The sequence below is a fragment of the Triticum aestivum genome, chromosome 5B (assembly GCF_018294505.1).
Source record: "Triticum aestivum cultivar Chinese Spring chromosome 5B, IWGSC CS RefSeq v2.1, whole genome shotgun sequence".
NCBI lineage: Eukaryota > Viridiplantae > Streptophyta > Magnoliopsida > Poales > Poaceae > Triticum > Triticum aestivum.
The window spans coordinates 667,915,819-668,059,997 of NC_057807.1; positions in this window are offsets into that span (position 1 = coordinate 667,915,819).

Below are 144,179 nucleotides of genomic sequence, written 5' to 3' on the forward strand. Positions count from 1 at the left end.
CATGGGACCTAAGCATGCAACCAAGGACACAAATTTGAATTTTTAACCAACTTATATGCATTAGAGCATGTGCATGTAGTTCAAATTTGAATTATGCACATAAATGCATTGAAAATCTCAATTAATGCATAAAAATTTCCAAATGAACCCCAAAAAATCCCAAAAATTGACACAACACTCCGGTTGTTCTATGTTGACACAAGAAATATTTTGAAAGCAATAAGAGGCAATGGATATCGTTTCGTCCCCAAAGGTGGGACGTTCCCTACCAAAACAATCATGCTTGTTGTGAGAAGCTCTCATTTGTGAGAAACATATCCCCAAATCTGCCTCAAATGGGATAAAAAATTTACCACGACATTTTGATGCCGCTCCATGATATAGCATGCCAAGTTTCATGAATTTCAGATGAGTTTTGCATTTACTAAAATTTAAAAATGAGGTATCTCAATGTTTGCGGCCGAGTGACGGTCGCAGGCTGTTTGACATTCATTCCCATTTCTTGCATGGGACCTAAGCATGCAACCGAGGACACATATTTGAATTTTCAACCAATTTATATGCATTAGAGCATGTGCAGGTAGTTCATATTTGAATTATGCACATAAATGCATTGAAAAACTCAATTAATGCAAAAAATGTCCAAACGAACCCCGAAAAATCCCAAAAATTGACACAACACTCCTGTTGTTCTATGTTGACACAGGAAATTTTTTGAAAGCAATAAGTGGCAATGGATATTGTTTTGTCCCCAAAGGTGGGACGTTCCCTACCGAAACCATCAAGCTTGTTGTGAGAAGCTTTGGTTTGTGAGAAGCATATCCTCGAACCTACCCCAAATGGGACAAAAAATTTACCACTACATGTTGATGCCGCTCCATGATAGCATGCCAAGTTTCATGAATTTCAGACGAGTTTTGCGTTTACTAGAATTTAAAAACCAGGTATCTCAATGTTTGCGGCCGAGTGACGGTGGCAGGGTGTTTGACATTCATTCCCATTTCTTCCATGGGACCTAAGCATGCAACCAGGGACACATATTTGAATTTTCAACCAATTTATATGCATTAGAGCATGTGCATGTAGTTAAAATTTGAATTATGCACATAAAATGCATTGAAAAACTCAATTAATGCATAAAAATGTCCAAACGAACCCCGAAAAATCCCCAAAATTGACAGAACAATCATGTTGTTCTATGTTGACACGAGAAATTTTTTGAAAGCAATAAGAGGCAATGGACATCGTTTCGTCCCGAAAGGTGCGACGCTCCCTACCGAAACCATCAGGCTTGTTGTGAGAAGCTCTGGATTTTGAGAAGCATGTCCCCAAACCTGCCCCAAATCGGACAAAAAGTTTACCATGACATGTTGATGCTGCTCCATGATAGCATGCCAAGTTTCATGAATTTCAGACGAGTTTTGCATTTACTAGAATTTAAAAACCATGTATCTCAATGTTTGCGGCCGAGTTACGGTGGCAGGGTGTTTGACATCCATTACCATTTCTTGCATGGACCTAAGCATGCAACCAAGGACACATATTTGAATTTTCAACCAATTTATAAGCATTAGAGCATGTGCCTGTAGTTCACATTCGAATTATGCACATGAATGCTTAGAAAACTCAGTTAATGTATAAAAAATGGCCAAGCGAACCCCCAAAAATCCCAAAAATTGACACAACACCCCTGTTGTTCTATGTTGACACTAGTAAAAAAATTGAAATTGAGAAGAGGCAATGCACATCATTTAGTCCAGAAAGGTGAAACGTTCCCTACCGAAACCATTGGGCTTGTTGTGAGAAGCTCTGGTTTGTGAGAAGCATATCCCCAAACCTGCCCCAAATGGGATAAAAAATTTACCACAACATGTTGATGCCGCTCCATGATATATAGCATGCCATGTTTCATGAATTGCAGACGACTTTTGGATTTACTAGAATTACAGAAGCAAGTACGTCGACGTTTGCCGGAGAGCCACGGTGCCGTGGTGTTCAAAATTCATCCCCATTTCTTGCATGGGACATAAACATAAACCCATGGACATATATATGATTTTACAACCCATGTTGGTGCATCGGAGCATGTGCATGTAGTTTAATTTTGAATTGTGCCCCTAAAATGGCTAGAAAATCAATTTAATGTATAAAATGTCCAAACAAACCCTGAATAATTCCAATTCTTTTATGACACACATATAGTTTTATGTTGACTGTAGATAAAACGTCTAGCAATTCAAACACTGTCCATGGCCACTGTAACCCCATTATGTAATTCAAATCAAAATAAAAAATCAAGTAGATCCCACACAGTTTATTATCACCAACAATGTGAGATGCAGCACAAAATATCCTGGAGCATCGTCGGTGTATAATACACCTATGGATTACGCGAGAAGGTGCGTCGACTACAGTCCATAGCCGTCGTGTCAAGCACACTAGCTTGCTCCCCAAATACTCCCGCCTCTGCATCCCTCAAAATCTAAAAAATATCTGCTCACCCTTGATCCAAATTGTCAGTAGCCCCCGCCTTGTTACTCTGGCCTAGTTAAATTTTCAGTTGTCGCGGTATTTCCTCAAACACACTCCATCGCCGCCGACACACACCACAGACTCCACAAAACCTGCGCTCACTGACACACACCACCCTCGTAACCATTGGTAGGTCGCCGCCATCGCCGCCGCCTCCATCCTCAACCTCTGCCTGTGTGCTAGGGAGCTGAGGAGCCACTGGCCCAAGAGAGGTTTATCGCGACCTCTTCTCCCGACACCGGCGAGGTGGCCGCCGAGGTATCCCCGTCGTCCTCCGTGGGCTCTTTATTGATCCGTCGGCGCTGATCCCTCGATCCGCCCGCTGTCGCACCCCAGTGCCGGTTCGGGGACTTCATCGTCCTCCCTCAGACCCAATAGCCGACGAGGTCCTACCTCGGGGTCCGGCAGCAGCAGTGGGGGACATGGGTTACCGAGATTACAGATCGGGAGACCCACACCCGCTAGTGGCTCGGTAGCTTCCACATGGCCGAGCTCGCGACCATGGAGTACGACCGCTGGCAGGTCCTCTACCACGGCGCGGAGGCTAGGCTCAATTTCCCCTTCTGCACACATCCGGTCCACCTCATTCCACCGGAGCCATGGGTGGTGAGCTCGTCTATGGCGCTAGAGGACCATGAGGCCTGGGAATGCCTCGAGGCCTACATGCAAGAGCTCCACCGACAGCACCCGGAGCTCGTGGAGGCGGACCGGGCGATCTTTTCCGGCACGGAGAGCGGCGAGGTTATCACGCTCTTCTCCAATTAATAGGTCGAAGGCGGCGAGGATGGCAGTGCGGAGGGCGGCGAGATTATCACGCTCTCCACTGATGACGAGGTCGAAGGCGGAGAGCACAATTACATGGAGGGTGGCGAGGTTATCGGGCTCTCCTCTGATGATGAGGTCGAAGGCGGCGACGACGGTGGCGCGGAGGCAGCAAGGTGGCCGGTGATGACAACGAGATCGATGTCGACGAGTGGAGGAGTGCCTTCCCCAATGACCCCGATGACGGCACCGCCCGGATCCGGCTCGTGACACACCGTACCTAATGAGGAAGGATTGGCTTGACCTCTACTTCGACCGAAAGTAGTTTAGCTTAGTTTAAATTTACGTTTTATGTTCGGTGATGCAAAACTATCTATGTTTATGTCTAAATGCATGCTACTTTTGGTTGAACCTTCTTTGAACTTGATCAAATTGAAGTTTACAACATTAAGTTTAGGGGATCGACTAGAAACGGCCAAAATTGCTGGAGTATATATATATATATATATATATATATATATATATTTATATTTATATATATACTCCAGCAATTTTGGACTTATGCCTTGTTTATTTCAGTTCTTCACAATGTGATGTTCTATATGTGCAACTATTTGCCGTGCAATTCAATTTCATCAATAACAGTTTCAATAATACCACTATGAATTACGATATTGGGTTGTTGTTAAGGATATTGCAGTTAACATGCCTTTTCGTTTTTTAACAATAACTAGTGTACTTTATACCTGCACAATACTAGTTTGAATGAATATTTGCTTATTTATAAATGTTATGCCTGGCGCAGTTAACACACCTTTCCACTTCTTGTTTTGCTTAACTAGCATGCTTAAGCCTGCACACTGAAGCTATCATTTGTAGATTATGTTGTCTACCATGGATATATTTGGCTGATGTTTAGCCTGTTGTGCTTAACATGCCTTTATATATACTCATACAAGACAATATTGAGAACAATGTTGTTATTTCCATCGATGTTAGTTTCATCGCATTGCTTATATGTACTCATTGTTTAGGATCTCGGTAGCTGGTACCATATAGCCTGGGGGATGATAAGGGATTAATCATTGAATTGGAAATTTCACTGAATATAATTGTAACCCATTTATCAGTAGGTTAACTAGGGTCATATTTAATATATCTGAGGCTACATAGCAACATGCATTGTACTGAATGACTAAATATGCAATCCAAGGCCACATAGCAACAAGGAAGAGTGTTACCTTAATGTTCGTGTTACCTTAACATTTTGATGATGTCTAGATATACGTCTATAAAATCTTATACAATGGGATGGAGTGTGTGTTGTACTACATCATTTTGCAATTGTTGTTTCGCTTCTAATATTCCCTTGGTGCTTTTAGGTACACATGTCATTGCCAAAGATCGACACTTCGACCCTTTCTGCTTATGGGAAAATGAGATATTCATGAACCGGCATCAAGTGAGGAAACTGATAAAGATTGTTATTAAAATGGGTTAATCAAACTATATGTTTACAATTTATGCAAGACAACAGTGAACTACAAGATGGTAAGTAAGAACCCTGTAGCCTTCTTTTTACTGCCCGTAATGAGTTTTGTTAGATGACAATGTCTTAATCTTTTTTCGTTCGAAGTGGATCCTGAAGCAGTTTACTCAAGATTACCTCTCAAACTACATGATTGGCGACCGGCCATCACAAGGGGTTGGACTAGAGTCATGCATGCCTTCTGTCCATGAGAGCACAATAGGGCCATTCCGCTTCACCTTGTTCAGCAACAAGAATGTATGTCACCTCTTTCTCTACCATCTGTAATAGTACAAGTATAGAACCCTGGTTCATCATTCTTTATTTGGTGCTTATGTAATTCTTAAACATATGTACCTGTGAATTGAATAATGCATTGGTTGTTTGAACCTAATGGATATGAATAAAGTTGTAGCCTACTTTCAAGTTTAAATTAGGTACAATTTTAAACAACATCAATTAAATTAGGGCGAAATTACGCTGTGCATGTCATTAAGGCGCACACGGTTAATAAAGCACATCGTGTGCTATATACATCATAATCTGACATGGTTCACGGAGTGGAAACGTGTGTAACAATGCACACAATTGTTATTTACAAAGCGTGTGTGATGTCAGACACTATCACATACGATGCGGGAAAACTAAATTTGTGTGAATGTCTACCTATCATACACGATCTGTAATCATGAACTGTTTGTGATATGCCAGGCATTGTAAACGAGATCTAGTTTGGTACGTGCCTGGAATCTGCCTAGAGAACTCCCGTGCCTGGATTCTGCCTGGTTCTAGGTAAAACCACAAAACTCCGACTGCGATGGCCATGCAAGCACAAACGAGTAGCAAGGATGAAGCGTTTTGAATATGCGAGACATCAGAAATGGTTATATAGGGGAAACTATATGCATCCAGGCTCCCTATCCCCGAGAGTTTCTGGGTCGTGTGGAAAGGACCCCCCTATCGCCCACACTCACTTGGAGATGGTTCCAAGTGCCGTCATGGAAAGGGGTTAAAAACCATTTGTATAGCAACGATGCATTCCAGTGTTCTGGCCTAGCGCGGTTACGGACATATTTCTTTAGGACTCCCATGAACCTCTCAAAGGGGAACACATTGTGTAGAAATACAGGGCCCAGAATGACAATCTCGTCGACTAGATGAACTAGGATGTGCGTCATGATATTGAAGAAGGATGGTGGGAACACCAACTCGAAACTAACAAGACATTGTGCCCTCCTTAACCTTGGTAGGATTTCTGGATCGATCACCTTCTGAGAGATTGCATTGCGGAATGAACATAGCGTCACAATGGCTAATCAAACATTTTCTGGTAGAAGCCCCCTTCATGAAACTGGAAGTAGTTGCATCATAATCACGTGGCAGTCATGAGACTTTAGGTTTTGGAACTTTTTCTCTGGCATATTTATTATTCCCTTTATATTCAACGCGAAGCCAGACGGGACCTTCATATTTAGAAAGCATTCAAAGAAGATTTCCTTCTCTTCTTTGGTAAGAGCATAGCTGACGGGATCTTCATACTGCTTTGGAGGCATGCCGTCTTTTTCGTGCACACGTTCACTGGTACGCGTTGGTGCTATACAAACGGTTTTAACCCCTTTCCGCGACGGCATTTGGAACCGTCGCCAAGTGAGTGTGGGCGATGGGGGGGGGTTCCTTTCCACATGACCTAGAAACCGTCGGGGATATGCCCTCCTGGCACACACGCTCGGCAAAATGAGGTCGTGTGCGACCGGCGAGCGAGCAAATACGGTTATACGTACAGTAGTGCTAAAAATACAATTATACAAGAGAAATCGTTTTCGGTCATAAGTACATCCCACACAGTCAGTCCTCGCTAAACATTTCCGTTTGTATATACATCCACACAGTCGCTCCAAGGAAAACATTTCCGTTCGCAGGTACATCACACACAAGTTTCCCCGCTAAATCATTTGTGATAGCGTTGACATCGCACACAATATTAACAATTTTATCGTTTGCGTTATTGAATGCATCACACACGGTGCGTTGAAAAAACTGTGTGGCAAAGGCTATCCATCACACACATGTTTTATGCGGTAAACGTTTGTGGAAGGTGGCCTAACGCAAACAGTTTCGAAGAGAATGTCGTGCGTGATTGTTCATTGATCCAACACGGTTTATTCCTAGAAACTGTGTGCGTTTCCTCATGTCATCGCCCATGATATTTTCTCAATAACCTTTTGCAATAGCAAAAACCAGTTAGTAGGCTAATTCACCATTAGTAGGCTATTTGCCCTCTTATTAACAATCCATTTATTAATCTAATTGATATTCATATTAAACACAAAATATATTTCATTCCCATATTATTGAAGCAGGATTTCATAATGGAAATACATCAGAGTACTACATGATATAACTTCAGCACTCAGCTAGCCCATTACACAACTGCACCAGTAGCAAGTTTCACATGCAACATCTAGAACCTTTCGAAATTAGCATCATAGACGGTACATAGATAGCTGCATCTCATCAGGAAAACTGCTGAAGCAGAAGGCGAATATTGAGCCTTCATTGATGTTGAAGTTATTTGCAACTTTAGGACAGTGCCTGTGGATGATTGACCGTCCATCCTTCATCCTCTTCAGGAACAATTCAATATTGAACCATGGGTGTTGTATGAATACCTTCCTTGCCTCCTGACCATACAGGTGGTTTGAGAGGTAATCATCAGTGAACTGTTTTGGAAAGGCCTGAAAATAAGGATGTGCATATATCTTCTCTATATTGGAAATGCAGCAAAGGAATAAAAAAGAAAAGGTATAATAGTTAGTACCATCCTGTAGTGAATTGATGTCTTCTTCATTGTGTAGACAAAGATCTTGTTGTTTTTTGTCGCTAATTTCTTTATCCTAACAATCATTCTGAGTTTCTTGACTTGACTGATATTCATGGACAACTCATTTCCCCATATGCAAAAAGGGTCAAACAGTTGGTCAAAACTTCTGACAACAGGACCTACATGTGCAAGACCCAATTGTTTAATACCTAAGTATTAGAATGGTTCCTACAATTGCACAATAATGTGCAATTAGAAAAAGGGCCATGGATGTGCAAACCTTGATTTTAAAGCTTAGTGCTTCCCATTGCTTCCCTGCAAGACATATAAAGTAGTTGGTGATTAGGTTAAGTGAGGGTTCGCATGCTATTAGTAAAATATGTTGATGAAAAATAAGAACATTGCAGATTCATCAGATGAATTAAAGCCACATGGAAAAACCATTTATCCAAACGAAGCATCATTAAGAACTAGGAAATATGGCAATTATATATGTTTCTCATGTATTAAGTGCAGCCAAATTCGATTATTCGTCACATGCACAACAATACAAAATTTTACCCACGACAATTCGACATTGCATTGCAGAATGAACCAAGCAGTTAACTAAACACCACAACAAATGAACCAAACATTAACTGAGCACCACATTTCACAATATAACATACTCCTAATAGAAGATCAGACAGTTAACCAAACCAAGCATGCTTAACAACTTGGAAATATAGGAATAGTATTTGTTTCTCATGTATTTAGTATAGCTAAATTCGATTTATTTCTCACATGGTATACAATAACATAATGCACCCACTACAATTGAACATTGCATTGCAGAATGGAACCCAACAGTTAATTAAACACCACAACAATTGAACCAAACATTAATTGAGCACCACATTGCACAATGTATAACATACTAGAAGATCAAACAGTTAACCAAACCAAGCATGCTTGACAACTTGGAAATATAGCAATTGGATTTGTTTCTCATGTATTTTGTAAAGAAAAAAATCTATTTATTTCTCACATGGAAGACAATACAAATTGCACCCTGAAGAATTGAACATCACATTTGCAGAATTGAACCAAATAGTTAACTGAACATGACAACTAATTAACTAGACAGTTAACAAGTGAGCACCACACTGCATGACATATAGAATGTATACACAGGAGCAAACGATTGCATGGTAAAAGTAGATAGCACAATTTAGTAGAATTTGTTAAGGAAAGGGAGGAGCGGCACACTCAACGAGTAAAGCAAGCATGCTTAACCGGCGTAGCTAGCAAATGGAAAGGTGCTCCTCCAAGATCTGGGGGTCGGAACAAATGGTAGCCATCCCGACGCGACCTCATCCGCGTGTGCGGCCACGATTTGCTTCTCCGCTGCCAAATGATCCTTGAGCTCCTGGCTATACTGCGTGCACCATGGCTTAGGGAAGCGCTTATTTGGTGGAGGGGTTAGTGATTTGTGTGGAAGGTATCGCGTCAGTGGTCGGGGCATGTGGGATCTGGAAGGAGAAGGAGAGGATGGGGGTCTGATGTGGATTACCTGCCTGGATAGACGAGGCTCAGAAGGAGAAGGAGGGTCGCCGATGAGGGGGTGGTGCTGCAAGCAAGGAATGAAGGTTTCAACTTGGAAAGGAAGTCAGAAACAGGGGAAATGTGCCTTTTGGTAAGGGGGAGGGACGACGAGGTTGATATTTCTGCGGAAGCCAAAACTTTGGAATCGCTTTAGCGAAAAAACTAGCGCGCGAAATGTCATCAGACACGGTTCCTTATTCACAACTGTGTACGATATGTGAACATCACAAACGATTCAGATAGCTTAACTCGTGTGTGATGAGTTTGAACGTCAGAAATTTTCTTTCCAATTTCCCTGGTTATAGTGCTCATCCACGTCATTGCATAATTTGGGTACACAAAGGAGACTAGAGCACACCCACACTTCTTAATCGAGCAAGTTCAACAATTAAACTGAGCTAGCTGGACTAAACATTACTCTACCAAATTAAAGACCGACGCTCTTAATTAAACAAAACAAAGAGTACTACTACGGCTGGTGCTCGTCGATCTCCGCCGCCTCCTCTATGTCCAGCTCGCGCCTGACGGTCTCCTGGGGAAGGGGCTCCATGGCAACCATCGCACCATACTCGGCAAGCATCTCGCCATCCGAGTCCGCCATCTCTTTGGAAGAAGGCCTCCACGAGCTGGGCATGGGCGGCCGCCATATGGGGTTTGGCGGGCTCCGCCGTAGCAAGGTATGCCGCGCAGGAATGGAAGACTGCTCGAACGCTCTCGGTGATTCCCAACTCTTCGGCCAGGGGTTGTAGATCGTTGTTGAAGAAGCTTTTCTCGATTTGTGCGGTGACCGCCACGAGCTGGGCATGGGCGGCTTCGACATGCTCCTGGGCGGTCTCCATCATGGTTAATGCCTCCGCTGCATAACGGACAACTGCCATGCTGCTCTCGCCAGTTGCTATGCCCGAGGCAGATATTGCTGCTGCCGCCTGAGAAGCAACAGCGGCCGTTTGGGCTGCCTTGTCCGCCAGGTTGCAGATTGCGGTCGCCCCCACAAAGCTTGTTAGCACGCGCCTGGCAGCTGCGACCGCGCTCTTGCTGGGGTGGGCCGCCGAAGTTGCCCTCGGGATGCGGGTCCACGTCCCCATCTTTCACCGGTGACGATTGAACAGTGAATTGATATCTGGGGAGCGAGCTAGTGTTCTTGACTCGCTGGCTATGGACTCTAGCCGACGCACCTTCTCGCGTAAGCCATAGGCGTACTCTACACCGATGGTGCTCTAGGATATTTTGTACTGCATCTCACATGGTTGGTGATAATAAATTGTGTGGGATCTACTTGATTTTTTTATCTTGACTTGAATTACATAATGGGGTCACAACTGCAAAGGATGGTATTTCAATTGCTAGAACTTCTATCTATAGTGAACATGCAACTATAGGTGTGTCGTCAAAAAATTTGGAATAATTCAGGGTTCATTTGGACATTTTTATACAGTAACTAGGTTTTCTAGGCATTTTGGGTGCACAATTCAAAATTAAACCATATGCACATGCTCCAGTGCACCAAAATGGGTTGTAAAATGATATATGTGTCCATGGGTTGATGCTTACAGCCCATTCAAGAAATGGGATTGAATTTCAAACACCACGTCACTATGGCTCTCCGGCAAACGTTGAGGTTCTTGCTTTTGTAATTCTAGTAAATACAAAACTCGCCTGAAACTCATGAACCTTGGCATGCTATCATGGAACAGCATCAAGATGCTGGGGTAAAAAAATATTCTCCCATTTGGGCCAGGTAATGGTATAAGCTTCTCGCAAACCAGACCTTCTCTCACAACAAGCATGATGGTTTGGGTAGGGAATGTGCCACCTTGGGGGACAAAACGATATATGTTGCCTCTTCTTACTTTCAAAAATTTCTCGTGTCAACATAGAACAACAGGAGTGTTGTGCAATTTTTTTGGGATTTTTCTGGGTTTGCGTGGACATTTTTATACATTAACTAAGTTTTCTATGCATTCATGTGCATAATTCAAATTTGAACTACATGCACATGCTCCAGTGCATATAAATGGGTTGAAAAATCAAATGTGTGTCCTTGGTTGCAACCTTAGGTCCCATGCAAGAAATGGGAATGAATGTCAAACACCTTTGTCACTGTCGCTCGGCCACTAACATTGAGATACATGGTTTGAAAATTCTAGTAAATCAAAAACTCGTCTGCAATTCATGAAACTTCAGATGCTATCATGGAACGGCAGCAACATGTGGTGGTAAGAATATTGTCCCATTTGGGTCAGGTTGGGGTATAAGGTTCTCACAAATCTTAGCTTCTGACAACAAGCCTCATGGTTACGATACAGAACGTTTCACCTTTCTGGACGAAATGATGTCCGTTGCCTCTTCTTGATTGAAATATTTTGCTCCAGTGTCAACATAGAACAACATGCGTGTTGTGTTAAATTTTGGAATTTATCGGGGTTCATTTGGAAATTTTTATGCATTAATTGACCTTTCAATGCATTTATGTGCATAATTCAAATCTGAACTACATGCGCATCTCTAATGCATATAAATTGGTTGAAAATTGAAATTTGTCTCCTTGGTTGCATGCTTAGGTCCCATGCAAGAAATGGGAATGAATTCAAACACCCTGCCACCGTCACTTAGCCACAAACATTGAGATACCTGATTTTTAAATTCCAGTGAATACAAAACTCATGTGTATTTCATGAAACACGACATGCTATCATGGAGCGGCATCAACATGCCGTCGTAAAATTTTTGTCCCATTTGGGGCAGGTTTGGATATAACCTTCTCACAAACCAGAGCTTCTCACAACAAGGCTGCTGGTTTTGGTAGGAAACATTTCACCTCTCTAGACGCAACGATAGCCGTTGCCTCTTGTCGATTACAATTTTTTCTCTAGTGTCAACATAGAACAACATGAGTGGTGTGTTAAATTTTGGAATTTATCGGGGTTCGTTTGGATATTTTTATGCATTCATTGACTTTTAAATGCATTTATGTGCATAATTCAAATTTGAACTACATGCACATGCTCTAATGCATATAAATTGGTTGAAAATTCAAATATGTCTCCTTGGTTTCATGCTTAGGTCCCATGCAAGATATAGGAATGAATGTAAAACACCCTGCCACCGTGACTCGGCCACAAATATTGAGATACCTGATTTTAAATTCTAGTAAATCCAAAACTCGTCTGTAATTCATGAAACATGGCATGCTATCATGGAGCGGCATCAACATACCGTCGTAATTTTTTTGTCCCATTTGGGGCAGGTTTGGGTATAAGCTTCTCAAAAACCAGAACTTCTCACAACAAGCCTGATGGTTATGGTAGGGAACGTTTCACCTTTCTGGACAAAATGACAGTTGTTGCCTCTTCTTGATTTCAATTTTTTCTGTAGTGTCAACATAGAACAACATGAGTGCTTTGTTAAATTTTGGAACTTTTTGGGCTTCCTTAGCACATTTCTTAGGTATTAATTGAGTTCTGAATGCATTTATGTGCATAATTCAATTTTGAACTACATGCACATGCTCTAATGCATATAAATTGGTTGAAAAATTCAAACCTGTGTCCTTGGCTGCATGCTTAGGTCCCATGCAAGAGATGGGAATCGATGTCAAACACCCTGCCATCGTCACTCAGCCGCAAACATTGAGATACCTGCTTTTTAATTCTAGTAAATCCAAAACTATTTTGAAATTCATGAAACCTCGCATGCTATCATGGAATGGTACCCGACATGCCGTGGTAATTTTTTTTTGTCCCATTTGGGGCTAGTTTGGGTATAATCTTTTCACACACCAGAGCTTCTCACAACAAGCTTGATGGTTTTGGTAAGGAATGTGCCACCTTTGAGGACGAGACGATACCCATTGCCCGTTATTGCTTTCAAAAATTATCTAGTGTCAACATAGAACAACAGGAGTGTTGCGTTAAATTTTGGAATTTTTTAGGGTTCGTTTGGACATTTTTATTTATTAACTGGGTTTTCTTCGCATTTTACGTGCATAATTCAAATTTGAAATACATGCACATGCTCGAGTGCATATAAATTGGTTGAAAAATCAAATCTGTATCGTTGGGTGCATGCTTAGGTCCCATGCAAGAAATGGGAATGAATTTCAAACACCAGGGCACTATTGACTGCCGGCAAAACATTGAGATACTTTGTTTTTAAATTATAGTAAATCCAACACTCGTCTGAAATACATGAAACTTGGCATGCTATCATGGAATGGCACCCGACATGCTGTGGTAATTTTTGTGTCCATTTTGAGAGAAGGCGCACTCGAATAAAAGTCAACAAAGGCATTTTGAAACAATTAGTTGCCACTCTAACATCGCAAATGTTTTACACAGAACACCCGTATGTACACTGACAACTTCTCCAGTAAGCCCAGGGAAAAAGTGTCGAGAAGGATTTGTGCAGCTCTTCATCGCAAACGGTTTAGTTAGAACACCTGTATGCAAAGTGAGAGCTATGTTTTTCCGCAGGGAAAATTCGCTGCGCAGGATTTGTGCATCTCTTCAACGCAAACGGTTCATATTGAATAAGGTATGCAAAGGGAGACTTTGGCGCTAAGCCAAGAGAAAATTGGGCAAGCAGGATTTCTACCTCCGTTCAATGCAAACGGTTTTTTCGGATGACCCGTGTGCAACCACGTACATACAATTTGGTAAGATTTGCATCTGTCATATTGGGTATATTGCCATTTGTCAAACTGGAAAGATTGACATTTGTTGATCTAGTAACATTTCCATTTGTCAATCCTTGTAACACTGCGATTTGTCAAAATATGCAGCTAAATATCACAAGCACTATCTAATTTTTGCAATAAAATTCAGTAATTAGGCATAGATTTCATTCATAGATTAAGAAATCATGCTTAATTTATACAAACAATTCAACTTTACAGCTGAAACGGCCAAACTTTTACCCAATTGTTGCCAACCACGTACTGGAATAGCTAGTTCAACTATATATACTAGCTAATTTTAAGTACGTTGTATAGTTCCACCATGTCTATAGTCAGATGAATTGAACAAAATAGCCCCTAAATACTACTACTACTACAAAGGGGCTTCGTACTACTTCTGGCAGCCTCTCCTCCGTCGAGCGTGCTCAGTAAGAGGAAGAGGAGGAGGAGCCTACTGACAAGCTGGACAACTGCAATACGGTCCCTGCCGCTGCTGCACCTTCAGTGACGCTCACCTCGAACGCTCTCTTCCACTCCAGACGACCCATATCGAAGCGGCCGGACTGCTCGTAGGTCTCCTGATTTCTCGCCTCTGCGTCGGCATGTGCCGCGACCATAGAGGCAGTAAGTCTCTTTACGAGCTCGACGAGGCGCTCCTTCTCCTCCCGTAGGAACTCGATGTAGCATGCAAGGTCGCTGCCGCACATGCGGACCTCCATGAGGGAGTCCTAGACTAGGGGGTCCTCGGGCGTCCAGTCTATTGACATGGGCCGGATTGATGGATCGTCAAGATACAAGATAGAATATTAACTCTTGTGTCCGGTGAGGACTCCCGTATGCGTGGATGGCAAGTATAGGTGTCGGGATATGTTATTCCTTTCTGTAAAACCAACTTTGTACGACCCTAGGCCCCTCTAGTGTCTATATAAACCAGAGGGTACATTGCAGGCAGGATCATCATCACAACATTGCTAGGCTAGCTACTCTAGGGTTAGTCGAATCAATCTCGAGGTAGATTAGCTCTTGTAATCTCTATACCCTCGAATATAATCAAGAAGGATTAAGGTTTTACCTCCATCAAGAGGGCCCAGACCTGGGTAAATATTGTGTCCCTTCTCCATAGTTACCACTGATCCTTAGACATACAGCTTGGCCCCCCCTACCTAAGATCTGTCGGTTTTGACACTGACATTGGTGCTTTCATTGAGAGCTCCACTGTATCATCAATGACGGGATCGATGGCTCCTCTCTCCGTCAACAAGGATACTGCGTCCAAAGAATTTTTACTTCCTGGGCAAATTTTTTTGTTCGAGGGCTTCGAGCTTCGTGCCAACTCCATCGGCCGCCTGGAGCAGGTCGATAGGTATGCCCCTGGCCACCAGACCAGGTTTGGATACTTGAACTACGTTGCTGATTTCCAAGGAGACCTGGTCTTCGACAGGTTTGCATCCTCGACCGCCACTCTGTGTCCACACCGAGTAAACTCTTCGGATCCCCTGACAAATCCCGTCCAGGGGTCAACATCTACACCGCATTGTCCTTAAATCCGGAGCAAGTTTTATCATCTGAGGACGGGCGCATGAGCCCTACCAGACTCCTTCCCCTTGCGGAGCTTCCAACTGAAGACCCAAAGGCAATCTTAGACTTGGCTCTGGGTAACCATCACGAACCAAGGACTGCACCTAGCGGGCCCGATCAGGTGCCCTATGCCGAGCTCACTCCAGCGGACCCGCACTTTCCACATATGCTTCTGCTCATCGATGAGGCATTGGCTTTGATGCGTTCTCTCGCCATCACGGAGTCTCCACCTCCGAACTATGCCCAACTTAGACTAGAGGCTGAGAGCGGGGAATTTTACGCCCCACCCACCACCCACTTAATATCCACTGTTGAGGACTTAACCGACATGTTGGACTATGCGTCTGAAGACATCGACGTTATGGACGATGATGCCTACGCCAAACCAAGACAAGTCTCACCTATTACAGGACGTTGGATGGCCACTTCAACCTATGATGTGTACATGGTCGACACCCCTGACCAAAAGGACGAGGACAGACCTCGAGGAGGACAAACTTGTCGATAAACCACCAAAGCACCAACGCCAGCGGTGCCGCTCATGATCGAATCGGGTAAATGACAGTAACACCGGCACCGGAGATAATGATATTTGGGACGAGGCCGAAGACCCCGAATACCCTATCGAGCCCATGTCCAGACAGGACGAGAGGGAAGAGGGTGAACACAACCCCGAACACACCGATCACGAAGACGCGGAGGATAGAAACTATATGCCAGAATCCAAAGAGGAGGTTAGCCTCAGGGATGAATATTTCATTATCCCAGAAGACCAAGAACACTTCAGGCAATAGGTCATTGCTATAGCTCGGAGCCTGAAGAAGAAGCAGCAGCAGCTCAAAGCTGAACACGATATGCTTAATGAAAGGTGGACTAAGGTCCTGGCCGCTGAGGAGTACGGCCAAGAGCGACCTGTCAAAAGTTACCCAAAATGCAACACTACAAAAAAATACACTTCCATGATGATACGCCTTTGTCACAGTAGGTCGTGTTTTTTGTCATGCATGTATATCCATGACGATTTTATGAGAGAATCAAGATAGTCATACCTATCCTATCATAGAATTATTCCATGACATTACCAAAATTATCATCACAGAAGTGTCCACTTCCATGACGATAAATCTCGCGTCACAGAGGTGCTTTCGTCAAGGGTGACCGACACGTGGCATCCACCGTAACGGAATGCCATTAAGCTATCGGGTCTAGTTTTGGATCCGATAACCCGTTAACAGCCCCGACCAATGGGGATTTCCCACGTGTAAAATCATCATTGGCTAGAGGAAACACGTGTCGGCTCACCATTGGGACAGATGTCATCCACTCATTGGACCGAAGGCACCTATGATACGGCTACACGTGGCATGTCCCAACAGAGGCCCATTCTTGTGAAAAGGCTGGCCCGTTTGACTTGGTCAAAAGGTAGCGTCCCGGCCCATGGAAAGCCTATGAATGGCCTGTTCGCATATAGCCCATTTACAGCCCGCTAACCCATGGCCCGTTACGACCTCTTTGAATTAGGCCCAGTAGCGTCATCTGGGCTGTCCAATATGATTCCAGCCCGTTTTAACTTCCGGCCCATGTGTGGCCCATGAATTCTTTCGGCCCATATGAGGCCCTTCATAACTCTTGGCCCATTAACGGCCCGTGGTGAAACTGGCCCGTAATGAACGGTGTATCACTTTCTACCCATTAACGGCCCGTTATTCCATTGGGCCATTTCCAGCCCAGGTTTTCTTTCGGCCTTCTGAGGGCCCATTTATTCTTGGGCTCATTTGCAGCATTTGGTTACTTACGACCTGTTACTGTCATTTTCTGCTTGTGGGCCAAATTTAGCCCGTCGTTACAGTCGGGCCGTTTGTGGACCGTTAATCTGTTGGGCCATTTTCATAGCATCACCAAATACAGCCTATTAATGGCCCATTATGGCCATCCCACAAAACGTATGATTTCCACTCTAGCCCGTCTACGGCCCACTAAAGGCCCGTACAAGGCCCATAGATGAGTCGGCCCGTACAAGGCCCATGGATCCTACGAGACATAGAAGGCCCATGGATCCGACGGCCCATTGAAGGCCCATGGATCCGACAGCACGTACAAGGCCCATGGATCGTACGGCCGTGGAAGGCCATGGTCACTACAACATTTGGGCGAGTTGGCCCTTGTTTGAACGATATAGCATATTCAAAGAATTATCCTACTCTATACTATCACCTCTAAAAAACATACACTATACAACAAATAGACCAAGGCATAGAAACGTAGAATAATCCTATAGTATACAATAAAGAAATTACAGCCGATTATACCCACTAGGCATTATGGTTCAGCACAGGTGATAATAAAGCATACATGAACAACAAATTACATACACTGGGCAAATACAGCTCATACATCATGGACGCGCATCAACTTAACTCCATTTGAACAATAATCTCTTCAAAAAATAGGATTGGCCAAATTCAGATAGCACAAATTTCAGTCTGCAAAATCTCCAATTCCTTCGTGGTTACTTCAGTGTCTTGTTTCATTTTTTTGACTCCTGCATCTAATACATGCATGTCCAGTCTCAGCTTGTTGATTGTACGTTGACAATCGTGTACACGTTATCTTGCCACCTCTAGTTGATGCTCGAGAACATCAGCACATTCCAATTCCAATCCATAATCATTCGGTAACGGCCATGCCGCACTGCTCGCTAATCTTTGTGTTGATTTCACTTCATCCTGAAATATTTCTGTAAGTACAACATGACTAGGCCAAAAATATAGTTACAATAGTGAAGCGAGCAAGACACTATTTTGTACTACATGGCAAAACAGGACTAACAATAATGTTACATGTCATGAAGCATAAGCATGTGATATTTTAAAAACTATAAAAAAGATAGTCTATGCAGCCTGCATACAGAAATCTCTCTTAGCTCACCAGAGGAGCATGATGTTGGGGCCCAATCCAAAACACAGACAAGTTACAAATTTAGACAGCACATTGCATATAAGTAAGCAAGCAGTTGGCCATTCTGTAGCTCAATTAAAGTCATAGGGAGCGTAATGAACAACAGAGGGTTTCATACAAACAAACTACAGCAAGCAAAACTATGCAATTAATCATTTGCCTAGTATAAACTAGATTGTGAGCTTCATGCAATAATAGTTGGTTAATAGACACCAAAGCTTCAGGCACACTTCGGCTGAGTAATTAAATGGTAAGGCCTTTAATTATGTCAACTAATAGTTATTCAAGTACCCAACATCAGTCATGATTGTTTGGGCATCTCATTAACTGAGGATAAATAAAGCAGTTGAAAAGAGCAAATTAACTATGCCTGATAAAAACAAGGAATTGAACTGTTGAGTTGCATACAGTGACTTACCTTAACAGGTTGAAGAGGCTCAGTGCAGCTCCTACTTATCTTTCAAGCCTCCTTCCTAACATCGTGTACTTGGAAATCCTCAATCTTATCTTCATTGCACCCCCTCTGCAAGGTGACACAAACTAGTTACTCGTCTCCTTGGAAGATAAATATGCATACTTTCCAGTCTGTGAACACAAAAGGATGAGATTAGAACAAAACAACACCACATAATGAAACATGCCGCATCTCTTGCACTTGCACGCAATGAAATGAGCATTTACTATGTCTGCACTATGTAAAAACTAGGCATACCTTTGACCTGGATCTCCAGGTACTCTTGGAGAACTTACTTTCACTAGTGTAGAACCGGCCTTTAGTGCCGGTTCATAACGGCCTTTAGTGTCGCTTCGCCAACCGGCACTAAAGAGTGGGGACTAAAGGCCCCCCCCCTTTAGTACCGGTTGGTCACGAACCGGCGCTAAAGTGCCACCACGTGTCACGAGCCAGGCCTGGGTGCGTGTAGGACATTAGCACGGGTTGGTAACACCAACCGGTACTAAATGTTTGGGAGTTTTTTAGTTTTTCCTTTAATTTTGTGTTTTCAATTTAATTTAGTGATTATTTTACATTATAATGAGTTGTTAAATCATTAGGTGAAAGTACCACGGATTAGTTTCGACTGGATGCATTGGATCTAGCTACTAGCTAAGTGATCAAGTATATGCCATATCCATATTATACTTGATCACCTAATTAAGTGATCAAGTATAATATATATGGATATGGCATATACTTCATCACTTAGGTAGGATCCATCCAGCTGAAACTAATCTGCAGTTTCTTTCATTAAATGATATAATAACTCATCATCATCATCATATTAATATAAAAACTCTTGCATCATATCATCAAACATGAGTATATATACTCTAGCTAGCTAGCTGAAAATCATCGTAGTCGTCATTATCACTATTTAATCATCATAGTCATTACCGCTATCTAATCACCACCAACACTAGATTAAAGAAGAAACATTCACTTGTACCAGAAGCAAAAATATCATCGAGTTGAACATGATTGTCATGATATTAATTATAAGCGTTCATAACACCACAAAAGCAAATCACTCTTTGAGATTAAGTTCAGAATGAAGAACACGGACATGAAAGGACAAGTACTAAGAGCATGAACTAGCTAAATCACTCCTGCTGCTCTCTCTCAGGTAAAATAGCATAGAACATGTATAGCTGTCCTGATTCATCATACTGGAGCATGCAGAAGCACCTGTCTCCTAATCGTGGGATGTGCTTCTCATTGCTGCCCCCTAGTACTTCTCTACGATCGTTAACAATTTTCCTCCAACCTTTCACTATTAAGCATTCATCGCTTCTAGAAATCATGAATGCACTCATGTGCAATGTAGGATATCTTGATCGTAAGCTAACAATTGACATGCGACCTTTAGTCTCGATCCCCTGAGGCACAACTATCATCAGGAGTCCCTGTTCAAGAACATCGTATAGTACTTAATTAATATACTTAGCAATGAAAGTTTAGCAAAAAAATTATGTATGCAAAAGATGCATTAAGGACAAATAGTAAAAATATTACCATCATTCCTAAATAGATGTGACGGTAGTTCAATACGATCACTATTGGTCGCACATTTTGAGTACTAACATTCCTAAGTGCAGGAAGAAAATTTGTCTTGACAGTATGAATATCCTCAAGCCATGAAACATAATGACTTACCTCCTCGTAGTTTAGTTCAGCTCCGGGACAGTAGTAGGTCCTGTCTACCAAGCGTCGGACATGTTTGCTTGAATGGAAATCAGCTATCAATAGAAATTAGTTGTCAATTATTTTTGAATAAGCAATATCAAAGACAAAAATATAGTTGAGAATAACTCACATAATGGTAGAACTGCAGGCGTCTGCACATCGACCCATATGTCTCTATTACCTTCAATATTATCTTCCGGACGAATATCAAAGGTGATAACCATATCAGGCTCAAATGCATAAGCCTTGCATAGTGCTTGCCAAGTTTTGCATTCAAAATAGGTGTATGTGTTTGCATTGTATACTTTGATGTTGAAAGTATAACCATGCTAAGTTTTCAGGTAAACTCTCTTTACCTCCATAGTTTCCATAGCATTGAAAGCTATCTTATCCAAGACAAAAATTCTTGCATGGAAGGGGATGCGCTAGTAGAATAGTGAAAATTAAAAATTATAAGTCAGGCAAATGAAGCATATATAAGTCATGCTTAATTATGAAAACAGACTTGTCGTTGTGACTTACTGTATCGAATTCGAAGGTCTCATCCAGCTTAATGCTGAATCGCCTATCATCAACAAGGAAATTTCTGTCGCACAGGCCGCGCTGGTCTTCACAGTATTCGCACATAATGAAATCTTTTTCATCGTTAGACGAGATTTCCTGTGTTCATATAGGCGAAACATTAAACACTTACTAATTCAATTAATTCAACTAATTCAACTACTTCTATTGATTCAACTAGTTCTGTTAATTCAACTAATTATAGTAATTCAACTAGTTCAAATAATCTAGTTCAACTAGTTCAAATAATATAGTTCAACTAATTATATTAATTCAACTAGATCAACTAAGCATTTACTAAAAATAAACTAGTTATATTAATTCAACTGGTTCAAGTAATCTCGTATACCTAAATTTTCTTACTAAAAATAAACTAGTTATATTAATTCAACTAGCTCAACTAAGCATTTACTAAAAATAAACTAGTTATATTAATTCAACTAGTTCAAATAATGTCATATACTTAAATTTTCTTACTGAAAAATAAACTAGTTCTATTAATTCAACTAGTTCAAATAATCTCATATACCTAAATTTTCTTACTAAAAATAAACTAGTTCTAATTCACCTAACATTAACATTCTAACATTCTAAAAATAAACTAGTTATATTAATTAAGTCGTATGAACAATAGAAAACAGAAAATAAGTAAATAAATATGTGTGTGTGTGTGTGTATAGTATTGTGTGTGTATGTGTGTACATACATGTGTGTGTAGTCTATGTGTGTGTATGAGTGTGTGTGTGTGGGTACGATCGAGCGGGAGTACGGGCGGCGGGGGCGGCGACGATGGGCGGCGGGGGTGGCGACGACGACGGGGGGCGCGGCCGGGCGGCAGGGGCGGCGACGACGGGCGGCAGGGGCGGCGACGACCACTACTAGGAAAAACGCTACTAGCAGCGCGGGTAAAATGGCTACTAGCAGCGCGGATCGCGCTACAACTAATAGTTAGTAGTAGCGTGGGAGGAACCCGCGCTACTACTAACTTTGTTAGTAGTAGCGCGTGCCACCCGCGCTACTGCTATTACAGACACGCGCTACTACTAATGAAGTAGTAGTAGTGTGCCTACAATACCAGCGCTACTAGTATCCTAAATACTAGTAGGGCACTTTTTTCCCAACACTACTAGTAGCAAATTAGGAATTAAAAAAAAGTAAAAATAGATGCACTATTCATGAATGGACATCAGAGACACGTCCAGTGCAAAATAAATTCCACAGAACCATCTTAGCACTTGCAGTGTTCATGGATGCAACATTCAACATCTCAACTCGAAGAGATCACGAGGACACACACAACCATCATCAAAAGGTTGGTACCTTCCCTAGCGTTTCACCACCAACCTAACCAGACCACTTCTCTAGATGTATGTACAAAGCGTCGAGGTCCTCCACCTTGAGGAACTCCGGATGGTGGCGTCGTCCTCCACCTCGGTGACCTCCGGACGGTGGTGTCGAGGTCCTCCACCCCAGGGACCTCCTGCGTCGCAATCACCTGGGCGATAATCTGTATGACGTGGTCGCGGGGCTTCACGGTGAAGTCTGCCTCCGAGTAGTTGAAGAGCATGACTCCCATCGGGCCGCAGTAGTACTCGTCTATCTCCCTGCACCCAGTCGAGAAAGTGAAAACTTGTTAGTTAGCTCCTGCTTGCGCAGGGTTCGTGGAAGGGTCCGGCCAATTCCATAGATGATAATAGATACAATAACTATGTCCAGGCATGGAATGTTGAAAATAAATTAAAATAGAAATGTATTCAAGATAATAACACACAACCATTAGATTGAAAACAGAGAAAGCACCTGCGCCCGCTGCCCTTGCCCCCGGTCACTGGCTATATCCCAGTCTCACACGTCCTTAGCTAGGATTTCATGGTTGTTGAACCTTTTTGCTCTGCAGGGAAGCATTATAGACAAGATCAAAGACAGTTTAAAAGACAGACCATAATCCCAGTTCGCTACAGGATATCATTTCAGCATTAAATTACTGAAAATATCTTAATATAGGTGAACATGTGTTCACCTTTCTGATCTACAGCAGCTTCACCTGCATCATATTTGGTTACACCTTCTGCCTCAGCCACACCATTGACAACATCATGACGTTGTCATTTGTAGGTGCAAGAAACCCATCAGATGGATCGCAGTATGTACAGTATGAGCAGTGCAAAATAGAAACATCTCTTGTCATAATTTACCAGTTAGCATTGTGGTATAGGTGAGAGTTGACTGCAACAGTCACAGGGATCAAAAGGAACAACAGGATAAAACATCAAAGCATAAATCATATGGACACATAACTGAACGAGCAAGGATGTTCATTCAGGTTCAGAGGCAATCAAAAAAATTACTAGTGATTAAGGAATTTAATACAACCAAGGCATCATTTGAGCTAAAAATTGAAGCAATTCAGGACAAAGTAGCTAAAATTGGCAAAAAAATCACAAATCAGGATAATCAAATGCACCAATCCGTGCATCAAATTCAATGATAGGCTCACACCAAAAGGCACAGATCCGAGAACAGAATGCAACATTTTCATTTAAATTACTGATGACAACAAGATGGTGACATCAGATCAGGCACACTACATCCACCATGGCACAAACAAACACTAGTAGACACATTTCCACCGATTAACACAACTGGCTAAGAAACGACGCGCACAGAGCAGCCTAGGCCCTCTCGCCACGGATGCGGCGTGCGAGCTGCAGAACAAAGTCTTGGTTCTATGCATATTCGCTGAAGGTTAAACATTTTTTTACTGAAATCCTAGTTGTAGAACAAAGAAAGCACCTACTGCTGGTAGCAAAACCAATATAGAAATTGTCGGGGAAACTGATCCACGAACACCTATGGGGCCGGCGGACCAAGCCCCTTTCGGTTCGGCGGGGGGCGGAGATCACACGAAGAGTGGATCGAGGCGAAGCACACGAGCAGTCTACCCAGCTTCGGAGCTCTCCGGAGAGATAATACTCCTACTGCTGCTTGTCTGATTGTATTGTGTTCTTGCTCGAGAGAGCTAAGTGTTTTTCTGGCTTCCGAATGAGTCGAACCCCCTCTACGTTGCGCATGGGCCTCCTTTTATATGCTCAAGGGGTCACCGACAAGTGGCAACGCAGAGAAGGATAAAAGCGTAAAAAGTGTGCGGTTGGTACACCTACTTGCACAGTGTATCCTACCTAACCCTGACGGCAGGGGACAAAGGCATTAAATGCCCGTCTGTGTCGCCCAAACAGTGCAGAAAGGGACCGTCAGGGACGCCACTGTTCGCCATGATGGCGATCTTGTCAGCGCCGCATGCCACCGCGTACCGCTGGCTGCACAACCTCCTGCCATGCGCGCCTGGAAAAGCCCCAGGGCGACACGTTGGTGGATGCGCTGGAGCGTGGGTACAGGGTGGTTACTTGCCGCAGCAAGTGCCTTGCCGCGGTCGTCGTCTTATCGCGCCCGGAAGCTTGTCGCTCACCAGGCCTTGAGGTGTCTTGGTTGATCTTCCCGGCAAGCTCCTCTTGCCGGGGCCTTGTTGCCTTGCCGGGACGCGTGGCGCGTCGCGGCATGTTCCTTGGGATGCCTCGGTTGGCCTTCCCGGCAAGTTCCTCTTGCCGGGGCCTTGTCTCCTTGGCTTGAATACTTTGTTCTTGAATGGCTCCAAGGGAACCACGGAGGAGCTTGGCGGTCGCCTGGCAAGCCTTGCCGCGGGGTGTTGCAACTGCCCGTGCACAAGTTCGGGATACTAGGGTACCCCTATTCTAGTACACCGACAGGAGCCCCCGGGCCTGGGCCACACACGGTGCCGAGCGCTGTTGGGCCAGGCCCAAAACAGGGCACGGGCACACGCGGCCTGGGGTACGCCGAATCTTGCTCCGTATCCACCGCGCCCTCCCCGAACAGCACGCGTTGCATGCGGCATCGTGGGGGAGATCGTGGGTGGTTTCTTTATTCGGAAGGGCGAAACGTCCGCCCCCTCCCTCTTTATAAGCGGGGGAAACAGGGGCAGTTCGCCCACCTCGCCGGTTGTTGCTCCATTCTCACAAATTTCCGCCGCTCCCCCTTCTTCCCGAAGTCGAAGGAGAGCAGCGCTCCGCCCCCCCATTGCCACCAGCTCCACCGACGCCGCCGTTCTCCCCCGCCACCTCCGCCATGGCTCCAAAAGCCGACAAGGGGAAGGGCGTGAAGTCGGCCGAGGCGCAGCGGCTCGCGGCGCTGCGGAAGGAGCGGGCCCTCTTCTCCCCTCAGCTCAGTGCGAAGGAGCTGAGGGAGTACTACTACCTCTTCTGGTCGACGGAGACGCGAGCACATCCGCGCACGAGGGTACTCCCGGCCACCGCTTCGAGACTGGCTCCGAACAGGTACCCCTTTTTTGCGCTATTCTTCTACTGCGGGCTCTGCCCGCCTTTCCCTGAATTCTTTTGAGACATCATGAACACCTACGGGTTCCGCCTCCTTGACTTCACCCCCAACGCCGTTCTGACCATGGCAGTTTTCGCACATCTGTGCGAAAACTTTGTCGGAGTCCACCCAAATGTAGCCCTTTTCCGCCACTTCTTCATGCCTCGGGTTGAGAGAGGAGAGCCTCTTGCCGGCGGGATCACTTGGATCTCGAGAGTCGGCAAGAAGGAAGCATATCTGGAGGGTGAGCTCCGCAGCAAGTGGGAGGACTGGAGAGCAGAGTGGTGCTGGATCGTCAAGGAGAACCTGCAGCCGTTCACTGCCGTGCACCAAGCCCCAATAGTATGCGGCAATGATTGGAGGAACGTGGCCCCGGAAGATGACAGGCTGAAGATTGCCGTCACCCGCATCCTTCGCCTCAGGCTTGCCGGGCTCACTGTAGGCGCAGATTTCCTTCGCCGCCATATCGCCCCCTGCAGGAGAGGGGGAGACCCACCTGGGAGTTCAAGAACTCGGCGGATATCATGAGGTTGCGCCCGGGCCTCAATTTCAACTTCACTGTCTTGGAATTGGACGCGATGCTTCTGGAGCTGTTCAAGCGCGACCCCCAGCACCCATTTATGTTGCCACGGAATGTCGTTCCGCTGTGCAACAATTCTTCACTTGACCGCATCCGCGCGATGATGCCGTTGTGTGGCTCTCACGGAATCGCACCAACTTGGCAAGAACCTGCTGATGATGTCGTGCGGGCGTTCTTCGACGACTTGGTAGAAGTGCCGGTCCGCGCTAATGAGCAGAAGAGCCTCACCCGCAACACCACCGACGCGGAGATGCAGCGCATCGCCACCAGGCTGGAAGAGGCGGCTGTAGCTGCTGCCGCGGGCGTGTTAGGGTTCACTATGGAGGAGGCAGAGGCAGGAAAGGCGGCAAGCCTTGCCGAGCGCGAGGAGTTTGCCGGCGAGGAAGATCTTGCCGGCCCTGAAGCTGAGCCGAGCGAGCCCGGCGAGGAGGAGCCCGAACCTTTAGACAGCTTGCCGCAGGCGGAGCCCCCGACTCCGGCAAGGAGGCGTCTTCGCAAGGCCGCGGACGTAGCGGGGCGGCAGACGGGTCAGCAGCCGCCGGGCCGTGCGACACGCTCTACCGCGGCCAGCACTGTTGCTGTAGGAGTGCCTCACACCGCTGCGGCAACTGGAGCGGGGTCTTCCCGGTCCACCGCCACTGCTCCTGCCAAGCGGGCGAGGGAGCCTACTCCTCCGCCTCGCCGCATCGGAGGCGAGCCGGACTTCGATCTCTCCGCGCTCAGCTCCGATGACGAAGAAGAAAAGTAAGATCCCTTTGCTGTCCTCGTAGTTCTTCAATCTCGTTATCTTGTTGCTTTCGTCTTGTATCTGACTTGCATCGATCTGAATCCATTCCTTTTCAGGACGCTGGCCCAGAGAGCGGCGAAGAGAGCCAAGGCCCCGGTGATTGTCATCGAAGATGATCTCACCATGTCAGCAGGGGGTGTGTCTGAGACCACCTTGACGGACCCGGCAACTACTCCCCAAAGCAGCCCCCAGCGCAGCCCCCAGCGTAAGTCTATAGTTTACTTCCTGCCGTCAGGTGCGCATGGGTGCTCTTTTCTCTACTGATATCTTGTCTGTTGGATTTGTGTACGAGCAGAACAGCCTCATCAGGAATGCCCGGAAGCTGCTCCCGAAGTGCCATCTGCTTCGACTATGCCGCCAAAGGAGGAGTCCCCGGCAAGGGAGCGCTCTCCAGCAAGGGAGAACTCTCCAGCAAGGGGGAACTCTCTGGCAAGGGCAGTCCTCCGGCAAGCGACAGCGCCAGCGACCCTCCGGTGGTTGAGACCACGACTGCAGATCCAAGCACAGGTAACCCTTTTGACTGAAAAACTCCCCTTGGGTTCTTCTTCTTCTGATTTTCTTCTTGAACACTTACTTGACCTTTCTCCCCTCTTCGTTCGTCAGATCCACCCGCCACGGAGCCAATGGAGACAGAGGCCGCCGGTGAGGATGACGCGCGCGGCAACAATGACGACGCCGCTGCCACCGAAGAAGAGGCCGGTGCTGATGATCCCGCCGGCGAAGAGGCCGCCAAGGCTGCCGCTGCAGAAGTGGGCGAGGGATCCGGCGATCGCACTGACGGCCCCGAGGCCGTAGGAGTGCTAGGCGCTGCGCCGACCGCCGATCCCTCCGCCGGCGCTGCAGCGCCAGGCTCCGAAGAGCCCCAGCCCGGCGCCTACTTGAAGGCCGGCGACGGTACCTTCATCAAGCTCCCGTGGGCGTCAAGCTCCAGGGCGCCGGTCGAGGGAGAAATCCTGGACGGAGAGGTGCTCGCCTCTGCTGGGCTAACGGTGGTCGACACGCCAAGCAGCAGCAGCGACGAGCCTGAGGAGGAGTGGCTACTGCGGAAGCTGACGTCGCTTTACCGCGCCCGCCAAGCCAAACTGGCGTCCCGAGAGGCGCTTGTCACGAAGGTGGGGGTTGATATTGAGAAACGAGCGGAGGAGCTCTGAGGCCTCAGGCAGGAAGCTCTCCGGTCCTTGGCGGAGGAGCGGGAGCAACTTCTCGAGGAGCAGAAAGCCTTCCTCCTCGAAAAGGCTGAAGCTGAAGAGAAGCAACGGCTTGTCGCCGAAAACTTATTCGCGCAGGAAGGAGAGTTGGAGCAGCGCAAGGTGAACCTTGACAGCCACGAGGAGGAACTTGCCGCACGGGAGCAAGCAATTGGCGGCGCTCTCAAGGAGGCAAAGGATGCTGCCGCAGCTGCTGAGGCCGCCAAGAAGGAGCTAGAGGTGAAGGTGGCGCAGCTGGAAGCCGTTCTCAGGGCGAGCGGCGAGGAGCTCGCTGCGCTCAAGCGTGAGCGCGAGAAGGATGCTGTCGCTCATGGTGAGCTGCAGGGTCTTCTCGCTGAGAGGAATAAGGAGCTCAGCGCCACCAAGGACTCCAACACAGATCTCGAGCTGAAGCTGGCCACGTTGACTCAGATGCTGGACGGCGCCACGGAGCGGGAGGTGGCCTTGTCGGAGAAGGTCAAGGCCGACGAGGCGCTGCTGGCGAATGCTACTGCCGCCCACGACGCCTTCTGGGAGACAGTGGAGCATTGGACTGAAGGTCTTGTGCATGGTGCCGCTGCCATCAACGGGGAGTTGGCGCAGCTGGGGATGGAGGATTTTGGTTATCCCTCCGACGAGCATCTCTAACCCAGCGCCAAGCTCAGCCTATTCTTCAAAGGCGTGGCGACGGCCCTCCAGCGACTCCGGGAGAGGATCCCAAAGCAGCTGGCCGATGAGTCGCGCAGGATTTGCGCGGGGGCTCTGCAGAAGGTGCTGATGAAGGTGGCCTTCCACAATCCAGGCCTCAACTTCACCAACGTCCTCAAATCCTTGCCGCCGGATGCTGATCGGGATGCGCTCAAGGCCCTTGCCGCACCCATTGTGGAGAAGGTGAGCGAGATCAAGAGGGTTGAGGGCGATCGCGTAGACTAGGCCGCCCATTTCTTTTTCTCTTTGTCGCTGCTGGTCATGTCACGAGAACAATCTATTAGAGCTGCGACAAGCTATCTTGTAATATAACTCTATTTTGGGTAGATATTTGCTATGTTATTTCCTTTACTTGCTCCCTTCCTTTGTATGTTTTTACACTACGCTTTTAGGGAACTTGTCGGCGCAGGCACCTTTGCCGCGAGCGTTGAGTGCGGGACATCAGCAGCCTGCTGGCGATGCCGCTTCCGACAAGAAACCTTGTCGCAACTAGTCGCAGCTCACTTAAGTTGTTGAGCGGACTCGAAACAAAGTAAGGGCACAACTAGCTACGAGTTGGTTCCTCCCCGCACAGGTTTTCCATACAAAGCACAGTCGTTCAAGGAAGATAACTTTAAAATTTAAAAACAGATTGATCAAACTTTGGCAACTTAGCTTTTCTGTCGTTTGCTTTCCGGTAAGGCAAAAACTTGCTTGAACGACGCCTGATCCACACCATTATCTTCTCCTTCCCCTCCGGGAAACTTGTGGGCGAGGGAACCTTCCTTTCCTTTTTGAGAAAAAGAAAGAAGAGAAAATAAAGGCACGGAGCCTTATAGCTCGTTATTGCTTACCGGGGGTAGGTGTTGCACAAAGTGTCAGATAACGCATGCAAATATGAAGTAAAAAGCATGAAATTGACAAGATGTGCGCGGCACATGAGCTTTACTTATGCACGGGATCTGCGCCCGGCTTTGTACAAAGGATTACATGCAACATCGGCAAGACTTGTACAAAAGGTGGTTGCCGGAACGGGTTCCGGCAACCGCGCCCTATGGGTAAAACTTATGAAGATGCTCAATGTTCGAGGAGTTGCTCACTGGTACGCCATCTTCGGTCTCAAGGCGGACAGCGCCAGGCCTAGTGACTCGTTTCACCTGATAAGGGCCTTCCCACTTCGGCGTCAACTTGTTGGAATTCTTGGCGGACTGAACGCGCCGAAGAACAAGGTCGCCTTCCTCGAAGCTTCTGGCTTTAACTTTGCGGCTATGGTAGCGGCGCAAAGCTTGCTGGTATCGAGCAGCTCGTACAGCAGCCTGAAGACGATCCTCCTCAAGGAGCAGTGCGTCATCTTGTCGCAGCTGCTCTTGCTCAAGCTCATCATAAGCGAGCACTCGAGGTGACCCGTATACGAGTTCTGTGGGGAGAACTGCCTCTGCTCCATAGACTAGAGCGAAAGGTGTCTGGCTAGTGGCTCGATTTGGCGTCGTCCTGATCGACCAAAGAACCACCGGCAGCTCCTCGATCCAGTTTCTTCCGCACTTGCGCAGCCTGTCGAAAGTTCTGGTCTTGAGCCCGTGCAGCACTTCAGCATTTGCCCTCTCCACTTGACCGTTGCTTCTCGGATGAGCAACAGAAGCGAAGCAGACCTTGGCGCCAAGATCTTGGACATACTGCATGAACGTGCGGCTCGTAAATTGCGTGTCATTGTCGGTGATGATCCTGTTAGGGATCCCGAAACGGCAAACAATCGACCTGAAGAACTTGACTGCTGACTGTGCTGTGACCTTCCTCACTGGTTCCACTTCTGGCCACTGTGTGAACTTGTCGATTGCAACGTACAAGTACTCAAAGCCCCCGACAGCTCGGGGGAAGGGGCCGAGGATATCGAGCCCCCAGACCGAAAATGGCCAGGATAAAGGGATCGTCTGGAGAGCTTGAGCTGGCTGGTGTATCTGCTTTGAATGGAACTGGCACGCTTCACACTTGGTTACTTGTGCCGTTGCATCCTGGAGGGCTGTCAGCCAAAAGAAACCTTGCCGGAATGCCTTGCCAGCAAGTGCTCTTGCGCCAATGTGGTGACCACATATGCCTCCATGTATCTCTGCCAACAGCTTCTGTCATTCTTCCCGGTGAATACACTTCAATTTCACACCGTTGAGTCTTCTTCTCTACAGTGTGTCATCGACAAACTGGTACATACTCGACTGCTGGGCTACTTTTTCCGCTTCTTCTTGCTCTTCGGGAAGTTCTCCTGTCTGAAGGAAATGGACAATCTGCTGTGCCCATGTTGGAGCTTGCGGCTCGACAACAAGGACTAAAGGAACATCTGCTACTGCGGGAACATCCGCTTCTACGGCAAGAACCTGTGGCTCTGCCAGAGCTTGATGTTCCCCGACAAGCTTGTCGGAGCAAAACTTGTCGGGAGCGTCTGCTTCAATGAAACAAACCCTAAGGCTCGTCGGAGCAGACTGCTCCTCAGATTCCTTGGTGCTGATTTTGGGGACCTTCTTGGCGGCGGCTTCGGGTAGCTCTACCGGAAAGTAGTCACCAGAAATCACCTTCCTCTTCTTGCTCTGTCTAGTTGATGGTGTTACGGATGGTTGAGTCAGCTTGAGCACAAAGATCCCTGGTTCCACAGGTAACTTCAATGCGGCGCACTTTGACAGGCCATCGGCAATGTCGTTCTGAGCTCTTGGAACATGTTCCATCTGCAGGCCGTCAAAGTGCTCTTCTAGCTTCCTCACTTCATCAACATATGCTTCCATCAACGGACTCTGATAATTCTTGTTCACTTGGCGGACGACAAGCTATGAATCACCCCTCACAATAAGCTTCCTGATCCCAAGGTCTGCTGCGATCCTGAGGCCGGCAAGCAAACCTTCATACTCTGCAGTATTGTTCGTTGCTTGCTCCTTGGGAAAGTGCATCTGGACTACGTACTTGAGATGCTCTCCGGTGGGTGTGACAAGTAGCATGCCAGCACCGGCGCCTTGCAGCGAGAAGGCACCATCAAAGTACATCAGCCACTCTTTGCTTGCTTCCTTGACGGGGATGCTCATTTTTGGAATTTCTTCATCTGGTGTTGGCGTCCACTCTGCTATGAACTCTACCAATGCTCTGCTTTGGATAGTTGAAGTGCTCTCAAACTTGAGGCCAAAGCTTGACAATTCTAGTGCCCACTCGACAATCCTGCCTGTTACTTCTGGATTTTGCAGTATCCTCTTCAACGGAAAGCGAGTGACAACTGTGATCTCATGTGCTTGGAAGTAATGGCGCAGCTTTCTCGAGGCCATGAGGAGGCCAAAAAGCAATTTCTGCACACCAGAGTACCTTGACCTAGCCCCCTGCAGAAGAGAACTGACAAAGTAAACTGGGCGCTGCACCATTCTCTTCTGCATCTTCTCATGCTCCTGCGCAGATCCATCCTTGTCGGGACCAGAGCTTGCCGGTGAAGTCCCTTGCTTGTCGCTGGATGCACTTGCTGTGGTTGCCGGCTCATCGTCCGCCTCCCTCTCCGCCACTAACGGAGCACTAACCACTTGATTGGTTGCCGCTATATATAACAACAACTTCCCTTGTGGCTTAGGTGAGACAAGTGTTGGAGTGGAGGACAGGTATCTCTTCAAGTCCTCCAGCGCAGCCTCCGCTTCCGGAGTCCATTTCATTGGACCTTCCTTTTTCAAAATTTTGAAAAATGGCAGCGCGCGATCAGCAGACCTAGAGATAAACCTGCTGAGAGCAGCTACACAACCGGCAAGTCTTCGTAGATCCTTGACGTGCTTTGGTGCTTCAATCTGCTCGATGGCCTTGATCTAGTCGGGATTGGCCTCAATTCCGCGTTGAGACACAAAGAACCCGAGAAGCTTGCCGGAGGGGACTCCAAATACGCACTTCTCGGGGTTAAGCTTGAGGTTGATCTTGCGCAGATTTGCAAAGGTTTCGTCTAAATCTTGAATTAGGGTCGCTTTGTCCTTGCTCTTGACCACTATGTCATCCATGTAGGCTTCCACATTTCTGTGCATTTGCTGTTCAAAAGCTTCATGGACTACCCTTGCAAATGTTGAACCAGCATTCTTCAAACCGAAAGGCATCTGTATGAAACAGTATGTGCCACATGGGGTAATGAATGCGGTTTTCTCCTCATCCTCTTCTGCCATGAAGATCTGATGATATCCTGAGTATGCATCAAGAAATGAAAGCAAGTCACATCCGGCCGTGGAGTCAACAATCTGGTCGATGCGCGGCAAGGGAAATGGGTCTTTGGGGCAAGCTTTATTAACATCGGTAAAGTCAATACACAGCCTCCATTTCCCATTTGCCTTGCGCACGACTACAGGATTGGCCAACCACGTAGGATGGAGCACTCCTCTGACAAGGCTTGCTGCTTCCAATTTCTTGATCTCTTCTGCAATGAATTCTTGGCGCTCCAATGCCTGTTTCCTGACTTTCTGCTTGACGGGCCGCGCATGAGGACAGACAGCAAGATGGTGCTCAATTACCTTCTTGGGAACACCGGGGATGTCAGACGGTTGCCATGCAAACACGTCGACGTTCGCCCGCAGGAAAGCAACGAGCGCGCTTTCCTATTTAGGGTCGAAAGTGGCACTGATGGTGAAGGTACCACCAGTGCCGTCCTCCTTGGCGGAAACCTTCTTGGTCTCTGGTGGAGCTGCCATTGTCTTCTTACACTTGCCGGTGGAGCTCGATGGTGCGTCCTCGACGGTAGCGCAGCACTCCGAAGAGGTGCGCTTGCCGGAGTGGGCATCAGAGCTCTTGCCGGACTTGGTCTTCTTCTTCCCCCCGGGAGCTTCAGCGGCAAGTGAGTTGCGATCTGTTGCGGCTGCTGCTTCCCGGTAGATCTTGTCGGCGTAGATAAGAGCATCCTTCTTGTCGCCAGGGACAGAGATGACACTTATCGGGCCTGGCATCTTCAGTATGTTGTATGCATAATGAGAGGCTGCCATGAACTTGGCGAGTGCTGGACGGCCAAGTATCCCATTATAAGGCAATGGAAAGTCAGCAACGTCAAAAGTGACCCTCTCAGTCCTGAAGTTCAACTCGCTGCCAAATGTCACCGGCAACGTGATCTTTCCCTTCGGCTTGCTCCTTCCCGGATTGATTCCTTGGAACGTGCCGGTCTCTTCGAGCTCGCCATCAGGGATCTGAAGCTTCTGGAGTACCGCGGAGGAGATCAGGTTCAAGCCGGCCCCGCCGTCAACTAGCATCTTAGTGACCTTGAGGTTGCGGATAGTTGGTGAAACCAACATCGGCAAGCACCCGACCGCAAGTTATGCGATCAGGGTGGTCCTCAATATCAAAGATGATAGGCGTGCTGGACCATTTCAGAGGCTTGCGTGACTCGACGGGTGGTTCTGCCGCATTGACTTCCCGCACCCACTGCTTGAGCTGGCGGTGTGAAGTATGCAGAGAAGCACCACCGTCAACGCACAGGACCTCTGTGGCTTTCTGGAACTCCTGCTCATCGGTCTCATCTTCATCCATATCTTCATCGTTGTCGTCGTCTTCATCCTTGTCGCAGCCGCGGGGAGGTCTGTCTCCTTGCCGCTGCTTGGCCTTGCCGCGGCGTCCTCCTCGGCCGGGACGTTTCTTGCTGGCTCCTCCAGCACCTTCCTGGGCTTTCTCCTTGTCGCGCCACTCGTATTCAGCCTTTTGCTGCTCAACAAGCTGCTCGACCTTCTTGCAGCTCTGGAGGTCATGGCCTTGGTGCGGTGGATCTTGCAATACTGCTTGTTGGTGTTGTCCTACTTGTCGGCGACCGCCACAGCTGCGGCAACCTCCTTGCCGGAGCTACCAGCTTCGGCTTTCTTGCCGGACTGCTCAACAACTAGCACATCTTTGCCTTTCTTCTTCCTGTTGTTCCGCCGCCGGTTCTTCCTTGCCGGGGCAGTTCCTCACTATCAGATCCTCCTGCTCCTGTGTTCTCTCCGGGGAGTTTCCTCCCTTCCTCAGCACGTGCACACTTGTCGGCCAGGGCATATAGCTCACTGACATCTCTGATCTTGCACATCGCCATCTCCTCCCGCATCCTACGGTTCTGCACGTTCTGATGGAACGCGCTGATTACCGCGGCAGGGTGGACATCTGGGATGTTGTGCTGTACGCGGCTGAATCTTTGAATGTACTTGCGCAGGGGCTCTCCTTCCTTCTGGGCGAGCAGATGAAGATCGCTCTCTTGGCCATGAGGCTTGTGGCCGCCTATAAAGGCGCCGACAAACTGATGGCACAGATCAGCCCAGGAGGATATGGAGTTGTCCGGCAAGTGCATGAGCCAGGATCTGACATTGGGCTTGAGCACCAGCGGGAAGTAGTTGGCAAGGATCTTGTCGTCCCGCCCCCTAGCAGCTTGCACCGCGATGGTGTAGATGCTGAGGAACTCCGACGGATGCGTCTTGCCGTCGTACTTCTCTGGTACATCTGGTTTGAAATTCTTCGTGCTGGGCCACTGGACCTGCCGCAACTCACGTGTGAACGCAGGGCAACCTACCGCGTACGGCAAGTCGCCTGGTTCCCCTGGCGCATGCATGTCAACAGAGGGCCTAGCGCGCTTGTCGGATTGATGTCGCACTTCTCTTTGGCGCTCGATGCGGGTACTAGCGTCTTCTTGCTGTCGTTCGTGAAGAACTTGGTGCTGATCGCGACGAGCTCGTGGATCCGATGACGCAGTGGAGTCGCTGTCGAGGTGGATCCGACAAGTCATAGATCTTGGCCTTCGGTGTGGAGAGTGCATGGTGGTTGCACCCCCACCGGTTTCGTCGCCCCCGGCTTGTACCCGGCAATCCTGCCGCGGCTGCGATGCAGTTGGCTGCCGAGGAGTGTCGCCGTTGGCGAAGCTGATGAGACTCTGAATGGTGGCCCTCCATTGGTCGATCTTGTCTTCCGCTGGAGGGTAATCCAGGAGCAGTTGAGCTCGCGCCAAAGCTTCCGCTGGAGTGGTGGGCGGAAGTGGCGAACGGAGCGAGGAGCGGGATATGCTCGGACTTCTAACTATGTTAGAAGGAGTAGCATCCCGTCCAGGCGACCGTGTCTCGCTCGTGCCAACACGTTGGCGTGCATGCTGGTCTTGAGCACCCCGAGATCCACCAGCTCGATCTTGTCCCAACGAACGTATGGTACTGCGAATACCATGACGCTGTCTGTCCTGTGCCTCCTGAGATGGGCGCGGGACGTGTACGGACGCCGAGGTCTGTGCAGCCTTGTCCTTGGACCTGGCAGCATCGTAAGCTTCCTCATCGATGACCTGGTGGAAGTGACATGGACGGAGCAGCTGCCGCCGAAGTCTTCTTCTTCGGTGGCATGTCGATGAAGAAAATGAAGATCTAGCTCGTGTGAACGCCGGATCAGGTTCACGCAATCTCGAGCCCCCTACCTGGCGCGCGAAAGATTTCGGGGAAACTGATCCACGAACACCTATGGGGCCGGCGGACCAAGCCCCTTTCGGTTCGGCGGGGGGCGGAGATCACACGAAGAGCGAATCGAGGCGAAGCACATGAGCAGTTTAAAGATGTCGGGGAAACTGATCCACGAACACCTATGGGGCCGGCGGACCAAGCCCCTTTCGATTTGGCGGGGGGCGGAGATCACACGAAGAGAGGATCGAGGCGAAGCACACGAGCAGTTTACCCAGCTTCGGAGCTCTCCGGAGAGATAATACTCCTACTGCTGCTTGTCTGATTGTATTGTGTTCTAGTTCGAGAGAGCTAAGTGTTTTTCTGGCTTCCGAATGAGTCGAACCCCCTCTACGTTGCGCATGGGCCTCCTTTTATATGCTCAAGGGGTCACCGACAGGTGGCAACACAGAGAAGGATAAAAGCGTAAAAAGTGTGCGGTTGGTACACCTACTTGCACAGTGTATCCTACCTAACCCTGACGGCAGGGGACAAAGGCATTAAATGCCCGTCTGCGTTGCCCAAACAGTGCAGAAAGGGACCGTCAGGGACGCCACCGTTCGCCACGATGGCGATCTTGTCAGCGCCGCATGCCATCGCGTACCGCTGGCTGCACAGCCTCCTGCAGCGCGCGCCTGGAAAAGCCCCAGGGCGACACGTTGGTGGATGCGCTGGAGCGTGGGTACAGGGTGGTTACTTGCCGCGGCAAGTGCCTTGCTGCGGTCGTCGTCTTATCGCGCCCGGAAGCTTGTCGCTCACCAGGCCTTGAGGTGTCTTGGTTGATCTTCCCGGCAAGCTCCTCTTGCTGGGGCCTTGTCGCCTTGCTGGGACACGTGGCGCGTCGCGGAAAGTTCCTTGGGATGCCTCGGTTGGCCTTCCCGGCAAGTTCCTCTTGCCGGGGCCTTGTCTCCTTGGCTTGAATACTTTGTTCTTGAATGGCTCCAAGGGAACCATGGAGGAGCTTGGCGGTCGCCCGACAAGCCTTGCCGCGGGGTGTTGCAACTGCCTGTGCACAAGTTCGGGATACTAGGGTACCCCTACTCTAGTACACCGACAGAAATACTTAGAGCTAGCTGTGGAAGAAGAGCACGAGGCATGGTAGTGTCCAGTCACTGGCTACTCAGGCCGTGTGTGCTGTTCAGCCAAGAAGCATAGCCATGGCTTAGCCGCGAGTTCGCAAATCCAACAACTGCTAAAGAGAACAAAGGATGCAGGTGCTCAAACAAATTATGTACCACTACTACAAAAATTAAACACGAATGTGTTTGCTGCAAGAAAAAAAACATGAAGGTATAGACAGCAAACCCTCGCCGCGTTCTAACGCCATAATACATAAGGTATACACTGCTCCAATCAATAGAATTCAGAGAAGTGAGATACATAAGGTCATCACAGCACCTAAAATCCATCAATGGTAGCACTTGATATTCATTTGATCCTTGTTCTAACTAGACGACAATATAATTAACAGGATATGAATCATTGACATTGGAAACAGAATGAAGGAAGGGGTTACACAGATGGACCTGCATTGTCTTGCTGAGACCCATATCATCCCCAAGGATCCCTCCAGTTCCCCTGCAACGTAGAACCCAAAGCCACTTGAGGCCCTCGTGCTGGTCGGGGTAAAGCATCTTGAAAATGCTCCCTGGGAGCTTGTAGGGCTTGACCATTTTGCCGCACCCGGTGGGCTCCATCTTGAAATCCTCTGTTTTCTCCCAGCCAACATCCTTCTCCGTGTCATCAGCAGCACGGTTCTCCTTCTCCTCGCCGACACCATCTTTCCTGACTTGGCGCCGCCATAAGCAATTGTCGCGGTTTTCTTCCCCTTGTCATTAGCATCATCCAGAACATGGCGATCGGTGAAAGCAGAGGCGAATGATAAATCTGGGTCTGGTTTCTCCACCTTGACTTCCCCCTTGACCACCGCCGCGGCTTTGATGTTCCACTTGGCACTGGTCTCCTCCTCATCACCAAGATCAGAGAAGTCGGATGGTGAATCTGGGACTTGCAGTTTCTCTAGCTTGAATTCCTTCCTGACCGTCGTTATCGCTTTGTTGTTCCCCTTGTCGGCAGACTCCTCCTGAGCAGCAAGATCGGTGAAGGCAGAGGTGAATGGTGAATCTAGGAATTGTGGTTTCTCCGGCTTAATTTCCTTGCTGGCCATCACCGTGGCTTTCCTGTTCGCCTTGTCGACGGACTCCTCTTCCTGACCACCACCATAAGCAAAGGATGGTTCTCGGAGTTGCGGCGGTTTGTCCACCCTGACTTCCCTCCGTGCCACCAGCGGTGCCTCATCCTCAGACTCATCGGAGCTGGGCGTGAGAGTAGAGCCACGAGGGGAGGAGAAGATGGACCTTTGGGGTCTCACCTTGGGCAGCCGACGATGGCGGCGGCGGCGAGGGGAATTGGGGGATTAGCAGGAGAAGATAGGGAGGGGTCGGGAGGCCAACTACTACGAAAGAGTAGGTGGTGGAGGCGGCGGGGAGAGGAGCCGGGGTGGGGCGGACCGATGAACATGTGAGTTCGTGGTGGGGTGGACACACTTAGTACTAGCGTGTGGGTCTTACCTGCGCTACTACTACTTACTTACTAGTAGCGCCGGTTTTATATCCCTCGCTACTACTATGGCCTATCCCGGGGGCATTGTTGGAGACCACTTAGTAGCAGCGCGGGTTTATACCCCTCTCTACTACTATCAACTTAGTAGTAGCACGGTTTTTATACCCCTCACTACTAGTAATTAGCAGTAGCGCCCACTTTTAAACTGCGCTACTGATACACTTCTGTGTATAAGGTTTTCCCTAGTAGTGGATGGGGACGACGGCGATGGGCGGCGGGGGCGGCGAGGGCGGCGGGGACGGCGATGACATGCGGCGGGGGCGGCGATCGAGGGCGGCGGGGCGATGTCGCGCGAGAAGTTGGAGAAGAAGTGGTCGATGAAACTGAGGAGGGGCCTTTAGTACCGGTTGGAGCCACCAACCGGTACTAAATGCCAATTTTGGCCAGGCCAAGCGGCGGGAAATAAGGGCCTTTAGTGCTGGTTGGTGGCCAACCGGTACCAAAGGCCCATGCATTAGTACCTGTTGGAGCCACCAACAGATACTAATGGTTGTGCGCTGCCACCCGCGGTGCACTATGTTTAGTCCCACCTCGCCGAGCGAAGGGCAGCCGCACTAGTTTATAAACCCAGCCGTGGCTGCTCTTTCGAACTCCTCTACATAGCAGGCTTTTGGGCCTAACAAGGGTGCGCTGCCCTGTGAGCCTGCCGGCCCTTCTGGGCCTGAATTTGCAGACCCTAGGTCTGGCAGGCCCACCGGGCAGCGCCCCAACTCTTTTTATATAGTTTTTTTCTTCATTATTTATTTTTGAGTAATTTTTTATATAGTTTTTCTTTTGTGCTTTATTTTTTTCTTCTATTTATTTGTGAGTAGTTTTTTCTGTATTAAGTTTCTTTGTGAATATTTTTGCTTTATATAGTTTTTTTCTTTTCTACATTATTTATTTTTGACTAATTTTTTATATAGTTTTTTCTTTTTTGCTTTATGTTTTTTCTTCTATTTATTTCTGAGTAGTTTTTTGCTGTATTTAGTTTCTTTGTGAATATTTTTGCTTTATATAGTTTTTTTCTTTTCTGCATTATTTATTTTCTTCTATTTATTTTGGAGTAATATTTTTATATTGTTTTCTTCTTTTCTGCTTTATTTATGAGTAGGTTTTTTCCTGTGATTTTCAATTTCACGGTCATTTAGCTCTGATCTAAAAGAATCGGTTACTGAAATCGGCAAATGATGTTAGAACGTGTTAGAAATTGATGACACCGCGCGGGATTGATGGGGAGGCTGAGTGAGTGGAGAGAGTGAGGGCGTTAACATGTGACAGGAATCAATGATCAGTATAGCCTTTCAGCCAAAACGTGCTACTGCTACACAGAAGTACATAAAAAATGCATTGATCATCAATGATCTTTTTGTATAGAATTTAATTTGTCAATAGGAATCTATCACCGATTTAAGAACCGGCGAAGACTCCTATTGTAGCCACGGATCTTACACATAGAGTTCAATGAAGACCAAATGCTTGTGATAGTTTAGGAAGTAACATATTTAATAGAGTTTGAGCCTGGAGCCAAAACCCCAACCCCTCCATTTTAGGTTTTTCTCAGGAAAGAATTTCAGGAAGTCATACCGGCCAGATAAGCCTCTGACGGCTCCATATTGATTTTCCCCCTGTTTTCTTTCAGAAGAAGCGGGAGCCATTTTGCATTGAAACTCGGTATCAACAGAGTCATCTCCTGAGAAAGACTTCTTTCTAATTTATACAAGATTTCAGAGAACATAGTGAAGCCCTCAAAGCGCTAACAAAGTCGTAAGTAGAGAAGTTTTCCAAAAAGATGGTGGTCAAAATCTTGCTAGGGGAGCGAGGTGGGACTAAAAATAGCCCAGCCACAACCTCTTTACTACTGGTTCATGCCACGAATCGGTACTAAAGATGCTGGTTCCCGACCAGCACCTTTAGTACCGGTTCGTGGCACGAACCGGTATTAAAGATTCGCATTGAACCGGTACTAAAGATCTCCTCCCACCTAGTCATTTGAACCGGCACTAATGGACACATTAGTGCCGGCTCATATGCAAAATGATACTAATGTGTCTCAGATTTGACCCTTTTTCTACTAGTGTTTAGTGTACAGCCAAACCTTTATGTCACCTATGAGTTAGACAAGGCCCCACTACAGCAGCCCTTAGTGTTTATATCATTGACAAGCTCTGTTAGAGTGTTACCTCAAGAACAACAAGTAACCAAAGCAAACAGTCCTAGTATGGCTGGCTAAGGTAAACAAGCAATTGAACAGATGTGTGAGCAAATCTTACATATCAACAAAAGAAGCAAAGAAGGAGGCTTAAAGACCATCACTCGACTGGCCCTATTTAAGGGGCATTTAAACATCATGTGCAACATATGAACTAACGTAAACATTGCATATTCCAGATTCTACAATGGAATGCACGTGTATTAGGTTATGCCATGTATGATGATGCCTCAATGTACACTATAGCAGGCATGAGTGATTCATCATCGCACGCACAATTGAATTGCAGGTTAAGGGCCAGTTCGATTCCGCCTTTTCAGGGCTTATTGTCAAAATAAGCCATAAAATATGTAAAGAAGTCATTTTTGAGTTATGGGCTTGGACTTAACTAATTTCGCTTTGGAGGGGGTGTTTCGGGTAGAACCTCACTAAAAATTGAACGGAAGGGGAATAGTGAAATGACTCTGTTGTCTGCCTATATTACACTCAAAATGCAACTGCTGACGCCCGTGTCACACCTGACCCTCAAGTAAAAACAAACAGCAAGCGTTCATTGCCCTGCCCGCTTGCATCTCCCCCTTTCCCTCTACCTCGATCCCCTGCCTGCAGCACTAGGGTTCCTCTAGCAAGCTGTAGCCACTGGTCCCATCTGGCCTGGTCCTTGACGATGCTATGTCCAGCTAGGCTACATGGCCGACGGGTAGGGGCAAATCTCCCTGGATGCTATATGATGCTTTCAGGTGGTGCTGCTATATGATAATAACTAACCACTTGGACCATCGAATTTCAATAAATAATTGTTCTTCATTTAAATGTGAGGCATGTGTTCTTCATTTAAATTAGGCAATGGGATCTCTATGGAAAACATTGACCAAAGTACATTGTGCCAAGTAGATGGTATCTTTGTATTAGCATTTTGAGAAAATAGTGATGGTCTATTTTCCTGTCATATTAATTACTGCACTGGGTTCAATTTGTGATGTTTGCTAATCAAATTTATTTTCATATGGGCAGCAAAATGAAAAAGTATAATGCAATCTAGACTTTCCACTGATCATACCAAAGATAAGCTGAAAATGCAATGAAAAGAACTGGTTGGCTTATTACATGGAGCATATATTCACATGTGCTTATTTTCTTAGGATAACTCGTAATAACTGTCCCTAAGAAACTTGGCAAATAGAACTGATATAGAAATAACATGTCATGGTGATTGCAATGGAGGAGTGACGTACCATAGCACACTGTATAGGCTCACCGCTGCCTCTCCTTTTTTTGTGATGATCCATGAAATTTCCACATACATCTTGTACTTTTTCATTGTGTAACCCGATCTGCAAGTTGACACGGCTAATTTCAGACATCTCTACATGATACTACATTGCATATCCCTTGCGCATATTTAAACAACCAATTAACTATTGTGTGCGTAGCATAAACTAGCCATGACTCTGTGTGATGGACTAGCAGGCACTTTAAGGGAGCCTAATGTAGTGCACTGGAATTCCAACATGCCACCTACGATTTTGTGTAATGTACTGCCTCTGTTCCTAAATATATGTCTTTGTAGAGATTCCAGTATGGACCACATATAGATGTATATAGATGCATTTTCGAGTGTAGATTCACTCATTTCGTTCCGTATGTAGCCTATAGTGGAATCTCTAGAAAGACTTATATTTAGGTACGGAGTTACGAGGTAGTATCATGTATGACATCTATATATCTAATTTAGCAGCCAGTAGTAGAAATCATTGTCTGCACAAAGGGATTACTGGTCGAAAATCCTAGCAAAGCATGCTGGCAGGCACAGAACAATACGAGAGAGAGAGACGCAAGATCATAGCAATGCCTCACTCCAGGATTTTGGTTGGCCAAGCTGTTAGATCCAGAAGAAACATCGTCCTTGTAGTGTTTGCCGGCTGCCTAACAGGTAATAGCGACCAGTTAGTATATTTGAAGTACATCAGGCAGGTGATGCTGGACGGGTTTAAAGGTGACAAGTACCTAGGTCGTGGCGGGTGCTTGGCATCTCTCCAGACGGTGGGAATCAGGTTAGAAATGTCAAGGGTGATGACGCTGCGCTGGCTGTCGGGGTCCGGTAAGGAGATCTAGAACCATCGAGTAGGGTGTTTGTGGAGTGGCTCCGGTAGGGTGGACTATGGTGTGGGCGAAGTAGATCTGTGGCTGGGGACGAGAGCGTAGGTGAAGCTGATCCAGTGGTTGGGTTAAGGATGGTGTCGCCGATGCGGATCTGCGGCCGTGGACGGGGCATCAGAAGCTGCTCCGGTGGTTGGGTTAAGGATGGTGTCGACGATGCGGATATGTGGCCGTGGACGGGGCGTCAGAAGCTACTCCGGTGGTTGGGTTACGGATGGTGTCGAAGATGCGGATATGCAACCATGGACAGGGCGTCAGAAGATGCTCTGGTAGGTTGGATGAGGGTGCTAGGAAGTGGATCTGAGGCCGTGGACTTGTGAGTTGGCAAAGCAGCCCCGGCAGGGTTGAGAATGGTATAGGCGAAGCTACTCCGGTAGGGTTGACGATGGTGTCGGCGAAGCGGCTCCAGTAGGGTTGAGGAAGGAGTCGGCGAAGAGGATCAGAGGCCGTCGACGGGGGCGTCGGTGGGGCGGCTCTGGTGGGGAGTATGAATGAGTCGCTGCAGATGCGCTGCGGTTGACGAAAGTACCGGCGTAGCAGATCCGACACCGTGGACAAGGCCGACACTGAATGGGCTATGGTACAATGGTGGATGAGCAGTCTACTTGTTTCTAGGGGAGGTGCGAGGGGTAGATGCGGCCGCAGAAGCAGATCCGCCAAGGTGGACGCCGCTGGCAGTGAATGGGCTATGGTACGCCAGTGGATGAGCAGTCTAGGGTTTCGCGAGGGGAGGGGAGAAAGGGCGATGAAGTACGTACGGCGTGATGTAAGATGCTTTGGTGCAGTGGAGTTGGTCGTTTTTGCGGGAAGGGGAGAGGAAATTGGGGTGCTGTGTAGTGGGGGGAACCGGAAGTTACCAAAGCATCCTAGACCTATTATGTAGATGAGGGCGGTATTGTAACTGTTGGTCTCCGTGCACCAAGGACAAAAGGGGAATTTCACATGCTAAAGACTAAGGTGGTGGAAATTTTAGAAGGAGGCAGGAGATTTTGCCGCCTGCGGGATCGTTCGTATCCAGTTTTAACTAATTTTGGACCGTGCTAGCGAGAAGGTCATGCTAGACTGTGTACACGGGGCACGCATCAGTAGTTAATAATTGGTGTGAAGTCCACCCCAGAAAAAAAGACAATAACTCGAGATGATGCGCCGATAACTTGGACGTTCACACGAGCGCGGCCAATCGTACGGGTGTAGTGGCGCATTCACAAAAAAAGGGATCAAACGCTCAGCCTATGTATTTCTCATGTAAATAGATAATTTAGTGCCATTGGTTATTTACTTTAAACATAATGCATTGACGTGTTAGTGTAGAGGCGCACAAAAAGGAATGGATATTGTAGTCCGCTACTTAAAAGTGTTACCTCATATAATTACATAGCCTCCATTTCATAAATTGCATACCCGTTGAATTCATATATGAATATTACATATATTACTTCAAAATAGAAGCTTAAATCATCCAAGACTAATGAATTTGAATGCATGAGTAACAATGGTGCATGTACATGATAGCTACATTGGTTTCTTGAAGAAACATCACTGCAACTTTGGCATGCACAACGGAAAAGGTTTATTTAAATAGAAAAAATGTGATATGTGAGTGTCCAATCTTTATAGCGTTGAATCGATATTGTACCTTTGGCCACGATACGAAGTAGATACGTGAATGAATTGTGCAATCTCTCTCACGCGCACATATATCTCATTTCCCTGTGGGCATCGGAATCACACATGCGCACTTTGTGTATTTCTCTCCCTCCGTCAAGGTTAAATTCGTCTTTCTACCCCGTCCTATAAGTCTCTCACACAGAAACATACATGCTCTCTCTGTCTAACATGCCCACCCACAACCACTAATGTCTCAAAGTATAATAATGTCTCTCACACATATGCCTAAGGTTATATCGAGTTTCGGAACCATATGAATACATACAATGGGATTCCAACAAAGCACCTTTTGTTTGGAGATTTCTCTCTCTCTCTCCCTCTCTCTCTCTCACAAACACACACCCACACACACATGCGCGCGCGCACATAGTTTCTTGCTTCATTTTTTCCGGCACTTGCATGCACACCGTTTGTTTATCTTCGTGATGCTTTAAGTATGCCTCGCACAAATGCTATCTACCTATCCCTTAATATAGCTAGATATGTGTCACACAATCTCCTTCTCCCTACTAGCAAGATGCCCATGCATTGCACGTAACATTAAGATGCATTTGTATGAGAAGTTTATCTTGTGGGAGAAAAGGATGAACGAGGGAATGCCTTATTTGCAAATGCAGAGAGTGGTGTGGGTATCTTTTTGCAAAATTTCCATAGTGTCCTTCCTATCCGTCGGATATAAATCGGATGGCCTATATTGCAGGATGGAAGGAACACCATCATCACTAACTCTGTTTTTATAAGAAGTAGAGATATGTGAGTGTCACTGCCCCCCCCCCCACACACCCACACACCCACACTTCCCAACACCGAAGGAGTAGGGTGACACCTCGGTCTTGATACTAATCTATCGACTGGCTTCTCTCTCAAACATACACACACACACAGTACCCGACACCGAAGGAGTAGGGTGGCACCTCGATCTTGATAATAATCTATCTAGTCCTATTTCAAACACACACACTCGCTAGTTGTGCCTCTGTGCCTACCGCGGACACTCTCGATACCACTCTCTCTCCCTCCCCCCCCCAACAATGACAGCAGAAGGGTGACAACTCGATATGATCACAACCTGTCAATTGGTCTCTCTCTCAAACATTGTGTCTCGGTGCCTCGCTCGGTAGCCCCCTTGATATGTAGACTTCTCGCGCGCGCACAGCTGTAGTGACAATGACACTGAACCTAGTGTGCCTTGTTTTTACCGGCCTCATGTGATAGTTTTCACCCTGTTTTCTGTTAATTAACAAGGAAACCTATTTTGGTTACTACTAGTGAATCTGAAATCATTAGGGGCAGACATAAAATATATCACATCAACCCAATTATCGCAGCAACTATTTTAAAAGAAACTAGCTAGATGCCCGTGCGTTGCACGGAATATCAAGATGCATTTGTATAAGTAGTTTATCTTGTGAGAGAAAAGGCTGAACAAGGGAAGGCCTTATTTGTGAACATGGAGAGGTGTGTGGGTATATTTTTGCAAAGTTGCCATAGTTTCTTTCCTATCTGTTAGATATAAATCTGACGGCCTATATTGCAGGATGGCACACACACCATCATCACCAACTCTGTTTTCTACTCCCTCCGTTCCTAAATACTCCCTCCGTCCGAAAATACTTGTCATCAAAATGGATAAAAAGAGATGTATCTAACTAAAATATCTCTAGATACATTTTCTTTTATCCATTTTGATGAAAAGTAATTCCGGACGGCGGGAGTATTTGTCTTTTTAGAGATTACAACAAGTGACTATGACCGGACCTTACCAACATACTCAAAAAAGTAGTCCATAATTTTGATGTTACCCTCTTTTCTTGGCGGTGCAGTGCCATCTGGATACCTCATAAATAAATCAAGAAGAAATCTGACCCCTTCCTAAAGAGACACACGGAGCAAGATGAGTGAATATATACTCTAAAATATGTCTACAAACACATTCGTATGCGGTAGTCCATTTGAAATGTGAAAAAGACACATATTTAGGAACGAATGGGGTATAAGAGTAGACATGGAGATATATCTCCAGCATGGTCTACAACAAAAATGTGCTGGACTGGTTAGCGCCAGATGCTCGCAACGCGATGACATGAGTTCGAGTTCTGTCTTTTAACTTTAGATTTTGATATTATATATTACTTATTTAATATATACTTCTTTCGCTACTTTACTGACAGTGGAACCCACAGAGTACTTAGAATACAAGATTAAGGATGGAATTATTTCTTTTTAACTTTTTGTACGAAGCTGTAGCCACCCTGCAAGTCACGTGTACACTGTACATGCAATTAACTTTTTATAGAGGGACAATCATACAGGCAATTAACTCAAATGGATTGGATGTCACTATTATTTCCAGCATAAGAGCATCTCCACCGGTAGCCGGCAAATTTCCTCCCGCTTACTTTCGCGGAGGACGACATCAAACGCCAGCGGCATACATTTTCACAACTCTAACCAACAAGATGAAATTCGTGCAAACACGGACTGATTTCATATAAGCATAAAGGATTTCGTGTAAAAAAGCTGGATCTTCATATAAACATGATGGATTTTATTACATTTGCATGAACTAAGAGGTGCCAATCCGGCTCTCTTGGTATAATTAATACTCCCTCCGTCCGGAAATACTTGTCCTAGAAATGGATGTATCTAGACTTATTTTTAGTTATAGATACATACTATTTGTCCATTCTTAGAAAAATATTTCCCGCCAGCTGCAGAGGGAGTACATAATCTAAATGGTTGCCCGCGGATCCCTTTGTCTTCCTCATGTCCGTCAGACACTTGCAGGGTCGACGAAGGTCCTCGGAAGAGACGAAGCAACAAAGAAACCACCTGAATGCGCAGTCGTCGCCTCAGCGGTGGCCTCCCATGTTCTACTTCTCCTCGATGATGGCGGTGGACACGGAGAAGCTGGCCACTGACTCGCCGCTCTCCACGCACCCGGCTTCTGTCTCTGCCTACATGGCGCTGCCGTAGGCACGGGAGGCGCGCCCACAGACACGGGAGGCGCGGTGTCACGCCCAATATGCAACCCTATCCAAAAGGAACTCGAAGGTCCCACCAAGGATAGACCCGCATATTGAAACGCTTTTGCAAGGTGGATATCATTACATCAACATTACATAATAGATGGGGATACATACATAAGGCATACAATGCCACACGAATACAACATCACAATACATCAGAGCATCATCCGACTACGAATGAAACACAAACAGAAACTCAAACGGCATCCACCTTGCTAGCCCAGGCTGTCGACCTGGAACCTATCCCCTGATCGAAGAAGCAGAAGAAGAACTCAACGCAAGCAAGCATCGCTCTCGCGTCATGATCATCGCACAACCTGTACCTGCAACTGTTGTTGTAGTAATCTGTGAGCCACGAGGACTCAGCAATCCCATTACCATGGGTATCAAGACTAGCAAAGCTTAAAGGGAAGGAAGGGGTAAAGTGGTGAGGTTGCAGCAGCGACTAAGCAAGTATGGTGGCTAACATATGCAAATAAGAGCGAGAAGAGAGCAAGCGGAATGGTCGTGAAGCTAGCAATGATCAAGAAGTGATCCTGAACTCCTACTTACGTCAAACATAACCCAAAAACCGTGTTCACTTCCTGGACTCCATCGAGAAGAGACCATCACGGCTACACACGCGGTTGATGCGTTTTAATTTGGATCTGGTGTCAAGTTATCTACAACCAGACATTAACAAATTCCCATCTGCCTATAACCGCAGGCACGGCTTTCGAAAGATTATACCCTACAGGGGTGTCCCAACTTAGCCCATGATAAGCTATCGCGATCAACGAAGGAATAGACCTTCTCCCAGGAAGACCCGATCAGACTCGGAATCCCGGTTTACAAGACATTTCGACAATGGTAAAACAAGACCAGCAAAGCCGCCTGATGCGCCGACAAATCCCGATAGGAGCTGCACATATCTCGTTCTCAGGGCACACCGAATGGGTCAGCCTATGAGTAAAACCAGACCTCGAGTTGACCCGAGGTGGCCCCGGAGTCTGCCCGGTTCGGACCAACACTTAGACAAGCACTGGCCTGGGGGGGGGGGGCTAAAATAAAGATGACCCTTGTGTTGGCCGACCCAAGGGAAAAGGATAGGTGGTGGTGAGGCAAATGGTAAAACCAAGGTTGGGCCTTGCTGGAGGAGTTTTATTCAAAGCGAACTGTCAAGGGGGTCCCATAAATCACCCGACCGCATAAGGAACGCAAAATCCGGGAACATAACATCGGTATGACGGAAACTAGGGCGGCAAGAGTGGAACAAAACACTAGGCAAAAGGCCGAGTCTTCCACCCTTTACCAAGTATATAGATGCATTAATAATATAAGAGATATTATGATATCCCAACCAAAATCCTGTCCACCATGGAGCAATCTTCAACTTCACCTGCAGCTAACAACGCTATAAGAGGGGTTGAGCAAAAGCGGTAACATAGCCAAACAACAGTTTGCATAGGAAAGGTGTCAAAGGTTAGAGGTTCATGGCAATTTGGGATGGCTTGATAAACAGGTGATAGTTAGCGCAGCATAGCGATAGAACGAAGCAACTAGCATAGCAATGATAGTAGTGAGATCCAGGGTAGCGGTCATCTTGCCTGAAATCCCGCAAGGAAGAAGAACGAGTCCATGAAGAAGATGAACAGATGAAGCCGAACCAAGCGTAGACGAACGAATCCTCACGGTCGCAACGAAACAGGAACTATCGAAAAGAAGCACACAACATAGTAAACACACCACACATGAACAAGGCATGATGCACAACAAGCATGATGCATGACAAAGCTATATGGAGCTACTCATGGCAAGAGATAATGCAAACAAGAGCAACACATCAAGGCAAGTTTAAATGAGGCCGGGAACAACATATAACAATTCCGGTAAGTCCTCATATGCATATTTCGAAATTGGTCCAGATCTGAATAAACCTTATGTTCAAGTTGTTAAACATCAAGTTCAGATGCAACAAGATAATCTACACGAGATTCTAGTCAAGTTACATATAAAGTTCATTTAGTTCGGAGTTACGGCCTAGAAGATATGAGCAAAACAAGTTAAACATGGCATTGATGCAAAATGCACCCAAACATCAAGCAAACACCTCAAAACAAGGATGCAACATGATAATATGAAACTACGTGCAATTCTAATCAAGTTTCATATAGAGCACACTCAAAACGGAGCAACGGTTCAACACATGCACTCTATACAAGTTTAAAGGACAAGCTGTCCAAAACAGCAACTAAGCATATTGCAAGCATCAAATCACCAAGCTACATCACCCCAACATGAAAACAAAAGACATGGACATTGAAGCACATGTAAAGCATAACAAAACATGAACACTGAGCTATCTCCAGAAATCACTAGAACATACTCAAACACACATGGTAAGATTGCAAGTTATAACAATTTCAGACTTTGCAGAAAATAACATCATGATGCAATGTTTAGAGCTATCAAATAACATGTTACAGGAACTTATCATGGCAAACAAAGGCATGGCATGAATCTACTAATTTCATAGATCAAAAGACCCTTACTGACCATGAGCCAAAAACGATCAGAAAATATGATGGCACCCACGTAAACATAGCAAGTTATATTACAGATTCAAACATGGCAGGAACATAATTATGAAGGCATGTATATGAGCTTGTGCAAGTCACTACAGAGCAATACATGGAATGGCAAGGCACCCAACAGTAAGAAGACATATTTTTGAAGCTAAGCATGGCAATAGCAAGGTCATAGGGTGCATGGATCACTAGCAAAACACATGGGAACAAGTGAACTTAATGTAAACAGGCTGACAGCAACATTATGAAGCAAATTTGGAGCAAGATATGAACAATCTACAGCAAGCTATAAATGCAGCCAGGGACATGGATGGATAGAGGATGACATTTAGATCAAAACATGTTTATAGAACATCTCCAGATTATGCACAGAATGATTAGTAGCAACATGTTTATATAGCATCGCGAAATAACAGATTCAGCCTATCAAAACAGCAACATCATGAACACTACTTAACAAGCTCGATACACTCACCACAAGTCATTGCATGACAAGATAAGCATAGCATCATCAAGAAGACATGTTTGTGAAACAAACCAAGTCAAGAACAAGTCCATAGCATGCAAGGATCAACTATAGCAAGCTTGGACAAATTGAATAACATGTAAACAATCTGCCAGGAAACATTTTGAAGCAAAAGTAGAGCACTCAAGTGACATGCTAGACTACTCCATAATTGCAACCAAGGGCATGAATGGATAGACAATAACCACATGTTCAAAACACCCTTACTGAAGTATCTCAAAATATGCATGGATCTCTCTGTAGCATCATGTTTACATGGCATCAAAATAACAGCAGAACAGGGACTAAAATCAGCAACATCACGATGCCTAGTTTGCAAGCTTGTGCTAGTCACCACATTGATCACAAAAATACATGGCAAACACCACTGTAAAGAAGACATGGCATATATCAAAACACATGTAGACATCAATCTCATAGGATGCACACATCAATCATGGCAAAAATGACAAAAGAGCTCGTTCTGATAACAGATAGCAGAAAACATTATGAAGCACTCTTACAACGATGATTCAGGCATCAAGATGAGCTCAAATGAATTTGATACAATGGAATGAAATTATGTACTCGTCGAGACGAACAATTTGACATATTACACACACGAAATGGAGCTACGGATGCAGTGATACAGCATGACGAACATGGCATGAAAATTACTGAAATATACGGGACAGCCAAATTTCAGAGGGGGGGAAAGTCAACCTCGGGCACGGACTTCGAGGTAGGGCGGATCTGGCCGGAGCTTCGCCGGAGATTGAGAGGAAGGTCCCGGGGCGCTCTCCCCCGGCCGGATCTCGCCGGATCCGGCACGGGACGGCGCAGGGACGGCGATGGAGGGACTCGGGGAGGCCGGGGAGGCGACGCGGGGCCCCGGGCCGGGCCTTTCCGACGGCGGTGCGGCCGTGAGCCGGAGAAGGGCGACGGAGGAGCTCGGGGGCGGGGCGCTCGGGCCCGGTCACGCGGGAGGGCGCGGGGCGGCGGCGCGGCCCCGGAGGCAAAGAGCGGCGGCGCTGGAGGAGCTCTGGCAGCACCGGCCGGGCGCGGGCGGCTGGGGCGGCGCCTGGCGCGGGGCCGGACGGCGAGGAGGCGGGGCCCGGGCGGCGGCGCGCGTCGGGCCGGGCGGCGGAGGGAGTCGGGCCTGGAGCGGGCCACGGCGGGCTGGATCTGGACCCTAGAGGGCCCAGCGGCGGGGGGGAGAGAGGGGGGCGACGACGGAGGACACGTGGCAAAGCGCGAGTGGAGGGGAGCGGCGGCTGGGTGACGTGGCGGCCTGGGATTGGACGAAGCGACGTGTCCGGCGGACATGTCCGGCGCGGATGGACATGTCCGGCGGCACGGTGGAGAAGGGACTAGGTTTCATCTGCGCGAAAATTCCGGGAGGAACACATATATATAGGTAGAGGGAGCTAGGAGAGTCCAAATGAGGAGCGGTTTTCGGCCATGCGATCGTGATCGAATGACCGAGAGCATGGAGGGGAGTTAGATGGGTTTTGGGCCACTTTGGAAGGGGTGTTGGGCTGCAAGACAAAGAGGGATTTCGGGCTACGCGGTTAACCGTTGGAGTATCAAACGACCTCCAAATGGCACGAAACATGACAGGCGGTCTACCGGTGCTATACCAAGGCCGCTTGGCAAGACTCGGTCCATTCCGAGAAAGTTTAACACCCACTCACAACAAGAGACGAAAGGGGAACGCCAGAGAGCATAGGAGCGCCGGATTGCAAAACGGACAACGGGGAAAATGCTCGGATGCATGAGACAAACACGTATGCAAAATCAAATGCACATGATTACATGACAAAATGCAACACGCAAGCAAATGACATGGCCACGACAACGATTAACTGAAGGACACCTGGCGCATCGGATACGGGGCGTTACAACACTCCTCCACTAACAAGAGATCTCGTCCCGAGATCTGAGGACTGAGACGAAAGGGAAAAGGGATGAGGTAAACAAGAACTCAAGAAAAGAAGCAAAGAATCGAGAGCACTCGAGAAAAAGAGAGGAACGACGAGAATGACGAGAATCAAAAGCTCATGAAATCAGATAGATTATGAATGCACTCCGGTTAGAACGAGATAAGAAACGAATAAGACTGAAAGGATTTAGGCAGCACTCCGGTTAAAACATGGATGAATAGAACATGAACTAGAGAGGATGGAACGATACTTGATGAAGACATGACACAAAACCTCCGGAAAGAATTGAAATACTTGAATGAAAATAGCTTAGAAGGAAGGATTGAATGGAGTTTAATATCTGTGAAGAACGAAGAACTGCAAAACTCCACTTCAAAAGAATACGGAGAATTAATTGCACTTCAAGACGCGAGAAGAAAAGGATACTTGAACTCCACCAATAAAATCTTGATGAACTCTTAAAGAATGAATTAAGTCATGACGAACCACCATGAAGAACTCTGGTAACAAAAGGATGATGAGATAGAATGAAGGACGAACGAATAAGATGAGCGTTGAGATGATTTAGATGAAGGTTCCGACAAAATAGTCTAGGAAAATTGGACTCCGGAAAAGAAAAGATGAAAACACTTGGAACTAGAATTTATTCATCAAGAACAAACTCCGAAGGAAGGAATTACTTTACTTGGATGAAATAAGAATAAGGTTTATTGTATACTTATCCTTCATGAAATTAAAACTCATGACAAGCAATGGATTTTGCATACTACTTATTCTTCTTGAACAAGAATTGAGAAGTGACATGACGCAAACTTGAGAAGGTCTTCATGAACCACCGGTAGGATTGGAAAGAACGAAAGAAATAAAATGATAATCAAGGAAAAAGAATGTGAATGAACCACCGGAAGAATTCGAAAATGACTAATGAAAGAGAATGAATCACCGGGAAGAATTAGAAGAACAAATCTGCTTGAGGGGATTTAGATGCAAAAGAACAAAGAGATCACGAGCTGATTAAAGAACACTTGAACGAAGCACCTGGATAATTTGAGGACGATAGCTGGAATGATGAGGGCGAAGAATTCTTCTGGAACGATGGCCTCTGGTGAAAAGAAACGGGAAAATAACTTCTGACATACTCCGGATGGGTAAGAAAGAATATCTGACAAACTGAAATAAATCGAGAGGATAGCATGAAGCTAGAACCACGAGACTTCGAGAGAACGGACAAGATTGAGAGGAAAAACTCTTTTTCGAACTTGAACGGACGACGAGAAACACCAACAAAATTTATTGAGAAACTCCGGAAGAACGGAAAGCGAAGAGGTTGAGCCAACAATGAAAAGAATTTGAAAGCGATCTTGGAGACACATCTGACTGATGAATTCATTCTTACGTCAAACTTCAGAAAGGATTTGAGAATACTCCAGGCGAATTAGAAGAGTCAGGTAAGATCCTGGAAAAAGACCTGTGGGTTAGGGCCCACTGAAGAGAAAACACCGTTGGAAAGGGATGTCAAACAGATAGATGGTGCACCGGAACACTTGAAATATTTGAATGAGGTGTCAACCTCGAATTAAATGGAATACAGACGAATCTCCTGAGATGTCTTGAACACTCCGGAAGGATAAAATGGCGAGAGGCAAACGAGCAGGTACAACACTTGATCCAAGGAAAAGAATGCGATCACCCGAAAAACTTGAATTGAGTGCACCGGAAAAGAAAAGAGATGAAGAATGACGAACGAGATGAGAATTACACTGGTTGAAACAATTGAGGGAAGACTGAAGAGGCTCCACACGAATGAAAATCGATGGTCGAGAGAGTGACGGACTCCTGGAAGAAAAAGGGTGGGAGGGCTGGAAAACAAAGGCAACTTGGAAGGGGAAACCGACGAATATCTTGAAGAGAAAACACCGGTTGAAATCATTGAGGAAAGAAAGCAAAGACTTCACACGAGTAGGATGGATACTCGACTATGGACTCCAGTTCTGAGAAGAAGAAGGGAGGGCGGGTGGGAAAGAAAACAACTGAGGATTGAACTCAAAGATGAAGTGGCTCGAGTCAACTTGACGAGAAATGCACCGGATAAAAAGAGTTGAGGAACAACGATTGGAAAACCAACTGCGTGATCCTAAAGAAAATTTGAAAGGGAAGAGAAGTAATTCAAAACACCTATGTCAAGATTCCTTACCAGAGCGACGAAGGGGCTGAAGAGTAAAAGGAATTCCTACTCTCCGATATAACTAGACTCCGAAAACAGTTTATTCTAGACTCAACATCGGCCAAACTACACGATCAATCAAGGGGCTCCTAGGGTTGGTCGAGGCTCTGATACCAACTTGTCATGCCCAATATGCGACCCTATCCAAAAGGAACTCGAAGGTCCCACCAAGGATAGACCCGCATATTGAAACGCTTTTGCAAGGAGGATATCATTACATCAACATTACATAATAGATGGGGATACATACATAAGGCATACAATGCCACACGAATACAACATCACAATACATCACAGCATCATCCGACTACGGATGAAACACAAACAGAAACTCAAACGGCATCCACCCTGCTAGACAGGCTGCCGACCTGGAACCTATCCTCTGATCGAAGAAGCAGAAGAAGAACTCAACGCAAGCAAGCATCGCTCTCGCGTCATGATCATCGCACAACCTATACCTGCAACTGTTGTTGTAGTAATCTGTGAGCCACGAGGACTCAGCAATCCCATTACCATGGGTATCAAGACTAGCAAAGCTTAAAGGGAAGGAAGGGGTAAAGTGGTGAGGTTGTAGCAGCGACTAAGCAAGTATGGTGGCTAACATACGCAAATAAGAGCGAGAAGAGAGCAAGCGGAACGGTCATGAAGCTAGCAATGATCAAGAAGTGATCCTGAAGTCCTACTTACGTCAAACATAACCCAGAAACCATGTTCACTTCCCGGACTCCACCGAGAAGAGACCATCACGGCTACACACGCGGTTGATGCGTTTTAATTCGGATCTGGTGTCAAGTTATCTACAACCGGACATTAACAAATTCCCATCTGCCTATAACCGCAGGCACGGCTTTCGAAAGATTATACCCTGCAGGGGTGTCCCAACTTAGCCCATGATAAGCTCTCACGATCAACGAAGGAATAGACCTTCTCCCAGGAAGACCCGATCAGACTCGGAATCCCGGTTTACAAGACATTTCAACAATAGTAAAACAAGACCAGCAAAGCCGCCCGATGCGCCGAAAAATCCCGATAGGAGCTGCACATATCTCGTTCTCAGGGCACACCGGATGGGTCAGCCTACGAGTAAAACCAGACCTCGAGTTGCCCCAAGGTGGCCCCGCAGTCTGCCCGGTTCGGACCAACACTTAGACAAGCACTGGCCCAGGGGGGGGGCTAAAATAAAGATGACCCTTGGGTTGGCCGACCCAAGGGAAAAGGATAGGTGGTGGTGAGGCAAATGGTAAAACCAAGGTTGGGCCTTGCTGGAGGATTTTTATTCAAAGCGAACTATCAAGGGGGTCCCATAAATCACCCGACCGCGTAAGGAACGCAAAATCCGGGAACATAACACCGGTATGACGGAAACTAGGGTGGCAAGAGTGGAACAAAACACTAGGCAAAAGGCCGAGTCTTCCATCCTTTACCAAGTATATAGATGCATTAATAATATAAGAGATATTGTGATATCCCAACGAAAATCCTGTCCACCATGGAGCAATCTTCAAATTCACCTGCAGCTAACAACGCTATAAGAGGGGCTGAGCAAAAGCGGTAACATAGCCAAACAACGGTTTTCCTAGTAAAGGTGTCAAAGGTTAGAGGTTCATGGCAATTTGGGATGGCTTGATAAACAGGTGATAGGTAGCGCAACATAGCGATAGAACGAAGCAACTAGCATAGCAGTGATAGTAGTGAGATCCAGGGTAGCGGTCATCTTGCCTGAAATCCTGCAAGGAAGAAGAAAGAGTCCATGAACAAGACGAACGGATGAAGCCGAACCAAGCGTAGACGAACGAATCCTCACGGTCGCAACGAAACAGGAACTATCGAAAAGAAGCACACAACATAGTAAACACACCACACATGAACAAGGCATGATGCACAACAATCATGATGCATGACAAAGCTATATGGAGCTACTCATGGCAGGAGATGATGCAAAGAAGAGCAACACATCAAGGCAAGTTTAAATGAGGCCGGGAACAACATATAACAATTCCGGTAAGTCCTCATATGCATATTTCGAAATTGGTCCAGATCTGAATAAACCTTATGTTCATGTTGTTAAAATCAAGTTAAGATGCAACAAGATGATCTACACAAGATTCTAGTCAAGTTACATATAAAGTTCATTTAGTTCGGAGTTACGACCTAGAAGATATGAGCAAAACAAGTTAAACATGGCATTGATGCAAAATGCACCCAAACATCAAGCAAACACCTCAAAACAAGGATGCAACATGATAATATGAAACTACATGCAATTCTAGGCAAGTTTCATATAGAGCACACTCAAAACGGAGCAACGGTTCAACACATGCACTCTATACAAGTTTAAAGGACAAGCTGTCCAAAACAGCAACTAAGCATATTGCAAGCATCAAAACAATAAGCTACAGCACCCCAACATGAAAACAAAAGACATGGACATTAAGTACATGTGAAGTATAACAAAACATGAACACTGAGCTATCTCCAGAAATCACAAGAACATACTCAAACACACATGATAAGATTGCAAGTTATAACAATTTCAGACTTTGCAGAAAATAACATCACGATGCAATGTTTAGAGCTATCAAACAACATGTTACAGGAACTTATCATGGCAAACAAAGGCATGGCATGAATCTACTAATTGCATAGATCAAAAGACCCTTACTGACCATGAGCCAAAAAGGATCAGAAAATATGATGGCACCCATGTAAACATAGCAAGTTATATTACAGATTCAAACATGGCAGGAACATAATTATGAAGGCATGTATATGAGCTTGTGCAACTCACTATAGAGAAATACATGGAATGGCAAGGCACCCAACAGTAAGAAGACATATTTGTGAAGCTAAGAATGGCAATATCAAGGTCATAGGGTGCATGGATCACTTGCAAAACACATGGGAACAAGTGAACTTAATGTAAACAGGCTGACAGCAACATTATGAAGCAACTTTGGAGCAAGATATGAACAATCTACAGCAAGCTATAAATGAAACCAGGGGCATGGATGGATAGAGTATGACATGTAGACAAAAACATGTTTATAGAACATCTCCAGATTATGCACATAATGATTAGTAGCAATATGTTTATATAGCATCGCGAAATAACAGATTCAGCCTAGCAAAATAGCAACATCATGAACACTACTTAACAAGCTCGATACACTCACCACAAGTCATTGCATGACAAGATAAGCATAGCATCATCAAGAAGACATGTTTGTGAAACAAACCAAGTCAAGAACAAGTCTATAGCATGCAAGGATCAACTATAGCAAGCTTGGCCAAATTGAATAACATGTAAACAATCTGTCAGGAAACATTTTGAAGCCAAAGTAGAGCACTCAAGTGACATGCTATACTACTACATAATTGCAACCAAGGGCATGAATGGATAGACAATAACCACATGTTCAAAACACCCTTACTGAAGTATCTCAAAATATGCATGGATCTCTCTGTAGCATCATGTTTACATGGCATCAAAATAACAGCAGAACAGGGACTAAAATCAGCAACATCACGATGCCTAGTTTGCAAGCTTGTGCTAGTCACCAAATTGATCACAAAAATACATGGCAAACACCACTGTAAAGAAGACATGGCATAGATCAAAACACATGTAGACATCAATCTCATAGGACGCACACATCAATCATGGCAAAAATGACAAAAGAGCTCGTTCTGATAACAGACAACAGAAAACATTATGAAGCACTCTTAAAACGATGATTCAGGCATCAAGATGAGCTCAAATGAATATGATGCAATGGAATGAAATTATGTACTCGTCGAGGCGAACAATTTGACATATTACACGCACGAAACGGAGCTACGGATGCAGAGATACAGCGTGACGAACAGGGCATGCATATTACTGAAATATATGGGACTTAGCCAAATTTCAGAGGGGGGAAAGTCAACCTCAGGCACGGACTTCGAGGCAGGGCGGATCTGGCCGGAGCTTCGCCGGAGATGGAGAGGAAGGTCCCGGGGTGCTCTTCTCCTGCCGGATCTCGCCGGATCCGGCACGGGACGGCGCGGGGACGACGATGGAGGGACTCGGGGAGGCCGGGGAGGCGACGCGGGGCGCTGGGCCGGGCCTTTCCGGCGGCGGCACGGCCGGGAGCCGGCGAAGGGCGACGGAGGAGCTCGGGGGCGGGGCGCTCGGGCCCGGTCGCGCGGGAGGGCGCGAGGCGGCGGCACGGCCCCGGAGGCAAAGCACGGCGGCGCTGGAGGAGCTCCGGCAGCACCGGCCGGGCGTGGGCGGGCGGGGCGGCGCCTGGCGCAGGGCCGGACGGCGAGGAGGCGGGGCCCAGGCTAGGGTTCATCTACGCGAAAATTCCGGGAGGAACACATATATATAGGTAGAGGGAGCTAGGAGTGTCCAAATGAGGAGCGGTTTTCGGCCACACGATCGTGATCGAATGACCGAGAGCATGGAGGGGAGTTAGATGGGTTTTGGGCCACTTTGGAAGGGGTGTTGGGCTGCAAGACAAAGAGGGCTTTCGGGCTACGCGGTTAACCATTGGAGTATCAAACGACCTTCAAATGGCACGAAACTTGACAGGCGGTCTACCGGTGCTATACCAAGGCCGCTTGGCAAGACTCGGTCCATTCTGAGAAAGTTTAAAACCAACTCACAACGAGAGACGAAAGGGGAACGCCAGAGAGCATAGGAGCGCCAGATTGCAAAACGGACAACGGGGAAAATGCTCGGATGCATGAGACGAACACGTATGCAAAATGAAATGCACATGATGACATGACAAAATGCAACACGCAAGCAAATGACACGGCAACGATGGCGAATAACTAAAGGACACCTGGCGCATCGGATCCGGGGCGTTACATGCGGCCACCGCAAACACTGGTGGCGCGGTACGACGCGGCAGCGACGACGCATGTACCGGCGTGCTCGCCGCCATGCCGGTGTGGAGCAACTTGCCACTCCTCATCAAGATGAACTGGAGCGGCGAGTTGCTGAACCATGCGCCTGCTTGGGGCGGCAACTGGCTCCATCGGGCCAAGCGAGGTTGGTGAAGCACCGAGCGGCCTCGCCCATATCTGGAGGGCTCGGTGGGCCACCTAGCCGGGTAATATGCGGGAGAGCGGCTCCTCGTAAGCCTTCGGAAGAGTGGAGAAAATGGTGAAGGAGGATATATGGGGGAGCGGCACAAGGGTGCGATTCTTGCCAGCTATCTGTCTCGTGTAAATAGAGGGCGGACGGTAGGAGCTTGGCCGGTGTCTAGCCTCGTTTAAACTGAGGGCGGATGGGAGGAGCTCGGCCGGTGTTGCGTTTAATGCCGACTAGCTCATGAATGGACGTATGGTCGGAGTAGGATTGGCGGCATGCATGCGGGTTTAACGGAGGGGTTTAATGGAGGCGAGGAGGCGTGTTCAGCTGGGCGTGCAGCGGGCGGTGCAGTACTATTCTATTTGACAGCAGTAATGAGCCGTCAAATCACAAAGGCCCTCGCCTCTCGTGAAACCGACCAAGCTAGATTGCCCCGCCCTCTAGCCTTTTAAAAAATGTATATACTCCACTTTTGTGCAGAAGTAGTATCGATGGATTGCGCCATGGAGAAAAACTTGAAATTAAAAAAAGGTGGTACATATAGAGAGCGCTCGTCGCCAAATTATGCATATAATACTATTAAAAAGGCTAGTCACAATAATGGTGTCCAGCACAACGCAGCGCTCAAATAAAACTTAGCATCCTGGAATTCTTTGACAAAACTAAGCACCCGGAAATTCTTTGACAACGAAACTGCTGGTATATGATGTTGGCCATATATATTGTATGTATATAATGTGAAGAAACGAGTGGTCGTACTATACCAACTAAAAGATGAAATGTGAGAAATACTGGTATGTACGTACTGAAGAGTTAAAGTAACGAGAAGAAACATAACATAGTTCTGCTGGGGGCTCAGCACAACACACCCCTCAAATTAAACTAAGTACACCTGAAATTAAATTATGCAACTAATCCGGTAGACACTGCATTAGAACCACCATGAGCAATGACACTGCCACCTTACTCGGAGTCCTCGTCCACGTCCTCGACTTCGTCCTTGTCCCTCTTCCTCTTGACCGATACTTCTTTGCTTGAACCGCACACTTGGCTTTTGCTCTTCATCCAACCCTTGTAGATATTGAAACAAAGGTAGCCATTCATCACAGCATAGTGGATATGGTCTATATCTAGTACATTATGCTGCCATGCATAACGATGAAATGTGTATGGAGGTTTCTCCAGTTTACCGTACGAAGGATGAACCATGGCTCCTGCCAGGGTCAGCATTGAAGGCTGGCCACCGGAGGGCAGCAGCCCATTCTTCTGGAGGTCAAAGGGATTGCCTACAACGAGGCCTATCCGACAGAGGACTTCTTTGTCATTCGTAAAGTTTACATTAACGAATTTGACTAGGTTGCTCTTGAGGAAGTTCTTAAAATCCAGGCATTCAACATCGGCATGGCATATGTGGTAGACCAAGCATAAGCCATGCACACAAACCTGCATCACAGCGGGCTTCTTCCTCTCTTCGTCCTTTAGATCCTTCTCTTGTAGGAGGAATGTGGTGTACTCAACATCTAGCCCAGTGACCCACTCATCATCTGAGTTTTTGAACATGCGTCTGAAGCGAGAAAGGCATCCTTTCACCATCGTGGGACAACGGGTGTAGATGACGTTGAACTCATCACCGGTGATAGTTCTAACCTTGTACTCACCGCCGATCATGGAGATTTGGGACGCCATGGATTTGGGAGGAGGGTTAGGATTAGTGGAGCTACCGTAATGTGAAAGGAAGGGACGACTAGGAGCGAACCGCCGTAATATTAAAGGACGTGCGGTGACGAGTAGGAGCGAACTGCCAGCGTGCGAATGGCAGGGTAGTGGCTTTCCATTCTCCCATGATACGAGCTTCCGAGAGCCCTTTGATCTGAGATCGAATGGTTGCATGGCGTGATGCTAGACCTATGGGTGAATATCCTATCCTGGAGGGTTATTCTGCAAATTTTCAGCAACTTACCATGCGAATGTTCAATCTCATATCCAAGGGCTGCCAGCAGCCCGTATCATGGTCGCGCCTACCATGACCATTGCGTCGCTCGCGCGTTCGCACCCTTGGAGATTTAACACGGTGTGTTAGGCTATCTGATGTTGGCATGTCATCACTTAGTCACTCATACTACAAAAAGGTTAGCTATAAGGTTGGCTATAAGTGTTTTTTTACTTCTCTCTATCTCTTTCTTCGTACTCCCTCCATCCCATAATATAAGAACGTTTTTTACACTAGTGTAGTGCCAAAAACGTTCTTATATTATGGGACAGAGGGAATAGTATTTATTGCATTTGCCAAGGAGTGACCTCTTCCAATGAAATGGTGCTTAGATGAGGTGCTAAGGGAATTAAATGGCTTAGCAATCAAGTCCCCAATGCATAGGTGATTATTACTCCCTCTCTCTTAGTTTACAAGGCGTGCGCGTACCCCTAGGTTGTCAATTTGACCAACCTAATACAAGTCATATATTACAAAAAATATACCAATATAAACTTCAGATATTCTATTTTCAAAAGGTATAATTTTTGTGTTATATAGTTTATATTAGGGTGATTAAATTGGCATCCTAGGTATACGCGTAGGACTTGTAAACTGAGATGGATGGAGTAGTAGTTTTTTGTTGCTAAGTTTGCTTCATTTAATTAGCTATAGACTCAAAATTGTCTTTTCACCTAGGTACACACACTTAGCACTATTTCTTCCTTGGGTCACCAAACTTGCCACATCAGACTTTATGCCTATGTTAGCACCTGTAGGAGCAAGTAAGTACTACAATAGTGGGCTATAAGCCCGCTTTACATAGCATTTTTGCATATGTGGCGGAAAGAGTGTCATGACTGGTTTTTCAATAAAATAATTATTGAAAAAATCGATCTTTAAATCCCAGTATAGGAAAAAGTCATCCTCACTGGTAGACAAATACTTGATGAACAGAGGACCAGTAGCACTAAATATATCACAGCGTTGATCTGAGGTTGCTCAACAAATTATTACAAACTCGCCAATATCTTACATAAAGGCGGTTATGACACAGGGGTGTGGTGGCATGCTACTAGCTCGAGGTAAAAGTGGTGGAGGATAACTTGACTCCTAACTGGCAGCTCATCGAGCGTCGAGGTGAGGCTCGATGAATTTATTCTGGGGTTGCGGAAGCGGATAATAGAATGACCAAAACAGGATCGCACGGGACTGACTGGGACTCCTCTAGGCGTCGGACTCGCTATCAAACTCTTCATCCATGAGATCGCCTTCATCAACATCTGGCCAAATCAACAAGCCAGGTGAGTACTTTGAAAGTACTCGCAAGACAGTTCGGACAAAAGATATAATCAATGAATGCATGAATGCGTCATGAATATGAATAATGATGCTCATATTAACAATAATGTTACTGCATGACTTGATAAATAAGATAAAGAACTGAAAACCGATCGGGTGTCTGGAGCGACGCCTCGAGAGGTAAATAAATAAAATTCATGCCGCAGTCGGGCGTCTAAGCGACACCACATAAAGGGCTTAAAAGAAATGCTGCAGTCGGGCGTCTTAGCGATACCACATAAAGGGCTTAAAAGAAATGCCGCAGTCGGGCATCTTAGCAACAGCACATAAAGGGCTTAAAAGAAATACCACAGTCGGATATCTGAGCGACGTCACAGACAGGGCTTATCAAAGAAACGCCACAGTCGGACATCTGAGCGACATCACAGACAGGGCTTATAAAAGAAATGCCACAGTCGGACATCTGAGCGACGTCACAGACAGGGCTTTATAAAAGAAAGTAAATACAATTATGCCACCGTCGGACGTCGGAGCGACATCACAGACAGGGCTTACAATAAATGTAAATAACAAGAATGCCACCATCGGACGTCTGAGCGACATCACAGACAGGGCTTACAATAATTGTAAATAACAAGAATGCCACCGTCGGACGTCTAAGCGACATCACAGACAGGGCTTACAATAAATGTAAATAACAAGAATGCCCATCCACAAGAATAATCTTTAACCGGATTTATCACACATGTATTCCACCGGGGTTTTGTCACTGAGACTGATATCCGACAAGATAAGATGAATATAGTACTTGATCAAGAACAAGATGATTTCAAGAATTTGAGACTCTGCAGAGTTTGTATGAACTAACCACAACCAACGGAATTCCGTAGTCACGAAGGACTAGTTCCGTTTATGGTATTTCGGTAGAAACACATTTAACTAGTACACACCCACTTCACCTCACGATGCCAGGAATCACCCTGGACAACGTCCAAGAAAAACTTTGAGACGGGGAGGCCACAACCTCGAGTAGCATGGGATCAAATTTCTATATGCGCGCTCTAAGGGGTGCCCCCCTCTCGATCCCAACCGGAAACACCCATGCCCCCTGACCGGATGACGGGCTTTAATCCAGGGCCATGGAACCCTCATCCCGGCCTCTCTATTTGGTGTGTACCAGGAAAACGATTTGCAACTTACTATGCCATATTCCTTTCGGAAAACATGTGACAGTACAGGAAGGAATGAATGGAAATGTGATTTGTTTCACGATGACACGGAAGTCAAATAATCTAGCATAAGACTGGCATGTCACAACACTGCCATCTTACCCATCCTCATGCCAACACATGGCCATGCAAATATGTATCCAACAACATAATGCTTTCCGAAACTTACTTTCCACTTACATGCATGAAATATAACATTCAAGAAATGTTCATAAACATGCCATGACTATACTAAAAATGCAAACATGCAACAACCACTCATCATATCAAGAGTTCAAACATGCTTGCCTGGTTCGGAGTAGTCGGAGTTTAACTGTGTGAAGTTTGCAGCTCCGTCACCTCCTCCGGTATCTACGGTATAAGAAAAATACATACGCAATGTAAATACCGTGAGTGTACAGAAAAGTGTTCCAAATATTTTTCAAATAAATATGACAAAAAACTCGACAGAAAAATAAAGATGACAAAAAAGGAATCAATAAAAAATCATTTTCTTTTTAAAGGTTATAAGAGTTTTGGCCCAAGGACCCATCTGTAATGAAACAGAAAGTTTCTAGGGGGTTTTGCGGAAAAGTCCAGAAAAACGTTTCGTTTAAAAGAAATGACTGAGAGGCTGACAGGCGGGCTCCACCAGTCAGGTTTGAAATTTCAAACGGGGAAAACAGAGCGCGACGGTGCCCGAGAGGTGCGGTGGTCGCCGGCGGCGATCCACGGCGAGGCAAGGTGATCGGGGTTTACCTTCGAGATCAGTGCACCGTTCCGCGTCTGTGGGTGGTGGTGGTGGTCGCCGGCGAGCACCGTGTCAACGACGGCCCTTGCTCCGGCGGACGGTGGTTCGGGCAGTCGTGGATCTCGCCGGAGGGAGCTGCGGTGTTCAAATTTTGAAGAGGGGGTTAGCCTACTTGAGGTGGTACGAGGCTACGGGCAAAAGCAGGGCGGCGGAGGAGTTCTCACTGAAGAGAACTTTGCCGGAGCCCGAAGCGGACGGAGGTGGCCGGAGTCGAAGAAGAAAGGCCCCTCAAGGCTCTCCCAGTGGCTAGGCGGGGTCTAGTCAGGTGGTGGAGTCATGCGGGGGCGAGAGCAAGCTTGGGGGTGCTATTTATAGCCGGCCCGAGGCGGTTGCCGTGAACGGATAAGTCCGGCGGTTGATTACGGCGGCGCTGTGGCGGGACGGTCGGCTTAGGGGCTTGAGCATCGCCTAGGTGGAGCAGTGGTGCCATTTCGGGGTCCAGCTCAGCAAGGGAGGGAGGTTTACGGCCTGCCCTCGACGGAACGGCCGCACGGCCCATCGGCGGCAGAGAACGCGCTCTGCGCGTGCCGGGCCACGGCGATGGTGCTGCATGCGTGCGCTGGCAAGGAGATGGCCACGCGGAGCTACCAGGAAGGTTGGGCGGCGCCGAACAGCGTTATGCCGCAGTTTTGCTCCCTGTCGGCCGCTACGGGGTTCTGCCGCCGCAAAGCACGCCGGCGCAGGCGGGCCAGGGCGCCACCGACGCCAGGAACGCGCCAAGCACGCGTGTGAAGCTCCGGACAAGCAGGCCAGGCTGTGAGCAACGTGCCAACTGCACTGTGGGCATGTGACTGAAACTCTGACGGAGAACGACACTGAAATCTGAATTTAGCTGAAGATGAACAGAAATAGTGCATGCCAAGTGTTCGACAGAATGATTCTGGCATGTAGGGATTTTTCCTTGAGCTGATTTTTGGTGGAGAGGTCTCTCATTGCAACTAGAGGTTCCCTGAATTTTGGTGGAATTTTTGGAGAAGTGTAGATATGAGTTTCACCAAATTTGACAAATCTGGTCCAAACTTGCAGAGAGTGAATTTTGAAATATTTGAAAAGAAGAAGAGTGGATCAAGAAGGTTCTAGGTTGTGGGTGCTAAGGACTATCCAGAGGTGTTGAGTTGAGGTCAAAAATCCAATGCATTAGGGTACTTTCTTTGCAAATCACCTAGGCTTAAAAGAAAAGACAGAATTATTTTGGAAAGAGAAATAATTGGAATAAAATCCAAAAAATGGATTTTATTAGTTTGGACAGAATGTTTGGGTTGTACCCAAGTGGGAGGAGGGGTTTTGGAGGAGTTTTACCATAAGAAGCATGGTAAACAAGAGTGGATAAAAATCAAATGAAAGACCAAAAATCAAAAAGGTTTTCTTTTTAGAAGAAACTAAATCCAAGAAAAGATTTTTGAGAGGGAAAACTCAGAAGAGGGTTTTTAGGAAGGGTTTAAATGACCTTCTTCAAACCAAGCAAGGCTCTTTCTGAAAACAAAAATCACAAAATTTTTGGAGTGTCACAAAGAGGCAAGCAAAAAGTGGAGAAGTGGGCTCTCATGCAAGAGCCAGCCTCAACTACATGCTGGTGCATCAGGAGAGGCACCTGTATGGAGGTGGTTAGGAATCGGGAGACTCACGCCGGTCGTAGCGCTGCAGTTAGAATGATAATGGCAAGTCAAATCACGGGCACCCACCTGTCCAACAGTAACTCGCTGTCAAATCACACAGCCCTACGTTTGCAGCAACCTACTCCCTCATCTTCTCGCGTCTCTGTCGAACCGACTAGGCGGAACTGCCCTGCCTACCGTGCAGGAAAAGCCCCGCCCTCGACAGTATACTCCCTCCGTCTAGGTGACCAAGGTGGATAGGAAAACAAGAGAACTTAATGTTTATTTGCTCAGGCTGGTTGTAATGGTAGTATCATAGCTATATCATGCATGCCAACTATAGGTAATTTTGATGAGGTGTCATAGAATTAAGTGAAGAAAGAGAGAGTTGAGTATCATATCATGATACCGTATCATAATAAATGCTATGCTACTATCTGTCATACATGGCAATAAATAAAGTACTACATGATACTAAAAGGGTGCTTGGATACATTTTAGTCCCATGATTAAAAGTAGTGGGACTAAAACTTGCTAGCCTCACCCATGCTTGGATCCAAATACTAAAGAGACTAAAAATCAAGTTAATGAGCATTTATTATCCTCCAAACCCTCCAATCCAGAACTCGCCTATGTTAAAGGAGAGGAGTTAAATGAGGAGAGAGAGGACTAATCCACATTTTAGTAGAGGTACCCCTTACTAAAAGATTTTAGTCTCAAGACTAGGTTTAGCCCCTCTTACTCAGGGGTACTTGGAACTTTAGCCTCTTAAAGAGACTATTTTTAGTCAGACTAAAATAAGTCCCTTGGATCCAAGCACCCTCTAATATACTATACCTCCGTCCTGGTTTATTGGTCCCCATTGTAATTTGTGTCAAATTTTGACCATAATTTTAACTAATGAAATGTTTATGCATGCCATCAAAAATTATAGCATTGAAAACTATGTTCAAATACGAATCCAACAATATAACTTTTGTTGACATGCACTAACATTTTATCAGTTAAATCTTTGGTCAAAATTTATCACAAATTACAATGGGGACTAATAAACCAGGACGGAGGTGAAACGAACTGACCACTGCATGTCATGTTTGATAGTCTCAAGTCATTAAAAGCATACAAGCCCCACATCTCTTATTGGTTGATTCCTCTATTTATGTCAAAAATAAGAAACAACGTGAGAGTTAATGCACCGCACCTATGTGTTTACTATTTGGTTTTCATAAGATGACTTACTCACCTAAACGGAGGGAGTATTCGATTTGACAGCGGGCGGCGCAGTTCCTCATACGGCTTTAATGCATACGAGGGAGGGAGTAGCGGTTCCCGAAATGTTGAATGGCCAATGCATCCTCCTTCAATTAATGTATGAGGGAAGTAATGGGAGGAGGTCCTGGAAAAGATGCTGCACGATGTGAATGCAACGCAGTTTGCCCTCATTGCCCTCATATAAAGGCACCCCTCCATTCCAATGCGTCTACTACATCGTACGCACCTAAGCATTTTCCTAAGCACCTACACTAAGCGCAAAAGAGCTCACTCCAGACCCATGGAGGCGATGCGCGTGAGCGGCCAGCGGCTGTGCCAGATGGTCCACAATGCTGGCCTGCGGCTTGGCGCCGAGGATCGTCTCCACACGGTGTTGGAGACCGGCTGGTGGATGGCTGCCGTCGATGCCAACTACGACTCTTAGTTGGACCAGATGATCGTTGCCACCAGCAACAAGTTCACTGTCCTCAAGAAGCTCACGGACGACATCGCCGTACTCCTCCAGTCCGTGCGCCCGGGCTCCTCATTGCCTGCCACCCTAATCGGCCTCCAAGGCCGAAACCTTTTTCAAGCACTGGTGGCCCTGTGACTGCCCGCGACGCTACGGAGAATGTCCACCTGGAGGTCGCGCTCACCGCGAGGCGCCTCGCCCTGCAAGAATTCGTCGACCTACACATCCACGTGTACGAGCAAATTGTGTACATAGGTATCAACAAGGCTAGTAAGGATGCTACAATGTTCACCTTCCTCAACCGGCTGGAAGCCTTGGATGCCTTTCCTCAGAAGCAACTTGACCTCGCCACAAAAGCCGCCGCTCCTTAGCCGCCGGTCGGTGGCGTGGCGCACTAAGTTGAGGAAGAGGAGGTCGTACGTTCATGGATCCATCTTTCTTCTTGCCTTCTGTAACGACCACTTCGATCGCATCATCGTGGCCTTAATTCTTATTTTGTAGTTGCATTCTCGTTTCTATCAATACCGACATGTGCGATCGCTTTGCTTAATTATATGCATCACTGTAACTAGTACTCCACCCATCAATTTATAAGTTGTGCTTACCTTTTCCATCAACTTCGTGCAACACGCGGGCATCTTGCTAGAAACACTAGAACATGGCAGACAGCATGTGACCAAACCGATGATGCGCAAACCTAGTACTATGTACCCTGCTTATCTGGCAGAAATATCCCCTCCCTAGCATTTCCAATCGTTATTTGTATCTATCAATCATGCTAAGGAGCGGAACCAAATGTTACAATCTATCCATGTTTCTCTACTCCTACTTTTTCCTTATAAAAGACTCAGTTGGTGATGGTGGTGTGTCTGTCATCCGTTGCTTCTGACCATTAGATCTAAATCTAACCACTGTGAGGTAAGTTGTGGCATTTTTGCAACAATACCCACTTCTCTGCTCCAATTTGCAGAAAAGCCCTTATTATCTTGAAAGCAACCACATCTCTCCCTCACCTCATCAAAACAGTCCGAAAAATATATTTTGAGTGAAAAGTACTCCCCCCATTCCGAAATATTTGTCTTTCTAGAGATTTCAATAAGTGACTACATACGGAGCAAAATGAGTGAACCTACACTTCAAAATATGTCTATATAAGCCGTATGTGATAGTCCATTTGAAATCTATAAAGAGACAAATATTTAGGTATGGAGGGAGTAATATATTAGGAGTATATCAAAACAAGAGTGATTTCTTTCAAGTTTGTGAACAAGTACTACTATTCTACCTCTTCGGATCCGTCGCAATGCATGAGCACATTGCTGGTAAAAGGAAAAGGCTTGTCGCGTTCGCGTGGCACCCCCACACGCCCGGGAATCGGGAGTACTCCACGGCCTGTCTGACACGACACATAGCTTAGGGAAGGCGTGTTGCCTAGCATTTTCACTTTCATGTGGCACCGCCGTTGAGCAAACCGACTATTGGCAAACTGCACCCCGCCGCCGCCGGGTTGGAAAACAGAAACAAGGGGAAGATCTAGCTGTAGCACGAAAGCCAAGAAATTTGGTGTTAGATGGGGCTCGTTGATAGAGTAGGAGCATTCCGTACTAGTACTACTCCTACTAGTACCAAGTTTGTACTCCTAATACTATATTACTAGTACTACCACTATACAACTAGTAGGTACGTGCACAGCACAACATCGTAGGAACAGAAAAATGGGAAGACCTTGTTTTGGGTGATTTATCTTTTTTCCAGTCAACGTAGTATGAATAATATGATGTGGGGGGCACCCATGAAGCTTATGTGGCTTGGTTGGATGGTTACGAAATGTTAGAGAAAAATAAATAGATAATGTGTTTAAAGTGCACTCCACTAAATAGATATACTTTGGATCCATTGCAACGGACCGGAACATCTATATCTATACCCCTATATAGTGTGTGAAAAACATTGAAAGTTCGTCGTTGGATGTAGCCAATCAGACGGTACAAAGATGGCAAATCCGAGCACTACTGGTCGTTGGATATCATCCACCAGATTCTGCCACATGTATAATCTAGAAGAGTCCATGGTTGAACTTAATTCATGACTAACTTTGCCACAACTAAGCTTAGGCAAAGTTATTAGTTCTTAAAAATGAGAACCACAAGTTGGCAAGCCTAAGGGAATCTTGCCACATTTTTTGTTTGTATGTCATGTGGGGCCTTAGTGTGGCTTGCCTAAGGTGTGGCTTGAACCAAACACTCACCTAAGTTAGTCAAACTTGCCTAACCTTACGTGTGGCAATCTTAGTGGCTGTTTGGTTCCTAGCCACACCTTGCCACACTTTGCTACACCTAACCTTAGGCAAGTTTGACCAAGTTAGGTAGGTGTTTGGTTTTAGCCCAACCTAAGGCAAAGATTTTTTTATGAGCAGTGAGCCCCACATGTCATAGACACAAAAGGGCTGTTTGGTTCTAGGCCTAGCATTGCCACACTTTGCCACACATTTTTGCCAAGCTTGCCTAAGGTTAGTTCATCAAAATAAGAGCCACAAGTTGGCAAGCCTAAGAGAATCTTGCCACATTTTTATGTGTATGCCATGTGGGGCCCAAGTGGGGCTTGCCTAAGATGTGGCTTGAACCAAACACTCACTTAAGTTGGTCAAACTTTCCTAACTTTAGGTGTGGCAATCTTTGGCAAAGTTAGTCCCCAACCAAACATGCCCGAATGACTGTGTGGCAAGATTCCCTTAGGCAAACCAAAGTGTGGCTAAAAAAGCAACTCAACTAAGGCAAGTGTGGCAAAAATCAAGTGGCGATATATGGCAAAGATTGTCACAATTCAAACAACCCTACTAGCCAAACAACGCCTAACCTTAGGCAAGATTGGCAACATTGTATGATAAAGTGTGGCATTGCTAGGCCTAAAGTCAAACAACCCTTGTGTCTACCGCAAAAAATGTGGCTAACAAAATGGGCACCACAAGAGTGGCAAGATTTGGCAAGAAGTTGAGTCTATGACATGTGGACCATGTAGCTAGAAAAGTGTGGCAAGCCACAAGTGTAGAAATGAACCAAACACATGCCTAAGATATTGTGGCACGCCTAAGCTTAGGCGTCGCAACCTTAGGCTGCAAACCAAACATCTATATATCTATACCCCTATATAGTGTGTGAATAACTTTGAAAGTAGGCCGTTGGATGAAGCCAATCCGATAGTACAAAGATGGCAAATCTGAGCACTACTTGCCGTTGGATATGATCTTCATTCCACCAGATTTTGCCACATGTAGAATCTAGAAAACTCCACATGTAGAAGCATAATGCACAAACCACTAGAATCTCATGCGTGCAATGCACGTGCACCTTACTAGTACTAGTTGGTAGTAGTAAGAAACAAATTCCGGTTTTGGCACGAGCTCGTACTGCGGGAGCACCACAAGGCCTGCCACAGGAGTTACATTTCCCTCTCGGGGCCGATGGGACCGAACTTCAGTGGCTTAGTGCCCGGCCTATGAGTCAATGACATGCGGACCTTAAATGCGGCTGGCCCACATGTCATTCTCATGGTGGTGGTGTGGTTCGCGACTCACTCATTCGAGATGAACCGGCCGGTGGTGGCGTGGCCCTGGCGAGGGTGCCACAGCTGGGCGTCGGGGCGTTACGAGGCGTGGATGGCCAGACCGACGGGCACTACATGTAGTACAGAAGTACTCCAGTTGAGGATTGATGCCCGGGATGAAATGTGTCACAGCCGCTGGATGAAAATTCGATGGTGCGGGAGTACAGATCGGAGCACAGCAGCAGAGCAGGCAAACCGCGTCCAATCGGGTGTGTCTGTGGTAGAATGTTGATGGTCGCCGCAGTTCAGCTGGCCCGCATGTCATGCACACAAAGGCAGAGGAGCGATGGGGCCGAGAGGGATCAGGCGCACGTCAGGGGATGAGGATCCCCTGACGCAAACAACAATACCATTCTATCACTGACATGTGGGACCGCCAAGCGTGGGTCCCACCTATCAACGAAGGAAAGGCAGGGCAAGGTAGTGATAGCCATGTCAGAGGATTCATGTCCACATCGGGGGACGTCGTGCCATGGGTTGGAGCAGTGTTGTGGGAATCGCGTGTGGGTGTGGCAGTGGTAGAAACAAGAAACATGATGGTTGCCGTGGTTCAACTTCCATGGACAAGCTGTCATGTCTGCTGACACATGTATATCAAAACTAGAGTGTTTATATTTCAAGCACGTGAACAAGTATTATTCTACAGTACAACTTTGGATCCATTTCAACGCACGGGCTAGGACATTGGTAGTAGTAGTGTCTATCTCTATCTCTAGAGGCCTTCCCTCGTTCATCCTTTTCTCTCACAAGATTAACTACTCATACGAATGCATCTTGATGTTCTGTGGAACGCACGAGGATGTTTCCTTGGGGGTCTCTCCAGCGCAGCATGGCCGTAGTTGCAAGTTGACGCTGCTTGAGATGCCGACGTTCAGGGGCACTCAGATTTCCTCCAATGAGAAGGTAATATGAGTCTGATCACGTAGTAAATGCATTCTAAAGACTACTTTCGTGTCCATTTCCTAATTCTTCCCCTGCCCGCTGTTTCACAGGTTAGGCTCGCTACTAGTGGATATTGGCTTGCATATGTACGGGAGGGTACCAACATCATTATGCACAACATTTACAACGGTGACACCGTTGTCGTAGAACCTTTGTCCAATATTGGGATCAGCCATGCAACAGGCCACTGCATGAATTGGTACGATGGAACCACAGGTGAGATTGAATAAGATAGCACGAACCTTGCACATGGCGGTCAAAGGCGGACCATGCTGTTTGCAGCCGATTTGTTGCCGTACAAGTACGAAGATGTTGTGCTCCTTTCTAACCGCATCTTCGTGGTGACAAACCAGGGGACTTATTTCGTATGGGACACATCCTACGATATACTCCCTCTCTCCTAGCTTATTTGTTTTGAATCTTTTCATTTTATAAGTTTCAAATTCAAATTTAGAGCTCCCCATCACATGTTGAGATTACAATGTCTATTAAAACGTTGCGTGCATGTATAGTAAAGAAACAAATCTCGAGTTTGGCACCAGTTTGTGCAGTGGTAGCACCACAAGGCCTGGCGCAGGAGTTACATTTCCCACTCAGGGCCCTCGGGACTGAGCTAGGTGACTGGTCGACATGTAATGCTCCCGAAGGCAGAGGGGCAGTGGGGCCGAGATGGGTGAGCCGTAGGTCGGGGGACGTGTGGTGTCATGGGTTCGAGCGGCGTCGTGGGAATCACGTGTGTCTGTGGTAGAAACTTGATGCTCGCCACATTTTAGGAGGCCCACATGTCATGCACACAAAGGCAGAGGGGCGGTGCGGCTGAGAGGGGTGAGGCACACGTCGGGGGACGTGGTGCCGTAGGTTGGAGCGGCATCGTGGGAATTGCGAGTGGCAGTGGATGAAACGTGATGGTCATCGTAGTTGAACTTCCATGGACAAGCTATCATGTATACGGACACATGCACTGCATACCGATCACTGGAAGGAGTAGCAGAGAAAGCTATATATGCGGATAAATAGTTCCTTATAGTCAAGCGGACCCATGCTACTACTTTGTTCCAAAGACATGCACATCATCGAAATAGTCCATCTATATCAATATACACCGAGAGGGAATAATTTTTTTTACAAGAGAGGAAATAGTTCATCCATCCATAATTCCCTCCTGCTGGTGCATCCTTTTCTTGTTCTTGTTCTTCTTCTTCTTCTTCTTCTTCTTCTTCTTCTTCTTCTTCTTCTTCTTCTTCTTCTTCTTCTTCTTCTTCTTTTCTCATTTTCTGTGGGAGACGGCTTTGCAACAAGCTCTTTGGACCTTGGAGCTATCTCCAAACTCACACGAGCATCAAGGGCAATATATTTTATCCGCTCGTACGTCAAGGGATAATTCTCCCATCCAGACGACCTTAATGCCACCGTCTCATCACCCTTCTGAAGATTTGTACCAAGCACAAAATTTGCTACGTCGAATAGGGATGGTGTCTGTTTATAACAATCTTCTCAAGGAATTTTGATTCCGGTTTGTAGGTCAGTGATGATTTGTTTGGAGAATTAGGATTAGATGGCTAGTCTAACTAAAGTAGTAGATGATTATTTAAAGAGGTTAAAACAATGTGAACGCAGTGGGGTTTGGATTCAAATCAAGACGAAGGGGAGGTGAAGAAGCCGAGGAAAATCGGTTCCCGATGGAGAAGTAAATGGGAGAAGTGGCGTGCAGGCAGTTAACTAGACGACTAGGTAGACTAAACGAAAAGGCTATTCAGGTAGACTGATGAATCGTACCTGTTCGTGTACGTGCCCATCCTTCCTGATAGGTGGGACCTATGCAAACAGATAAAAAAATGTGTCGTAGCTGGCTCAGATGGATATTGGCGCATGAGTGGGAGACACACTTTGCCATACTTTGCCATACAATGCTACAACATTCTCTGGTTAAGGAATACTCTCTCCATTTAGGTGAGTAAGTCACCCTTATGAAAATCATGTTTTCCCAAAACCTTTAGGCGTGGAGCACTAACTTCCTGCTCGATCTCCTCCCAGCCTCATTACCCAGCATTCTCTTCCTCTGCTGCCACGTTCTACCTTTCCATTTCTCCTCTTCTCAAGTGTGGAACGATCTGCATGCCATCCTTGATGCACCAGAATGACCACTGCATGCATCGCAGCAGGGCATTGATTGGGCCTGCTTGGAGAGCTGAAAAGGCATCCTTATAACTACATATTAATTGCTGATTTTTCTTCCATTTGTAACAGTGTCGTGGTTGGAAGTTTTGCTCGTCCCGGTGCTCTTTCTCGTCCAATCTACAACCTCCTAGGTAGCGCTCACCTAGACGAAGGGAGTACACGGTTATACTCATCAAAGGCCAATCTTCGCGCTTCCGCATGCACGAGAATTTGCTTCTGCTCGCAATATGGATGATACCTAGAGGATGAAGTGAACAGGCATGCTAGCATGGGAGACCTATTCTCGATATACAGTACTAGAGTACTCATGTTCCTACTACTAGTAGTAGTAGTAGTAGTACAACTGTGATACACTTGATGATCAAAATAGTATTCATCCAGTCCTCACAGTGAAGTGACAACACCCTGTGCCTGACACTAGTCCAGTCAGCGTGTTCGGGTTACTAAAGTCATCCTCACCCTGTGCACTGTGCAGTCTGTCACCACCGTTGTACAGCACATTAGCATGCCTCGCCTCGTCTCCCTCTCTCCTCCCATAGCACCACTCCATCTCCATCTCCATCTCCGTCTCCATCTCACTGTGCCCCCGCGTACCGTCGCCTCGCTCGCCTCCCCCAGTACCACTATTCCCTCGCTAGCCGCTCCAGCACCGACAGCCTTCTCCCCCGTAAATCAAGCCCCCAAAAACCTCCACCTTCCGAACTCCACCATGGCCGAACACGAACCGCGCAGCATCCATATGAGCCGCGATTGGAGCAATCTCCCTAGTGACATCCTCGACCTCTGTTGTTCCTGTATGGATATGTTGAGCGCCCTGCTGCTGGCTGCATGCTCGAGGGACATGCACACGGCCATCATCGAAGCGAGGCCTAAGCTTTTCAAGACACCCTACTTCCTGCTATCTGGTCTTGCGAGATTGGCTCAGCATGATACGGAGGCGTACCTGATGCCCCTCGACTTCAATCCGATCTCCATTAGCCGAAACTTCTTTGCAGGTATGTAGTGGGTCACCGTACATCATTTTCCTCGACTTCGATCCGATCACCATCGCCCGAAACTTCTTGGCAGGTATTTACTGGGTCGGCATGAACTCCCACTGGATGGTTGCCTTCAGAGAAGATGGTAAAAAGTTGGTGCTCATGATCTTCCAGACCTCCCATGAGATTATCCTTCCTCTGTTGGATTATATAGAGTTTTACCATCGCGGTCCAAGTCATCTAGATTACCACGTCAGTTGGACGGACCTTGTTTTGCAGAAGATTGTAATCTGCCAAGCGCCCACACGACATGCAAATTACGCAGACTTCAAGCTAAATGCCTTGTTAGATTGCAGACTTGCCTATCTTTATGTCGGTGCCTTCTTTAGCTGGAGACAACTCAGCTCACAGTGGATCATCATCAAAGCGGATACACACTTCTGTGATGCTATTGAACACAATGGCATTATCTACGTGATCGACAAAGCAGATGGCACCATGTATTGCTGGGACGGCGTGTGTAAGTTGTTTCCGTCTCATGTTAATGATGACGCCATGACATTGTTTGAACTTTTTCTGATGATTGGCATATCCCTGTTTGAGCAAAATTTGAGTAGAACTATGGCAATGTATTAGAGACGCCGTAAATCAGCTATATTTGGAATGAGTTATTCATGCGATTGTGACCATGTCATTACAGCCAATTTGTACCCCTGAATAATCAAACGGTTAGGAATATATGGATATTATTCTTATTTTACAGTAATCTATATACTACTACTAAATATGAGTGTGCATCAATGGCCATGTTAGTTTCCTCATTTTCATGATGTAGAAACATGCACCACACTGTTAGTTTCATCTAACCATACATTAGGGAAGTAAATGTGCATATGGAGAACTCTATATTTGGAAGTAGTGAAATCCTGCAATGCTTACCATGTGTACATACCTATATTCGTCCTTCAGCAATCAATGGCTAGAATAATATCCTCACAACAAATTTGCCCACAGAACTCGAGTATATAACAATGCATGGTCTATTAGTTACCTTGAAGAATTTGTTTGTGAGGACGGAACATGATTACATAACATGCATGACATGGTAGTTTCTTGTGAAGAATCGATTGCGAGATAACATGAGTATAACCATGGATGGCACTTCTATATTTTCGAACCCAGTATACATTTCCCTGTATTTTCCTCCCAGTTCCAATAGGGACATATCAATGTTGTTTCTTGCATTATCCTACTCATACTCTGAAAAATGCTGATCTTACATTAACAATGCGTATCCTTTTTGATATGATGCAGTGTCCCTACAGTTACTGCCCTTTGTAATCACACCACCTTTGCCAAAAACAGGGAAGCACAACTGGTTCCTCGCTCGATCAGACGACGGCAAAAGACTGATGATCATTCAGACACATGAGCCGGAAAAGTTATATTGCAAAAACCCCACTGTATACAAGCACCGTGAAATACGTGAGTATCCGGACAGTGGCTGTTACGTCTATGAGCAGGATACCAGCTTGTTGGGGCGTTCAGGATTTTTTAGTTGGAGGCGGGTAAACAGCCTTGGTTCACACTCTCTGTTTCTTGGACTCAATTATCCAATTAACCAGGAGATCACCCTTGGCAAGGGCCTTGATGGAAGAGAGGCTCTGTTTGCTATGGGAAACTGTGTCTACACGGTGAGCCCTAGGAGTTCGGGAGCAAACTCCCTTAATTGTCAACGATACAGCCTGTAGCCAAAAGAAGGTGAGAATGACAACAGCATACGGATAACTTTGATCCTTGGCTGTCTCAATTACGACAGGCAGTTATGTGGTTCAATCCTCCAGGTTGATAGGTAATTTGGTTGTTGCATCGAAAGGGTGAAGTACTGGTGTCTCCGGATCACTGATCGCTGAAGCGGGGCTGCAAATTATGATGGTGTTGGATCATCTCTTGGAATGACTTTGTTGTCTTTGCTGCTCGTTCTGGATGGGTAGTTCTTTCTTTTGTTATGCATATTCCTTGTCATTTGGTCATCCTCGTCTATGTAACTCTTACTATGTAATAATTGCCTATGTTTAGAATGTCATTCTCGTCTGGATCACGAGAGTCTGAGCGCTGCAGATGGGTGCGTATTGGTGGTGTAGCAAGACTTCTAATGAACTATCATGTCTTGCTGTTTATGTCAGTAGTAGTCACTAGTCAGTGTTTGAATGTTGTATATATCGTTGTTTCGAATTGTTTATTGTCTCTAACTACTGGTGGGCTAAATGAGGGTATCACCATTCTCCATTGTTCCGAGTATATCTCCTTTTTGCATGTTATATAATTTGAGCTCCGTGTATTTTCGATGATGTACACTTGTTTGGGCTAGTGAGGTGTCATTGAATATGGGCCGAGTAGTAACGCAATGCCAAACAGGTCAATTATGAATCTCAGGCCGGGCTCTCAAAAGATCCTGAAAAAAGGTTGGGCTCTCCAAAAAAGAAAGAATAATGACTCTTAGGCCGACATGTGCGCGCCACCGGTGTTTTCATGCGCTTGGTGCGCCAAGAGCATATTAGCGCGTGCTCGAAATTCATGCTACCTTTTCATCCCCAATCTCCCCCCGCCCCCACCTCTGGAATCTCTATTCCTACTCTAGTTCCCCCAAATCCCCCTCCTGTACTCCCTGTACTCAAGCGCACTATCATGTCGCTGGTCAACATGGATCTTTGAGCCGGAGATCCTGAGGTTCGTCCTGCCTTCGGTCGCTGCGTGCTGTCGCTCAACAGTGGCATGGCGACGCTTGACGACCGGTTTGCCGGCAAAGTGCTGATGGTAACCATCAACGGCGACCAGCCTCCCGTCTTGCCGCACAGCCTTGTCAAAGCTCTTGGCATTGCGCACGACATCCAAATAAGTGACTTGCTCGTCAAAGACTGTCTGCCACCGGCTGATTTCTTGGTCAGGTTCCGGAAAACTTTCGACTGCAGTCGTGTGTTTGAATCTTCCCGGCGTTTGTTCTGCGATGGCGTGCTGGTGAGCTTTGATCGATGGCAGCCAGGATGGGGCTCGGTGCCCTCTGAGCTTGAGTTTTTAACAAAGCTTACCTTTCACGGCATGCCTCGACGTGCTTGGAACAGCGATTCCATGAATGAGCTTATCAATGACCTTGGAGGTGATCTCGTAAGTTTGTTTTTTCCTCTAGACAACTGGGCTCTGACGGTTATCGCATGGATGAAGAAGCCGTCCACCATACCTAAAGTGATTGTTGTTGAGATACCGGTGCAGGAACCGTGGTTGTACTATTCGTCGCCACCAAGGCCGCCACGGACCACATTAGGGATGTACCTGTATTGAGTGTTCGTGCATGTCGAAGAAGTGGTCAATCCATCAATCGAAGTACTACCGCCATCGCTGGTGCCAGGGTCCATCGATGACGTCCATTATAGGAGTCAACATCAGACTTTCCCTGTGTTGGTCGGAACGATGGATGGCACAGGGCCTACTCCATGGCGCGGTGGAGGCCACTGCTTCTTTGGGAGAAGAGGCAGGGCTGGCTGCCTGGATGTGCTCTAATTTGAGGTAACAACTGAATCTTGTCAGATACTAGTTAAATCCGAGCTATGGGTGTGAAGCACTGATATGCCACTACATTTGATTGTGACCTGTTCTAATTTTGTACTTGAACTTTTTTTAGAAAGGGTTGTACGTCAACTTAATGTGCTAGTAGAACTTATTGTGTTGTCTTTCTGTTTTCTTTGAACAGCATACAAGATATTTCCCCGTCATTGATAAAGACGATGAACTGTTATGTACGACTTCGTTGGTTTTAACATAGCCCTACCCATAGCGGTCCAGTGCTTCCATCCTTATTGTGCTGCATGCGTGATTTTTTTATGCAAGTTCAGTGTGCTATGATGTTCTATATGCTTGTGTCAACTATATAAGTTTTTACTGAGCATCAGCAATGCATATGGATGAAAGATGTATTTACGAGCATCGACCTATGGGTCTCGCTCTATCTCTCTCTCTCTCTCTCTATCTCTCTCTCTCTCTCACACACACACACACACGCACACACGCACAAGTGGGACCCATTGAATTATTTATTTGCTCGTGACAGCTTTTAATTATGTTCCACTGTAATATAACTTTTTTCTTAAGTTATTAATTGAGCTTAGTGACTTCAAAAAGTTGTACAGAAGCCTTGTTGGGGCCTTTCCGGCGTCGCTGAATGTGGGATGAGTAGGCATGTTAGGTTGTACTGTACTACAAAGGCCTTTTTTTCAACATCAGCAATGCAACTGGGCCGACAATTGTACACAATATCTGGGTCAACTTGTTATATTCTCCGCCCCGCTGGGCTGCAAACTTTCCTAGGAGGTATGCATCAGGCTTAACAAGAAAATATACTTTAAGAAATAATAAATGGGATGTATTTATAATAACTGGGCAGTAACTATGCACCAAACGCGTAATTAGTTTAATATATATATTATTATTGGAATTTGAAAATTTTAATTTGATTACTTGGTGCGCGCTATATTTCGTTGGATTTTAATGTAATACAACTTTATTTTGAAATTATATTTAACCTGACTAGAAATTTCGGATAAAAATATTTTGGATCCCATAAAAATGTGGGAATTTTTTTGAATTCTATTTTGAGCAGTTGTTTGAAATTATTAGTCGTTGTCCTAGCTATAAGTTGGGCTGTACTTTTAACAAACTATAAATGGGCTGTAGTAAATTCCATTAGAATTAAAAAATGGGTTGTACATTCTTACAAATCGCAAATGGGCTATATGTTCTCTGCCAAATCTGAGTTGTGGGCCTACTAAGTTGACGCGTACCAAGGGCTTTGTCAACTTAGTCAATATAAACGATTCTAGCTGCAGTGACCGTACGATGTCCATCCAACGGTCGTAGTGCTTCTTCAACCTCTGGTCATCTTGCTCCAGCCGCCCAAAGCAGCATCGGTCGTGCTACGTGCTTCTGCCTCCCATGGCCGGCTGTGATGCCGCGGAGGCCTCACCAGACCGTACTACTCCCACCGCTGGCCAGGCCATCCCTCTACTCACCGACACCCCCTGTTATTCTGCGGCGATGGCATCCTCACTCCGCAGCCGAACCAGTGAACCCTCGTACTCCTCTCCGTGCGGGCTTCCACTACTGCGTCTTCCCTGGCTCCGTGTCATCCCCTTCCTAGGCCTCGCCATCGTCCACTGTCCTGGTGCTCTCGGCGCGGCATGGTCAACATGGTCAACGACCGACTTCCATCGGAAGAGTACTGTACATGGAGAGGGTGACAGCTGGGTCCACGTCGGCCGCAAGGAAGTGCCTCCTTATTATACACGCAAAATAATTATTCCTCCACCTAACAGCAGGGACCCACCGGACGGGTCACCTTGTTTCGCGAAGAAAACGTTTGCCCCCAGACTGCTGGGACCCAGCAGCTACATCTTCGCACGTAAGGAAGTGCGTCCGGGAAAAAAACGATTCACCCCCCTGACCGCTGGGACCCACCAGCTACATCTTCGCACGCAAGGAAGTGTGTGACAGTCGGGACCCACCTTGTCGAAGCGTATGTAGTGTTGTCATTCTAGTCGTGAACGTGTATGTACATACTAGTCAATGTAGAGGCGTGCACATGTCTTAGTAGAGGCGCACATGTGTCATAGTAGAAGCACGCACGTAGCATGTACACGTACGTACAGCGGACAGTGTGCAAGAAAGAAAATACGGCCACGCACGTACATATGGGCAGGGTCTCAAACGCCTACTCGCGCATACGTACAACCAGGGCTCGTGTAGATGGCTGGGTTGGAACGGAGAAACAGCGTCGTCGTCGTGTTCATGGGGAGCCAACCAGCTGGGTCAGAACAGAATGCGTCATCGTGTTCATCAGGAGGGCTTGGACGGAACAGACAATGGAAACGAGGCATGGTGTACCGCAGAACGGAGGAAACGACCTTGTGTTCGACCGACCATGTTCGAAACGGGGTCCTGTTCATCAGGAGGGGTCTAGTGTACCACAAAACGGAGGAAATAGACTTCCTACAATCGAAAAGGGGGTCCTGTTGATCGGGAGGGCTGTGGCATACCGCAAAACGGACAAAACGGACTTGTGTTGGAGCGCTATGGTAGAAATGGGGGTCCAGTTCATCGGGATGGGTGTGGCGTAATACAAAACAGGACTCCACGGGATACTATTCATCTCCACCGTCGACCTCCTCCAGCCTCCATGGGCTACTATTCATCCACCGTCGACCTCCTCCAGCCTCCACCTGCGACTGTTCATCCACGGGCTCCTGTTCATCCAGCCTCCACCGCGTGCTACTACACTGGCTACTGTTGAACCACCCCTATCCACGGGCTCCTGTTCAACCACCCCTCCACGGGCTATTGTTCATCCACCCCTCCACCGTCTACTGTTCATCCATCCCTCCACGGGGTCGTCCTGTTCATCCAGCCCTCCACGGGGTCCTGTTCATCCAGCCCCAACCGGCTCGATCGATCAGGGTCCTGTTCATCCAGAGGCAACGCCACGGGGTCCTGTTCATCCACCCCCACAACTCACTGTTCATCCAACCCCCCCTGCAACGCTCACTGTTCATCCAGAGGCAGCATCAACTGGCTTCAGTTAGCAGCAGTAGCGAAGGAATTGCTCAATCGGGTTCAGTTAACATCCATCAATCGATCGTTCGGGTTCAGCAACGCATAGCCTGCAGTGCAATCGCTCGGGTTCAGTTAGAGCCCAACGCCTCGCTCGGGTTCAGTTAGAGCCAACGCCTCGCACACACACGCGTATGTGTATGAGAGAAACACGCATCTCTCAGCCCCCGACCCCGAACACCCACCGTAACCGGGAACTCATGAAAATTTTCCTTGCCCTCGTTTCTACCATGGTTTTTCCATCATGGACGGCCTAAAGAATGTCATGCAGCTGCGTCTTCGGCCCGCCCAGGATGAAAAGCCCATTTTCTGTCATGATTTTTTGTCACAGAAGTAGGAGCCCACCACATCTATGATGCTACCGGGTTTGGTCGCAATTATCGTCATAGAAGTGTCATAAGTATGACAGAAAAAATTTCGTTTGGCCCAAAATATCATGGATGTGTCTCTTTTTTGTAGTGCAAGCTGCTGCCTTAATTCGACGATGAAGCTCTTGAGCCAATACCATCGAGATACAATCAGGCAGATCAACCAGACCGACCACCACGCGGGCAAGATAAAGTGCCATATGAAGCTAAACACCGGCCCGCACCTCCTCGCCGAAGAGGCAAGGAGGCAGCAGCTACGGGATATACATACAACCTATAGGGTGACCTAGCCAATAAAGCTGGTCATACTAGATCAATTTACGGATCAAGGGGTCGTGCCCCGGTGCGAGACTATGGCTATGAAGCCCGGCATGATGATCGTTATTATGCCCAAGAACAGAACCAAACTCAGATGTCATCTGATCTCCGCCACAACATTGCATGATAAAGAGGATCCACAAACCCCCTATGCTTCACCGATGAGGTCATGGAGCATCAATTTCCAGAAGGGTTTAAACCCTTAAACATCGAACAATATGATGGAACGACGGACCCGGCCGTCTGGATCGAAGATTTTCTTCTCCACATCCACATGGCTCGAGGAGATGATCTCAATGCCATTAAATATCTTCCTTTAAAGCTGAAAGGACCAACACGACACTGGCTAAAACACCTCCCATAAAACTCCATTGGAACCTAGGAAGACTTGGAAGATGCCTTTAGGGCCAATTTTCAGGGCACTTATGTCCGGCCGACGGATGCTGATAACTTGAGTCACAAAATTCAGCAGCCAGGAAAATCAGCCCGCAAACTTTGGATTCGGTTCTTTACTAAAAAGAACCATATTGTAGAATGTCTGGACGCCGAAGCCTTAGTGGCCTTTAAACACAACATCCATGATGAATGGCTCGCCCGACACCTTGGACAGGAAAAGCCAAAAACCATGGTAGCTTTAATGACACTCATGTCTTGCTTTTGCGCGGGCAAAGACAGTTGGTTGGCTCGTCGTAGCAATAGATCGGGTGACCCTGGCACTTCGATGGTACGGGATGGTAATGGAAAACCCTGCCGCAATAAACACAAACGATGGAATGACAATGACGACAGAGACGATACGATAGTCAATGCCGGATTCAGCGGTCCTAAGTCCAGTCAGCGGAACAAACCTTTTAAATGTAACAAAAACGGGCCATCCAGCTTGGATAAAATTCTTGAGAGACCCTGCCAGATCCGTGTCACATCTAGTAAGCCTGCGAACCATACCAACAAGAACTGTTGGGTTTTCAAATTGGCGGGTAAGATAAATATCGAACACAAGGGAAGGGAACCTCCAAGCAAAGATGATGACGAGCCCCGTCGGCCGAACACTTGGGGTCAGAAGAAATCCCCCCCCCCAAGGTGAAGACAATTAACATGATCTATGTCACTCACATTCCCAGAAGGGAGCTCAAGTGCGCACTTCGGGACGTCTATGTTGTCGATCCTGTCGCCATTAAGTTCAATCCAAGGTCAGCCTGTCCGATCACCTTTGATCGCAGAGACCACCCAATGAGTATCCATCACGGGGGCTCGGCCGCCCTGGTTCTCGATCCAATTATTAACGGATACCACCTCACTAGAGTCCTAATGGATAGAGGAAGCAGTCTCTATCTGATCTATCAAGATATTGTTCAGAAGATGGGCATTGACCCCTCATGAATCAAGCCTAGCACCATTACCTTTAAAGGAGTAATACCGTGCGTCGAAGCCCGGTGCACAGGCTCCCTAACACTAGAGGTAGTATTCGGCTCCCAAGATAATTTCCACAATGAAGAATTAATCTTCGACATCGTCCCCTTCCGCAGTGGTTATCACGCCCTGCTCAGACGAACTGCTTTTGCCCGCTTCAATGCAGTCCCTTTGTCGGTGTCAAAATCGGCAAATCTCATGTAGGGGGGCGGGGCAAGTTGTACGCCTGAAGATCGATTGTAATAGTGGAGAAGGGCCATGGTGTTTACCCAGGTTCGGGCCCTCTTAATGGAGGTAAAACCCTACTCCTCCTAGATTATATTCGAGGGTATAGAGGTTACAAGAGTTGATCTACCACAAGAATTATTCGGCTAACCCTAACTACGTAGCCTAGCAATGTTGTCGTCCTGTCTCCACTCTACCGTCCGGTTTATATAGACACCGGAGGGGCTTAGGGTTTGCACAAAGTCAGTTTTACAAAAAGGAATAACATATCCGGACACATATACTTGCCATCGACGCATAGGAGAGTCCCCAGCGGATACAGGAGAGGATCTTCGGTCTTGTATCTTGATGACTCATCAGTCCGGCCCACATCAGCAGATCGGACGCCCGAGGAACACCTAATCCAGGACTCCCAGAGTAGCCCCTGAACCAGTCTTCAATGTTGATATGTTTGGCGCTCAGGATGTCTTTGGCATTTTAAGGCGGGTTCCTCGAAGAATACACACCAGTTTTCCTTCGTAAAAACAAGTGTACCCGGCTTGTCGCAACAAACACAACCCTTAGCCGTGAAGGTAGGATGTACAAAAAATGAGAGCAGATTCTTTTATGGACAACTCTTTCCACGAAGCGTCAGGCTTGACTCTTTGTCATTTCGAACCGTTTGCACGCCCCGCGTTCCGCGCTTCGAGGGAACGCCTTATCAGCACGTCCTGTTGAAACAGAGATTGTGCCCACTTAACATGGGATTGTATATCAATGATACTTAGGTAATCCAACCGTTTGCAGCCCACGCATCCATCGGGAATAGGAGAGATTCAAGGCACGAGTGGGGGCAGTTGGTATTTTTTCTGCCTATAAGAAGGCAAGGGACCCCCACTTTCCTCCCCACGCCTTCACATCTCCTTAGCCTGCCAAACTTCCTAGCTCTCTGCACCCGCAAAGCTTTCATCTTTCTCACCACCACCACCGGCCACTCCGACCATGTCAGGAGCTAGCTCCAAGGGCAAGTGGGAGGCCTCCTCCATGACAGAAGAGAACATAGCAGATCTCCGGAGTGCAGGATACCACGCCGCCAAAATCAAGCACTGACTTCCATCTGAAGGTCAAGTCCTTCCCACTCCGGACCCCAGCAAACGAGTCGTCTTCCTTCTCCATTTCCTCATAGGTTTAGGTTTCCCACCCACCTGTTCATCTACGGACTTATTTACTACTATGGGCTAGATTTCCACGATCTAGCCCCAAATTCCATTCTCCACATATCGGCGTTCATAATCGTGTGTGAGGCCGTCCTCCGCGTCCGGCCACACTTTGGCTTATGGCTCAATTCTTCAACATGAAGCCGAAGGTGGTCGACATGCAGCACGCGGACTATGGCGGGGCCATGATTAGCCAGCTGCCGAACACTACTTGGCCCAAGGGGGGCTTTGTGGAGACCATGAAGATCTGGCAACAGGAGTGGTTCTACATCACCGAACCATGCCGCCCCAACTGGGCGGCCATTCCGGAGTTCAGATCCGAACCCCCCATGAGGTTCACCTCCTGGAATGAGAAGGGCATTGACTGGAGGTCCCAAAAGGAGGTGTTGGCACTGCAAACGCGTATCACCAACGTACTGGGAAAAACGTTGGTTTAGCCAACATGATACAGATCATGGTTTGCCGCCGCATTCTCCCCTGCCAGCGCCGAGCTTTCCCTATGTGCGAATTCAAGCTGGAAGATCCGCGGACGCTGGAGTGCTTCTACGGCACCATGCACGGAGTGATGTGGAAGCTTCTTTTCAAGGCACGAAAGAGTAGTTGACCCATGGAGACAAAAGACATGGGCATCAGCATCACGTATCCGGCCTCTCTAGTAAGTGTTCGGTTCCTCCGGAGATATACCTAGTTATATGTTAACACACATATTCGATCTATGACGAGCTCTACAACCTGTTTCTTGTTGCAGGTTTGGACCAAGAAGTCGGAGTGGATTAAGTGTCTGGCTCCGTTGCCCGAAAACTGAGTTACTCCTCAATTTGAGAAGATGCTGGTTCCGTCGCCTTATTAGCTGCCGGAGAAGAAGGCCTAGAAGAAGAGCAAGGGGCCCAAGAATGGGCCCCGCTGCAAGGATCCTCTAGCTACAGTGTCTGGAGAGGTCTAACCCATCATCTCTCACGAGGAAGATGAGGACGAAGGAGAGGAGGAGGATAATGAGGAGGTGGAGTGCGATTCTCCCCTCAGGACGAGGAGGAGGAAAAGGACGGACCCCAAAGATATAGAGGGGGCGATGCCGAAGAAAGGGCGAGTGGTCCTCTCGGACAGTTTGGACACAGAGTCTGAACACAGTCCGAGGTGGGCTCAAATGGAGAAGACCCTGGTCGAGAAATAAGTTTTAGAAATTCACTCATTCAAGTATTTCAATCAAGACTTTGTCGTGCTCATCCTCCTTTATATCTCTTAGCCCTCCGCGTGAGATCCCGATCACTTCTTCCTCTACGGGGAACTCTTTACCCACCGTGGAGGTAGAGAGTGACAACCCATCTGGCGCGTTTTCCCCCTGCCCTAGAGGACACAGAGGTGTCATCCAAAAGGCCATCTCCTGGTCGGGGAGGGGTGGGCAAGATAGTCCGGAAGTCGCCCAAGGACAACACCTCGGGCGTTGCAAAACAGGGCGCGGTGATCCCCCCAACCATCAAGGTTAAGGACTTCAATAGTTCGGACCCTCGCCGAACACCGTCCGGGACACCAGTACGTCATTGGGTTCGGATCAATGTCCCCCTTCGAAGGACGGCGGGGGAGAAGGAGCCCCATCAGCGGCCTTTGCCAATCTGCAGACCGCTGACAGTATGCAGGAGGCACTGGAGCATGCCTCCGTTGTTGAATAACACCGCATCCTTATGGGTGCGGCTATGGAAAAGGTTCAGTCCGCAAAGAGCGGGCTGACTGAATGTTGGCGATATGACCTAGAGGCAATCAAGTATGATGATATTTCCTATGTGTTTATGAATAAGGATAGTCCTTGGACATTATCAATGATGTGTATCAGCAAGTACGTGACTTGTTTGTGGGACTATGCATTGTATGAGGATTGTCCTAAAAGGTCCCTAGTCGAAATGGCTGTGTGGACGTGCAGCCGACTAGACTAGCATATGACACGGTCGATGGCTCGGCCTCACTAGCCATGGAGCATTGGATGCTAACCGGATAATATGGACTTGGAAAGGTCTGGTCGGATTTGACGTAGTCGGATCCGAGCCGAGATAAGGTCCGAGTTGGACAGACCCAACTATGAGACACAGCGATATGTCATCTGTGAGTCTCTAGTACAACATACATTCTATGTCCTAAGACCTGAGGTGACGCATGTACCCGGGATGGTGACAGACTTGCTTTGCGCCGACCAAATCCTACTCCGTGACTAGGTAGTTACAAAGGTAGGTTTCGGGTTTGTCCAGACCCATGCTGCAAGACATGGTCGAGCAAGATGGGATTTGCCCCTCCGGTCAGGAGAGATACACTCTAGGCCCCTCATGTGATCCGACCAGGATAAGCATGGCCATGCGACAAGGATTATGAGATAATCCGGTTTGTGGTCAGCATCACTGGAACGAGAAAGAGGTCGGGCTAGCACAAGGATGACAGTCTCGCATTGAGCCCGACAACATATATCGTGAGGCAAAGGGAACAGAAGTGTGACACGTTGTACAGGTTCGCCTAACCAGCTTCATAGTCTGCTTGGTGTTTGCCATGCCTTGCTAGAGGCCGCTACCAACCGTGCAGTTCGGAGGTGATCTGAACTGCGACCAAGCTGACTTGAACATAAGGGGTCGGATCCGAAGACACTGGTCGGATGTGATCCGAGCTGTATTTGGATTGTGGCCGAGTAGACTTGTGGGCTTTAGGGTCCGTCCGAGGCCCAAGTGTTGAGCCGGCTACGGACGCCTATATAAAGTGGAGGTGCGGCACACTCATGGGGTTGATCGCTTTGGCGCTGCTGAAAGAGCAATCATGCTCTTACATCATGTTTTTGATGTTGATGACAATATACATGTAGGGGACTAACAATGGTTGTTAAGTAAATCTCAGGTGTTAGTCCCCGATTTCATCGACGTGTGTGGATCAAGAGCATACGAAGTAATTTTGCTCAAGGATGAAGTATCAAAAGTGATTTCATATTTATTTCCTTGAGTATAGGATCCCGCACTATTATGAGGGGATCGATAGGGTTAGCTTAAGACTTGCTCATTTCAATAACAACCGTTCAAAACTAGGCTAGTGTTCCAACTTTATGTCCTCTGATAAGGTTCTGTCTCTGGCATACCGGATGTCGGGTCTTGATCTCGGATGTCCGGGTTCATGGCGGATATCGGGCCTGCAGGCCGGATTTCCGGGCCTGGCTATCCAGAATGCATTTTTGCTGGTATCACCTACCGGATGTCTGGCCCTCTATGCCGGATGTCCGGGCCCTCATGCCGCGCCGGATGTCCGGGCCTTATCCCGGATGTCCGGCCCCTGCTACCACAGAACAACGGGGTTTGTGTAACCACCTTGTGATCATGCCGGATGTCCGGTCTCCTAATGGATGTCCGGGTCTTCCTGGTACGCCGGATATCCGGGCTTGGGCCCCGGATGTCCGGCCTCTCTGTTTTCTGCTCTGCCTCTACTGTGTTCCTTGTGTGACCTTGCCAATCCGGATGTCTGGCCTCTAGCCCGGATGTCCGGCCTGCCCGTTCATTTACACTATAATGGCCACATTTGCACTCACACTATATATAGCCTTTCTCCCCCACGGGAGAGGGTTGACCACTCACTTTGAACAAACCCTAGAACACATTTCTTACTCTCTCTCCCTCCTCCACACCAAATCATAGATCCCCAAGGGATTTAGGAGCATTTGTGAGAAGTTGTCCAATCAAGTGATAGATCCACTCCTTCTCCTTCTTTGCACCGAAGGAATTCGTGATTTGAGCAAGTTTTGAGCTTTCCCCCATCGTTCTTGTTACTCTTGGAGGTTGGAGACTCCTAGGCGGTAGGAGTCATTCGGAGAGGAATCAAACTTTGTGATTACCCTCGGAAAAGTTTGTGAGGGTTTGGAGACCACCCCAAGGTCTACCACTAGTAGTTGAGAAATGCCTCCGTGGTGTTGTCTCAAAGGGAGAATATGGTGAGCCTTCGTGGTGTTGGTGTGCCTTCGTGGTAACATCCACCTCTCTAACGGTGACTAGCTTCCCTCCAAGGAAGTCAACATCGGCATACATCCTCGTCTCCCGGAGTTGCGGTTATTCCTAACCCTAACTCTCTACTTGTGGTTACTTGTCTCTTTGCACTTAAGTATATCGTATTGTGCTTGCTAACTTGCGTGCTTGTGTTACTTGCTTAGTACTTAGTACTCACTTACAATTGTTAGGCTCATCTTCATATTCCGCATTATTGCCTAAAATTGCTAAGTCATAATTAAAATTGGTAATTGTACATATTCACCCCCCTCTGGGTCCATCTCGATCCTTTCAATTGGTATCAGAGCCTCGTGCTCTATTCTTGTGGCTTAACCGTCCTAGAGCGAGATGAACCCAGATGTGACTCCCTTGGTTGTAGATCGTAAGGATAAAGGCGAGGCTTCTTCTGAAGTCAAGTCCTTTACGTCCAAGGATCTAGAACGGGCCCTTGCTAAGCAAAAATAGGAGCATGATGCTTCTCTTGAGGCCTTGGTCCAAATGAGATTAGCCACGTTGTCCACGGTGCTTGCACCACTCTCGGGTGGTGTGGGTTCGAGGCCAACTATGCCTACCTCATCACTTGGTCAACAACCTCCTAGCAATGAACACGCCATTGTTCCTTGGCTTTATGCAAGACCTCAGGTTGAGAAACCAAGATATAATCCTCAAGGCAAACCTCCTTTACTTAGTGCCACTTCCGATTTTTTCTTTGTGGAGAGTTGCTATGCAGGATCATCTTCGACATGGAAACGATGAGATGCTGGAGATCATAGAGTATGGCTATCATGTGGTTGATCCAAAGAACCCCACACCAAGAGAAATATATGACAAGAACCTCAATGACACTGCAATCATGTGTATAAGGAGAGGTATGGCTGAAAAGCAAAGGAGACCGTTCATACACATCACATGTGACAAGGAATTATGGGAAAGTATTATAAGATCCAAGACTGGCACCTCTACCCTCCGGAGTGCTCAATATGAAATTGCCAAGGGGAAATTGCAAAACTTTTGTATGCATAAATTTGAAACCCCCAATCAACTCCATGAGCATCTCATGACTCTCACTACCGATATTGAGTCATGTGAGTGTGACAAGACACAAGATGGATTCAACATGACTAAGCGTTTCCTTGTGTATAAGTTGCTTCATGCTCTTGCCCCATATCATCATCAAATGGCGTGGGACATAAGACAACACCATACCTTCAAGGAAATGACTACAGATGACATCATATCCACCTTTCAACTATTTGAAGAGTCGAAGGCTAATGCCACAAAACATCTTGCCATGCATGGTTCCCATCATCAAAGATCAATCTTGCATTGAAGGCCCAGCATGTATGTGAAGAAGAAGAAGAAGAAGAAGAAGAAGATGATGATGATGAAGATGGTGATTAGATTGAATCCGACGAGGGCCCTTCATATGAAGACATGGCTCTCTTTGTCAAGAAGTTTAGCGTGAGAAAATTCAAGGGATGATTTCCAAAGAAGAAAGTAAGAAAATGCTACAACTGTGAAGAAACCAACCACTTCTCCAACGAGTGCCCTTATGAGAAGAGAGAAGATAAACCAAGGTTTCCCAAGACCTTTCCCGAGAAGAATTTGCCAAATCCTTTGAACTCCAAGCTCAAGAAGAGAGATGGAAAAGCAATGGTTGCTCAAGAAGAATCCGACCCGGATGATGTTAGTGGTGTTGCTGGAGTTGCTCAAGACTATCAAAACACCTTGAGGTTAGTAAACAAGAGTGGTGACATGGTCACCTACAACTACATGAAAGATTACAAGGGCAACACTCACAAGTGCCTAATGGCAAAGGCCATGGTTGAAGATGGAGAGGACCAAAGCTCTTCTGACAAGTTCAAGGTAACTCCACGATCAAATCCTCCTCTCTTCACTCCCTCTACTCCTAGTGATGAGTATCTTGATGCAGAGGATAGTTATGAGGATGATGATCTAGATGATCCTATGATTGCTAAACTTAATAAGTTCTTGTCCTCCCTCAAAGGAAAGAATCTCACTATGTTTCGTATGCTTATGGAGATGGTGAGTAAGCACACCATCATCATTAAGGAACTCGACACCCTCGTCACTGAGGAAAAGGAAAAATGTGAAATCCTTGAGTGGAAAGTCCAATATGAGGAAGCACGAAATGATGAATTATGCTTAAAAATTGGTGCAAATATTGATGTTCACACTAATGATCTTGCCTCCTTGAAAAAGGCTATTGACTCTTCTGAAGAGTTAATGAATGATAAAAGTAAGCTTGTCAAGTCTCATGCTTCTCTATCTAAGGATTGTGAGCTTATATCCGTGTCTCTCAAGACTAAGGATGGAGAACTCACCGTTCTTACAAAGAGTTTTGACACACTCAAACATACTTATCTTGAAACTCTAGCCAAGTCTTACTCTTCTTCTATTATCAATGTTGATGCTTGTACTACTAACTCTAGTAGTGATCTAGCATCTATTCTTGAGGAAAATTGTTTTCTCAAGGCTCAAATCGAGAAAGGTCTCATGACATGTGCTCAAGGGCAAAAGAATCTTGATGAGATATTGAGTCAACACAATGAGGTGTTTGCCAAAGAGGGACCTGGGTTTGACCCAAGCACAAGAAAGAAGAAGACATCCTCTCAAAAGTGCACAACTCCTCTAAAAGAAACATTTGTAAGAGAAGGGCACAAGGAGAAAGGTAAGGTTGTGAGTGGGAAGGCCACAAGGGGCATGCCCACTCTCAACAAACCTAAAGAGTTCATGCAAAATTTGTTGGTCCTCGAAAGGCATTCCGGTTCTATGCTATTTGGGTCCCTAAGAACCTTGTGACTAACTTGAGATGTCCAATTGCAAAATGGGTGCCTCTAACCAAGTCCTAATTGTGTGCAGGTTAACTTCTCCGGTGGAGTGAAATGGGTGATTGATAGTGGATGTACAAATCATATGACCGGAGATAGCAAATTGCTCTACGATTTCATGGAAGCTATTCAACCATTCATGAGCATTATGTTTGGTGGAGGTTCAAAAGGACAGGTACTCGGGTTGGGCAAGGTGGCTATCACAAATGACATGTCTCTTGCAAATGTCATGCTTGTCCAATCCCTTAAATACCACTTGCTTTCTGTTCGCCAATTGGCTTCTGTTGGTTATGATACACTCTTTGGACTAACGGATGTGAAAGTCTTTAAGAGAGATACTCTCGAAGTGGCCTTTGTTGGAGAGTTGGATGGCAACCTTTACACGGTTGATTTCTCGAAAGAGAGCACATTCCATGCAACTTGTCTAATGGCCAAGGCTGACAAGTGGTGGCTATGGCATCACCGTCTAGCCCATGTCGGCATGAGAAATCTTCGATATCTCTTAAAGGGGAATGACATCCTTGGACTAACCAATGTCTCTTTTGAGAAAGCGTGTGTGTAGTGCATGCATAGCCGGGAAGCAACATCAATCAAAGCACCCACCCAAGAACATAGTATCTATTTCAAGGCCCCTGGAGCTCCTTCATGTGGATCTTTTTGGGCCTCCTTCATGGGATAGTCTTGGTGGGAAAAAGAATGGGCTTGTCATTGTTGATGATTACTCAAGATATACATGGGTGTTCTTCCTCAAGTCCAAGGACGAAACGAAGATCACATTCATTGATTTTGCCAAGCAAGCCCAACGCAAGTTTGACAAAGAAATCCGGGCAATAAGAAGTGACAATGGCTCTGAGATCAAGGACTATAACTTGGAAGAATTTCTTAGTGATGAAGGGATTGAGCATCAATATTCAGCTCCATACACTCCTCAGCAAAATGGTGTAGCCGAAAGGAAGACCCGTACACTTGTAGAGATGGCAAGGTCCATGTTGGATGAATACAAGTCACCACATAGTTTTTGGGCCGAAGTTGTCAACACCGCATGCCATGCATCAAACCGGCTCTTCCTCCGCACTATATCGGAAAAGACTCCTATGAGCTTCTAACTGGAAACAAGCCAAACACTACAAGAAATATGTCAACTAGTGACCTTCTGTCAGTGACCCTGGAAGAATTGGTCATAGATCTATGACCATTTCAGACCAATTGGTCAAAAGCTGTTCGAGGGGCTCCAAACCATAAACCATTGCGACCATTTTGGTCAGAAAGGTCATAATTTCCTTACATGAAAACGTCATAAAGCAAACAGCACTAGTCCGCTATCTTATTTCTAGTTGTTAACGACCAATATATATGGTCATAGCCTTGTAAATTGTGGTGGGTTGCTATGACTAGGCGCCACCTCATCAGTTTTGCCTATGTGTCATGTCCATGTGGCAGTTTTTTCCCTAGGTTGTGAAGCAACCTATATTTCTGTCATTCCCAAAATTCCCAAAAAAATCTCATAAATTCTTTGGGTCATATCTTCGTCAAATATGTAAAAATCTTCCTTGCCTAGTTCAAAAATAATTAAAAATATTCATTTTCCTATTATGTTCAGAGCAGCACTTTGTGAAGGAAGTACCACTTTGGCATGTCCAAATGGTATCCATTTTCTACAGTGCTTTCCTATGCCCAAATAACCATCCTCCACCAAATGCCAGCTCAATCCATTCATTATTTTGAGCCCAGCTTCAACATTCGTATTTATGTCCAGTGTGGTAGTTTGTAAAGCAAGTACCACCTAGGCTCCTCCTTTTGAGGTGAAAATTTGTGAAGACGGTCTTCTTAGTAACTGATCATCCTCAGCCAAAACTCACGCCCATTAGCCATGTGCATTTCCCGTACCGCAAATCGAACACTTGGCTGCTCATTCATGTTTGAGCATCGATCGGTCTCCTCGTGAGAATCTTATGTTTTGATTTTCTTCCTAGCACCTACCTGGGGAGTGCCCAACCCACTAGACATGCCTAGGCCGCCCAGAACACATGTCAATGCCACGGTCACGTGGTGACCACGCGGCGGGCATGCGAGCTTACGCGCTCTAGAGTTGGGGCCCTCGGCCACCGTCCAAACCTCGATGTCTCGCCATCAAACCATGTATTTCTGATTAAATAGATACTTATTTACCTAGAAATGATTTTTGGAAAAAATAAAGAGCAAACTATGAGGCAGCTGCAATTCAAATTTGACCCGCTTCCAACAGAATCGACGGGAATTTGTCTTTTTCACCAGAGGTGGATCAAAAATTTTGACAGCCAACCATTTTGTCAATTGTGCATTATATAAGGCCTAGTATTTTATAAAATTGATTAGGTCCAATTTTGCAACAATTATTTGGTAGTTCCTTCACAAAAAACCTCCTTTTGGGCACTCGGAAAATGAAAAATGAATTTTCCGTGCAAAGAAAATGAAAACTTCCTTAGGCAACATTGTTTGGAATTCCAAGATGCACCCTCGTGCACAATATGAGATCATTTGAACAAACTATGTCATGAATGTGGCCATAAGATTGATCATTTGGCTTGAAAGCCATGAATCTTCACGCATGATAGCTCATTTCTGAGAACACTTTTTTAAAATAATTACCGTATTACAAGTTTATTATTTTTCCTGGAAACTTGGTCACATATAATGACACAATGCGAAGGTTTTCCAATTTTTTGATTTGTTTTGAAAATTTTATGCCCGTTTCAAAATGAGGTCAAAACGGTGGACCTGACCGTTCCTAGCTAGTGGTTGAATCTTGAATTTTTTTGGTGTTTCTATTATTAAATAGATAATTATGTACCTAGAAATGATTTTTGAAAAAAATAAAGAGCAAACTATGAGGCAGCTACAGTTCAAATTTGACCCGTTTCCAACTAAATCGACAGGAATTTGTCTTTTTCACCAGAGGTAGATCAAAACTTTTTTCACCCAACCATTTTCTCAATTGTGCATTATATATGGCCTAGTATTTTATAAAAATGATTTGGTCCAATTTTGCAACAATCATTTGGTAGTTCCTTCACAAAAAACCCTCCTTTTGGGCACTCAGAAAATGAAAAATGAATTTTCCTTGCAAAGAAAATGAAAACTTCCTTATGCAACATTGTATGGAATTCCAAGATGCACCCTCGTGCACAATATGAGATCATTTGAACAAAATATGCCATAAATGTGGCCGTAAGATTGATCATTTGGCTTGAAAGCCATGAATCTTCACGCATGATAGCTCATTTATGAGAACACTATTTTAAAATAATTACCGTATTACAAGTTTATTATTTTTCCTGGAAACTTGGTCACATATAATGACACAATGCAAAGGTTTTCCAATTTTTTGTTTTTTTTTTGAATTTTTTATGCCCGTTTCAAAATGCGGTCAAAACGGCGGGCTTGACCGTTCCTAGCTAGTGGTTGAATCTTGGAATTTATTTGGTGTTTCTATGAATAAATAGATACTTATGTACCTACAAATGATTTTTGGAAAAAATAAAGAGCAAACTATGAGGCAGCTACAGTTCAAATTTGACCCGTTTCCAACTGAATCAACGACAATTTGTCTTTTTCACCAGAGGTAGATCAAAACTTTTTTCACCCAACCATTTTGTCAATTGTGCATTATATATGGCCTAGTATTTTATAAAAATGATTTGGTCCAATTTTGCAACAATTATTTGGTAGTTCCTTCACAAAAAAACCTCCTTTTGGGCACTCGGAAAATGAAAAATGAATTTTCCGTGCAAAGAAAATGAAAACTTCGTTAGGCAACATTGTTTGGAATTCCTAGATGCACCCTCATGCACAATATGAGATCATTTGAACAAACTATGCCATGAATGTGGCCATCAGATTGATCATTTGGCTTGAAAGCCATGAATCTTCACGCATGATAGCTCATTTCTGAGAACACTTTTTAAAAATAATTACCGATTACAAGTTTGTTAATTTTCCTGGAAACTTGGTCACATATAATGACACAATGCGAAGGTTTTCCAATTTTTTGATTTTTTTTGAATTTTTTATGCCCGTTTCAAAATGCGGTCAAAATGGCGGGCTTGACCGTTCCTAGCTAGTGGTTGAATCTTGAAATTTATTTGGTGTTTTTATGATTAAATAGATACTTATGTACCTAGAAATGATTTTTGCGAAAAAATAAAGAGCAAACTATGAGGCAGCTGTAGTTCAAATTTGACCCGCTTCCTACTAAATCGACGAAGATTTCTCTTTTTCACCTGAGGTGGATCAATTTTTTTGACACCCAACCATTTGGTAAATTGTGCACTAAATATGGCCTAGTTTTTTTATAAAAATTATATGGTCCAATTTTGCGAAAATATATCATAGGTCCTTCACAAAAAAACTCATTTTGGGCACTCAAAAAATGGAAAATTGATTTTTCGTCCAAAGGAAATGAAAACTTCCTTAGGCAACATTTTTGTTATTCCAATATGCACCCCTGTGCACAATATGAGATAATTTGAACGAACTATGCCATTCCAAAATGCACCCTTGTGCAAAAAACACAAGAGAAACAAATATAAAAACACAACTACATAAGCTTGAAAAAGTATTCTATGTGCTCCACACGTGCTATGATTATGAATTATGAAATTGATGTGCTCCAAATTTGCAACAAATATTTGCTAGGTTCTTTATAAAAATATCATTTTGGAGACTCGAAAAATGATTCTCTTACAAAAAACTCATATCTTAGAACACTTTTTTAATGATATTAAGAATATTCAAAGTTTGTTATTTTTACTGAAAAGTAGTTCACACTTGGTGACACAATGCGAAGGTTTTCTATTTCCATATTTTTATAAATTTCTTAGGTAGTCAAATAACAGACATGATTCAAAATCTTATTTTCAATCGATTATGACCAATTTAAAATTGTCTTAACATCATCAAAGGGGATAATTTGTTCTGATTGGTCTAAAATCAGCTCACGCGGATCATGGCTTAAGCACCGTTGGATGCGCCCGGATCCGACGGCAGCCCACACCCCCCTCGTCGCTCTCACCCCCTCCCGAATCACCCCATATCCCTCTCATCCTTGTCCACCCATGAAACCCTAGCCCCCTTCTCCCAATCGTCGCCGCCGCCCAGATCCAATCCAAGTCAGAGCCCCCGGCCTCCATCTCCATTCCTGTGCGCAACGGCCACCTCCCTCCGGCGGAGCTCGACCCCCACCCCCCAAGCGCCGCTGCTCCACCCTTTCCCGCGCCCCTCGATATGAGATCCCCATCTCCAAGTCACCTTCTCCCGAGCCCCTCGATCCCAGATCCCCATCTCCAAGTCACCCTCTCCCTCCCTCAGATCTTGATCCGCCGTTGCCCACCATCGACGACCCTCACCATAGATGAGATCGAGCTCCTCCCTCCCTCCCGTTTTCCTGTAGCCTTATCCACTCCGAGCCAACCAACCACTCCATCCTTGGGATTTTGTCGCGCGGCACCTCGTCTCGCCGGCCCGGGGACCACAGGCAGGCAGTCCACGGCCAGGATGGCGGCGTGCCCCGCCATGACCACGTACGCGCATGACACTCCGCACCTCCCCTCCCTCTCCTGCGGTTCCTAACATATGTGCTCCTCTCCTCTCCTTGGTGACATGCAGGGCTCGTGTGGGAGCAGCGCACGGTGGAGGCCTCTGGAGGAGAAGCGGGAGGAGCCCGACCGTACTCGCGTGCCCGGCCCATGGCAGGAGCACCACAACGCACTCCTCAGAGCTACAACATCTCCTTTGGTGACTTCGTCTTCGGCATCCTGCCAGACACGCTCGTCGGTGTCGACCAACCTGGGTCGTCGGCTCCTTCGAGCCGAGGTACGGATTTGGGTCCATTCCTTTTCCTTCTCGAGCAACCTTGGTGAGCCAGCCGAAGCGATGTCGATTCATCCACCTGAACCCGGTCGATTCCGCTCTGTGATGTCTGCGTAGCATCGGATCTGCACCTGCTCTGTTAGTTCCATCGCGTACTGCCTAGGTTGACTTATTTGTAGTGCTTAGCCCTGTCAAGGGAATCAGACCGCTGTTGTGTACGGACCTGTAATCTCTATGAAATACTAGAGGAAATAGGTTGGTTTAGTCAGTAATACCTGCTCTGGAGTGTGCAGAAATTGCTATGTTCGTCTGATTTGTTGGTTTGTATTTCCATATACGAGTTCAGTTCGGCAGGGGAATGTTCAGATATCATGTTGGTTTAGTGTTCAGATTGGTATATTTCTAGATTATCCCCCCACCCAACAGAAATTTATACAGTTATCAGGGTGTCATTTTTATCTGAAATTCTTTATATCACTTCTTTGTTCTACGGAATGGATGCAAATAGAATGCTGCGGCATTAATTTACCATTTGTTGTGAAGATAAGCACATAAAACCTTCCAAACGTGTAAAAACCTTCAAAGTTTCATCACTGTTTCCTTCTATATTATTTTGTTACAGATGTTATCTTCTTATCTTGTATGTTCCACCCTGATCATAATCTGCTGACTAACAACGGCCTGTGGCGGCTGGGCATTAGAAACACAATCTGTCTGTATGTAATCTAACTTGCATAGTGTGTGTGTGTGTGTGTGTGGCATGCAGGGAGGTGGTGATCAGGTGAACAACATATCCCTGGAAGACCTCATGTGCGCAGTGGGTGCCGGAGAAGGAGGGCTGCTTGCAAACCGCGACATCTTCACGTACAGGTTAGGTCCCGGTGTCCTCCTCCTTCCTCCGTTGATTAGCTTACGTCCGTGATATTGTTTGGGCCTGTGGAACACTTCCTTCATTTAGGTCTCCCTGGCAAAGGCAATCTGCAGCACACTTCTGGCTCACGTAGTATCATGCTTGGATCTGTGCACAAATTCACAAGTTTGGATGCATCATAGAACTTGTGGTGATGTTGTTTAGATTGCAGCAAGCAAGAATTATGTTCTCATTCTCTTGCACTCTGCTATGCAGCTCTTGTTTACCTTAAATGCAACTATTGGTGCACTTGTTAAATGCCATTATTTGTGTTGTTTGCTTCATTTGCATACATGGTTATACAGTTTGGTGCCCCCATGGCCTGAAATACATTGAATTGTGGGCCTCTGCTTGATATCTTGTTGCTTAGGGTTTTGTTTCGGGGTTTCTTAATGTACTCGTGCTTAATAGACTGCACGACAGAGGTCACCCTCATATGGATAATGAATCATTATCCCATTTCTTGTATACCTGAGATGTTCCTAACGAATAATTTACTGGACAAACAATCTTGTTTGCCGTAAGAATTCTAGCATGCCAAAATCTGCTGTCTATGTATGCTTCGGTTAATATGGACCTGAATGGCAAGGGCTAGCCAACCTACTTAGCTAGATTAACATAACAGGAACAGTACACAACCGGCTAGCTCGTGTTTGCATTGGCTGCCACATCGGCTAGCTAGATGCAACTGCTTAAGGGCTAATCTACAAATTTTACAGCATTCTATGTTGTAGCCAAACACTTTCTCTGTATTTTATATTAAAACCATGGTATTGTGTACCTGCCAACTACGAGTAAATTACTGCAGTTTTTAATACTTTGGTTTTTTTGATACTTTGTTGTTTGATTTACTTTTATTGTGTCCCTAAACATTTTGTTCTACAATGTGCAGATGCTGGCATTTCATTCAGGACAAAGAAGTTGGATGAAGCATAGTTTTACCTCATTGAGCTAGTTCTGGGAGTAATGAACTCCTTGTAGCAGAACTTGTACGTGTGCTAGTTCTGGGAGCTGATCCTATTTGTGTGTTATATGATGTAGCAGAACTTGTAGGGCTCCTGTGATAGACTTGGGCTGATACACTTGGGCAGTATGTGTGTTATCTAATTGTAAACATGATGCTGATCACATTTTTATGTATGTTATATGATGTAGCAGATTGCTTCCTGCTGTTATTTAAAATATTGTGTCTATTTTTTGTATTTGCATATTGAAATATGAAAGAACATGACCTTGACAGTAGGGTCCCACAAACTAGAACGCCACATTTGGGACCCACTTACCAGAATTTGACAATTGGCATGCATTAAAAAAAGAGAAACAAAGGCTACGACCCAAAAATAAATAGGCTATAATGTTGGGCTAGGCCCATGAAATTGACCAAAAATTGACACGAAAAAAATATAAAAAGGCTGAATTAATGGGCTCGGCCCATGTAAAACTCCGAATCGGACTGGGCTGAATCTTGTGCCACATCAGCTTGCCACACTGGATGCCTACATGGCCTAGGGAGGTTGCTAGTGACCAAAAATTTGGTCAAAGAACCAACGACCTTTTACATATCACAGAGAAGGTCTCTATAGTCAGTTAACGACCCTCAGCTTTTGACCTTCTGTTTTTGGTCACAAAAAGGTCGCAAATGAAAAACTATGACCTTTCAGCGACCAATAGTGAGGGTCACAAGTTGACATATTTCTTGTAGTGAAATGTCAAGTACTTTCGTGTATTTGGGTGCAAATGTTTCATCCTCAACAAAAGAGAACGGTTAGGAAAAATTTAATCCAAAACAATTGAGGGTATATTTGTTGGCTATGGATCAAACTCTCACGCCTATAGAGTCTACAACAAATCCAATGGATGTGTTGTAGAAACTTCTGACATGGTGTTTGATGAATTTAATGGCTCCCATGTGGAGCAAGTTGATCTAAGTGATGTAGGTGAAGAAGATTCCTCTCAAGACATTTTGACCATGGGTGTTGGTGCACTTCTTCCTATGGAACAAGAACCTCATGATGATGAAGAAGATGGAAGTCTCACACATCATCAAACTACTTCAACATCCATATCACCACAAGCTCCTATTGTTCAACCAATACCCTTAGCCCAAGTTGAAGAGGATAATCAAGTTCCTCTTCATGATAATCTTCAAGAACAAGATCATCATCCAGTGCAAGAACAAGAAAGTCCAATCATTGATGATGAACCTCAACTAATGCAATATGAACAAGAAGATCTTCCTCCACACATTAATGATCCATATGTTGAGGATGTGGATGATGGACATGAAGTTGAACCTCGTGAAACCCTTACCTCCATCGTGCCTCGAGTGGCCGGTCGTGTTGATGTTGACAAAATTCTCACTGGCATATCGGAAGGTAGAGTAACTCGTAAACATTTGACAAACTTTTGTGCTCACTTCTCATTTGTGTCTAGTATTGAGCCCCTCAAGGTACAAGATGCATTGATGGACAATGATTGGCTAGTTGCTATGCAAGAATAGTTGAACAGTTTTGAACGCAACCAAGTGTGGTCATTAGTGAAGAGGCCATCTACTAAGCACAACGTCATTGGAACAAAATGGATTTTCAAGAACAAGCAAGATGAAAATGGTGTAATCATCCGTAACAAGGCAAGGTTAGTGGCACAAGGGTACTCACAAGTTGAAGGTTTGGACTTTGGTGAGACCTTTGCCCCCGTTGCCCATCTTGAATCCATTCGCATCTTACTTGCTTATGCCGCTTTCAATGGTTTTACATTACATCAAATGGATGTGAAGAGTGTTTTCCTTAACGGTCCTCTACAAGAAGAAGTATATGTGTCACAACCACCCGGGTTTGTTGATCCCTTTCACAAAGAGTATGTGTATAAACTTCATAAGGCTTTGTATGGCCTCAAACAAGCACCTCGTGCTTGGTATGATCATTTTAAGAAGTTTTTACTCGATGATGGTTTTGTGAGAGGGGTGATTGATCCCACTCTTTTTACTAAGAGGGACAAGGGTGATTTGATCCTATGCCAAATCTATGTAGATGACATCATTTTTGGTTCTCCTAACATTCATTTGTGCAAGAAGTTTGCGGCTTCAATGACCAAGAATTTTGAAATGTCACTCAATACGGATTTGAAGTTCTTTCTCGGATTTCAAATTCAAAAATTTCAAGAAGGACTTTTCTTATCTCAAGCAAAGTACATCAAGGATATCCTAGAGAAGTTTGGCATGTCTGATGCTTGTCCATGCAAGACACCCATGCCAACCAAAATTGCTCTCACTGAAGACACAAATGGTACTCCTTTTGACCCATCTACTTTCCGCTGTATGATTGGTTCATTGCTTTATCTTTGTGCATCTAGACCAGACATCATGTTCAGTGTATGCATGTGTGCTAGATTTCAATCTTTCCCTATGGAAAGTCATCATAAGGCGGTTAAGCATATTCTTAGATACCTTGTTCACACCCCAAAGTTGGGCCTCTGGTACCCCAAGGATGCTAAGTTCGATCTCATTGGGTACACGGATGCCGATTGGGCTGGAGACAAAGTGGATCGTAAGTCCACATCCGGTGCATGTCAGTTTCTTGGATGACCCTTGGTAAGTTGGTCCTCGAAGAAACAAAATTGTATTGCCCTCTCTAACGCTGAAGCTGAATACATTGCTGCTGCCAGTTGTGCAACTCAGTTGTTATGGATGAGGCAAACTTTGAAGGATTACGGTATCACCTATAGACATGTGCCTCTTCTATGTGATAATGAAAGTGCCATCAACATTGCTGAGAACCCTAAAGATCATCTCCGCACCAAACACATTGATATTAGGTATCATTTCTTGAGAGATCATGTTGAAAAGGGAGATATTCACATTGATCACATTGGTACAGATTTGCAACTGGCAGATATCTTCACCAAACCTTTAGATGAAGCAAGGTTTTGTCGACTTAGGAGTGAACTTGGTATCTTGGAGCTTGACAATATTATGTGAAATCTAGTACCCATTCATGCATGAATCTAATGTCTGGTGATGATGTAGGCATATATTTAGGGGGAGGCGTTCAATTCATGAATGTTCTCACCCTACATAATGCATAAAAAGAACCAACACTCTCAAAGCTACCTTAGTTCTCGAACTATGGTGCTTTAACATGATGGAGTCGTGACTATATGCCCACAACCTACATCTTTGCAGCACCATGTTACATATGCTCAAACATGGTGACCTCGGTCATCGCGTGTACCTTACATATGTGAACCTCTCGTTTTTATGTTGTTGTTAGGAATGCTATTTCATCTTAGTATGGCCTTAGAATTACTCATGGAGTCACCTTTATAAATTCTCTCCAAAACTCCTTGGCGGAGTCTATATCAAATCACATCAATTATCTCCTTTCCAATCTCTCTCTAGCCTAGATCTGCTGTCCAGTGGCCGGACATCCGGCTCCTTCGCCGGACATCTGGGCCCTGGAGCACTGCCGGACATCCGGGCTTTAGGCAGACATCCGGGCCCTGATCCTATAGCAGTCGGTCCCTCACACACCGGATATCCGGCCTCCTTCCCGGATGTCCAGCCCGTTGTCCCCTTTTGACTTGCTCTCTAACCCTTGCTCGTCGGATATCCGGGCTAGGCCCCGGATATCCGGTCCATACCCGCGGCCACACATATCTGGGGAGGGGCTCGGGCGTTTGGGGCATCTTTCCTCATTCACTCCCGTTCCTCTTCGCCAACGCTCACACAGCCGCCGCCGCCGGGATGCCACTCCGGTGCTGCCCCGGCCCTATTCTCCGAGCTCCGGCCCCGATCTCCTGCTCACGGCCTCTCTTCCTCCCGATCTATGATTCTATCCAATCCATTTCTTGGGTTGGGTTGTGAATTCCTCGTGAGGGACCTGTGTTGTGTGGGAGTAACGACCGGAGTTCATCATGGCAAGGACCAAGAACTGCGGCCCCGATCGTCCCGAGCCCTCTTCTAGGGGTATGCATGCTATCTATCCTCCATTCCGCTTCTATGGTGACCACAAGGTCTTAGGGCATCACTTTTGGTCCCTTGAGTGTTGGTGTCTCTTGCCTATGCCTAAAACATCTGTCAATGAACTTGGCTGCTCAAATTTAAATCATGGACATGTCTCTTTTTGATATACCACTGAACTTATTCTTTTGTCATGCTCAAAATGGTCATCCCATTGTTTAAAATTGTTTTATCATCCTTATTCGTACCATATCATCGGGATCTCTCATCCATTCCAGTTGTCCGCCGGCTAGGCTCAACCGACTCCGATGAGCATGCTTGGCCTAAGAAGAAGAAGGCCACCACCGTTAAGAAGAAGAAGCGGGCACCATACAATAGTCCATCGGCCTCGGATCCAGATGATGCGGACTATGTTGGGGAGGATGAGGAGGTCTGTGCACCAAGACACTCCGTTGGACAGTCCAAGCCCGGTACTAGGAGGGCCCTGGTGCCTCATGTCAGCGGGTCTGCAATGCCCGTTGCTCATGGCCGTCACATCTCCATGGAGCTTCCTGACAACGGGGATCGTGCTCCTCACAACTTCAAAATTGTAGGGGTAGCTCAATATCTTGTGTTTCATCGGGATGTCAATCAATATGAGATGGTGGCTGATGCGGAGGATCCTCGGTTCCGGACTCATATGCAGCAGGATCTCTATTCCAGTTTCGTCCGTGGGCGTGGACTTGCTCCTCACTCATACTTGGATCTCAACTTTCTACGTGAGAATCCTGACATGTTTGCAAACGATCCGGTCCAGATCATTGATGATATCACTCTCGGTCCCGCAATGACCTTCAGGTGTGATTGATATGAAGCTGCAATTCTATAGTTCTATGCCACCTGTTTCTTTGGTCCGGACAACACTCTCACTTGGAGGACTGATAACACCACTCTGAGCATCACATATGACAGGTTTGCTCAGATTTTAGGTCTCTCTAGTGTTGGCCATCGCATCCACAGTATGGATCCAGAGAGCAAGCCCAAAGCGATTGATGCTTGCTTACCACTTATCAAACCTACCTCTCAGCTCACTAAAGAAGAACTTGCATATCCACTCAATGAGGTATCTATCTTCCATGCTCCTTACTACATCCTCTATCAGTGTGTGCTTTGCACTCTCTATCCTAAGAAGGGAGATTGCTCACGGGCCTACAACTATTGCATTGACTTGATGGTTCTTATGCATGACAAACACAATGAGCCTCTGGACACAGCCCATTTCATTTGGCATGAGATCCGTCTTTGCAATTTCATTCAGTCACGCCAGTTTCCTCATGCTCCATTCATTCAGGCTTTGACTCATCATACTGCTCCATTTGAGGTGGTCAAGACTACTGTTCACTCTTGTTGGAAGCCTGCACCTCATATGCGTGTGGTGGCTGCTGCTCCGCCTACTGCCCCTTCACAGTCTAGGAGGTCTGTTGGAGGGACTCAGCCCACTGGTTCCTCTATTCCATCTTCCTCGACAGCTCCCTGTGGTCGCTTAGCGATGTTCATCAGCAAGGCTCAATCTGCCATCATGAGGTCCATCACTTTTAGCTGTCAGCAGAATCATGATGTCCAGAAGCGCCTCATCCTCTCCAAGAATCAGCTCAAGCAGCGCCTCTGTAACCGTGGGAGTCCCGTGAGTGACGATGATCCTATTCCTGCGGCTCCGTCCACCTCTACGTTCGGCTTCCCCTCTCGTGACAATTATCCAGAGTTCTTTGATGATCTTGATGACATCCGCCAGGAGTATTACTTGGTATGTTGACCTTGGTATGTTGCTTGTGTTAGCCCTACTATAATTCGAACTTGGTATGTTGAACTTGGTATGTTGCTACCTATGTTATCGTATTATCTTGATCATGTGAGTCTATATTGATTACCTTGTGGCTATGGAATTTTTGTTTCCTTATCCATGTGTTATTATTGTTTCCTATGTGCATGCCAAATACATATATATCTTCTGGAGATACACATGCTTCCTAATATATTCATTGCATGCTCACAATGAGGGGGAGCCAAATACAAATAGAAACATCCACATACTTTGTATTCTTGCTCTCATATTTGTCAATGCTGACTATTTATTACAACTGTGATACTACATGTGTGATTGTCGTCAACAAACAAAAACGGGGAGATTGAAAGAGCAATCATGCTCTTACATGAAGTTTTTTATGTTGATGACAATATACATGTAGGGGACTAACAATGGTTGTTAAGTAAATCTCAGGTGTTACTCCCTGGTTTCATCGACGTGTGTGGATCAAGAGCATACAAAGTAATTTTGCTCAAGGATGAAGTATCAAAAGTGATTTCATATTTATTTCCTTGAGTATAGGATCCCGCACTATTAAGAGGGGATCGATAGGGTTAGCTTAAGACTTGCTCATTTCAATAACAACCGTTCAAAACTAGGCTACTGTTCCAACTTTATGTCCTTTGATAAGGTTCTGTCTCTGGCATACCGGATGTCCGGGCTTGACCCCGGATGTCCGGGCTCATGGCGAATATCCGGCCTACAGGCCGGATTTTCGGGCCTAGCTATCCTGAATGCATTTTTGCTGGTATCACCTACCGGATGTCCGGCCCTCTATGTCGAATGTCCGGGCCCTCATGCCGCGCCAGATGTCCGGGCCTTATCCCGGATGTCCGGCCCCTTCTACCATAGAACAACGGGGTTTCTGTAACCACCCACTACTAGGAAAAGGGTTATAGATAGGATTGATACTAATGGCGCACCAGGCAAGCAGTGCGCCACTACTATATTCTAATGGCGCACCGGTTGGTGGTGCACCATTAGTCTGGAAGACACTAATGGCGCACCAGGTACATGGTGCGCCACTAGTATTGATTTTTTTCCATTTTTCCATACACTCTAATGGCGCATGATGCAAAAGTGCGCCATTACTAGTTAGAACTAGTAATGGCGCACCACCCATACAGTGCGCCATTAGTATATTTTTTTTCTTTTTTGCAAACCTACTAATGGCGCACCGTGTCGAAGTGCGCCATTACTAGTTTAAACTACTAATGGTGCACTTTTCCCACAGTGCGCCATTAGAATACATATGTTTTTTTACTATTCTGCAAAAACTGCTAATGGCGCACCACCCGCAGGTGCGCCATTAGTAACCAGGGTTACTAATGGTGCATTTGCTGCTTGTGCGCCATTAGTAACCTGGGACCAACAAGATATTTTGGACAGCCAACCTACCCACTCACTTTCCCCACTTCATTCTCTCCACCTCCTCCTCCAAGCTTGTCTCGGCTGCCTCCTCCTCCTCACCTCATTTCCACCATAGATTCATCAAAATTAAGTGGTGAAATTACCTTTTTTTGATAGGTAAGTAAGGGGAAAGCTATCTTCATGATGTAGATCTACTGTTTTTCTCCCTAGCTCGCTCCAACAACGTGCACGTGCACTTTTTGTGGCCTAGCTAGATCTATGTATGTTTGTGGTGTTTCTTGTGTTTGTGGTGTTGCATATATGTTTGTGTTTGCAGGTACCCGTATTTGAAATGCAATAGTTGCCAATATTTTGCCGGAATGTTGATTCATTTCCGTTTCGGCGAGAATTTTGGCACTATGCATTCTTTTTGGTCCTATTTTTAGGGAAGGTCATGCCAAATTTTTTCTTGGTTCTAAAATATCATTTTGCTCTACCCCGCAGGCGACCATGGTCCGCACGATGACCGAAGGCATCGTGAATAGGTTTCCCCACTGCCCACTGCCGGGAAAGAAGCAAAAGGCGCTAGAGCCGGGAAAGAAGCGAAAGGCGCCAGAGCCACTACTGAAGGTATGGCAAACGAGGTCTGTTTTCTGGGACTTGCCGTACTGGAAGATCCACTGTGTGCCTCACAGCCTTGATGTCATGTATATCACGAAGAACGTGTGCGAGAGTCTGCTTGGTACCTTGCTCAACATGCCAGAGAGGACCAAAGATGGGCCGAAAGCAAGGGCAGACTTGAAATCAATGGGCATCAGGCAGGAGCTTCACGCTAATGATGATGATGATGAGGCGAAGCAGGACACAGAAAGTCGCCAAGAAGACCGGAAATGACTACCCTCCCGCGTGCTTCACTCTAAGTCAGGAGGAGATCGAGTAGTTTTTCACCTGCCTCCTAGGAGTAAAACTTCCTTACGGTTATGCGGGGAAGATAAGCAGATACCTAGACCCAGTGAAGCAGATGTTCCGCGGCATGAAGTCTCACGACTGTCACATGCTGATGACGCAGATACTTCCAGTTGCAATCCGTGGGATCATGGACGCGCATGTCCATGAAACGCTATTTGGCCTATGCAACTTTTTCGACGTCATCTCTCAGAAGTCCATTGGCGTGAGGCAACTCGGAAGGCTACAGGAAGAGATCATGGTGACACTATGCGAGCTTGAGATGTACTTCCCGCCTGCATTCTTCGATGTTATGGTCCATCTGCTGGTCCATATCGTGGAGGATATCATCCAACTCGGGCCAACGTTCCTGCACAGCATGATGCCGTTCGAAAGGATGAATGGTGTCATCAAAGGATACGTTCGAAACATGTCACATCCAGAGGGAAGTATAGCCAGGGGCTTTCTGACCGAAGAGTGCATCTCCTACTGCATGAATTATCTAGGCATGGAGAACCCCGTTGGTCTGCCCGTCAACAGGCACCTCGGCAGGCTCGCTGGATGGGGTCACCATGAGGGTCGCCGCGAAATGCATGTCGACTTCGAGGGTCGACTCGCCGACTTTGAAAGAGCAAACCTAGTCGCGCTACAACACATAGACGTGGTCGATCCTTGGGTGGTAGAGCACAAAATCTTTATTGAGAAGACGTACAATGACCGAGACCAACAGAGGACGGACGGAGATATAATCAAAGAGCACAACTCATGTTTCATGCGTTGGTTCAAGCAGAAGCTTCTGTCGTACCCTTTACACGAGGATTCTTCCGCGGAAGAACAACTCATATTCGCCTTGTCACAGGGCGCCGAGCACAACCTGATGACCTATGAGGCGTACGATATCAACGGCTACACATTCTACACCGAGGACAAGGACATGAAGAGCGCTGGTTATCAGAACTCCGGGGTAACGATGGAATCTTACACCGGCAACGACAAGGACGGATACTACGAAAGGATCGAGGAGATCTGGGAGCTGAGCTATGCTGGAGAGAATGTCCCGATGTTCCGTGTCAGATGGGCCAAGAGCGTCCTAAAAGAAGAACGGTATTTCAGCACCATGGTTATACCCGAAGCCAAATCCAAGACCGCGGGCGCAAACTTCACCGCAAAAAATGAGCCATGGGTACTGGCTTCCCAAGTGGACCCGCCAAAGCCCAATCGTGTTGTCGTGAGGAGAGGCAAAAGGAAGATCATCGGAATGGATGGAGTAGCCAATGAGCAAGACTTTGACAAGTACGGCGACTCAAAGATCGAACATGACGACGACGATGAAGTAGCAGCACACACCACAAGAAGAAGCAGGACCACCCTACCTAAAGGACGTCCATTCCACAGAAGAACTCCATTTGCGAAAAAGAAGGGCAAGAATATTGTGAACAGATAGCGAGCTAAGATCGATTGTATTTAAATCGTAGTCTTCATTTCTCGATTGTATTTCATGGGCACTTTTTGATATCATGAATATTTTTAAATTTCATGGGCACTTTTTGAATTCATGAGGACACTTGATCTCGATCCCCCTCCATCTCGATCTCGATTCCCCCTCCATCTCGATCTTGATCCCCCTCCATCTCGATCCCACCCGCACCATCCCCCGCTAGCTCCACCGATGCCGACGACCCACCGCAACCCTCCCCCGCTCCACCGCCGCCGACGAGCACCCGGCCCCCCGCACCCTCTCCCGCTCCACCGCCGCCGCCGATGATATTTTCAAGTAACTAATTGGAACATATTTTTTTAAAAATTATTACTGTTTTTATAAAAAAAATATTACTGTTATGATTTTAACAAGTTTGAACATATTTAAACACAAATAAATATAAAAATCAGCATTTAAAATGCATAAAAAAATATTGGGGAGCCTGGGAATCGAACCCAAGACCTCCTGGTGTCTGTGCTGCGTGCTGACCAGTCGGGCTAGTGGGTGGGTTCGATTGTAGATAGGGTTAGGTTGTAGATAGGGCTAGTGGGATAGATTAGAACAAAATTCTAATGGCACACCGAGCGCTGGTGCGCCATTAGAATAGTCGTACTTATGGCGCACGAGATGGTGGTGCGCCATTAGAATAGTCGTACACTAACTAAATCCCCAATCTCTCTATTCTCTCCCCTGCCTCATCGATCTCACCCGCTGCCCCCCCCCCCCCCCGTGTTCGCCGTCCCGCCTTGCTCCGCCCCCTCAGTTCGCCGCGCTTGCACGCCATCGGCGATGCCGCCGCCTCTCCTGGCTGTGGTCTTGTGCTGCCCCGACGCCGCCGCCCCGACCGCCGCCGGACTCCACCCCCGCCGCCCCCGCGCCCCCCGAACGGGATCGGCCGAGCGCACGCGCTAGGGTTCCTCACCCCGCCGCCCGCTCCTATCATCTCCTCCTCCCTTCGACGAGTGAGGGCCTCCTCCGGCCCCTGCAGCAGCCGGCAAGCGCGGCCCCGACGCGCCCACCCCGCCTTCCCCTGCCGTCCTCCGCCACCGGTCACCTCCGCAGCAGCCGGCGAGCCAAGGACGGTGCCGTGACCCTCGCCACCAACCCTGAGCTCCCCTGCTTCCTCTCTGCGCTGTCCAAGGTGAGCTTCCCTGCCCCTTCTCCCTCTCTCTCCATGTCCTAGACATCAAGATCAAGAGAATTATGCTTTTAATTAAAATTATGCTTTGAACAGTAGATACAAAAAACAGAGTATGGACCACTCATCCAATATTTTAAGTGTTCTGATTCATAAGTAAATCGCATTAATTCATTCAGTGTAGGGGAAACTTAGAAGAGAATTCAACATCCTTGGTCTGTTTTATAGTCAATTCATAAAATAAATTGCCTTCAATATTTTCCCTCAAGCAATGTTAAGCACCAACATATACTCCAAGTTTAATGTTTGACACAAATTCAGTTTAATGTTTGACACAACTGTCCAGTACCAAAGACTTAGGAGTATTGCAAAATATTAAGATAATGGTAACTGGCTTTTCTTCTTTTCAACAACACGCGGGTTGATGGTTTGATAGGCTCCTAACGGTTCATGTATCATCACTTACTGACATCCCAAACATATGCAGAAATATGCCTCTATGGCCTAGACCTACAACTATCTCCTGCTATGGATGTTTGCTGAACCGAATAAATTAATGCAATATGTGCTGAACAATTTTACAACATGTCCTTGTACAAGCTTGTTGTGACACTTTTTTTTGTCCTAAGTTCCAATTTTACAGAGAGATGCCTCCTAGAGTCACTAAAGTTCATTCTTCTAGAGCTCATGATAATAATAGTCATGTTGGGACTCGTGTAAGGAAGTAACAAAAACATACTGCTCTTTAGTTCACTGTTTTCTTCTTTCTTCTGTTTTTACCTACTACCTGAATGTAATGGCTATAAAGCCCCCTTTCTCATTTCATTTGAACCATGTTGTTGAACTGGGTTAAACCCTAGCCGCCAGAGGCATGCTTTACCCTATGCGCTCCCTTCCAAGTAATAAAAACCCTAAAGCCAAGTGCATGTTCCACTTAAAGTTCTCTGAATGTTTAGTTTCAGTCTTTGGAATAGTTGTGTTCTTGACATAACTGCATTTTGAAAATTTGTCAGATGTAGTTGTGGGCACAGAGTGGTAGTTAATTTAGACATTTTTTTATATAAGTTTCATTCTGGTACAAGGCAAGATTCAGTCTAGGGATTTTGTTTTTGTTTTTGTGGTTCAATGCTGTCATTGTCCTAGCCCATGCTTGATGTTTATGGTCTTTGAGAATGTAGTTGGATATTGATGTAGTACTGATGCCCCTGGCTTGGGCTCGTGGTTCAGTTCTGTAGGACCGATGCCCCTAGCTTAGGCTTGTGGTCTTTGAGAATGTAGTTGGATATTGATGTTTTTTGAGAAACACAGTACCAACATGTCCATAATGATTTTGGCAGTAGTGTGAGGCAGCAGCGTGCAGAGCAATTCCTTCGTTGGATAATGATTTTGCAGGTACCCCGGGAGGCCCTTGAGTTTGCCGGAATGTCGATTAACTTCCGTTCCGGCAAATTCGGGTACTCCATATGTCCTATTTTCAGCAAAGGTCATGCTGAAATTTTCTGTGAATTTTAGCATGACTTTGCTAAAAATAGGACATATGGGGTACTTGAGACTAATGCATGGGCCGGTGTATCTTAGTACTTAGTTAAGTAGGATCAACTGCCCCTTTATTCTTGCTGCATTAAACCATAGGTGGCAATAGAGCCAAGTGATTAGGCCCAACTTAGAATTCTCCTTAGCATCAATAAACCCTAGATGATAAACCCAACATAGGTGGCAATAGAGCCAAGTGATTAGTGCCAAGTGATTAGGCCCAACCTAGGATGCCTCGGTGTCGACAAACCCTAAATGATGAAACCTTGGCTTCTATAGGGTGCCTCGGTGTCGATGAGAACCTAAATGATGTACGCTTAGGCTTTTAGGGTGCCTCGGCGTCGACAAACCCTAAATGATAAAAGCTTACCTTTTAGGATGCCTCGGTGTCGACAAACCCTAAATGATGACACCATGATCTTGTTCCTTGACAATAACCAACTTTTTGACAAAACTTTTTTCCTATTTAGAGCGAAACATGGCCCACAACGATGAGGTCGGTCGTTCGGGCGGCAAGCAATTCTGGGAGCTATCCCAGGAGATGGAGGAACAACCTCACCGCTATGAGGATGCCGCGGAAGACACCAATCCTGATTACACAACCCCTAGTGGCGTCGGGGATGACACCACTGATGGTGCCGTCGAGGATGCCACCACTGATGATGGCGGCGCATACACAGATGGCAGCCAACCGAAGAAGCAAAGGAAGGACCAGCGTCCGAATGCGCTCCACACCCTCAAGGAGGAATTCACTCAAGTGGACTCCGACGGGAATCCAACGGAGCCCAAACATATAGTCAAGGGGTACTCGGTTCAGCTCTGGTGCATTCTCCGGAGCACCATCTCGATCAACACCGAGAACCTTAGGCATAAGGACCGAGGGAATTTGCGCAACCTCCTCTTCACGAAGCTGCACGAATGATACAAGTTCCCCGCCGAATTTGAAAACACATGCCTCTCAGGGAATAAAGTGAATAGTGCCACCCTCGTGAAGATGAGCACGGCCCTGTCTACTTGGAGAAGCGCAGTGAAGAGAATGATTGATAAAGGTGATACTTATGAGAAGATCAAGGCGAAATATCCTTTGATGAGCGAAGATGAGTACAAGGAGTTCAAGATCAAGTGCGAGAGCAGCACAACCTCCAAATCAAGTCAGTGGGGGAAAGAAATGCGGGAGTTGAACTTAGGGGAACACATACTCGGTCCCGACGGTTACAGAGTGGCGGAGCCTATATGGGACAAGGAGGACGCGGAGCGTGCCGAGCAATGGCTTGTCCACAAAATGGGGGGCATACTATACCGCTGGTGTGCGGAAGGAGAAAAAGTCCAGCTCGGAAGGCCAGACGCGCGAGGTTGAAGCACTCAAGGCACAAGTGGCGCGGATTCCAGAGCTTGTCCAAGAGCAAGTGGAACAACAACTGGAAACGAAGCTCAACGCCATGGTGCCTACGTTGATTCATGGGCTGATGACATGGATTGCGGGCGGCCAACAGGGGCCTCCCCCGGTTCCCAGCTTCACGGCCAGCAACTCGCACAGTGCGCAGGCGGCGCCATTGGTGTCTCCGGCGGCGGCGCCATTGGTGTCTCTGGCGGAGGTGGTATTCGTGTCTCCGGCGCCGGCACGGGCATTGGAGCTTAATGCACCGGGGTGTACGCCGGCCGGCACCTCGCCAGCAAGCTCCCCCTCCGTCAGTTGCACGCCCGCCGTTGGCGGTGCCTCGACATTAGCCGAGCTCGACGGCATCATGGTAACTAAGCCTCTCGGCCGATGACTTCATCTCCTTGCCTTTGACTGGGCATCCCTGACGCCCTGTACATGTTTTCGCAGGGCGCCGCCGATGTTCCTTGCACTCTTCTGCACTTCGTGGGCGCCGACTTGGTCAATGTCACCAAGGGCAGAATCGTTCAACCGGGCAACCGCATGTTCCACGGTAATCCGATGGCACCCACAATGTATAGGGTTGAAGTGGTTCGGGTGCTGCCAGGCTGCGACGAGCTGTTACCTCCGATTCGACCCGCTGGGGCCGATGAAGAAGATGAGATGACCCTCAGCGCCTGCGTAAACTGGCCCCTGCTTTGGCCGAAGAGCCATATTCATTTGGGGGCGGGGGACACCACCCCACAGACAAGACCGCCAGTCGTGCCGGCGCCAAGCCATGGCAAGAACGCCGCAACGCTACCGGACCTGCCGGACATCCCTGTGTCGGACATCCCTATGGCACAGGATACGGACATCCCTATGGCACAGGATCCGGACGACGACGACAACGATGACGGTACATGTACCAAAGTCGATACGTACTTTGCCGAACATGGGTACGCTGACGAGTTCTGCGGGCCTCTTTGTCAAGAACCCAACCAAGACGACCGCAATCTAGCCGGTACGGCGGAGAAATCCAATTGCAATAGGCGTCGTCTAGCGTTCAGTTCTCAGGACACGCCTCTAGCTCCCGCCTTCACCGAGCCTCAGATAGCTGAGGTGCGAAATATTATCAGCCCCAACACGCTCAAGAAGGCGGTCTGTGAGCAGAACTCGTTCCCATTACAGGAGATCAAGAAGAAGGGACGGAAGCGAAAGACTAACAAGGGTGCCGGTGCGAGCTAGCCGGCATCGAGTTCGATCCGTGCTCAGGACGGACCACCTTCACCTATGGATATCTCAAGGAGGGTGCATGTGGCGATGCTACCGCCAAATATGCTGAATGCTGCAACCGGTGCTATGCGGAGTATGCATGACAGTGTTCTTTCTTTGGAGAAGCGGCGTCTTAGAGAGAATGATGTGGCATACTCGGTTTTCGTGGCCAAGGTGCCAGAGGGCATGGGCTTTGTGGATGGCGACATCGGGGGTACGATCGTCTTGCGGTTTGATGACATCTTTGCTATGTTTAACCTTCATCCACTGCACTACACCTTCGTTTGGCTGTTTTCGCTGACTATGGAGATGCGGATCATTAGAGACAAGACCCCAGACATCGTGATAGTCGACCCCTTCTACATGCGTGCCAAGCACTTGAGCAGCACTGGGGACCGCCAAGTTGCGAGTTCACACCTTGAAGGCGTCATTCTGGCAAACCCAGATAAGGATAACTTCCTTGTGGCTTACTTTCCCGAGTAAGTCATCCCTTAACCGCCCCGTAACATATGATTTCTTAGATTTCGATCGTTCTTTTTTTTCCAACATTCCATCTTCTGTGCAGTGACACACATTGCACACTCATCCTCTTAAGCCCGAAATATTCCATGGCCACGTATTTCGCCCCGAACCGTAACTCCAAGATAGACTACACAAATGTCAAGAAAGTTCTTGATGATGTTCTCCCTGGCTACGCCAAATCTGGAGGCACCTTCACCAGGGCAGTTCGTAAGTACGGCAAGCACACCTTCTCACACAATATGAATTTCTGCTGCGTCAAGCAGCCGCCTGGCGGTCAGAAGGATGCCTACTACGCCCTCCATCACATGCAGGCGATCGTAAGGGACCATCATCAACTTCTGCTACCACGTAGTCTCAAAGATTGGGCCGCGAGGTTGTCGGCAAACCAGGACGCGGACCTCAGACAAGAATTCTTTCGCATCCAGTGGGAGTTTGCGGACATCATCCATCAAGATGTCCTTCATACCTCGGGGCAGTTCTACTTCAGATATCAACCGTCCAACAATGAGATAGATGGAACGCTACAAATGCAGGGTGACAACGACTGTGATTTCATGACCATCACGACAGACGGCGGCTTCATCCACGCTCCTGTCCGATGAGTCGAGTCGAAAGTAGTGATGTGTAGTTCTGAAACATTGATTGTCTCATGTTGTAATTAAAGTTTAATGAATTCGTATGTCTCTTTGGTTTGGACAGTCATTCAACTTAGATGTAATTGATGCTATTTATTAGTAGGAGCATGAATCGTGCTATTAATGTCTTTCTTTTCTCTTCTGATCCTTTTGTTGCATACTTACATATTCCTTATGTATTTTCTGTTGTTTGGCTTGTGCATAGAGATGCCGTCGTATGTCGTGTACAAGGGTAAGGTTCCCGGAGTCTACGACGACTGGGAGGAGTGTCGGAGACAGGTTCACTGTTTTAGCGGTAACAGTTACAAAGGGTACACCACTAGGGCGGAGGCCGAATCTAGATACGCCTGCTATGTAGCGGGAGAGAGGAGGGAGCGTTGGAGGAACTGGATGATGACCAGTTTGATCGCGATGATGCTCATCGTGATGACCGCAGCTCTCTTCTATGTGATGGTAGTTTAGATGATCGATATCGACTTGTAATGTGAAGACAAACTCGATACTCGCGGTCTAGAGACTTGTAATGTTTTATCTTTGTTCGGTCTTTTGAATTCGGATACTAATATGATGAATTTTATTCGGAGACTAATCTTCTATTGTATTCGATGAATCTGCTATTGCTGTGTGCTGCTGTCTATATTCTGTCCAATAATATATTTTGTAACCTGTGCAAAAAACAGAAAAGCAAAAAAAAAAACCAAATATTCATATTAATGGCGCATCAAGGCAGAGTGCGCCATTAGTATGCCAAAGGATACTAATGGCGCATCAAGGCAGAGTGCGCCATTAGTATGACAAAGCACATGATTACATATGCCCCCCGGGAGGCATACTAATGGCGCATGGAGTAACATACTAACGACACACTGCTTGGTGCGCCATTAGTATACCAGATACTAATGGCGCACCAGTGGTGCGCCATTAGTATAAAATTCTAGTGGCGTGCTACTAATGGCGCACCGGTAGTGCGCCATTAGTAGGAAAAACCGGTGCGCCATTAGTAAGCCTTTTCCTGGTAGTGACCTTGTGATCACGCGGGATGTCCGGTCTCCTACCGGATATCCGGGCCTTCCTGATACGACCGGCTGTCCGGGCTTGGGCCCCGGATGTCCGGCCTCTCTGTTTTCTGCTCTACCTTTGCTGTGTTCCTTGTGTGCCCTTGCCAATCCGGATGTCCGGCCTCTAGCCCGGATGTCCGGCCTGGCCGTTCATTTACACTATAACGTCCACATTTGCACTCACACTATATATAGCCTTTCTCCGCCATGGGAGAGGGTTAACCACTCACTTTGAACAAACCCTAGAACACATTTCTTGCTCTCTCTCCCTCCTCCACACCAAATCATAGATCCCCAAGGGATTTGAGAGCATTTGTGAGAAGTTGTACAATCAAGTGATAGATCCACTCCTTCTCCTTCTTTGCACCGAAGGAATTCGTGATTTGAGCAAGTTTTGAGTTTACCCCCATCGTTCTTGTTAGTCTTGGAGGTTGGAGACTCCTAGGCGGTAGGAGTCATTCGGAGAGGAATCGAACTTTGTGATTACCCTCGGAAAAGTTTGTGAGGGTTTGGAGACCACCCCAAGGTCTACCACTAGTGGTTGAGAAACGCCTCCGTGGTGTTGTCTCAAAGGGAGAATAGGGTGAGCCTTCGTGGCGTTGGTGTGCCTTCGTGGTAACATCCACCTCTCCAATGGTGACTAGCTTCCCTCCAAGGAAGTGAACATCAGCCTACATCCTCGTCTCCCGGAGTTGCGGTTATTCCCAACCCTAACTCTATACTTGTGGTTACTTGTCTCTTTGCACTTAAGTATATCGTATTGTGCTTGATTACTTGCGTGCTTGTGTTACTTGCTTAGTAGTTAGTACTCACTTACAATTGTTAGGCTCATCTTCATATTCCGCATTATTGGCTAAAATTGCTAAGTAATAATTAAAATTGGTAATTGTACCTATTCACCCCCCCCCCTCTAGGTCCATCTCGATCCTTTCAGCTGCGACTAGGGTTTGCATGTGTTGCGAATAGCCACCACCACTCGCCGCCGACTGTGTGATCGGACCTAGTAATCCGCCACACAGTGTTCCTCCCGCACGCACGGATACCGTTAGATGCGGTGCACTTCAGCCTCTCCGGCGAACTTGTACGTGGGATCAGACGACCGTCTGTTCGAGGGAGATCGGACAAGGAGGAGATGATCCACACGGACGCGCAGCCCCAACTCTTCTTCCACTGCACGGCACTGCGCGTCTAGTGGTAACGATCAGTGATCCATCTCCCGTGGCATGTTCTTGGTTTTTCTGCGCGTAGGAAAATTTTAATTTGCAGTCGACGCACCCTAATGTAGATCCCAACACTAAAGCCTTCTGCATCCTGCTAGCAGGCTTAGAGGTAGGCGGCGTAGTATTTTTCATAAGTATTTTATGTATGTACGTGTGGGGCAAAGCCCATATGTAGATGGTAGCCCCTGAGACTCTGTCCAGATGAAGACAATCCGAACAGAGGAGCATTAACAAGTATGTCACGCATTGTTTTCTTTTTGACAGGCTTAAAAGCAAGAGGCCACTGCCCAGGCAACCGAAATTGCCGAGCTCAATCAGAAGCTCCGGATACCTGATGAGGAACTCGATCGTACCAACAAACGGTTCGAGGAAACCCAAGGTGTGCGGTTTGTCTGTATATTAGGAGTTTATGCGTGGTCAATTTGAAACAGACTATGGATGTTATGAATATACTTGCAGTGGGCACAGCCGAGGTCGAGCCCCTCAAGGGCACCCTTGCAAAAGCCGGGATGGAGGCAAAGGTGAATAAGATGGCTGCCGACAAGGTGGCCAAGGCTCCGAAGGAAGAGCAAATCACCCACCGGAAACACGAGGCGTGGGTGGAAGAAATAGAGCAGGAGCTCAATGACGCCATCGCAAGGTGTGAATCCTTCGAGCAGAAGAGTTTGGAGCAGGCCTCCGAGCTAACCAAAGCTCTCGACAGTCTAAAGGAGGCCCGGGTTGATGCATAGGGCACTCGCCAAGAGATACAAGAGGCGAAGCAGATTGTGGCCGGTAAGGCCTTTATCATGCAGAGTAGATATAGTAGTAAGAGGTATATTTTACTCACCATAGTTTGGAGTTCTCTAGGCGCCTTACCTGATCTGCCGAGGAGCATTTTGGATGCCGCCACATTCTTTCGACCCGAAGAGGGGAGCTCGACGGAGAAGTTATTCTCATCGCAGTACCTTGCGCCAGAACTCCCCGTGGTTCTCAGCGACCAGCTGAAGCAGTTGTCTGAGCTGCACAGGGTGGCAAGATTGGGCATGGAGGATGTTATAAACGGCTTATGGCCAGCTGATCCCATCCCGAATAGTTACTTCGAACTCGTGCAACGGCTGGTGGAGGCGCTCCTCGGGTCGATGTCCTCAAGCAGTTGTCCTGTATTAAGGGTGCCCGGATGGAATTTTGCTCATTGAGGGAGTCCTGGATTAGGAGATATCCGGACAGCCGGACAATATACTTTCGCCAGACTGTTGGATTATGAAGATACAAGACTCAAGACTTCGTCCCGTGTCCGGATGGGACTCTCCTTTGCATGGAAGAGAAGCTTGGCGATTCGGATATTATATTTCCTTCCTTGTAAGCGACTCCATGTAAACCCTACCCCTCTCCGATGTCTATATAAACCGGAGAGTTTAGTCCATATGAGGATGATCACAACATTCATATTCATCATAGGCTAGCTTCTAGGGTTTAGCCTCTACGATCTCGTAGGAGATCAACTCTTATAACACTCATATCATCAATATCAATCAAGCAGGAAGTAGGGTTTTACCTCCATCGAGAGGGCCTGAACCTGGGTAAACATTCTGTCCCTTGCCTCCTATTACCATTAGCCTTAGACGCATAGATTGGGACCCCCTACCCGAGATCCACCGGTTTTGACACCGACATTGGTTCTTAATTGGGAGTTCCTCTGTGTTGTCACCGCAAGGCTCGATGGCTCCTTCAATCATCAACAACGCCGTCCAGGGTGAGACTTTCTCCCCTGGACAGATTTTCGTGTTCGGCGGCTTCACACTGCGGGCCAATTCGCTTGGCCACCTAGAGTAGATAGACAGCTACGCCCCTGGCCATCAGATCAGGTTCGGATACCTAAACTAAATGGCCGACTTGATCTTCAACGGATTCAGGCCTATGCCAAGAGTGTCGTATAGTCACGATGAGCATGTCTTAGACCTGCTAACGGACAACACTCGAGATATCGCCCCTGCAGGAGCCCCGGACCTAAATCCGGGGCAGATTGCGTCGCCCGAGGACGGGTTGATGGACCTCGCCCCGGAGGCTGTGCACCCATTGTTGGTAGAGCCAAACACAGACTTCACCCCCAAGGAAGCCTGTGACACTGGACCCCCGGACTCGTATCCGGTTGCAGGTTCCAGACCGCGCACCTCCGAGCCCGCCGAATCAGGTTGGGCTCCAGTAATGGAGTTCACCGCTGCGGATATCTTCCAACGCCCGCCCTTTGGCAACGTGCTAAATTTGTTAAAGTCTCTTTCTTCGCCAGGAGTCTCTCGGCCGAACTATGTCCGGCTCGAGCGCGAAGTAGGCGATGAGGGAATTCATTGCCCACCCACCTCCCACTTCATAGCCACGGCCGATTATTTGACCGACGTGCTTGACTTCGACTCCGAAGACATCGACGGTTTGGATGACGATGTAGGACAAGAACAGGAACCGCCACCCACGGGGCAGTGGACAGCCACCTCTTCACACAACATATATATGGTGGACACTCCAAAAGAAATCAATGGCGACGAGGCAATGGAGAATAACCCCTCAAAGAACAAAGCAAAGCATGGGCATCGCCAGCGCCGCTCGAAGCCCCGCCACAGCAATACCGGCACAACAGTCAGAAACAATCCAGAAGATGCCGAAGATAAATACAAGCCCGATCAGCCTGCCTTCGAGCAGGCCAGACAAGTGACAGATGGATACTCGGCGAGGAACAACTACACGCCCCACTTCGAAGACGAAGTGAGCCTCGACGACGATGAATTCGGCATGCCTGAGGATCCCGCGGAACAAGTTCGCTTCAAGCGACGACTTATGGCCACTACGAGGAGCTTGCAAAGAAGCAACAACAGCTCAAAACTGACCAAGATGTGCTTACTGAAAGATGGACCAAGGTCCTGGCCACCGAGGAATACGGACTCGACCGCCTCGACAAAGAGCACACACAACACAATTCACTACGTCAGCCTAAGAAGAAGAACCTAAGGCGCATACCCCGACGCCAGTATATCACCATGCTCAAGGACAATACGCAGGAAACACGAAGCAACATCCTCAAGCCTCGGCGCAATTGTCATAAACGTCAAGTCAGGAAAGTTGGTGCCAAATTCAGCGGCCCCTGATCCGGTCAGCGGAAAAAGAGCAGCTCAAGCCCATCCGACCCAAGCATCATACTCGATCAACCATGTGAAATCCATGATACCCCTAGAAGGGAGGCCAAGCATACCAATACAGAATGACGGATCCTCAAAAGCAAAATGGCCGGTCGCATGCCGGAAACAATGAAGGGAGGCTCCAAACAACGAAAGGCCGATCGAACATGGTGAGGTCAAAGGAAGATCCCCCCAAAAATACGGCCGATCATCTCTGACCACATCGATCGTCCGGACAACATCAGCCATAAGCAATTTTATTGCACTCACTATCAACCCAATAGCTGGGGGGATCCATTTCACACAAACCCCCACGGGCATAAACCTATCAACAACATCTCCTCAAAGATGCAAGGTGCAAAGGCCAAGTTTTAACTGGCCCACCATACTAATGGTTGTCTTCGGATCACCAAACAAATACCACGCCGAAGAATAAGCCTTCGGCACTGTCCCCTCCTACACAGTAATTACCACATAGTACCGGGAAGAACCACGTTGGCTTGATTCAATGGGGTATAACATTAGGCCAATCCCGCATGACATAGTCACAATTATGGGCAAGGCCGAACTCCACCCCCAAGGTGGAAATCCTACCGCTGCTGCAATAGCGAGCCATGCATGTTTACCAAATTTTGATTTGGCAGCCAACTACCCGGACACCAACAGAGGAGTCTGAGCTACCTTATGGCATGATAGCCTGGTTCACCCAGGCTCTGATCAGGCACCCGCGGTTCAACCACAGGACATGCAGCTGCCCTTAAGCATTTTTCTTTACAGACTAACCTCGGCGCAGAACATGACTGGCGATGTGGAATCAGCTCGGATGCACAAGGCAGGAGCACATAAATAAACCCCCCCCCCCCGCAAGGGAGGCAGTCCGGATATAGTTCGGATCCACACGCAGCCTCCTCCAGTTCGGCCACAACAGGTTCAGCCAAAAAACACCTCTTTTTATAATTATAACCTGTACTCATATGCATAGACATGTCACTCCAGTACAATGCGTAGACTTAAATAACACTTACAGGCCGTCGTTCCTCATTCACGCCTTTCTATCATAAATTGCACCCACGCCTTGTGTTATACCCTAATATGTCAGGGGCTTCATAATATCTATGATACGGCAACAAAGTCCGACCACCTTTTCGGTCGCTCGGCACCCCGAACTTATAGCACTATATGCATTAGCTCCGAATCATGTCTTGGATCATTAGTTGGGTTTGCCCGGCTCCCATGGTTTGGTACCTTACGTTCCGCTCTATCGGCTAAGGTAGCGCTGGGAGAACTACTGCGATTGTGTCCTGGTTCTTCTCGACGTGCACCTCAGTAGAGAAAGCCGAAAACTGGCTGTCATGATACGGTGAGACCTGGTCGCTGTTCGAGAGGTTGTAAAATCTTTAAAGATTTATTCTGCATAATGCCATTATAAATGCAAAGTGCGACAGATCGGCCTTCCGATCAGGCGCCGATAGAGCCCCTAGTACAGTCTTCCGAACACCAGGGGCTATGCCGACCATATTCGAATTCCTATGGCTAGGTGAGAGTGATAAACACTACTAGGAAAAGGGCTATAGATAGGACTGATTCTAATGGCGCACCAGGTAAACAGTGCGCCATTACTATATACTAATGGTGCACCGGTTGCTCGTGCACCATTAGTGTGGAAGACACTAATGGCGCACCGTACTCATGGTGTGCCACTACTATTGATTTTCTTTCCCATTTTTCCATACAAACTAATGGCGCAGGTTGACAAAGTGCGCCATTACTAGTTAGAACTAGTAATGGCGCACGACCAAGACAGTGCGCCATTAGTATATTTTGTTTTTAATTTTTTGCAAACCTACTAATGGCGCACTATGCCAAAGTGCGCCATTACTAGTTTAAACTAGTAATGGCGCACTTTTCCACAGTGCGCCATTAGTATACATATGGTTTTTTTACTTTTCTGCAAGAAGTACTAATGGCGCACCACCTGCCGGTGCGCCATTAGTAACCAGGGTTACTAATGGCGCATTTTGTGGTGGTGCGCCATTAGTAATCTGGGACGAACAAGATATTTTGGACAGCCCACCTACCCACTCACTTTCCCCACTTCATTCTCTCCACCTCCTCCTCCAAGCTTGTCTCGGCTGCCTCCTCCTCCTCACCTCATTTCCACCATAGATTCGTCAAAATTAAGTGGTTAAATCACCTTTTTTTGATAGGTAAGTAAGGGGAAAGCTATCTTCATGATGTAGATCTACTTTTTTTCTACCTAGCTTGCTCCAGCAACGTGCACATGCACTTTTTGTGGCCTAGCTAGATCTATGTATGTTTGTGGTGTTGCTTGTGTTTGTGGTGTTGCATATATGTTTGTGTTTGCAAGTACCGGTATTTGAAATGCGATAGTTGCCAATATTTTGCCGGAATGTTGATTCATTTCCGTTTCGGCGAGAATTTTGGCACTATGCATTTTTTTGGTCCTATTTTTAGGGAAGGTCATGCCAAAAATTTTCTTGGTTCTAAAATATCGTTTTGCTCTTCCCCGCAGGTGACCATGGTCCGCACGGTGACCGAAGGCATCGTGAATAGGTTTTTGAGCTCCGCAAAGGCCGAGATGCTTCAAAAGAACGAGACGGAGATAAGATGTCCTTGTCGAAGATGCAAGCTGAAGAGCCTTATTGCGGACCCGGATTCCGGGCAGGTGCGGGACCACCTGCTCTTGCGTGGTTTCATGGATGGCTATCGGCAAGGTGATGAAGATGACTATGAAGTCGTCCATGGGGGCCGGGCAAGAAATGAGGAAGGGCAACAAGACAACCACCGCAGCGAGGGCGGGCGAGAAGACGAAGAATCTCCAGGACATGATCACGACGGTGATGATGTACACAATCATCATGTAGAAGATGTCGTACATGATGATGAGGAAGATCAAGACGAAGGGCATAATCATGAAGATGAAGATGCCGGAGCAGACGACGATGGAGGCTGGGTGCAGGACCCTCATATTCAAGAGCTGCTTCGCAAGCAGACGGATAACGCAAGAGCTACCGCCCGGGAGAAAGCCAAGCTAGATCAACTGGAGATAGACACGGTTACTCCATTGTATGAAGGATGCAGGCCCGAGGATACCCGCCTAAAAGTAACGCTCATGGCTCTGGAGATGAAGGTAAAACACAAAATGACTGACGCATGCTTCGACGAGAACATGTCATTCTGGCACGAACGTCTTCCCAAGGGGAACAAGTGCCCGACCAGTTTTGAGGAGGCGAAGAAAATCATGTGTGCTTTGGATTTACCGCACGTGAAACACCATGTGTGCATGAACAATTGCATCATTTATCGGGACGAGCACGCGGAGTCTACCATATGTCCGGTGTGCGGCGTCACTCGATACAAGAAGAGGAAGAAAGCTCCTTGAAAATCGGTGTGGTACTTTCGATCACTCCTCGTCTGCAGCAGTATTTCGTGGACCCTAAGGTAGCAAAGCTCCTGCGTTGGCACGCGGATAGGGAGGAGAAGAAGCGGGAAGATGACGGAAATGATCCGGAGATAAATAAAAAAGACAAGATGCTGAGTCACCCTAAGGATGCGAGCCAGTGGCAAGCGTTGAACTTCGAATACCCAGAATTTGGAAAGGATCCAAGGAACATCGTGCTGGGCGCGAGCACCGATGGAGTCAATCCGTTTGGCAGCCAGAGAAGCACACATAGCACCTGGCCTGTGTTTGTGTGGATGTACAACCTTCCCCCCTGGTTGTGCATGAAGAGGAAGTACATTCACATGAGTATGCTAATTGAAGGGCCGAAACAACTAGGGAACGACATCAATCTGTATCTGGGGCTGCTGAAGGAGGAGCTAGACACGCTGTGGAAAACGCCAGCCAATACGTGGGACGCTGCAGAGAAAGAATATTTCCCTATGAGAGCCGCACTGCTCACGACGGTGCACGACTATCTTGGTTATGGATATCTCGCGGGGCAGGTAGTCCACGGATTTTCTGGATGCGTAAGGTGCATGGATGACACAATGTATCGCCAGCTAGATAGAGATCCCGGGTCTTCGAAAACCGTGTTCATGGGACATCGAAGGTGGGTTCGCGACGATGACCCGTGGAGGAAACGCAAGGATCTGTTCGATGGTGAAACCGAACACTAAAAACGCCCGTGTACGAGGAGCGGCGAGGAAATAGACGAGCTGTTGAAAAATTGGAAAGACTGCCCACTGCCGGGAAAGAAGCGAAAGGCGCCAGAGCCGGGAAAGAAGCGAAAGGCGCCAGAGCCGCTGCTGAAGGTATGGAAAACGAGGTCTGTTTTCTGGGACTTGCCGTACTGGAAGATCCACCGTGTGCCTCACAGCCTTGATGTCATGCATATCACGAAGAACGTGTGCGAGAGTCTGCTTGGTACCCTGCTCAACATGCCAGAGAGGACCAAAGATGGGCCGAAAGCAAGGGCGTACTTGAAATCAATGGGCATCAGGAAGGAGCTTCAAGCTAATGATGATGATGATGATGATGATGAGGCGAAGCAGGACACAGAAAGTCGTCGCAAAGGCAAAAAGGACAAGAAGACCGGAAATGACTACCCTCCCGCATGCTTCACTCTAAGTCAGGAGGAGATCGAGCCGTTTTTCACCTGCCTCCTAGGAGTAGAACTTCCTTACGGTTACGCGGGGAAGATAAGCAGATACCTAGACCCAGCGAAGCAGAAGTTCAGCGGGATGAAGTCTCACGACTGTCACGTGCTGATGACGCAGATAATTCCAGTTGCAATCCGTGGGATCATGGACGCGCATGTCCGTGAAATGCTATTTGGCCTATGCAACTTTTTCGACGTCATGTCTCGGAAGTCGATTGGCGCGAGGCAACTCAGAAGGCTACAGGAAGAGATCGTGGTGATACTATGCGAGCTTGAGATGTACTTCCCGCCCGCATTCTTCGACGTTATGGTGCATCTGCTGGTCCATATCGTTGAGGATATCATCCAACTCGGGCCGACTTTCCTGCACAGCATGATGCCGTTCGAAAGGATGAATGGTGTCATCAAAGGATACGTTCGGGACATGTCACGTCCAGAGGGAAGTATAGCCAGGGGCTTTCTGACCGAAGAGTGCATCTCCTACTGCACGAATTATCTAGGCATCGAGAACCCCGTTGGTCTGCCCGTCAACAGGCACCTCGGCAGGCTCGCTCGATGGGGTCACCGTGAGGGTCACCGCGAAATGCATGTCGACTTCGAGGGTCGACTCGCCGACTTTGAAAGAGCAAACCTAGTCGCGCTACAACACATAGACGTGGTCGATCCTTGGGTGGTAGAGCACAAAACCTTTATTGAGAAGACGTACAATGACCAAGGCCAACAGAGGACGGACAGAGATATACTCAAAGAGCACAACTCATGTTTCACGCGTTAGTTCAAGCAGAAGCTTCTGTCGTACCATTTACATGAAGATTCTTCCGCGGAAGAACAACTCATATTCGCCTTGTCACGGAGCACCGAGCACAACCTGATGACCTATGAGGCGTACGATATCAACGACTACACATTCTACACCGAGGACAAGGACATGAAGAGCGATGGTTATCAGAACTCCAGGGTAACGATGGAATCCTACACCGGTAAGGACAAGGACAGATACTACGGAAGGATCGAGGAGATCTGGGAGCTGAGCTACGCTGGAGAGAAGGTGCCGATGTTCCGTGTCAGATGGGCCAACAGCGTCCTAAAATAAGGCCGATATTTGACCACCATGGTTATACCCGAAGCCAAATCCAAGACCGCGGGCGCAAACGTCACCGCGAAAAATGAGCCATGGGTACTGGCTTCCCAAGTGGACCAATGCTTCTTCATTACCGACCCGCCAAAGCCCAGTCGTGTTGTCGTGAGGAGAGGCAAAAGGAAGATCATCGGAATGGATGGAGTAGCCAATGAGCAAGACTTCGACAAGTACGGCGACCCAAAGATCGAACATGACGACGACGATGAAGTAGCAGCACAAACCACAAGAAGAAGCAGGACCACCCTACCTAAAGGACGTCCGTTCCACAGAAGAACTCCATTTGTGAAAAAGAAGGGCAAGAAGATTGTGAACAGATAGCTAGCTAAGATCGATTGTATTTAAATCATAGTCGTCATTTCTCGATTGTATTTCATGGGCACTTTTTGATATCATGAATATTTTTAAATTTCATGGGCACTTTTTGAAATCATGAGGACACTTGATCTCGAACCCCCTCCATCTCGATCTCGATTCCCCCTCCTTCTCGATCTCGATCCCCCTCCATCTCGATCCCGCACCCTCCCCCGCTAGCTGCACCACCGCCGCCGAACCATCGCAACCCTCCCCCGCTCCACCACCACCGACGAGCACCCGGCCCCCCACAACCTCCCTCGCTCCACCGCCGCCAACAGGCACCCCCTGCACCCTCCCCTGCTCCACCGCCGCCGCCAAGCACCCGACCCCCCACAACCTCCCCCGCTCCACCGCCGCCAACAGGCACCCCCTTCACCCTCCCCTGCTCCAACGCCGCCGCCAATGATATTTTCAAGTAACAAATTTGAACATATTTTTGAAAAAATTATTACTGTTTTTATAAAAAAATATTACTGTTATGATTTAAACAAGTTTGAACATATTTAAACACAAATAAATATAAAAAACAGCATTTAAAATGCATAAAAATATTGGGGAGCCTGGGAATCGAACCAAGGACCTCCTGGTGTGTGTTGCGTGCCAACCAGTCGGGCTAGTGGGTGGGTTCTGATGTAGATAGAGTTAGGTTGGAGATAGGGCTAGTGGGCTATATTAAAACAAAATTCTAATGGGGCACCGAGGGGTGGTGCGCCATTAGAATAGTCGTACTTATGGCGCACGAGGGGGTGGTGCGCCATTAGAAAGCTTCCCCCACACTAAATCCCCAATCTCTCTAATCTCTCCCCTTCCTCATCGATCTCACCTGCCGCCCCCTCGCCTCCTTCGCCGTCCCCGAGCCGAGCACCGCCTCCCTCGCCGCCTCCCTCGCCGTCCCCGAGCCGAGCGCCGCCTCCCTTGCCGCCTCCCTCGACGTCCTCCCGTCCAAGCGCCCCCTCCCCCCGCGGCCCCGCCTGCGCCCTCGACATGCTCGCCATCCAACACCGCGCGGCCTGCCCAGGAGGACCGCCGCCGTCTTCCTCTTCGACTACGAGGACCCGGACGAGCTCGGACGCCCAGGAGGACCGCCACCACTTGACGCCCTCGACCATGCGGTCTGCCCAGGAGGAGCGCCACCGCTCGACGCCGAATTTGTGCCGCCTCGACTAGCTCCGGCTGCCCCGAGTCGCCCTTGACCTCCCAAGTGAGCACCCGAGCCGCTTCCCCCTCTTCCCCCTCTTTATTTCCTTCTGATGTGTTCTAGGGTTGGGGTTGGAGAAATTTGGACAAGGAAAGGGGGTTGGAGAATTAAGTAGCTAGGTTTTTCCAAATGTTCAAATCTCTGAGCTTGCATTTAGATGCATTTTAGAGGATACTAGTCTCAACTAAGCATCCACCTAGAGATTCTTTCTTTAAGTAGCTAGGCTCAATTAGTGAATTTTCCAGTGAGTTTGGATTCATGCAACAATATGAAACATTAATTACTATTCTTTCTGGACACTTGTAACCCCCCGGATTCGTTGCGCCAGGTGTCTGTCAGTTATTCGCCATTGTTGCCATGTCATTTGCTTGTGTGTTGCATTTTATCATGTCATCATGTGCATTTCATTCTGCGTACGTGTTCGTCTCATGCATCCGAGCCTTTTCCCCGTTGTCCGTTCTGTGATCCGGCACTCCTATGCCCTCCGGCGTTCCCCTTTTTGTCTCTCGTTGTGAGCGGGTGTTAAACGTTCTCGGAATGGCCCGAGGCTTGCCAAGTGGCCTTGGTATACCACCGGTAGACCGCCTGTAAAGTTTCGTGCCATTTGGAGTCTGTTTGATACTCCAACGGTTAACCGCGTAGCCCGAAACCCCCCTTTCTCTTTGCAGCACAACACCCTTCCAAAGTGGCCCAAAACCCATCTAACTCCCCTCCATGCTCTCGGTCGTTCAATCACGATCGCGTGGCCGAAAACCGCTCCTCATTTGGACACTCCTAGCTCCCTGTACCTATAAATATGTGGCCTCCCCCGAAATTCCCGCAGTCCAAACCCTAGCCAAACTCCTCCCCGCCGCCGGACATGTCCGCCTCCGCGCCGGACGCGTCAACCCGCCAGCCGCCACCTCACCCCGACCAATCACAACGCGACACATCACCCCGCCGCCGCTCTCCTCCATTGCCGCAGTGCCACGTGGCCAGCCGGCCTCCTCTCTACTCCCCGCGCCCATCGCGGCCCGCCGAGGCCCGGGTCGGGCCCGCCCGGCCCGACGCGCGCCGCCGCCCGGCCCGACGTGCTCCCGCCGCCCGACTCATCTCCTTGCCGCTGGCGCCGCCTCCGGCCCGCGCCTGGCCGCGGCCGCCGTCGCCGGCCCCGCCCCGGCGCCCCTCTGCCGCCTCCGCCGCCCTTCCCCGCGGTCCCCGCCTCCGGTCGCCGCCGCCGCAGGCGCGCCGCCCCGCGCCATCGCTGGAGCCTCCGCCTCCTCTCGTCGCCCCACTGCCCGTTCGCCGGCACCGCCTCGCCGCCCGCGTCCCTCGTCGTCCGGACCAGCCGGCCGCCGGATCCCGCGCCTGCTCCGCCATCCCCGCCTCGCCGCCGTCCTCCTCCGTCGTCACCGGAGCTCACCTTAGTGCGAGCCGGCCGGATCCTCCCCGCCTAGATCAGATCCACCAGGAGGTGAACCAAACGCGCAAGCCCCGTCCCGGATCTTGTCATCCCGCACCGTCCCGTCCCGGGTTGACTTTTTGGAGGCGATAATTCGACTAAGTCCCAGATCTGTGTAATTTTCATGCCATGTTCATCGCATTGTATCTCTGCATCCGTAGCTCCGTTTTGTGCGTGTAATATGTAAAATTGTTCGCCTCGACGGGTACATCATTTAATTCCATTGCATCATATTCATTTGAGCTCATCTCGATGCGTGATTCATCGTTGTAAGAGTGCTTCATGATGTTTTCTGCTTTCTGTTCTCAGAACGAGCTCTTTTGACATTTTTGCCATGATTGATGTGTGCATCCTATGAGGTTGATGTCTACATGTGTTTTGATCTATGCTATGTCTTCTTTACAGAGGTGCTTACCATGTATTTTTGTGGTCAATGTGGTGACTAGCACAAGCATGCAAACTAGGCTTCGTGATATTGCTGATTTTAGTCCCTGTTCTGCTGTTATTTTGATGCCATGTAAACTTGATGCTACAGAGAGATCCATGCATATTTTGAGATACTTCAGTAAGGGTGTTTTGAACATATGGTGTTTTTCTATCCATTCATGCCATTGGTTGCAATTATGGAGTAGTCTAGCATGTCCTTTTCGTGCTCTACCTTTGCTTCAAAATGTTTCCTAGCAGATTGTTTACATGTTATTCAATTTTGCCAAGGTTGTTGCTAGTGATCCATGTACCCTATGAACTTGCTATTGCCATGCTTAGCTTCATAAACATGTCTTCTTACTGTTGGTTGCCTTGCCATGCCATATATTGCTCTGTGGTGAGTGGTACAAGCTCATCTACATGCCTTCATAATTCTGTTCCTGCCATGTATGAATCTGTATTATAACTTGCTATGTTTACATGGGTGCCATCATATCTTCTGATCCTTTTTGGCTCATGGTCAGTAAGGGACTTTTCATCTATGCTTTGAGTAGATTCATGCCAAGCCTTTGTTTGCCATGATAAGTTCCTGTAACATGTTGTTTGATAGGTCTGAACATTGCAACCTGATGATATTTCTGCAAAGTCTGAACTGTTATTATTTGCAATCTTACCATGTGTGTTTGAGCATGTTCTTGTGATTTCTCGAGATAGCTCAGTGTTCATGTTTTGTTATTCTTTACCTGTACATCATGCCCATGCCTTTTGTTTTCTTGTTGAGGTCCTGTAGCATGTTGTTTTGATGCTTGCAAGATGCCTAGTTGCTGTTTTGGACAGATTGTTGCTATGACTTGTATAGTGTGTGTGTGTGTTGAACCGTTGCTCCATTTTGAGTGTGCTCTATATTAAACTTGCTTGATTTTGCATGTAGTTTCATATTATCATGTTGCATCCTTGTTTTGAGGTGTTTGCTTGATGTTTGGGTGCATTTTGCATCAATGCCATGTTTAACTTGTTTTGCTCATATCTTCTAGGCCGTAGCCCTGAACTAAATGAACTTTATATGTAACTTGACTAGAATCTCGTGTAGATCATCTTTGTGCTTCTTAACTTTCTGTTTAACAACTTGAACATAATGTTTATTCAGATCTGGACCAATTTCAAAATATGCATATGAGGACTTACCGGAATTGTTATATGTTGTTCCCGGCCTCATTTAAACTTGCTTTGATGTGTTGCTCTTCTTTGCATCATCCCTTGCCATGAGTAGCTTCATGTAGTCTTGTCTTGCATCATGCTTGTTTGTGCATCATGTCTTGTTTATGAGTGTTGCGTTTACCTTGTTGTGTGCTTCTTCTCGATAGTTCCTATTTCATTGTGATCGTGAGGATTCGTTCGTCTACGCTTGGTTCGGCTTCATCCGTTCGTCTTCTTCATGGAATCGTTTCTTCTTCCTTGCGGGATTTCAGGCAAGATGACCGCTACCCTGGATCTCACTACTATCATTGCTATGCTAGTTGCTTCGTTCTATCGCTTTGCTGCGTTACCTATCTTTTGCTCTTCAAGCCTCCCATATTGCCATGAACCTCTAACCTTTGACACCTTTCCTATGCAAACCGTTGTTTGGCTATGTTACCACTTTGCTCAGCACCTCTTATAGCGTTGCTAGTTGCAGGTGAAGTTGAAGATTGCTCCATGGTGGACAGGATTTTGGTTGAGACATCACAATATCTCTTATATTATTAATGCATCTATATACTTGGTAAAGGGTGGAAGACTCGACCTTATGCCTGGTGTTTTGTTCCACTCTTACCGCCCTAGTTTCCGTCATACCGGTGTTATGTTCCTGGATTTTGCGTTCCTTACGCGGTCGGGTGATTTATGGGACCCCCTTGACAGTTCGCTTTGAATAAAACTCCTCCAGCAAGGCCCAACATTGGTTTTACCATTTGCATCACCACCACCTATACCTATCCCTTGGGTCGGCCAACCCGAGGGTCATCTTTATTTTAGCCCCCCCCCCCGGGCCAGTCCTTATCTAAGTGTTGGTCCGAACCGAACGATGTCCGGCTCCCCCTGGGCAATCAGGGTCTATGCCAACCCGACGTCTTGCTCATCCGTGTGCCCTGTGAATGAGATATGTGCAGCTCCTATCGGGATTTGTCGGCACAGCGGGAGGCTTTGCTGGTCTTGTTTTACCATTGTCGAAATGTCCTGTAAACCGGGATTCTGAGTCTGATCGGGTCTTCCTGGGAGAAGGTTTATCCTTCGTTGATCACGAGAGCTTATCATGGGCTAAGTTGGGACACCACTGCAGGGTATAATCTTTCGAAAGCCGTGCCTGTGGCTATAGGCAGATGGGAATTTGTTAATGTCCGGTTGTAGATAACTTGACGCCTGATCCAAATTAAAACGCATCAACCGTGTGTGTAGCCGTGATGGTCTCTTTTCGGCAGAGTCCGGGAAGTGAACACGGTTTCTGGGTTATGTTTCACATAAGTAGGAGTTCAAGATCACTTCTTGATCATTACTAGCTGACGACCGTTCCTTTTGCTCTCTTCTTGCTCTTATTTGCGTATGTTAGCCACCATATATGCTTAGTAGCTATTGCAGGCTCACCGCGTTACACCTTCCTTTCCCATTTAGCTTTGCTAGTCTTGATACCCATGGTGATGGGATTGCTGAGTCCTCGTGGCTCACAGATTACTACAACAATAGTTGCAGGTTCAGGTTGTGCGATGATCATGACGCGAGAGCGTTGTTTGCTTGTTTGGAGTTCTTCTTCTGCTTCTTCTTTGATCAGGGGATAGGTTCCAGGTCGCCAGCCTGGGCTAGAAGGGTGGATGTCGTTTGAGTTTCTGTTTGTGTTTCATCCGTAGTCGGATGTTGATCTTATGTATGATGTAAGATGATGTTGTATTCGTGTGGCATTGTATGGCTTATGTATGTATCCCCATCTATTATGTAATGTTGATGTAATGATATCCTCCTTGCAAAAGCGTTCCAATATGCGGGTCTATCCTTGGTGGGACCTTCGAGTTCCTTTTGGATAGGGTCGCATATTGGGCGTGACACCACTAATGATACATGTAACATGTAAGAAGTCCATAATTGATTAATGGATCTGTTAGTTTGATAGTCTTGTTACTCCTAGGTATCTACAAATGAGTAGATGAATATTTGTTACCAGGAGGGGTTACAATATCTTTCAAACTGATGTTGTTCTCATGATCATGCTTTCTAATGGTTTGATATCACCAAAAGTTTGGCATGGAAACTACAGAGGTACTATGTAGTGTTGTATTACTTCTTCCGGATTCACGGTGTTTAAATGTGCATTAGTTCTTCTGATAATTAATGGTTAAAGTCCTTTGACAAGAATGTGAACAATAAGAGATGTAACCAATCCCATAAGTAGAACCATGTATCTTTTCTCTCTACAATTCGCATGCAACAATATGGAACTAATTATTTAAGTAGTTAATGAGAACACTTGGTCCATATTCATTTGTAGTGAACATACATTTTCACTGTTCTTATAATATTTGCTTGATGTCAGATTATGCTATGAGGATATTAGTCTAAGCCCAGTCTTGGATGCATTGTTTTATCCTGCGATGGTTAAACCGGTTCTGAAAATTATCTAGTTTGACCTGTACTTGTCCAGCTATCATAATCTATTCTTTAACGATGGCAGTAGCTGGCATTTTGTTATGATAATTTCAGTATATATCTTACTATCCTTTGCTGATTTCATTGTATTTTCAATGCACAAGCAACTCTCCAACGAAGTCTCCTCCAGGTAATATATGTCTCATGCTTTCTAAAGAGTACTAGTATACTGACTAAACTACCCACTTGCTATGCTTAGCTGCTCTGTTTTCTGAATCATGACACTTTTCCAGCTGAAACTTGCCTATCACACTGTCGCTGTATTGCTCAACTAAAAACACAAATATTTGTAGTTTTTGTCTGTCATAATGCAACTAAGCATACTAGTTTTTTGTAGTGAGACAGTAAGATAGTGAGACAGTAATAAGGAAACTTCCCAGATTATGTAGAAAGAAAATACTTGGTTTGACAGCAAGTACCATGACATGAATCAAAAACATATATGGTGGGAAAAATAAAATGGCAGAAACCTGGGAGGTTCTGGTTTGCTGTATCTCCACCAGTTTGGGTTGGTGAATGTGGATGATTTTTTTATCCTGTGAACTCATTGTACTGCTACAAGAATTTGGTATCATCATGGTGTAATTTTGTTAACATTCTGGTTTTGTTAGATAGTGGCTACACTAATCTAGAGTGATACAATTTTCCTTCCAATTTGGTATCATCATGTTCAGTGTATACAGTTATAACATCATGTGGGTTTTTTAAGTCTGTTTACAGCTCATGTGGGTTTTAACATCATGTGGGTTAGTGAGTGTGGATGCTTTTTTTATCCTGTGAACTTGAATGTTGCAATGCTGTTTTCTTCAAAGGCTACTGTCAAAAACTTGAGCTACTATCTTGCAAAGATGATGATCATCTTGCTAGTTTGCTGGGTTTTGTCTCCGACCATCGTGTCGTGATGAATTTGCAGGTACCCCGAGAGGCCCTTGAGTTTGCCGGAATGTTGATTAACTTCCGTTCCGGCAAATTCGGGTACTCCATATGTCCTATTTTCAGCAAAGGTCATGCTGAAATTTTCCGTGAATTTTAGCATGACTTTGCTTAAAATAGGACATATGGGGTACTTGCAACTAATGCATGGACCGGGGTATCTTAGTACTTAGTTAAGTATGATCAAATGCTCTGCCATTCTTGCTGCATTAAACCATAGGTGGCAGTAGAGCCAAGTGATTAGTGCCAAGTGATTAGGCCCAACCTAGGGTGCCTCGGCTTAGGCTTTTAGGGTGCCTCAGCGTCGACAAACCCTAAATGATAAAAGCTTAGCTTTTAGGATGCCTCGGTGTTGACAAACCCTAAATGATGAGACCATGATCTTGTTCCTTGACAATAACCAACTTTTTGACCAAACTGTTTTCCTATTTAAAGCGAAACATGGCCAACAACAATGAGGCCGGCGGTTCGGGCGGCAAGCAATTCTGGGAGCTGTCCCAGGAAATGGAGAAACAACCTCACCGCTATGAGGACGTCGTGGAAGACACCGATCCTGATTACACAGCCCCTAGTGGCGTCAGGGATGACACCACTGATGGTGCCGCCGAGGATGCCACCACTGATGATGGTGGCACACACACAGATGGCAGCCAACCGAAGAAGCAAAGGAAGGACCGGCGCCCGAATGCGCTCCACACCCTCAAGGAGGAATTCACTCAAGTGGACTCCGACGGGAATCCAATGGAGCCCAAAGATATAGTCAAGGGGTACTCGGTTCAGCTCGGGTGCATTCTCCGGAGCACCGTCTCGATCAACACCGAGAACCTTAGGCATAAGGACCGAGGGAATTTGCACAACCTCCTCTTCACGAAGTTGCATGAACGATACAAGTTCCCCGCCGAATTTGAAAACACACGCCTCTCAGGGAATAAAGTGAACAGTGCTGCCCTCATGAAGATGAGCACGGCCCTGTCTACTTGGAGAAGCGCGGTGAAGAGAATGATTGATAAAGGTGATAGTTATGAGAAGATCAAGGCGAAATATCCTTTGATGAGTGAAGATGACTACAAGGAGTTGAAGATAAAGTGCGAGAGCAGTGCAACCACCAAATCAAGTAAGTGGGGGAATGAAATGCGGGAGTTGAACTTAGGGGAACACAAACTCGGTCCTGGCGGTTACAGAGTGGCGGAGCCTATATGGGACAAGGAGGATGCGGAGCGTGCCGAGCAAGGCCTACCGCCCCGCTTCGAGAAATACAGCGGTAACAAGCAGACCAGGAACTATGTCAGGGCCCGGTACAAGGAGGACCCGATAACAAAAGAGCTTACCACGGATCCGAAGACCAGGGCGCTTGAGCTTGTTCTGGTAAGGAATACACCCCCGCGTAATTAGCTCCATATGGTTGCACTCTAATTAATTCCCAATATTTCTAAATGGTTCACGTTCCTTTTGCAGGAAACTGAAAGCAGTAGCACGGGGTCGTCTCAGAGCTCCCCTTTCGACACCCCTTTAAATAGGGCGTTGAACATAATGAAAAGCAAGGATAAGCTCACTAAGCCGACGTCAGCTGGTCGTGTGGCCGGCAAAGGCTTGTCCACAAAATGGGGGTCATACTATACCGCTGGGGTGCGGAAGGAGAAAAAGGCCAGCTCGGAAAGCCAAGACGCGCGAGGTTGAAGCACTCAAGGCACAAGTGGTGCGGATTCCGGAGCTTGTCCAAGAGCAAGTGGATCAACAACTGGGAACGAACCTCAACCCCATGGTGCCTACGTTGATTCATGGGCTGATGACGTGGATTGCGGGCGGCCAACAGGGGCCTCCCCCGATTCCCAGCTTCACGGCCAGCAACTCGCACAGCGCGCAGGCGGCGCCATTGGTGTCTCCGGCGGCGGCGCTATTGGTGTCTCCGGCGGAGGCGGTATTCGTGTCTCCGGCGTCGGCATGGGTATTGGAGCTTAATGCACCCGGGTGTACGCCGACCGGCACCTCGCTAGCAAGCGCCCCCTCCGTCAGTTGCACGGCCGCCGTTGGCGGTGCCTCGACATTAGCCGAGCTCGACGGCATCATGGTAACTAAGCCTCTCGGCCGATGACTTCATCTCCTTGCACTCTTCTGCACTTCGTGGGCGCCGAGTTGGTTGATGTCACCAAGGGAAGAATCGTTCAACCGGGCAACCGCATGTTCCACGGTAATCCAATGACACCCACAGCGTATAGGGTTGAAGTGGTTCGGGTGCTGCCAGGCTGCGACGAGCTGTTACCTCCGGTTCGACCGGCTGGGGCCGATGAAGAAGATGAGAGGACACTCAGTGCCTGCGTAAACTGGCCGCTGCTTTGGCCGAAGAGCCAGATTCGTTTGGGGGCGGGGGACACCACCCCACAGACAAGACCGCCAGTCGTGCCGGTGCCAAGCCATGGCAAGAACGCCGCAACGCTACCAGACCTGCCGGACATCCCTATGTCGGACATCCCTATGGCACAGGATCCGGACAGCCCTATGGCACAGGATCCGGATGACGACGACATCGATGACGGTACATTTACCAAAGTCGATAAGTACTTTGCCGAACATGGGTACGCTGACGAGTTCTGCGGGCCTCTTCTCAAGAACCCAACCAAGACGACCGCAATCTAGCTGGTATGGCGGAGAAATCCAATTGCAATAGGCGTTGTCTGGCGTTCAGTTCTCAGGAGACGCCTCCAGCTCCCGCCTTCACCGAGCCTCAGATAGCTGAGGTGCGAAATATTATCAGCCCCAACACACTCAAGAAGGCGGTCTGTGAGCAGAACTCGGTCCCATTACAGGAGATCAAGAAGAAGGGACAGAAACGAAAGACTAACAAGGGCGCCGGTGTGAGCCAGCCGGCACCGAGTTCGATCCGTGCTCAGGACGGGCCAGCTTCACCTAAGGATATCTCGAGGAGGGTGCATGTGGCGGGTAGGGCGATGCTACAACCGGTGCTATGTGGAGTCTGCATGACAGTGTTCTTTCTTTGGAGAAGCGGCGTCTCAGAGAGAAGGATGTGACATACCCGGTTTTCGTGGCCAAGGTGCCAGAGGGAAAGGGCTTTGTGGATGGCGACATCGGGGGTACGATCGTCCTGCGGTTTGATGACATCTTTGCTATGTTTAACCTTCATCCGGTGCACTACACCTTCGTTCGGCTGTTTTCGCTGAGTATGGAGATGTGGATCATTAGAGACAAGACCCCGAACATCGTGATAGTCGACCCCTTCTACATGCGTGCCAAGCACTTGAGCAGCGCTGGGGACCGCCAAGTTGCGAGTTCACACCTTGAAGGCGTCATTCTGGCAAACCCAGATAAGGCTAACTTCCTTGTGGCTTACTTTCCTGAGTAAGTCTTCCCTTAACCGCCCCATAACATATGATTTCTTAGATTTCGATCGTTCTTTTTTTTCTAACACTCCATGTTCTGTGCAGTGACACACATTGCACACTCATCCTCTTAAGCCCGAAATATTCCATGGCCACGTATTTCAACCTGAACCGTAACTCCAAGATAGACTACACAAATGTCAAGAAAGTTCTTCATGATGTTCTCCCCGGCTACGCCATATCTAGAGGCACCTTCACCAGGACTGTTCGTAAGTACGGCAAGCACATGTTCTCACACAATACGAAGTTCTGCTGCGTTAAGCAGCCGCCTGGCGGTCAGAAGGTTGCCTACTACGCCCTCCATCACATGCGGGCGATCGTAAGGGACCATCATCAACTTATGCTACCAGATAATCTCAAAGATTGGGCCGCGAACTTGTCGGCTATCCAGGACGTGGACCTCAGACAAGACTTCTTTCGCATCCAGTCAGACTTTGCAGACATCATCCATCAAGATGTCCTTCATACGTCGGGGCAGTTCTACCTCAGATATCAACCATCCAACAATGATATAGATGGAACGTTACAAATGCAGGGTGACAACGACCGCGATTTCATGACCATCACGACAGACGGCGGCTTCATCCACGCTCCTGTCCGATGAGTCGAGTCGAAAGTAGTGATGTGTAGTTCTGAAACATTGATTGGCTCATGTTGTAATTAAACTTTAATGAATTTGTATGTCTCTTTGGTTTGGACAGTTGTTCAACTTAGATGTAATCGATGCAATTTATTAGTAGGACCATGAATCGTGCTATTAATGTCTTGCTTTTCTCTTCCGATCCTTTTGTTGCATACTTACATATTGCTTATGTATTGTCTGTTGTTTGGCTTGTGCATAGATATGCCGTCGTATGTCGTGTACAAGGGTAAGGTTCCCGGAGTCTACGACGACTGGGAGGAGTGTCGGAGACAGGTTCACCGTTTCAGCGGTAACAGTTACAAAGGGTACACCACTAGGGCGGAGGCCGAATCTAGATATGCCCGCTATCTAGCGGGAGAGAGGAGGGAGCGTTGGAGGAACCGTATGAAGACCAGTTTGATCACGATGATGCTCATCGTGATGACCACAACTCTCTTTTATGTGATGGTAGTTTAGATGATCGATATCGACTTGTAATGTGAAGACAAACTCGATACTCGCGGTCTCGATACTTGTAATGTTTTATCTTTGTTTGGTCTTTTGAATTCGGAGACTAATATGATGAATTGTATTCGGAGACTAATCTTCTATTGTATTCGATGAATCTGATGTTGCTGTGTGCTGCTGTCTATATTCTATCCATTAATATATTTTGTAACCTGTGCAAAAATCACGAAAGCAAAAATAAACCAAATATTCATACTAATGGCGCATCAAGGCAGAGTGCGCCATTAGTATGCCAAAGGATACTAATGGCGCATCAAGGCAGGGTGCGCCATTAGTGTGACAAAGCACATGGTTACATATGCCCCCCGGGAGGCATACTAATGGCGCATGGAGTTCCATACTTATGGCGCACTGCCAGGTGCGCCATTAGTATACCAGATACTAATGGCGCACCTGTGGTGCGCCATTAGGAAAAAATTCTAATGGCGTGCTACTAATGGCGCACCGGTAGTGCGCCATTAGTAGGCAAAACTGGTGCACCATTAGTAGGCCTTTTCCTAGTAGTGAAAGCCCTATAGTCTGATTGCTTGGTTCGCGGTGAGTAACACCTTCTTAACAGGACCCAACAATGGGATAAAGAGTGTTCAAGGATATCCCGAACACCCCCGTACTTTTCACGAGGGGGCAGAAGCCGACGACTGGTCAACTCTCAGGATTTATGTACACTAAACAGCCACACAGGAAGAACAAAATGTTCACATAAACAGGCAATAAATAATGAAAATGTCATTATCCCGCATTACAAAGAATGGCACAACTGCCTCCAGGGAAATATAGTGTATTTCGTACACTGATCTGCCACAAGGCGGCCTCCTTTCAGGACAACCTCATAGTACAACTTGGGCTTGTCATGCTCCTTACCCTCCGGTGGCCCCTCAGTCATCAGCTTCTCGGCATCAAGCTTCCCCCAGTGCACCTTCGCACGGGCAAATGCCATGCGTGCACCCTCTATGCAGACCGATCTGTTAATGACATCAAGCCGAGGGCAAGCTCCAACAATCCGCTTCACAAGTCTGAAGTAACTGCTTGGAATTGGCTCCGCGGGCCACAGCCGGACAACCAAGTCCTTCATGGCCAGTTCGGCCACCTGGTGCAGTTCGACCAGCTGCTTCAGCTGCTCGATAAAGGGCACCGGATAATTCGGCGCCACATACTACGACCATAAATGCTTCTCCGCAACTTCTTCTCCTCGGTCCGGTAGAAATGGGCAGCATCTGATATGCTGCGTGGCAGATGCACAAACACCCCTAGAGAAACAAGAATTCAGCTTGTCGCTTGCGTTCCTCCCATTACTGTGCAAAAATGCCCTTAAGTACAGAATGCCTTACCAGACGCAACCTTCTGGGCCTCTTGAATGTCCTTCAGAGCACCTCGGGCTCCTTCACGAGCATCCTCTACGGCTTGGAGAGCAAGGGCGAGTCCGGATTCTTTCCCTACCATGCTCTGCTCCAAGGCCTCGCTTTTATTCACGGCCTCCTGGAGCTCTCGCTCAGCTTCAATGACCCTGGCCTCTTGCTTCTCACGAAGAACCTGCTCGGCGGCGGCATAATTGTCGGCTTCAGCCACAGCCTTCCTGAGTGCCTCAATTTCGGCACTCGCTCCTAGTGCATACAATACAAATGTTTTCGTCAGGCACAACTTCTAATTTGTGCTAAACTTAGCACGAGGTTTCTACATACCTTGCTTGTCCTCCAACTGCTTATTCACACGGCCAAGTTCCTCTTCGGCTCATTCCAGACGCTGCTTTAGTTTGGACACCTCCGCACTATGAGCGGTGGTCGTCTCTGCGGACGCCTGTGTTGAAACAAAGGGTTACACGTCATTAACTAAGTCTCCTGCAAAGCGGATGATTTGATCCCCTATCCGGCTTTCTCTCCCTTTCGCCGGATAGTGCATCAGGGGCTACTAATCATACTATGACAATCTCCAAAAGGTTTCTAAAAAAACATACCTCAAAGCCCTTTATAAGGCTAAGGCGGGACTCATTCAGTCCTCTCTCAACGGACTGAATATTTTCAATCACCGCATCCATTAGAGTGTGATGCTCATCGACGATGGACGCACTCTTTAGCACCGTCGACAGGCCGCCGGGCAGCTCTGCTTGGACAGAGGTTGCTGGCGGAGCGGGCGGGCCTCCCCCCGTCAAAGGTAGCTTCTCGCCCGATCCTGGAGCCCCAAAGGTCTCCAGGACCGTGTCCGGCCGCGGGTCGAATCCAACATCGCCCCCGCCGTCGACAAACATGGGAACCGCTGCTCCCGTGTGTCTGGCCCCAGGGATATGCTCCCCCTGGTCCGGGCCCCGCTGAGACAACACCTCAGTGTGGCACCTAAGTTCCAAGGAATGGCCCTCTGGTGGCGTCTTGCTCGCTAGTGCATCGAAGCTTAGCGAATCCTCCGATGAGGATTGTCCGGCGTGGGACCTTGTCGGGCTGTACAAAATGAGGCAACAGTTAAAAATACTACATCCTAACGACCTCGGGCATGTTGGTGTGTGCGGGTCTTGTATACTTACGACTTTACCATGGGCTGGGCCCTGGGATCCCACTCCGGGCTGCTATCAACAGCCATGGTGGATGCCTTGGGGAGGGGACCATTCCCCCTTTTCGGCGATTCAGCCTCCAGGGATGAGGAAGCCGTCCTTTCCTTCCCTCCCCCTATGGGGGACTCGTCTTCTTCCTCCTCCTCTTCATCTTCGGAGGGGAGATGGTCGTGGGAGTCTTCGGATTTTGTGTCCAAAGCATCACGACGACGGAGGCCACTCCGGGTATTCTTGACCTTCTCGGAGGCCTCTTTCTTCGGCACCTTGTAAGGCGTTGGGACCACCATCTTTGTCAGAAGAGGTCTGGCCGGTTCCTCTGGTAGTGGGGCCGGCCAGTGTATCCCCTCCACTTTTCTCGTCCATTCCTGGGATTATTATAGAAAACATGATAAAGTCGTCTCTCTCAGGACACGTCAGCTAAAACATGGATGGACATAGCACAGCGATGACTTACCAGACTCACAAAGCAGGATAGTTGATACCCGCGATCCTCGGCGGAGCCCGGCCACGGTTTGCCGGACTTGAAGAGCACCTTCCAGATGTCCTTG